Source organism: Adiantum capillus-veneris, chromosome 11, assembly GCF_014529385.1.
Source record: "Adiantum capillus-veneris isolate H3 chromosome 11, ASM1452938v2, whole genome shotgun sequence".
NCBI lineage: Eukaryota > Viridiplantae > Streptophyta > Polypodiopsida > Polypodiales > Pteridaceae > Adiantum > Adiantum capillus-veneris.
Genome location: NC_140941.1, coordinates 89,292,352 through 89,425,119, shown reverse-complemented (window position 1 = coordinate 89,425,119; position 132,768 = coordinate 89,292,352). Strand labels below are relative to the sequence as shown.

Genomic DNA, 132,768 nt, shown 5'->3' with positions numbered 1-132,768 from the left:
CTAATTGGTTCCCTGCCATATGCATGTGCATTGAACTCCGACCTACGGGTCCAAACACCAATAGCTTGAACTCCAACACAAGGTCCAAATGGATTATAGGTAGCATTGCTTGCCCCTCTCTGCCACTCACAAGCCTCTCTCTAGTTGAAGCTAGTGGTGACACTTTTCATTTGACTAGAAATCTGACGTCGAGGCCATTGTGGCCACCACCACGAGTGCCATGCCGATCTCCTCTGTCAAATATTTATTACCGTAATCTTTGTATGGCTTGCCTTTGTCCTTGTCTTCAAGTGAATTCTTGCTTTTGCCTTTGGCTTCTCTTCCCCACTAACTACCACTTTGAAACTTGCTAAATGTACCTTTGTGGTGGATAGTTAGCTTCCTTACCATACACAAATCAAAAGTATACCCTACACTTGTTAAAAGAGTAATCCCTAAACCCATAGTGTTGCAATTACATTATTGTCCCAATCTTTAGGTTTAGAACCCACCTATTTAGTAATGACCTTGTAGACAATATCACCATATCATTCATCTTCTCTACTAATTGATTGCAGTGTGTAATGGAGGGAGATATAGTCATATTTCACATCTAGTTTTCTCATTAGATCACCTATGAAAATAGACCCTCTATATGAAAAATATCTAACAAAACCCTAACCTTGTAAGAGATGTTCTCAAAAACAAACTTAGCTACCTCACTAGTAGTGATTCTACTAGAGGTTGTTGCTTCCAAATAGCTATCTAGCCATGCTGATGGAGAGAGGCAATTGCATCCATTTCCAATTCTAAAAATACCAAAATAGCATTATTGGCATATGAGGCTCATAAGTGAGCCTTTTATATCCTATATCTTAGAATATCTGGTAGATTTTTGCACCAATATTGGACATCCCAATGTAGACTCGGTGATATAAACCCTACTTGTAGAATCTTTCTTATTGTAATCTCATGTAGATTTTCCACCATACACAAAATCATGACAACTAGAAAGAATCCCTTTGATACCCTTTGATAGACACACTTTTCTCAAGATAATGTCTTTATCCTTTACCTTGTGGCCTATCAAACTATCCATTATCAATGATGCCTGCTCAATTCATCTAGAAAGTTCCATGTTTCAAAAAAGTAAATTATGTCATGCATATAGCCACTTCTTTGGAACGAGGGTTTCTAGAGCATAGTGACCCACCATGCTGATCTTTGTACTTGCTTGGTGGCTAGAGCATTAACCTCCTAGTTTTCCTTCCTTGGCACATAGAGAAGTTGAGTACTATCAAACTCTCTCAAAATATCTTTTACCCTTCTTAACTTACCAACTAAGCTCTCATTCTGGTATATCAAAGCCATGCACCTAATCAATTAATAGAAGAGAACTCCCATTTACGTTCAGCCTTCTAATTCCCAAATATATGTGCCATTGAAGACCTAGAAATAAGGAAGGATACTCTAATTCATTATAGGAGTGAGAATGTTTTCACATTAATGGTTTTCCAAATGTCTCATGCCACTGTTGTCCAAAATAAGGATGCATAACACACTTTTTGCTTATATGCACCATCAAAATAAGGAGGAGTGGACCTCACACAACCTCACCAGGTTAGACACTACCTTTGCTTTAGTTGATTTGACCTTCTTCTTCTACTCTAGTACATGTGAGTAAGAATCCTTGCCAAGATAATAAATGCACCAAGTACTTTGAGATAAGTGCAAAGACATCCATGTGCTTTAGAAAAAAGGTACACATTTCTTCCAATATTAAATTCACAAATTTTTGAGGAAGCAAATAGGACCTATAGTTTCCAATTGCAAACATCAAGGCCATAATCATTTGCTCTATAATAGTATAATCTTTCTAGCCACTATAATCAACATGATAGCATAGTAAATGGGTTGCATGAAAGAGGTATCAACATCCTTTGACATCAGTAAACCCCCAATAGTATTATTCCTTACATTTGGATTCACATTGAACATGTTATCCCATCATAGGCCTTGTCAAGGTCAAGTTGCAGCAGAATGCACTCTTGTTTGGTGAAGGTTGCATATTCGATGCCTACCATTGCAACCAAGTTGTTTTCATAAATGGATCTTCCTTTAATGAATCCATGATGATGGGAAGAAATGATTCTTTTTAGAATGGGGGAAATTCTGAGGGTGACTGCCATGGCAATAATGTTGTATGCTACTAATGCTTAAGTTGAGAATAAGAGACCTGTTTGAGGATGGGTTTAATAAGCCCTCTCTTTACACTTGCATCAACCGACCCTTTGATAATGGCTTTGTTAGCCAACCGCATGACTGGGACCTTGAGATTGTAACGCTAGTGAGCATCCCTCTTCGGAAAAAGCCACTTCTAGGTGGTTGGCTTTCGATTGGGGAATCTTCTTCTCGACACTCTCAAGTAAAGTCGCTCTGGCTAAGCTAGATTATTGGCTAGGAGTGGGGGTATTTTTAGTTTGTTCAATGAAAATTATGCATACATTTGATATCTATTTGAAGACAAAAAAATTATACAATAGCCATCAAAAGAAAGTCATAAGATGTACATATATGCTTAATCTCTAAAGTGTTGAACTCACGCAATATGGTATATTTTATAATAATGACTACCTTAGGAAAAATGATGGACCATAATTGGAGCCATTGGCAAGTGGCATCTACACCTCCTAAAGTACACCTCCCTGCCATTGTGCATGATGGGTTGGGTGGAAATCTCCTCTTACTTGAAACGGGGCACCACCAAATGAGACCGGGGCTAGGAGGTAATAGCATCAGGAGCTAGCATAGCATACATCGAGACTTGTAGCACAACCAAAAAACTTGGCATGGCTATTGTTGATACATTAAAAGGAGAGAGGAAGAAATAAAAGACCCAAACAAGCAAAATCCCCACTACGAGAGAGAATGCTGGGTTGAGGAAGGTTTCTTAGCGTAATGTAGTGCGTACCCAATCCATGTGCTCGTGTGCATCTTATGCCTAGGTTGCAGCTTATTCTGTAAGCATACAACAATCTATATGTATGACGCTCTCATCGAGAGAGGCAACAGAAAACACAAGTCAAATCTTGACCATCTACCGTGTATGGGGTCGTGATTGTATGAGGATGACTTGAATAGGGCACTTTGTCGGTGAATCAAGTCCAAGTTTTAGGTTCTTTTAGTGGTGTTGTGCGTTGACAAAAACCAAAAATCATGTCAAACAATCCATAACTTACCTTGTCCGTGACAAAGTGTCTGGTGTTATAGAGGAAGCATATTGCATAAGGCGGTAGAATTGAATCTACCTAGCTAGCATGCCGTGCATGCAGAAATTTAAGCCCTTGGCAAAAGTGATGGCCTCAAACGTGAGAGCCAAAACCATAAGTGCCTTGCACAGGTGTACTGGTAGGGAGTGATGTTCCCTATTTTTCCAGTTTCCCAAACTTGTGTGCCACTGCCCGTGATGCCAAGTCATTGGGCAGTACCTTGGCACAAGGGAGAAGCTTGCTTCATGTAAAATTGTCAAAGAATTGGTCATCCTGCTGTAGCCAGTTGTCTAGAGATGTCGAAGGAAAAGCTCGCTCCAGATACGCCCTGAAATATCCTACAGGCATATGAAGAAATTCCCCAAGGGCGTGTGCTCATAGCATACCCCGAACAAGAAAAAGGCTCCATGCAAGATCCCGGAATTGAAGCCTTGCTCACAGATGGCTCATAGCCATATTTGGCTCTGAGACAGATGGCTCATAGTCATATCTGATGTCTCATAGATGGCTCATAGACATATCTACTGTGCGAGGGGGAATGGTCGTATACACAACCCACCCTCTCACTCCATATGTGCCCGTCATTCACGTAAATAAAATAATTTGCAAGCCCATTGGCTAATCCCTCCCAAATCCGTATTCTCATAGCATATGCCAAACGGGAGAAGCCACAATTGGAGATCCCTAACTTGAAGCCTTGCTTCACCAAAATCTGTTAGTTCTAATAGCCAACTAATGCGACTATTGATATACAAAGAGCATGAGAAAAAGAATCGACCTTGTCGAGCAATTTCAACTAGAATGAACTAATACTTTGTGGCAAGCATCCTCTAGAAGCTTCTAGAAATAGTGACAAGGAGTCGGCCATGCCGAGCAACTTGCCCCTTGCATCAAGTCGAGCAACAAGATGTGCCAATCGCCTTGAGCGTCCAAAAACACTGCAAATTGGCTATGCATTTGCATCAAACTGAGTGTTGACGAGTTGTACTTCAAGTCAAGGCGGTATACCCATATAAAACCATGTGGTCATGCTCAAAGTCAAGACAAATTTTTAAGAAACTTGACCGCGTCGAACCACCACCTTGTGGATTAGGACGCCATATTGAAAACATATGATTTAGACAATTTATATCTAGTGCAAGCAGATAAACAAAGCATACCTGGATTGCAACCGTTCAAAGTGCCAATCTCGTATGGAGCAATTTGTTGTCGCATTGGCTTGGATCCTCCCTTGCACTTTGAGCCTCTGCCAAAGGAAAGAAGGAGTTGATCGACATCACGTGAGAAATTATGAACCCTTGTTTCATAAGCAATCGCTTTGAGTTACTTTGAAAAACAATCAAATTTTTTGTGTTGGTGGCATGCGTTACATGCCAGTATATGTAATCTTGTCGGAACTCATTTGCCACTCCAATTGCTTTGATGGAAATTTTGGCATCCCAATTTGCATAAGAAAATCCAAATTTATATCCAACTTTGCTGCAGGTTCCATCCACCATGAGAGTTGTACCGACAACTTTGAAGTTCAATGGTCCTGGTTAATAAGTCTTTGCCTCGTCTTTACCTTTACCGGCCTTGCTTCTCAACACATGCATGGCTTGGTTTTCTTTCTTCACTGCCTTGACGATGAAGGTTTCTTGTATGCGTCTTGCATGCCCTTCAATATTTGCATGCCCTTAAATATTTGAATTGTGAAATGGTGCATGCCGAAACTAGGAGTGCCAAAGCCATGAAATGTTGAGAAATTTGCCTTATGCCGAGTGCCTGCCCTTGCTGTGTATGATGCTTGATCGACTCTGGCTACGGTGTCAAAACATGCCTTGCATGCCCTTCTTGCCGATGCCTTGCATATTGTGCCCTCCTGTGGGTAAGGCCCCTAGGGTGGCCTTAGGAAACCCTTAGGGCACCCACCCACCCAAAAAAGAACGCCTGAGCAAGGTGATGGCGGTGGCTGCTGCACAAGAGAGAAACCGAGCGACCATGAGCTGCAGAACCCAAACCAGGGGCGGCCGTAGTGTCGAAAAAGGCTGAGCAGGGTAGGGCGAACCCGTAGAGCCAATCTACGAAATCTTTGGAGGTGGCCGACCTGCCTCGCTTCCCCCTCTTAGGGGTGCTTGCACACAGCTCCCCATCCTCGGCCTTCGACCTCTTCCTTAAACAAGGCATCGATCCCATGCCTCTGCCGGTCCCTTGAGCTCGCCATGAACCTCACCATATAAGGGATGACTCCTCTGGCTCTGCCCTTGGCTCGCCCTTCCATGCACGCCCTCATGAAAACGAGAGAGAGAGAGAGAGAGAGAGAGAGAGAGAGAGAGAGAGAGAGAGAGAGAGAGAGAGAGAGAGAGAGAGAGAGAGAGAGAGAGAGAGAGAGAGAGAGAAGAGACATGCAAAAAGCAAGCCCCTTCTCCTTCCCTCCTCCATGGCATTCCTCTCCCCTAGCTCTGATACCAGTGAAAGGCATACAGAACTAGAACATGCTCATCACGCCTGCTAAATATAGGGACCCCCTTGCCTGCATGTCCGTCCTGGCCCTTGGTCGTGCTTGTTCCTACCCTTGGCATGACAGAGGTAGAGTGGCAGTGCTCAAGTGAGATACAACATGTGTTGTTAGAGTCTGTGCATGCAGAGTTAGAGCGAGTCTATTCCCTAGAGACACAAGCAAAGATGATGGACATGGAGTTCTTTGATATGCTCATGCTAGATGCTAGAACACATGGCTTTGCCTATGGTGTAAGAGGGACGTAGCCATCCTAGTGTTGCCCATGACACATTCATACGCTATGAGTAGTCCTGATGATGCACTACATGCAGATAGCACAAGGGAGGCTAGTACAGTCAGGTTTGTGCAATTTTTGTCAGCATTAGGGCATCTCATGTACGACCTACTAGTGTGAAGGCCCAGCCTAGCAGCTGTAGTGGGATAATTTGCATTAGGGATTGTCAGTCGTACGATGACTAACAGTAGCATGATGCATTGTGGAGCTTTGCAGACTATACAGAGTTTGCGGGATTTACATGTAGACTGTAGCATCGATACACACGCTTGCCTATCACTAGAGCCGATACAACTGCATGTAGATCCCACTGAGCGAGCCAATGGGTGTAGGTTGAGAGAGTCTCTCACCTGCTTCTTGTACATACTAGTAGTTTAGCTAGTAGCACTCACTTATTGGCGTATCGCCTTTAAGTGGGAGTTTGTTGGGATAAAGGAGTTACACCTAGAGCTACCCAGGGCCGGGTGACCGGTCACCTGCACATTGTCCATACACTAACCTTATTCTTGGTATACCAAAGAATAAGGAGCTCCTTTCTCACTTCTTAGAGGTTGCTCTGCCCACACATCACTAGTCTCTTGCTTCTCCCCTTTCCTGCACTGCACCACACACACATGAATCCGCACTACATGCACTTTCAATAACACTCCAAGCAATGCAAATAAAGAAGAAGATTTGCAATAGCAACAAGGAGAGATAACAAGCATCCTATATATCTCTTAAATACGGGGAAAAGAAGACCGAGAAGCTAGCATCCCAATGCTTGAACAAGAATCTATGTGTGAAGATGTGTTATGGAAAAAAAAACACTTGAAAGGCCCAAAGAAAGCGTAGGACGGCTTGTGAAAACACGAAGCATCGATACGACAAAAACTTTAGGGCCTTCTAGAGGCAAGGGAACTTGTCTTTAGCTCATCACACGATAAGAGAGTGATGAATTGGAAAGAAAGTGTTTGAGAAGAAGGAGTTGAAGATGGTAAAGGATTTCAACCTCTAGGAAGAAATGGAGCAGCTTGAATGGCAGTTTCTCTACCATCGCAATGTAATCAACACTAGAGAAATGGAATTGACTACCATCAACAAGATAGCTGAGGAGTAGGCTCTAAATGTCCAATTTCAGATGCAAAGGGACAAGCGCTAAGAAGGGAAAAAGAAGCTTGCCAAGGAACTTCCAAAATCATATGCTGATATAGAGTCATTCAATGCCAGAGATAGTGAGAACGAGAACCAAGTGGAAATGCAGAGACTTGAAGAGCAAAGTGAGGAACAAAGAAAATCATATGAGAAGCTGGTAAAATCTTACAAATAAGTAAAATCAACCCTGACCACATTTCTCTAATGATTCTAATAAACCAGTCCACATTTTGCTAAAGAATCTAGTAGGGCAATCCTCTATGGCAATATATCCCATTTCATAGCACAACAAGAAGATAGCAAAGCTAAAGAAAGAGCTCGAGGAGGAAAATATAGAGGCAAATGCTTGTGAGAGGCATTATGGCCACCAACTCCCAAAATGATATGAAGATCAAATAAATAGAAGATCATATTGCCAATTTGAAAGAAAATATGGAACTCCAAACAGTGCAATACAAGAAAGATACATAGGAAAATGATGATCCTTATATGTCAAAGATATGCAATTAAAGGACTTGTAGAATTCCAAATAAAATCTACCAAGCGCATCTACTTTAGAGTTTGTACCTCTTGAACCATTGGATCCACTTGCTACACAGATAGAAGACGCCTAAAGGCCAAAATGTGTCAAGTACATTTGGAGCAGAGCCACCCTTAGAGTTTGAATTTGAAGGCACACTACTGAATTCCAACTAGAAATGGTGAAGTGGATAGAAGATATGCTAGAAGATTACACCAAGGAGTACATGAAATGGAAACTAAAGATACTATCATCTGCGGCGCTTCAATTCATCAAACTAGAGAATTAAATAAACAACATCATCCACGACATGCTACCCTTGCCTTTGATGAAGCATGAAGTGTACATGTGGCAAAAAAAAGATGCTTCCAAATCTTGAGCCAAACCCTCAAGGCAATTGAGCTATGAAGGAGTAACAATCACAGTTGAGGAAGCTCACATGACTTTAGACAATCAACCCTTGTGTGGTAGAGATGGTTAGAGAACAGACTAGGAGATGAAACTGGTTACAAGGCCGCATCACAACCCATCAAGATAGATCCCACCTACTTCCATGTACCTTGAAGAAGAGCATGGATAGATTTTGCACAATTGGCATTGAATTATCTAGTTCTAGCAAGCCTTGCTTTGCATGTATTACCCTAAGAGACTTACATGCTAGAAACATTGAGGTCTACACTCACCATGCTACAAGATGTTTGAGATTTGGCATGTTAGATGCTCTAAAAGATTGTCAAAATGCTAATCAATGCATAATGTTCAATGATATGGAAGGATCAAGTCATCCTTGGATTGCCTTCATAGAAGGCACCAAGGGGATTTGCTAGACATGAGGAATACCCCTTCAAGGAATATCTTCATGGGATTGGAAGCCAGTCTCGTGCTTTACCCTCACACTATTTACAAACTTTTTAGGAGAGCATTGTCACATGTTTCTTTGAGATTGAGTCCTCATTCTTCAACCCCCTGACAAAAGATCTTCAAGCCCGACATGTAGCATACCAAAATGTTGTTATGAAAAATCCATTGCAATACATAGCCCATAGAGCCAAAGGAGAAGCCAGAGCTATGAAATATGACCAAGCAATTCAAGCGCTCAATTAAACCAAATACTATGATTGATTGATATCGAGGAAGATAATCATCTAGACGCTGATGTGGAAACCCCTTCTAACCCCCAATCTCTTTTGTAAATCCAAATTATGTAAATATATTGAAGAAGGTTTTCACCTAAGTTGTCTCTCATTATTGTAATTGCATATTCTCATGGGATCTTGAGCTTGAGGGTATTTTTTAGAATTCCTAGTATAAAGGTCAAATTTTAGGGAGAGAAAGGAGACATTTTGGATAAGCATATACAAAAGAAGTTGTAGATTATACAGGAATCATCATATCTGGTAATCCAAATTGGGTCGATATAGCCTATGGTTTTAGTGTCTTGGAATATTATTTCGTTAATTGGGGGTTTAAACGTGCACTTTGTTTCTCTCCTCTTCCTCAAGTTCTATCGAGTAAATTTATAGGCGATAATTTAGAGTGAGTAACCACAAGAATGACAGGAATAATTAAAACAACAATCAAAGAATTATTAGGAGATGTCATACTAAGTACCAACCATCTCCCTAAGTCAATTTGATTGAGTATATGCCTTCCACCTCTTTATTCAGCTTTAATGATTTACGATAAGAGAGAGATTATGGTTGTGGTGTAAGTAAGTAAAAGTAAAGGAATAAAGATGCAACGATAGAGAGAAAAACAACAATAATAGAGAATAAAGCATAGAAGAGGCCTTCTTTTGTAGTGTTGCTCTAATGGAGATGTTGGTTGCTTTGTTGGCTTTGAAAGGGGGGCTAAAGCATCAGGTGACTAGGTGACCTACTTAGGATGCTTCTAGAGCGCTCCTCTTCCTTGCAAGGTGTCAAAACACAATTGATGCTAAAAAAGTGCCTACACCAAATGATGCAGTTTTTGGTACTCTTTACTGTGTTTGATGATAGTGCATTCAATGTTGTAATCAATTCTTACCTCCCATAATTAGAGGCTATTCTCTAGATTTGCCTCCAAATCTTGATTGAGAGGAACAAGGTTCCCATCAAGATGATGATATCTGGAATAGTGGGAGGTTGCAATGAAGTTTGGGAGCTACTAACTAGCTTGCAAATTATTGACTTCTTCCCCAGTACAAAAGCAATGCTAGCCTCTTTTTTTACTATTCATTTGTCTTAGCATTACTAGGTGATTTTGATTTCTTTGTCAAAGAAGGAATTTAACAGAACCTTCAAAAGGCATAGAAAGAGTAAGCCTAGCATGTTTATTGCAACAAACTCCTTTTGTACATTGTGATACAACCAAATCCTATGGCTTTCTCTAGTTTGTGCAGTTGGCAAAGCATAGTCTTTGCTTTAAAGGATAGAAGGCATAATGGAGCTAAGCAAAACCAATTAAATGAGGTGTTAGGTCGAAACTAATACTTGTCATAGTAAAAACACCATGATTTGCAAGATCTCTATGTGTTCTTCCTTTGGAAACTTCTTCTCCAACAAATGCATTTAAACTCTCACTTATTATTTCCATTGTTTGAAGTTCTATCCTAATCGATGAGCAATTATGTGTACAAAATTAACGGCATTGAGGTTTATACATTATTTGTAGATCGTTGCGACGAACGTTTATAGCATAGTTATCTGGCACTACATACACAACATGTCAATACTCAAGGAAGCGATTTGAATGGGGCATTGGGTTGTGAAGCACAATAGAGTTATTGTTTCGAGAAGATGCACTCACAAGTAATCATGAAACAAGACTAATGGTCTATGAGCTGGCATACGCTCAATCCTCGCTACTACTAACCACTTGAGAGAGAACGAGAGAGAGATAGATCTCCCTCGGTAGGGCTCATGAGGGCACGATGGGTGCGCTTCAATTCTCTCTCCTACTAACTACTAGAGAGAGAGAGAGAGAGCTCCCTTGGCTAGGGTTCATAAGGGCACTATGGCTGTGCTTCTTGTGCCCTCCCACAACCCTGGAGCCCTCTGCCTGCAGTACCACCTACCACACCCGTTCATCAACCTGAGGCTAGCTGTTCAGAGCCGCGCTCTCTTCGACTATCTCTATCTTCGGTGCCCTCACACTCTTCTCTATTAACTTGTTGTTGCCAAACAAAGCTGCTGTTGGTCTACAACTATAAAAGCCCCCCCCCCCCCAAATGTCACACCGTTGCCGTGCTTCACATCAATGCTTCCAATTGTTGGATGTGTGTGTGTGTGTGTGTGTGTGTGTGTGTGTGAGAGAGAGAGAGAGAGAGAGAGAGGAGCAGTGGGAGGAGCATAAATATTGCGTGCAAACAAACAGTCACCTTCAATTTTGAAGTGGAATCTAACTTGATTCCAAAAACTGTGACACCTATTTTGATTTGAATGATAAAGAAGGTTTAAAAAGCTGGCAACGACAACCTCGATTGCTCGATGTAAGGTACAGAAGACCGGGGCGAAGCCACGAAGGGTGAAAGAGAGAAGAAGAAGAATTTTAGCGTCGTAGGAAGAATATCTGACGAGGAGAGAGAGAGAGAGAGAGAGAGAGAGAGAGAGAGAGAGAGAGAGAGAGAGAGAGAGAGAGAGAGAAATGCATACAAATCGGCTTTTCCTACAAATTGTACTCTCAGTCCAGGTGGCAGCCACGTCCCAAACTACGTGGATCCAGGTTGGCTACCAGAAAAACAGTCGTGCGCTGACGAGGGCACTAGTCCCGCACGCTCCTGCCCCTGCCATTTATTCCTGCAAAAGGCATTCAAGCCCTTGTGGTCAAGGCCCCCCCTCTCTCTCTCTCGTTCAGCCAGAGAATGTCGTCCGCTTCAAGAATTCTCAGAGCCAGCCTTGTTGTTTCTTGTAGCCCATCGACTCTCTCTCTCTCTCTCTCTCTCTCTCTCTCTCTCTCTCTCTCTCTCTCTCTCAAAGCTCTCATTGACGGTGTCATGGCAGCCTATGTGAAGCCCGAGAACTCAAGCCGTGCAACACCGAGTTCCTCGAGCTTGCAATTGTGCGTGACTCCATCGACAATCTATGCACTCCGAACACCGGCTCCACGGGCGGTTGGGATGCCCGGCTTATGCAACATGAGGAGAGCGGCTATGTCGAAGATCGATGCAAGTGATGCTATTGCGAGAGCTCGTAGGCTGGGCATGTTCTACGTTCGAAGGGAGACCAATGAGGTAATATAACAGATTATGAGAGATGAAATGGTGTGGATTATTGTGGATGTGGGAATGTGTGTGTGTGTGTGTGTGTGTGTGTGTGAGAGAGAGAGAGAGAGAGAGAGAGAGAGAGAGAGAGGGATGAAATAAAATGTTAACAAATTGCTTTGGCTAATTGCTTTGTGATAAAGTTAAGTGGCAAATTGGGCGTGTACAATACATGTTGTGTGTGTGTGTGTGTGTGTGTGTGTGTGTGTGTGTGTGAGAGAGAGAGAGAGAGAGAGAGAGAGAGAGAGAGAGAGAGATGAAATGAAATGAAATGATATGTTAACGTCTTCAAAGGCCAAAGTGGCTTGAGATGAATTGTATTATTCTGTTTACATTTTCCAATGGTGGAATTGTCTTGTAATGTGGACTAACTAACTTCATCTCATAAAGTCTTCAAAATGCAATAGTGACAGCTTATGAGACCCAAAACGGTTAGAGGTTGTGCATGTGCAACAACACACACATGTACACGCGTACTCATGCTTAAACACATATATGCATAATCATACACACGCATAAACTTTGCACATACTGTGTGCATAAATATGCATCAACCTTGCACAAGCATGTAATAAGTGATGTGTTTACGCATGCTCATTGTGTATACATGCGTCTATGCACATGTATGTCTATGCACGTGTATGTTTACGCATTTTTAGGTCTAATATACACAAGCATAAACATACTTAAATATGCATGATCATCGTGCATGCATTATGCAAGAACATACATTTTAGGTTTGCTCAAATATGCATGCTCAATATAATGTGTGTCAGTGCCAATGCACGATGATGTTTGTGCACGTGTATGCATGTGTAGGTTTGCTCAAATATGCATGCTCATATGATTATGCATGTTCACATGAATATGCACGTCTATGTTTATGCATGTGTATGCTTAGACATGTTTATGCCTATCCACATGCATGTTCATACTGTACACATGTTTATGCATGTTCACATGATTATGCATGTCTGTTTCTGCATGTGTATGCTTACACATGTTTACACCTATGCACATGCATGTTCGTACTGTACACATGATTATGCATGTTTAAGTCTATGCCCGTGTAGGTTCAAGCATGTGTAGGCCTAGCTAGCCTTGTGTGTCTATTCATGAGCCAAGGTTTATGCATGTCCATGTTGTACACATGATTATGCACGTTTATGCACGTGTACGTCTATGCATGCTCACATGATTATGCATGTCCATGTCCATGTTGTACACATGATTATGCACGTGTACGTCTATGCATGCTCACATGATTATGCATGTCTGTTTTTGCATGTGTATGCCTACACATGTTTACGCCTATGCACAATGCTTGTTCGTACTATACACATGATTATGCACGTTCAAGTTTATGCATGTTCAAGTCTAAGCCCATGTAGGTTCAAGCATGTGTAGGCCTAGCTAGCCTTGTGTGTCTATTCATGAGGCAAGGTTTATGCATGTCCATATTGTACACATGATTATGCACGTTTATGCACGTGTACGTCTATGCATGCTCACATGATTATGCATGTCTGTTTCTGCATGTGTATGCCTACACATGTTTACACCTATGCACAATGCTTGTTCATACTGTACACATGATTATGCACGTTCAAGTTTATGCATGTTTAAGTCTATGCCCAAGTAGGTTCAAGCATGTGTAGGCCTAGCTAGCCTTATGTGTCTATTCATGAGCCAAGGTTTATGCATGTTCATACTATACACATGATTATGTACGTTTATGCACGTGTACTTTTATGCATGCTCACATGATTATGCATGTGTATGCTTACACATGTTTACGCCTATGCACATGCATGTTCATATTGTACACATGATTATACATGTTTACGTCTATGCCCATGTAGGTTCTAGCATGTGTAGGCCTAGGTAGCCTTGTGTGTCTATTCATGAGCCAAGGTTTATGCATGTGTAAGGTTTATTCATCGGATTTTAATTGGCGTAGTACAAGGAGCTTGTTTATTCCAGCTCGAATCGGAAGAATTCTATTGCAAACTCGCGGCATGTCAGGACCTACAATAAGGCATTGTAGGCATAGTGGGCAGGAAGCGTATGGTACGCCACCTCTCTAGAGAGCATGGTCTCGTTGTGGAAATACCCGACCAACGCCTTGCTAAGAAACATACTACAAGCGGGGATAGTATGGACATAGACTCAGCAAAGCGTGCATTACGTTCTTTCAACCCATCCATTCCACATAACTCCAAGCTAGCCCATGTCTTCATCGTCGGTTACATGGAGTGCAAGAAAGGGAAGAGAGAAGAACAACCCATCGATGAAGGTAACAATTGGAATCTTATTCAAGCTTCTTCTCGCATGTATGATGTGCATTACACATTTCTTTGACAATTATGTTCGGTGGTTTTAGTTAACTTGGTCATCCCTCCTCACACACAAAGACCTGAAGGTGGGCTACCTATTGCTGAAGATGTGCTTCACGAGGCTGCTGACACGAACCTACCTTTGGAAGAAAACAATCAGCTTGTAGCTCAAGGGGTGGACAACTCCATTGATGTCGAGGGCAGCAAGGATGTCATTCGCCACCATGTCGCAGCTGGACCTAGCAAGGGCAAGAGGCACCGTAGAAAAGTGCCAAAGAATGATGGTGGGGCTCCCCGACGATCTACAAGATTGAATGCATGTGCCATTTAATGTAACTTTGTATTAAATCTATGTGGGATTCCTTCCATTGCCATGGGCAAAAGACGATTGTTTCCTTTGTTAATTCATGGTGTTGTTTGGAGTATTGTTTGACTCTCTCTCTCTCTCTCTCTCTCTCTCTCTCTACATCACACATACATAGCTTTCATGAACAAAAGTCTCAACTTACGCATTACTCAAGTCTCTCTCTCTCTCTCTCTCTCTCTCTCTCTCTCTCTCTCTCTCTACATCACACATACATAGCTCTCGTGAACAAAAGTCTCAACTTACGCATTACTCAAGTCTCTCTCTCTCTCTCTCTACATCACACATACATAGCTTTCATGAACAAAAGTCTCAACTTACGCATTACTCAAGTCTCTCTCTCTCTCTCTCTCTCTCTCTCTCTCTCTCTCTCTCATCACACATACATAGATTGCATGAGCAAAAGTCACATATTAAGCATTACCACAAGAATGATACAATGGAATGTTACAACACATCTGGGGTTGCCGTTTTGGCTTTCTTATCCAATTTAGCTTGCATGGACACTCTGTGCTGTTTCTCTGGCCTGGTAAAGGGATGCACACCCCTTTCTTTCTTTCTTTTAGAAGATCTTTTCTCAATGAATGGCTTTGCCCTCTTTAGGGTATTGCCAAAGCCATCCTCCATAGTGGAAAAAGCTGCCATGTCATGCTGTGCCTTCATCAAGTTCACATGCGCCAATGTGCTTCTTAGTCCATCACATGCTTCCTTAATGAGTGCTTTGTCTCCTCCCACTGTCACTAACAATTCATCAAAGATTTGCCGAAGTGGTTGAATGCTCACCTTTGATGTCAAAGAATCAACGTGTTCATGCTCCACTTCCTCAATGGGTAAGCCCATGCTGGTAGCAGGAGACTCCCCACTAGAGAACGCTTTTGTGTGGACCTCCATTCTTCCTCTTGGTTGCCTGCCTAATTGCCATGATTCATACATGTCCATGCATTGCTTCACAAGTGAGGCTTGGGTATCGCCTCTCATTAGCATGACCTTCATTTGATGCTTGCATATATTCCCTTGCTCAGCCCACTTACAAGTGCAACATGCCCATTCACAATCGGCGTTGAATACCGTGTACCCTTGGCCAGGGGATGAAACACTTTCCACCAAAGCCACCCCCTTGGAGGAATCCACGAAGGTGACATGCCCATCAGGAATTTGAAGTGCCCGTTGGTAGGAGTTCTCAACAACCACCTCTATGGAATTTTTGTGCCTGAATCCATTATCCTTGCAACTAGTGGTGAGCTTGTGCAAGAGCCAATCTACACGTCGAGCCACGAGTTTGTGGCACCAAGGAACTTAGACTTTAATTGGCCATGATATGCCTCGATGGCACCATTCGTATCTTGTCCAGCATGAGGAAAATTGCATGTTGCCCGCACCCACATTTCTGTGCCATAAGGGAAAAAAAGGGTAAGAGAAATTGACATAAGGATAGGGATACATGAGATATTTGTGATGACATTGTCTCACCTATCTTGGGCTCCCAATAGATCTTTAGGTACATGATGAACTCAATTTCTTGGCTATATTTGTTGTAGAAGGACTCGAGCATCAACTTTGCCTCCTCCTTGTGACCTCCTCCCTTGTACGTGCACCCTGCATATTCATAATTGCCCCCAAAGCCCTAAACATCTCAGCTCTTTTTGGCCAATCCTTGACCTTTCTAATAAGATGTTTTAGCCAACATCGCTTGACATGCCACAAACAAAGAAGAATAGGTTGAAGGAAAACAGCTTTGCTTGACAAACCCCACTAACTTTTGTAAGTGCATGCCTCAACCTAGTTATTCAATGTAAGGTCTATACCTTAGAGAGGCAATCTCTTGCTCTGCATCATCAACCATAAATGCTCCAGGCTCCCAAGACTTGTGGTGGTCAAGCATGGAGTTCCTAAAGCAGCTCAACCAGGTTCGAGTGCTTTCAAAGGTGGCTGATGATGTTAGGACCTATGCAATGGGGACACCGTTACGATGGCTATCAAACACAAGGATAGTGTAAAGATTGAACTGCAATAAACATTTGGGCATGCTTTATAAATTGCCTTAATGAAAAAAACCACCCGATGCAAGAGAGGAAAACCACATGATGCAAGAGACAAGGAATGCTACCTTGTATTTATTGGTGCCGAAGGTTGCATCCATTGCAAGGAGATTTGCATTGCCGTGTTTGAAACACATCTCTCTTTGCCATGGAGTTTGTATTCCCAACACAAAGTCCAAGGAGTTCTTTTCATCCTGATGTTGGTATACAAAAATATTCTCCTTGTTCTCCATGCACCATCTCCTGACACTCTCAGCATCATTGTCGTGCCATTGATATTCATCAATGGAGAGCTTTTGGCCGATATTCAGGACATCTTTTATGGGTTGAATGAAGTTGGAGATACACTTACACTTTTCGCTCAATCCATGTGACGATAGTGATGCGTTTAAGTTGTTTTGATGTTCGCCTATGGTGCGTGCTAATCTTGAAAGACATAGGAAAATTCTCAGACTTTGCCTCGCCGACTACGAAGTCATTCACTCGAGACCACGGAATTCGAGCTTCGCGCATTATTCGATACTTGGATTTCTCGTTGTATATATGCAACCATTGTAGTGATGAAGAATTGAAGATACCGGGGTTAGGAATTTGTAGATTCATCTTGAATTGAGACGTTGCAAGGGAGGGAATTAACACTTGCAATTCACATGAACGAAGTCATAGTATGGATGCGGAGAGGGAGAGGGAGAGAGAGAGAGAGAGAGAGAGAGAGAGAGAGAGAGAGAGAGAGAGAGAGAGAGAGAGATTGTCTACTCCCTTGATCAACATTGTGAATTTTTTCTTGTGTGTGTGTGTGTGAGAGAGAGAGAGAGAGAGAGAGAGAGAGAGAGAGAGAGAGATCTCTTTGTGTGATGGTGATCCCATGAACCACCCAAAGTGAGAGAGGCTGAATGTGTATGTGTGTGAATGTGTTTCATGTGTGTCAATGTGTAACGTGTTCCATATATTTTGAGAGAGAGAGAGAGAGAGAGCCAAGTCGGAGACCTGGAGGACCCAATATTATATTAATATTAATAATGCAGCGCTGCGACTACGAGAAAATGCCAACGAAGGAGCCTGGCAGCGCTGCGACTACGAGAAAATGCCAACGAAGGAGGCGGCGCCGGCTCTGCAACTGAAAAGGTGCTCGAGGTGTTGAGCGATGCAGCCGTATGCCTGCAGATTTCGTTTGCCACGCTGGAGCCCAAGATGCGCGCTTTGACTGTGCTTGCGTGGATGCCAACTGGACTTCAGAGTCCGTTTTTTAGACTGAGCCGTACAAATCATGAGAAGTGAGAATGTGCCATTTTTGCCTGCACGTCCCATCAGGTTTGTCAGCCCAAATGTTCTGTTCTTGTCATGCCATTATGAAAATTTGGTTATCATCAGTGTCAACCAATTATTTGCAGGTGTCAGGAACATGCTTGCTCATTGACAGAACCTAGCTTTTCTTTCTTGAAGAAATCAGTAAAGTATCTTCTTTCATCCGGTACTGCTCTCTTCTGTTGTTGATTTTCAACCGGACTATTGGGTTTATTAAGCTTGCCAAAAAGGAATTTTCGTTAGCAAATTACATGAGCAAGCTCTCCTTTTTTAGTTTTTTCACTTGTTCTTGTCATTCATGCCTACTTCTACAGCAGCTACCTCCAACCAAGCTTCTAGAAATTGAGAGAGAGGCTATTCAAGCAATTGTGGTTGCGGTGCTGACCTTACAAGGCACTCACCAGATGCATGGTGCAGTTTATGAAAGCATGCACCGAGAGGTTATGAGTAGTCATCAGCAGGTTATGGACAGAGATGCATTGATTGCATCTAGAGTGAGAATTCTGAATAGACAAGTAAGGATCTTGAAAATGTAAAATATGCAGCTTAGAGAGGCCAACGAACTGTCTTTTGTCCAAGAGCAAACTCCTGTGGTTGCTAGTGTGTTCCCACATGCGCTCATACACATTTGGTTTCGGTTTTGCAATCCTCACTCTTACATTCCAATGCACAGCTTACTACTGTCGCTACTAGTGTTGTTGAAATGTCAGAATCCGCATAGAGGATAATGGATGCTACTATTATTTCTCATGATGCAAAGAGTCCTATGACAATAGCGTCTCCTCGTTCGGCTTCAACATCCTCTCAGTTCGTGGGGTCAACTTTCACCTCTTTCACGTAGCCACCACCCTCGTCAGTGTATGCTTCTCCTTTCAATGGTTTTCCAAGATATCAGCTACCTGTGCCCACTGTTTCAATTGCCTCCTCTCCACCTGCTCACGGGATAGGAGTGCCTTATCAAATATGCCCTCATCCATGCTTTGGTCCCTATCTTACTCCATAAGCGTGTCTTCCATCCCCATATCCACGTTTCTTATATATATCCCCCCCCCAAACCCATCTTCGCAGCATTAGTAGTTTCGACAGTTTCTTGTTGCTTCACAGTGTACATATCACCACCTTTACTTACAAAGCTGTAGTAGTTAGCTATACCGCCACTCTCTAGGACGATGAGTGGTCTTGTGACGGGCAACCTATAGAAGGCTACAGTGTCACAAGACAGGGCCAGTGTTCTGTGCAGTGGAAGTGATTTATGGTGATAACTAAGGATGAGTGCGCACTCTAGGTTTCTTTTATTTCATGAGAAAGATGTGCAATAGACTAGAGAGAGGAGAGAGAAATACTGTGCATGAAGGTTTTGTGAGCGATAGAGAGAGAATAAGACTAACATCGAATGGGGTCCTATATAAGAAGCACCCAGGCTCCATTGTATTAGAATCTTTAGTTGGTTTGTTCAACAGAATCTCTCTCTCTCTCTCTCTCTCTCTCTCTCTCTCTCTCTCTCTCTCTGTGCGTGAGGTGCTTCAGCCCCTTCATCGCGTGGAACTCCAGGTACTCTCTCTCTCTTGAGGCTCCATCACTGGCAATCACACGAACGGAGATTAATAAAATCATCCGCCAGGATCTTATACAGTTGGACACTAAGAGGACATGGGTAGACCCTACACAAGAATTGGGCACGAAGATGGCCGACTACAAAGAAAACTTCCTACAGATATCTGAAGATGGTTTTGTGATTCGCTCGAGCTACATGGATACCCACCTGTCTCATGGTTTGAGATGTGCTATTGGTCAGATTCGTACATCCTCACACCAGCTGGAAATTGAAATTGGCAGATTTAGGGGAATCCCACCTGAGAGCAGAATTTGCAAGTTATGCGGAATAGAGCCGGAGACAGAATTACACTACATATGTCATTGCACCGTATACTATGAGATACGCGGGCGTTTCCATTGCCTATTTAAATAAGGCTTTGGACCTCTAGATAGAGTCATGCAATACCAAGATCAAAGGTGCTTAGGCCTGTACCTACTGGAACTACATCGGCACAGGGATAATCTAATGAGAAGACAAAGAGCACTACAGCCTCAGAGGCAGATCACAGATTTCTTCGGATCGAGAGAAGCAGGAATGGAAGGAGAAGAAAGAGGCCAGCAGCGAGCACAAAGGAGTACCCACATTCATACCAAAGGCACCCTCATTGACAGGGCGATTGAGCTTAGGAAATCGAGACGACCACGACCGAGATGCAGAAGCACACTTCACCGGAGGAGACTACAACAAAGGATTAGAAGCATTCTAGCCAGACACCCAAAATGCTTCTAAGAAGTTTATCTAATACTTTGTATTTAGTTTTTCGCATTTATTTTCACACTTTCACACTTTTCAGACATTGTAACAGATTCACCACTTTTGTATCAGTTTGGTCTCATAGGTCACTCTAGCCTTTTGAAGACGTTAATATAACATTTCATTTCATTTCATTTCTCTGTGCGTGAGGTGCTTCAGCCCCTTCATTCCGTGGAACTCCAGGTGCTCTCGCTCACACTTTGCAGCAGCTCTGGCGTGGGCAGCAGTTCAGCCCCTTGCGCATCTAGCTCCACTAGACACAGCAGTGGCGCCCGCGTTGGGCATTGGCGCAGGGCCTCTTTGCGAGTACAGGTGAGGGCAGCAGGTCAGGTATACACAGTGAACCCGAGAGGGGCTGGCAAACAGGAAGCGATCGCCGTGAGCTGACCCAGTAGGGGGCTGCGTGGATGTGCAGGTCGCGCTCAGTAGGGGCCATGTGCTTTTTGATTCTAGTGACAGGTGCAGGTGACAACAACATATCACAAAGGGGCTGATCCTTTGGAACTTTGGCTGAACTGGTTGAGCGTCCGCAGTGGGCTGTGGATGTAAAGATACCCGCATCGGGCTGTGGGGTTTTGGTTTCTCCGCCTGGACTCAGCTGAGCCAGAGCGTCGAGTTGTTTTCGAGGTCGTGGCTGATCTCTCGAGTGGGTCTTTAGCCCATAGTTTGTATGCCAGTAGAAGGGTGAGCCCCTTGAGCTCCGAACCCTTGTTATCTTGTATTGTGAGCTGTGTTGGGCTCGTCGAGTTGAGGAGGACATACCCTCGCTCACATATCCTTGTTTTGGAGTGGTTTCTAGTGTGCCGGCCACTATAGACCCGAACATCATATGAGACATCATACGCGTAGGATTCAGTGGGAAATTCTGTGTGCGAAATGGTAAGTGAGCCCGATACATCTCTTGAACGACAAAACATGGAAGCAATCTCCCCTGCACAGGACCTTGCACAGGACACGGAAGCCGTCAATGTCTCACCTGTTTGCAAGTCGCGAGCAAAGGCAACCTTCATGCTCACGAACAAGCAGATGGCACAGATGGAGAGGGAAATGAAGGAGTGGAAAACAGAGATGGAAGGATGGTGGAAGGAGGAGGTCAACCTCCTTCAGATGGTCTTCAATGAAGGCGCACAATGGAAGAAGGAGAAAGAGAGCCTTAACGCAGAAATACAGACACTCAAAGAAGAAGTCTCAACCCTCAAACAGGAGAACCCAAACGTTGAGATACGGACACTCAAAAAAGAAGTCTCGGCCCTTGAACAGGAGCTTGCTGATAGAGTAAGCAGTGGACTAGAGGAAGGTGAATTTTAGCCCTCGGTAATAGATGAAATGAAGGAAATCAAGGAACAGGTAAGGATGATCATAGAGGAAGAGAAACTGAGTGTGGCAAAGACATCTTCATGGGCGGAGATGATAACAAGGACACAGAAAAAGGCGGATGAGGCCGAAAAATGGATTGAGGTCGCCAAGAAAGGGAAAGGTCAAGAAACTCCTTGTACACCGACGCTTATCAACACAACCCTCGAAGAGGAACAAAGGTGGATGTGAGCACTGCATGTGAGAGTGACCGGTCTCAAGGACATAAACAACCTGGAGAAAGAGGTCACAAGCCTTACATCCATGATGGGGATGGAGAAGCCTTTGCACACAAAGGCATGGAGGGTAGGTAAGAAAAGTGATGGCACGAGAGAGTCTTCAAAGGGGAGAGCTCTCATACTACGCTTCCCCTCGTTGGAAGAGAAGAAGGAATTCTTGAGGAAGAGGCCTACTCTCAAAAAGACAGGTATTTTCCTCGGTGATGACTTGACTCTCTCACAGCTCGCACATATGAGAGAGGTAATGCTAGAGATTACAGCAGCAAGGGAGAAGGGAAAGATAGCCTTCTACAGAGATAGACGGGGTGGTGATTTTAGAGCGGCGCACTGCATGACGGTGCGAGACCTATGGGACCACACTGAAGATGGCTACCTGGAATTGTAATGGGTCTATGAGGTTGGACGTGGGTGCATTTGAGGACAATTTCAAAGACAAGGATATTGTATTCTTCTCAGAGACTCATCAGGCTCCTAGAGTCTAGACAGGTGATGCCACATATGATGGGATACAGATGGGAGATATCTCACAGGACAAATGCGAGATCTTAGCATGGGAGTAGAGGTTCAGGAGCAGCAGCAGTGCTATTCAGAGAGGAACTACAACCATTACTGCATATTGTACGAAGAGATGATCATGCTAGATATATGTGGGTGAGACTGAGAGCTGACACAGGTCGATTCCTATATATTGCCATATGTTACTTTCCTCCCAGTACATCAATGTATGCTGCATCCAGAGGGCAGTCGCCTTTCTCTATACTACATGATGACATATGGGAGTTTTCTAGGGATGGTGACATCATTCTCCTAGGGGACGTCAATGCCCGAACGGGCAACTCGCAGACAATCTTCTACGACACTTCAGATGAAATGCTTAAAGAGCTGGATGTGGGTGAGTTGGGACTTGACAGATGCTCAGATGACAAAGAGCAGATGGAGTATGGAAGATACCTCATGGAAATGACGACTACACATGGTTTAGCCATACTTAATGGTTTACAACGATTTCCTGGAGCAGCTGGTTTCACATGCTTTCCACACAGACATGGGGCCAGTATAGTGGATTATGTTATGACACAACCGAGCTTTGTCCCTTGCATTCAGGATTTCACAGTGGGAGCCAGGCCAGTGGGCATAGCAGTAGATCATGCTCTCTTGACATTGTCCGTTAAATTTCAGTGTAGTACAACCCAAATATCAGGAGGTAGGTCACACACCCGCTATACATTTACACCAGAGACTGATTTCGTTTATACAGAGGAGATTTGGGACCGTCTATTGGAAGGTACAGCTGGCACAAATGGTACAGGCCTCTCAGTGGAGGAGTGCACCACTCTACTGACTGAGACACTGCATGGAGCTGCATCAGTGGCATACCCACACACTCAGCCGAGCAAGAGACGACATTCTGGGAGCATGCCCCAGAATAGTTGGTATGATGAGGAGTGCAGAGAGATGAGAGCCAGCTTCAGAGGGATCTTCTTTTAGGAGTCATCACTTACAAATAGTCTCGGATTGCTTTCCGACGCCTTGTGTGACGGAAGAAGCGAGCTTACCTAGCTCAAATGGAGCGAGACCTATATCAGATGTTCTTGTCACTTCTTGAGTAGGGACTCAGGAGAGGCATGGCGACTCTTTCATGAGCACTCCCCTCCCCCAATGATTACTTCACTTGATGTGTGGGGCCAATATGCGACATCATTATATACAGCTCCTGGACAGGAACCCCTTCCAGACCCTACCAAGCCTTGCCCAGCTACGAACACTTTCTTTACATCTGAGATGGTACAAAGGGCCATCGACAGGATGAGGACCGGGAAGGCATATGTTCATGACGGTCTAATAGCGGAGCACTTTATACATGCCATGGATATGCTGATGGAGGTTCTCGGAGTGTTGTTCAATCGTGCCATGTGTGAGGGGTTACTTGAGACTTGGAGGTTGTCTAATATTGTGCCCATCCTCAAGGCTGGTGACCCTACAGAGCCTGGGAACTACCGCACTATTATGGTTGGACACACATTGGCACGGTTGTATGCATCTATTCTGGAGCAACACTTGAGTAATTGGACAGAGGGCGAGGGTGTACGAGCAAAGGGTCAAGCCGGCTTCAGGAGGGGTTTCTCCACTCTTGATCATATTCTGACACTTAGGGCCATCATTGAGGAGGGCAGAGCACATGGGAGACGGATCTATTGTAGCTGTGGATTTTCGCAAAGCATTTGACATGGTACCAAGAGCTCGATTGATGCGCAGACTACAGGAGATGGGGGTGCTCATAGAGGTGATTTGGGGGATTATGGCTTTGTACAGATCAGTGATGGGACATGTACGCACTCTGGAAGGGGTATTTGATTTAGTCCACTCTACTATTGGAGTGAAACAGGGCTGCCCATTGTCTCCTACTCTATTTGGTATGCATGTTGATGAGGTGTCTGATTACATTGACAGAGAGGGTGACACGGGTGCCCAGCTGGCAGGGACGTGGATCCCATTGTTGCTATATGTTGATGATATTGTGCTGATATCTGACTCACCAAAAGGTATGCAACGACATTTGGATGCACCACGCAGTTTTGCAGAGGATAGTGGATTGTGTGTAAACTTAGGTAAAACCAAGGTTATGGTGTTTAACACCACACCGCAATGGTTCAGGAGATCAGTACCTACTTTCAAATATGGTCAGGAGATTGTGGAGTATACAGATGCATACACTTACCTGGGGGTAGTCTTTACTGGGTCGAGATTTTCTTTGAGAAGAGCAGCAGAGACTAGACTAACTAGAGCTAGTGCGGCTATGGGAGGAATGGAGAGGATGTGTTCGCAGGTTCAGTTCCAGGAACCTAGGACAAAGTTATGGCTCTTTGATACTTTGGTTGCCTCTACTATGTTATATGGGGTGCAGGTTTGGGGACCTTCTGTAGGCCAGGATGGTTGGAGGCGTATGGAGAAGCCCCTGGCATCTATGATCTCTTGGCTGATTAGAGCCAAGGCTTCCGTACCGCATGATATCATTCGAGCGGAATTAGCTGCCCCATCTATGGAGATTGAGGCGCTTACCAGATCAATCTCCTTTGTACACAATTTGTGGGATGCTACCAAAGACAGATATGCTAGGGTGGCTCTAGAGTCCTCCAAACAATTAGCTCTTAATGGGGGTACATCAGCTGGTATGCACAGATGGCATCATGGTTTCAGACACATGGTTTCACCATGGACAGATTGCCTTCTTTTCAATACTCTCTACAGCCACCCTTGAGGTCGCGGGTAGAGATTAATAGACTCATTCTTCAGGATCTGATCCAGCTGGACACGAGGAGGACATGGATAGAGCCGATACAAGAGTTGGGCACAAAGATGGCTTTCTATAGAGAGCATCTTCTCCACCTCACGGGGGGTGTGTTTGTGATTTGACCTAGCTATATGGACACGCATCTCTCTCATGGTTTGCGTTGTGCCATTGGCCAGATACGCACGTCCTCACATCAGCTCGAGATTGAGACTAGCAGATTTAGAGGGACACCAGCAGATAGCAGGATATGCCGCTTATGCCATCTAGAGCCAGAGACAGAGGTACATTACATATGTCATTGCACAGTGTACTATGAGATACAAGGCCGTTTTCATTGTCTATTCAGAGAAGGTTTTGGGCCTCTATCTAGGGTCATGAGTTATGAGGATCAAAGATGTCTTGGGCTATGTCTACTTGAGTTACACAGGCATAGAGAAACTTTATTGAGGAGAGCTGAAGAGAGACAACCCCAGAGACAGATCACAGATTTCTTTACACTAGATATTGTACACCTAGAAGAACAGACTGAGGAGCAGCCAACAGTGGAGAGGTCTTCCCGCACTACTGGCATTCTCATTGACCCAGCATTGGAGCTAGGGAGATCTAGATGACCCCGATGGAGAAGAGGAGCTACACAGTTTCGAAGGAGGCTACAACAAAGGATTCGAGCCATACTTTTTCGTCGTCAAGAGTGCAGATGAAGATGGATCTCTACTTCCCTCCCATATTGTCTACACATTGTACTGCTTAGTTCACACATTTCACGCCTTTCACCTTTCACACCTATCAGCTTAGTTTAGGATTCCGCAGTATTTATATTTTGTTATCCTAGTTTAATTTATTTTGTTAATCTGACTTTGTATCAGATCCAACGCATTGTAACTTTCTGGTCTCATAGGTCACTTTGGCCTTTTGAAGACGTTAATATAACATTTCATTTTCTCTCTCTCTCTCTCTCTCTCTCTCTCTCTCTCTCTCTCTCTCTCTCTCTCTCTCTCGCACTCTCTCTAGGCTCTACGCTTCTGCATGGTCAACTCACATGGTATGAGAGCACTCGCCCCATCCTATGTCTTTCTCTCTCTATCGCTCACAAAGCTTTCATTCACAATATCTCTCTTCTCTCTCTAGTCTATTGCACATCTCTCTCTCTCTCTCTCTCTCTCTCTCTCATGAAATAAAAGGAACCTTGAGTACGCATTGAGTGCTCATTTTGAGTTAACACCATGAATCACTTTCGTTGCACATGCCATTGACATCAGAGCTTGTTCACAGAACTACCAACCTGGACTAATTTATGGTATGCATCTAGTTTAGAGTTTCACGTCCTGTCAGGTGGTGACTCCGGTATCTTTCCGGAGCAGATTTGGGAGTGGGGGCTGTTTTGTGGTTATGCCCGTTTCGGCTGTAGGTGAGGTAGATGTACCTTTTCTAGCGGTACGAGCCATGTATGTGCCCACTCAGTAGGCTTGCATGAGGTGCGACCCTAGCAACAAAATGTTTCCGTATTGCGCACGATTGTCAGTATCTTAAAAATCAATGTCTTTACACTATGTACTATAGGAGGAGTTTGATGTAATGTATTGGCTCAAAACGTAGAATTTTTTGGCTTAGGATAGTAGAGAGTACCTTTCACACCAAGCGGATTACAAAGCAAGCTATCACTTGGCACTTAAGGAGACCAATAACTTCTTCGTTTGGAAGGGATTGGAGATAGCAGTCATCGCCAATCCCAAGAATGGTGCAGATTTCTTTTGAAAGTGTTTTTCATTTGTGGGTTGGAGAGAGAAAGATTGCAAAATGACCACCTTCAGAGTATCCGAGGTTGCACACACATGCATCGGTCCTATGGAGTAAGTATTCTTTGCTTTTGAATACATTGTTTTCTTTTTATGATTGTCTAAGATAGTATCCAATAAGACATTATAGAAAATATATTAAGAATAGCACTAGCTAGGCGATTTCTTTGTTGAGACCACGACCCCTGCAGAGGGATACGAATCTTCTAGCATGGTCGTCTGCATGCTTTGTGGAGAGTCCTTTGAAAGTCGGAAACTTTATGCTCACCTTAGCCAGAACGCTTGTCAGCTCCTCCATTGCTGTCTGCTCAAGAGCCTGCTGTAACACTGTCACAAGACGGGCACCACGTGCCAATAGAAAAGAACAGACTGAACAGACTTTTAGCACTTCATTAACAACTAAACTGAGAGAGAGAGACAACACGCGACCCGGAGTGGCGGAATTCCACCCCAGAGAGTATTGGCCCCAAACCTTGGCGCCCTTTTCGGTATTTCTTTATATTGCATCAACACAGTACAAGCCGGTACTCGAGACTGTGCACCTTCGTCAGGAAGCATGCCAGAGAATGAGCCCTAGCCTCATATTTAAAGGCCCTTTGCCTGAAAAGCAGTTATAGTGAAAAGCCTTCAAAACTCAAAAGCATCAGGTCTAAAAGCAATGCTCAAAAGTTGCCAGCGTAAAATCCGGAATTCCATACTGCTGCCACGTCAGCAGTCAACGCAAAACACGGAAATCCGTACAACATGCCACGTCATCAGCCAGCGTGATTTTCGGAAATTTGCCACATCATTAGCTAGCTTCGCAATTCTTTTGTGTGTGTGTGAGTCGTGCTTTATTTTAATTCTTTATGTCACTTGGGGCCCCATCGGATGGGGTCTCCATAAGTTGGTAGGACTTCTTCTTCCGTTACTTGTTCTTCTTAGGGTTTAGGCCCCTTGGCCTGCATCTATAGGTTGGCTCCATTCTTTAGGCTTTGACATATTAGCAGTTTGTTACATCTCCTCTTCTTGAAAGAGAGTAATTGTCCGCGATTACAGCATATCTGCAAAACAACACAAGTTAGTTAAATTGTTTATTCTAGGGTCATTCCGAGGGACATTCAGTTTGCTTTTTTTGTTAAGGAGTTAGCTTCTCCTTTCGGCTCTGTTTATCAAGGAGTTAGCTTCTCCTTTCGGCTCTTTTGATCAAGGAGTTAGCTTCTCCTTTCATCCAGATCGGAACTCTTGATATTCTGACGTAGTAAAATTAGCCATTACACCCAGACCGTACTGATTTTCCACGGGTGTCTTGATGCACTAAAAAATTATATACCCAGGCAATCTCATCCAATTAGGAATATCTAGTAGTTGGCACATCGGAATGCAACACAATTGCTTACATATGCATGTTACGAGACAACAAACAGCGCTAGTGAGCACTCCCTCGAGACAAACGGTCTGCGGTATGAAGCTACTCAACGACTACCTCGTCAATCCCCCCGCAAATAACCTAAAAAGGTCCGGGCCATGAGCTCAGAGGACTGTACAACCAAATGCTCCCCAGACAGCAGTGTGCGTCGCTCGGAGGTTCAAGGATACAACCAAACGCTCCCCAGGCATCGGCCTGCGTCGTTCGGAGGTTTTCACAACGAAACGCTTCCTAGGCATCGGCCTGCGTCGTTCCGAGGTTCAAACAATACCAAAACAGTATTTCTCACTTCTCCACCCGAGAGTAAAAATCACCAATCAATGAAACCAGTATTAAAACCAGAATCAAACATTTCAAATCGGCACCAAGACAAAGTTTAAAACAGATAGCATCCATTTCAAACAAAGTTCAAACAATACTTTCTCAAACAATGTTCAAAAGTATCTAACTAGAAAACTAGAAAACAACTAGAGAGGTCATTCAGAGTTTTGTTCGGACAAAACTTTGAGGACAACGGGCTTGCCCTTCTGCATCATGGTGATGGTTCGGTTCCGGACCTGGAGAGTTGCATCATTCTTGTCGTGCCAGGGCATGCCCAAGAGAACGTCGCAATTGTCCAACTTCATAATGTGGAAATCAGCTTTTCCACGATAATCTTGTATAGTCACTGGAAGTGCACCAATGAGCGGTACCACTTTCTGAGTTTGCCCCGTGGCTAGCTCAGCTTCAATTTCTCCACCTTCTACATCATAATCAAAGTGCATCTGCTTTAGGAATTCTGGATGGATGAAGTTCTCCATAGCTCCGGGGTCAAAGAAAATAAGGGCTTTCAAGCCGTTGACGTTTCCATAAGCTCTGCATAATTCATTAAAACTCTCGAGGTGTATACCATAAATATCGGGAACTAGTCCAATAGCAGGTCTAGCCTTCTTGGCCGGAGGTGGCCCCGAGTATTTGTCTGACGTGGTAGCAGAAGGTTGCATTGAGGGCGTCGAGGCTGGCTCAGGACATGTATTGAACGTATGCCCTGTTTGGAAACATTCGATGCATCGGACTTCTTGTAACAAGACGTGTCGTTGACGTTGTGTCAGACGAGGCCGTTGAGATTGGTTTTCACGGGATTCCCGAGAATTTGTTCGTTGTTGCCAGGAGTTGTGGTTAGTGGTCGGAGGTTCTTCTATGGTAAACTCCAACTTTCCTTTCATGAGCTTGTAGCCGACTGCGGCATGGTCCATAAGCTCTTGCATGGTAGAGACTTGCTTGGAGAGACAATATTCCTGCAATGGTGATGGTAGTCCAATGGTGTAGCGCTCGCACTGGTCCTCCAAGGGAATGAACTTAAAGGACACCAGAAGGTAGATGTCGAGAAACCTTTGGTTATAGTCGTCCATGGTTTTGGTGGCAAGCATTTTCAAGTTGCCCCACTCTACCAAAATCCGGACTTCAAACATCGAAGTCATGTAACTACGTGCAAAAAGTGTCTTGAAAGCTTGCCAGGTCCTTGGAGCATGCGGTTGTGTCGTGATTGAACTCCACCATTGCATAGCATTATCTTTAAGAAATCTTGCTGCACGAGAAATCTTGGATTCTTTTGTATAGTTCCCTAAAGCATAGATGTTGTCGAATTGCTGTAGGAACTGCAATGCTTTCTTGCACTGGATTAGGGTCAGATGGCTACACCATATTCTTGAAAACTCCCCCGATCGGAACAGGCGGCTGAGAAGGTTGCCGGTTGGAAGCTCTCGTACTTTCTGGTGCCGGAGGAGGAGGTACCACCTGGGGCATCAGAGGGGGTAACATGTAGCTAGTAAATTGCTGACAACTTTGCAGCATCGGAAGATTCTGCTGAGGATGCCGTGAAAGAATGTCGTGAAGCTCGTTGAGCAGAAACTGCAAATATTTTGCTGAATCCATGAATTCCAAATCTTGGGTTCTTTATGGCTTATGCCCTGTAAGACAGAGCGATGAAGACGGGAGCGCGCCCAATGCACGATGAAGTAAGGGTGGGAATGCCTAATAAGCCCCGGTTGGAGGGCGAAAATACCTCGAATAATATTCCAATAGCTCTGTCTAATAAGTCTGGGTTGGAGGGCGAAAATACCTCGAATAAAATTCCAATAGCTCTGTCTAATAAGTCCGGGTTGGAGGGCAAAAATACCTCGAATAAAATTCCAATAGCTATGCCTGCTCTTTTTTTGGAGCGGTATGCTTTCAGAAAAACACATGCCTGATGCTTTGATACCACTGTCACAAGACGGGCACCACGTGCCAATAGAAAAGAACAGACTGAACAGACTTTTAGCACTTCATTATCAACTGAACTGAGAGAGAGAGAGACAACACGCGACACGAAGTGGCGGAATTCCACCCTAGAGAGTATTGGCCCCAAACCTTGGTGCCCTTTTCGGTATTTCTTTATATTGCATCAACACAGTACAAGCCGGTACTCGAGACTCTGCACCTCCTCCAGGAAGCATGCCAGAGAATGAGCCCTAGCCTCATATTTAAAGGCCCTTGGCCTGAAGAGCAGTTACAGTGAAAAGCCTTCAAGACTCAAAAGCATCTGGTCCAAAAGCAATGCTCAAAAGCTGCTAGCGTAAAATCCGGAATTCCGTACAGTTGCCACGTCAGTAGTCATCGCAAAACCCGGAAATCCGTACAGCATGCCACGTCGTCAACCAACGTGATTTTCGGAAATTTGCCACGTCATTAGCCAGCTTCGCAATTCTTTTGTGTGTGTGAGTCCTTTATTTTAATTCTTTATGCCACTTGGGGCCCCATCGGACGGGGTCCTTATAAGTTGGTAGGACTTCTTCTACTGTTACTTGCTCTTCTTAGGGTTTAGGCCCTTCGGCCGGCATATATAGGTTGGCTCCATTCTTTAGGCTTTGACACGTTAGCAGTTTGTTACATCTCCCCTTCTTGAAAGAGAGTAATCGTCCGCGATTACAACATATCTGCAAAACAACACAAGTTAGCTCAAAAAACATTTCTAGGGTCATTCCGAGGGACATTCGGTTTGCTTTTTTTGTGAAGCTGTTGGCTTCTCCTTTCGGCTCTTTTTATCAAGGAGTTAGCTTCTCCTTTCATCCAGATCGGAACTCTTGAGATTCCCGCGTAGTAAAATTAGCCATCACACCGAGACCGTATTGATCTTCCATGGGTGTCTTGATGCACTAAAAAGTTACATACCCATGCAATCTCATCCAATTAGGAATATTCAGTAGTTGACTCATCACAATGCAACACAAATGCTTACATATGCATGTTACGAAACACAACAAACAGCGCCAGTGAGCACTCTCCCGAGACAAACGGTCTGCGGTATGAAGCTACTCAACGACTACCTCGTCACTCCCCCCGCAAATAACCTAAAAAGGTCCGGGCCATGAGCTCAGAGGACTGTACAACCAAATGCTCCCCAGACCGCAGTCTGCGTCGCTTGGAGGTTCAAGCATACAACCAAACGCTCCCCAGGCATCGGCCTGCGTCGTTCGGAAATTTTCCAGCATACAACGAAACGCTCCCCAAGCATTGGCTTGCGTCGTTCCGAGGTTCAAACAATACCAAAACATTATTTCCCACCCGGGAGTAAAAATCACCAATCAATGAAACCAGTATTAAAACAAGAGTCAAACATTTCAAATCGGCACCAAGACAGGTTTAAAACAGATAGCATCCATTTCAAACAAAGTTCAAACAATACTTTCTCAAACAATGTTCAAAAGTATCTAACTAGAAAACAACTAGAGAGGTCATTCAGGGTTTTGTTCGAACAACTGAACTTTGAGAACAACGGGCTTGCCCTTCTGCATCACGGTTATGGTTCGGTTCCGGACTTGGAGAGTTGCATCATTCTTGTCGTGCCAGGGCATGCCCAAGAGAACGACGCAATTGCCCAACTTCATAATGTGGAAATCGGCTTTTTCATGATAATCTTGTATAGTCACTGGAAGTGCACCAATGAGCAGTACCACTTTCTGAGTTTGCCTCGTGGCTAGCTCAGCTTCAATTTCTCCACCCTTTGCATCATAATCAAAGTGCATCTGCTTCAGGAATTCTGGATGGATGAAGTTCTCCATAGCTCCGGGGTCAAAGAAAATAAGGGCTTTCAAGCCGTTGACTTTTCCATAAGCTCTGCATAATTCATTAAAACTCTCGAGGTGTATACCATAAATATCGGGTACTAGTCCAATAGCATGTCTAGCCTTCTTGGCCGGAGGTGGCCCCGAGTATTTGTCTGACGTGGTAGCAGAAGGTTGCACTGAGGACGTCGAGGCTCGCTCAGGACATGTATTGAATGTATGCCCTGTTTGGAAACATACGAAGCATCGGCCTTCTTGTAACAAGGCGTGTTGTTGACGTTGTGTCAGACGAGGCCGTTGAGGTTGGTTTTCACGGGATTCCCGAGAATTTGTTCGTTGTTGCCAGGAGTTCTGGTTAGTGGTCGGAGGTTCTTCTGTGGTAAACTCCAACTTTCCTTTCATGAGCTTGTAGCCGACCGCAGCATGGTCCATAAGCTCTTGCATGGTAGAGACTTGCTTGGAGAGACAATATTCCTGCAATGGTGATGGTAGTCCAATGGTGTAGCGCTCGCATTGGTCCTCCAAGGGAATGAACTTAAAGAAGGACACCGGAAGGTAGACGTCGAGAAACCTTTGGTTAGAGTCGTCCATGGTTTCGGTGGCAAGCATTTTCAAGTTGCCCCACTCTGCCAAAATCCGGACTTCAAACATCGAAGTCATGTAACTACGTGCCAAAACTGTCTTGAAAGCTTGCCAGGTCCTTGGAGCATGCGGTTGTGTCGCGATTGAACTCCACCATTGCATAGCATTATCTTTAAGAAATCCTGCTGCTCGAGAAATCTTGGATTCTTCTGTATAGTTTCCTAAAGTATAGATGTTGTCGAATTGCTGTAGGAACTGCAATGCTTTCTTGCGATCTTTCACCCCAGAAAAAGTGAAAAATTTGACTGTTGTGCCGCCATCTTTAAAATCTTTGGGTTGGTTAGGCGCATATCCCGAGTATGGGTAATAAGGGTATCCAAGTGGGCTCCAACCATTGTAGCCTGGTGACGGTGATGGTGGTGGAGGTGGGGGCAATGGCGGTGGCATTGGATCAGGGTCAGATGGTTGCACCATATTCTTGAAAACTCCCCCGATCGGAACAGACGACTGAGAAGGTTGCCAGTTGGAAGCTCTCGTACTTTCTGGTGCCGGAGGAGGAGGTACCACCTGGGGCATCAGAGGGGTAACATGTAGCTAAAAAATTGTTGAAAACTTTGCAGCATCGGAAGATTCTACTGAGGATGCCGTGAAAGAATGTCGTGAAGCTCATTGAGCAGAAACTGCAAATATTATGCTGAATCCATGAATTCTAAATCTTGGGTTCTTTATGGCTTATGCCCTGTAAAACACAGCGATGAAGACGGGACTGCGCCTGATGCGCGTGGAAGTAAGGGTGGAAGTGCCTAATAAGTCTGGGCTGGAGGGCGAAAATATCTCGAATAAAATTCCAATAGCTCTGTCTAATAAGTCCGGGTTGGAGGGCTAAAATACCTCGAATAAAATTCCAATAGCTCTGTCTAATAAGTCCGGGTTGGAGGGCAAAAATACCTCGAATAAAATTCCAATAGCTCTGCCTACTCTTTTGTGGGACCGGTATGCTTTCAGAAAAGCACACGCCTGATGCTCTAATACCACTGTCACAAGACGGGCACCACGTGCCGATAGAAAAGAACAGACTGAACAGTCTTTAAGCACTTCATTAACAACTGAACTGAGAGAGAGAGAGAGAGACAACACGCGACACGGAGTGGCGGAATTCCACCCTAGAGAGTATTGGCCCCAAACCTTGGCGCCCCTTTCGATGTTTCTTTATATTGCATCAACACAGTAGAAGCTGGTACTCGAGACTGTGCACCTTCGCCAGGAAGCATGCTAGAGAATGAGCCCTAGTCTCATATTTAAAGGCCCTTGGCCTGAAAAGCAGTTACAGAGAAAAGCCTTCAAAACTTAAAAGCATATGGTTCAAAAGCAATGCTCAAAAGGTGCTAGCGTAAAATCCGGAATCCCTTACAGTTGCCACGTCAGCAATCAACACAAAACGCGGAAATCCGTACAGCATGCCACGTCATCTGTCAGCATGATTTTCGGAAATCTGCCATGTCATTAGCCAGCTTCGCAATTCTTTTGTGTGTGTGTGTGAGTCCTGCTTTATTTTAATTCTTTATGTCACTTGGGGCCCCATCGGACAGGGTCCCCATTAGTTGGTAGGACTTCTTCTTCTGTTACTTGTTCTTCTTAGGGTTTAGGGCCTAGGCCCCTCGGCCAACATCTATAGGTTGCGGCTCCATTCTTTAGGCTTTGACACGTTAGCAGTTTGTTACCAACAAAGTTGGTGGGAAGTGTACTAGAGAAGGTGATCGGGGTGGCGAGGAGCTAGTTTAGGGAGTCAAGGTAGAGGCTTGAGAGGGAAGAGGTAGCGGGGGTGGAGGACTTCTACTCGGAAGAAAGGCTAGCGCTTTTTGTGGTAGTACTTCAGAGGGCTCCACAATGAGCTTTGTTGATCTTTAGACTGCCTTGTATGTGTCATGCAATAGCAACAAATCTACCCAAGCTCTGGGCGCGAAGAGCCTTGAACTTGCTGGATGGTCTAGACCCACTAGATGAGACCCGACTAGACCAGGCTAGAGTCTGCTAGACCACTTAGAGCCTAGGCCCTAAATCTCACTCCAATAGAAAGAAAACACATTATCGCAATGGAACTAACAACTCAAAGGCACAACAACAAACTCAAAACCCAATTGAACTCGACAAACTCATGGAACTAGTACAAACTCTAGCTTGCAGCACACTCAGCTCCAAGCCCAGGACTCACAGGTACAATAGGGGTGTCGGGGCTAGAATGTGCAGGGAGAGTGCAAATGTGCAATGCTGGACACAAGACACGATTCACAAAGAATAGGGCCAACTTAGAAATAGCAATGCAATCATGGGATTGAAGGTGCAATGTGAATGCTTGAATGTCGGCTGAGCTCGAAGGCCTGGATAGACATTAACAAGTGGGTTGATGATAAGACTGTATTGCTAAGAGTGTTTGAAGCCAATAGCCTAGTTTCCTCTAGCATAGACAGGCGGGGGGGAGGTGTAGATTGTAGACCTGCTTCTACTTGAGGGGTGCCCACCTATAGTTGAACTCCAACGGCGCAATTTCCTTGAGACCGAAAGTCAACTGGAAGGGTGTGTGATGAGTCGTTGCTTTGAAAGAAGTGCGGTATGCCCAGAGGGTGCCGAGGATTTCCTGAGCCCACGAAGTTGGGTGCAGATGACCTTATACGTGCTTTCGGCTTGCCCATTCGCTCTTGGGTAGTACGAGCAAGACTTGCAATGAGAACCCTGTAGGTGAATGGCATTGTAGAGATCAACTCATTCACAAAGTGACTGCCTCGATCACTAGTGTTCTCAAGTGGGCAACCAAATCTGCAAAAAATATGCTCATACAGGAACTTTGCTACTCTTTGGCTGTGCAGTGTGTGGTGGCTAGTAATTCAGCCCACTTGGTGGCATAATCTATAGCCACGAGGAGATACTTTTTATTGCCAGGTTGTGCCGGTGGAGAGACTGGACCAACAAAGTCCAAATCCCATCTTTCAAATGGAAACCATGCTATTGATACCTGCAGAGGACGGTTGGCTTGCCTGCTGGGTTTAGGCACCCAACGCTGACAAACATCACATAACTTTACATGAGAAATTGCATCACAAGGCACATAAGACCACGACGGCCCACTCTGTAATACTTTCTGCGTTGTAATGTGACCGGGGTAATGGCCACCTCCGGGACCGTTGTGCTCATCTTCTAGAATATGCTTTACCTTATGAGGGGAGACATGTCGGTGCAACGCACCATCTGGTCTAGATGTGTAGAACTAGCCTCCAATCAAAGTAAATGGCTTGGACTTCTCTTCTCTTTTGCAGAGGTACCGGATGGTTTTTTCCGTTTTCTACGGCCTTGGTTGGAGGACCCAGCAAAACCAACTTGTGGCAAGGATTGGCCGACTTGAAGTCGGGGTTGCCGGCTTTTGGTGGGAGCTTACGGCTTTTCACCCAATCGGTGAGCATGAAAGTTAGCAATGGGGGGTGTTTTGAAGACCAATCGATCTCATGCTTCCATGTGGCATGAGGACTTATCCCATATGCACAGTCAAGAGGCAATAGTTCATGGTATATGGCCTACAGCAAGTGCATCAGGTTGATGCTAGGTCCACCATTAACTATTATACTAGATAATTGCCACCCTAGAATAGACACTGCAAGAGGGCTTCTGTAAACAGTGAGGGGGGCAGCAGGATAGGAGATCATATAAGACTCTGATGGCTGCATGGGGAGGTTCCTGCCACTAGGACCTGCACTTGGGTATAAAGGGTTGGATAAGTGCAAGGGTGTCGCTGCAAAAAGCTGCATCTAGTTGAAGCATGTCATAGAGCGGAACTCGCTGAAAGGTGTTCTTCATGATATCTTTTGCTGTAGTTTTCCTCTTGGTTTCAACGCCTTCTCGGGTGCCTTGATCAGCTGTAGGTTGGCCATTGCTTCCAAGAAAGCTCCTTCAATGGCAAAGACTAGAGAAGTTGGTTCGCTCTTGGCGCTAGTTGAGGGTTTGACAACTAGTGGAAGAGGTGTATTCACTGGCGAGGCAATTTATGGCAGAGGTGGATTCACTGGAAGACTGAGGTCAAGGTCTGCCCTTTGAGCCCAAGTGAGGACACCAACGGGCTCCTCTACTTGCTGCAACTTGTCTTGAGGGGCAACCACATGGGCAGAAGGTGACAACTTAGGTATTGTCTAACTGTTATTAGATTAATCTTTGGAAATGTGAATTCAGGTTGGCTTTGAGTTGGTCCCGAAGATGTGGAGGCGCATTGCTTTGAACAGTCTTTACTATAATGATCCTTGCCATCTGGGCAATGTCTTGACTCTTCGAGAAGAGGACAATTGCTTTGGTAGTGTCCATATTCCCCACATCCATAACATAAAATTGGTTGATTGGACGGATGAGACAGGGAGCGAGGTGATCGTGAGGTCTGCTCCGACATGGAGGTGGTAGCTGACGTGTAGAAGCTCTGGGGGCTAAAGGAGTGTTAGCATGATAAAAAATCTGAAATGGAAAAGTACCTTGCATCCCTTTCATAGGCGAGGAAGCCAGCAAAGGGGGACATGTGACTTGATTGGCCATAGGGAGAGACCATGTTGGAGGCAGGAGCCAACCCTTGTTGAAGAGTAGGGGCGAGGCTTTGTTGTAAATGACGCAATTCCTTTAGATAGTAATAGTCTTTGTCTTCATGTCTGTGTTTCTCACAAAAGTGGCAATAAGCCCTAAGCGGGCATTCTTGTGGAGGATGCCCTTGAGAGCGACACGAGCTACTCGAGACTATGGACTTAAGACTCCTACTGAGACCTAAGCTCTGCTAGCTCTCTTTTGATTCCTGACGTGGGACTTCTCCTGTTGAAACCTCTCCTCTTGAAGAGCTCGCTGTAATTTTAGTACTTCCAATTCCCCGCGTAAAGAAATCAAAGTGTTAGATGCACTTTCCAAGAGAATTGAAGCGGACTCTACTTGAGGAGGTCCTTGAATAGCCTCCTTGCCCCTTCTATCCAGGTAAACTGCACCACAAACTCAGCTAGAGTGGCTTTAGGGTCGGAGAGACACCCTTAGCTGTTGTTGAGAAGAGCCTTCTCCACCCACTTCTTACCATGAAATCTCCCGATTGCTGGGGGAAGCTTGGCAACCAAAGCTTTGGTTCTTGTCATGAGTTTTGCAAAAGTCTCATCAGGTTGGAGCACCAAGTTCCCCTACTCATCTTAAACCTTCTCTTGAAAGTCACCTTGTCTAAAAGCTTCACAGGACTGTTGCCTTAGTGTTGCCCAATCTGTAAAGTGGTTCTCAGCAAATTGATTGTACCATTTGTCTGCTAAGCTATCCAAGGTTGACGAAAAGAGCACTAGGAAGGCATCTTCTCTGTTCAAGCCACGACCTCTACAGGAAGTTACAAACCTCCTGACATGGTCGTTTGCATCCTCTATAGAGAATCCCTTGAAAGCCCAAAACTTTATATTGACCTTGGCCAGAATGCTTGTCAGCTCATCCATTGCAGCCTGCTCAGGAGCAGGTTGTAACATAGGTGGTGAAATTGTGCTTGAATGAGGTGATAAGGGTGGTAAAGATCTGGTTGAGACAGATGCCTGAGTAGGGAGCGGAAACGGGGATGGAGGACTTCTACTAGGTAAGAAGGGTTTACGCTTTCTATGGTAGTACTGTAGAGGACTCCTTAGGAGACTTGGTCGGTCTTTAGATTGCCTTATATGTGTCATGCAACAACAAACCCACCCAACCTACGGATAAGAAGATCCTTGAACTTGTTGGACAGACTAGACCTACTAGATCAGACCAGGCTGGAAGAGGGCAAGAGTGGACTAGACCGGACTAGACCAGCTGGAGAAGGGTGAGAGTGGACTAGACTAGACTCGAGGGTGAGAGTGGACTAGACTCGACCAGACGAAACTAGATCAACAAACTCGACCAAGGCGAGAGACGAGTCACGAGACCAGCTAGCTCCACAACCGTGTAACTGTCTCAAATGCGAGCGCATAACAATATCAAATTTACTCGGATAAATAGAATTTATCACTGAATGCTGAGGCCAATTGATATAGAGAGAAAGATTGAGAAGATCGACAGAGTACAAGGGACCAGAAGATAGACTCTGTGTATAAACTTGACTCAATGTGGCTCATGAGATAGACCGACAGGCTACTGGATGGTATGCTTCATAGACTATAGTATCTGGGGAAGCTGAGAACATATGCGGTGAGTCCTGTGCCATTGGTTGATTAATTGGGGGGGCACCCACTCGTCCCTTACTCCCAGCAGTGTTTGCTTGGACCTAAGGGTTGGAAACCTAGCCACGCCAAACAGCCTGTCAAAATGGGCTGCCGAGCCCATCAGACCGACTGAAGTTTCAAGTAGCTACTGCCTGAAATGCTGTAAGGATTGTAGCCAGCTACCTTACATCTGTATGATAAAATGTAAACAGTACTGATTATTCTTTAAGATATACTTGTAGCTTCTATTCAAGTGGTTCTTAAGATCTTCTCTATGTAAATGGAATATAGTAACTGCTCTGAAGAATAAATCAGATTGTGTGCTTATTCAGATGTTTCTTGTTTGATATAGTTTGTCTTTTGTACTAGATGTCGAAGGATTATTTCTTATTCATGCAGAAGAGGAAGATATTGTTGCTGCTGAAAATTGGCTGGCCTCTGATGACAATCAATGTATACTTCGTAGCTTCTTTTGAATCTACTCCCCCTTTTTTCTATAGACGTGTTTTGCGATAGACTTGTGGTACCCTGTACCTCGGGAGTACTGTACACTCGTGCTTTCTTTTCCAGTTCTTATAGTTTTGATTTATCTTTATTTTGTTGTATGGAATTTGTGTGAAAACTGGGCCTTATCTTCATATTGTGTGTTGAAATTGCACACTTACTGCCATCTTTGTTTTTATTTATGATTCTTGACTAAAAATTTTAATCTTGATGATCTGTTGCGTTTCATTTTTCTGTAGGTTGTTATAAGGCATCTTTGTGTCCATATGCCATAGCTGATGCTACCCTCATGCATTTGACACGATTAAAGGGGTCTCTATTAACAAATTCTCTATATCCTTATTTTATGATTGTCGCAGGTAATACTTTATCTCTGTGAGACTAAATAAGTTTGCAACATTGAGGCAAATAGAAAAGAGTTTTTTATATCCAAACGTCTTCCATTTACCATTGTTGCATTGTTCGTATTGGCGGTGTTCCAAAACATGTCAGGAAGAACTGTTATTACGATGTCCCATGTTTATGTGATGTGTCCGCACGACCTCTGTTATGCTTGATGTTTTACTTTTTACGTTAGTTGTGTCTTGCCTTCTGGTGCGTCCATGCGGCCAAGGTAGTAGTCTTATCAAATATCTCTATAGAGATTGTTATCATCATGAACACCTCAGCTAAAAGACAAGGGCTGAAAATAGTGGTCTAGAATGAATGATGCAAACCATAGAAAGCTAAAATAGAAGCAAGCTTCAGTGAAGCTCGGTAGAAAGATGAGCCATGTGCAAGAGCAAGCTTTCTGAATGTAACGTTACAGTTGATACTCTAAACAAGATGTGGAACGTGCTTCACCCAATGGAATCAGTCAAGGTTTGTAGCAGGAAAAAAATGGCGTGCTCTCTGCTGTGGGTGCTCCGTGGTGCAGTATGCAAGACGCCTCACTCTATGGCACAAACTCTGGTTGGCAGCGCACACAGCTCCAAACCAAGGGTACAATGGGGGTGTCGAGACTCAAACTGTATAGGGAGAGTTCTGTGTGCATAGACTAGACTCCAGACCAAAGACTCGTGCCAAACTCATACCAAACTGATCATACATACAATGGATCTACATCCTCGTAACTCTAGCAAATATCTCTGAAATGACAGCTGCAACTATCTGTGGACAATAGCGGTGGTAGGCTTGCCACGGTGTCCACTTGACTACCACTCCTCGGTATCCCGACAAGCACCTCTGATCAACTAGACCACTGACACGGTCCTGTCAATCAGTCGAGAGTCGAGAGTGCCCATGGAGTGTGAACCCAAGACCAAACTGCCTGTCCGGTGCAAGTGACACTGTAGCCTGCTACAAGGTCCATGTGTGATTACCATACTATATCCTTCTAAGGACTCCAAAGAAGGTGAAATGGTTGGAAATTTGCACCACTGCTGTAGAAGTAGCGAGAAAGAGAGGGGGATAGATGAGAGCAGCAATGGAGATACTTGGATCTCTTCTTTCCACTGCTTGGATCTCTTCTGTTCCCTCTTTGACCACTTGTCAATTTGTATATATGGCCTTGCTTACTTGATATGTCACAAAGCAATGTATGGGCATTACATGTGCTGCCTCCTCCTATTCTGCTGGCTACTTGAGTGGCATGCACGAGACCATCTTGTATGGTCTAGTCACATGGCATCTATCTGCATCCCATAACACATTGATTGTTGAGAATTTTCTTGCAAAGTAGGCTTAAAGCAGTTTAACAAGCGTCCTTTTTTCAAAAAATATTGATGAATAAAAAATGAGTGCCTGTTTCCTTGCAGAAAATTCAAATGTTGACATGCAGTTGTATTTAATACGGATCTTGCTGTATTGTCTCCCGGAAGCCTATTACTCCTGTCTGAAAGACATGTCTTCGTTATGGTTCAAGCATTCATCATTTGGAAACAATTGGGCGCATATTTTGAAGCTGGGGTCTCTATTTGGACCCTTTTTTGTGAAAGAAGATGAAAGTTTTTCTGCTGTTTGCAGGAAAGTTGGTCAAGACTATTAGCTCTGTTTTGTTTGCTGCGTTACTTTTAAGATGTTGACCAAGGCTTTTTTTCTACGACTAATAAATGGCTTTATATAGATTTCTTGAGCAAGTGATTGGTAGGTTAACCAAAAAGATCTGAGACTTTCAGCTCTTGAGCATGCTTTTTTGCAATGAGAGATCTCATGATTGCATTACTATCCATGTTCTGTCCCAGGGAAAATAAATCAAATCAAGCACAATAGAAACCTGTAGTATATGGAAAATAACGAAGTAATAGCAGACTGATCAGGCGTTCGATTGTCATGATGCTTCTAACACTCCTCCAATTTTTTTGACAGACACTTAACTATATTGGAAGCTGCAACAAGACTCGTTATTTTCTTGGTGAAAGATTGGAACTTTCTTTTCTATAGTGATTGGCCATTGTCAACAAAACTTGACCTTCAATATACCTTATCCAACTACCGAGTAATGAAATGCAAAGGTAACCTATTACCTATGGTGGGCTTTTATGTCAGATTACTTGCCAAACACAGCATGTCTTGAGAAGACCTTTTCTAATGCATATTTTTCCTCTTTCCTATGCGAGGAGTTTCTCAATAAATGTTTTTACTAAAATAGCTCGTGACTTCAATTTCATTGGAGTTGAGGACTCCTCATAAACATTAATATCAACAGACCAACAAGGATATACAAGCATGAATATGACTAGAAGCTCCAAACCGTCTATGGCTCATCTTACTCAAACAAGGCAACGCAAAAGGTTGAAAAGGAATTCGATAATAAGTATGAAGAACACCAAGAATCAACATTCATTCTGTGTGAAAAGTGGCTCAGGACCCAAAAGATCGCATGTAGGCTTTAAAGGGGAGCCTCCCTTGCCGAGTGCAGATTGTTCAAGCAGAAATTTTCTGGTCTTTCCAAGCTGTCTTCCAAAAGCCAAAACAAACAATAGTTGTTTGATGTCAATTGGAGAAGGAGATCATCAACCGCTTCAAGATGCTATGATGTCATGGGCTCAATTGAGGAGTTTGGTCTTAGATCGAAGAAAAGCTGAAAATTTTAATTTAAACAGAAAAAGTCGTGTTTTGACTAGGAAGAGAAAACAACAATCAGAAAGGAAGTACACAAAATTTTTACGAAGCACAAAGCCAGGATTTCATAGAAATACTTATCATTCAAGGACTCGTAACAAGCATGTGCAGAACAGAGGCCAAAGGTTTTTGGAGAGCGCAATCCCTGGGCTTCTTAAGAATCTGAGAAACACAAACTGTGGTGGTTTAGATGCATCCATGGACAGTTGTTCAAGGACATTAAATCGAATGCTTAGAAATGGACATAGTGCACCTATTGGGCCACAACCGCAGGCAAAAGGCAATTATAATGGAACCGTTCTATTGCAACTTGCTCTGTCAGCTGCTAATTCATCAGGCAAGGAAGGAGTCACCAAACCTTCCAAGTTTTCTTTACATTCACATCTGGAGACATCTGAAAAATCCCTCACCTCATTTCAATCTTCAGAATTTATGTTTTCGCCAAGTGAAGTAGATTGCACAATGCCCAATCCATGTGCAAAATCAGCTGTGAGATTGCCCCTACAACCACCCCCACCTCCACCGCCGCCTCCACCTCCATCTCCACCCCTGCCTCCACCACCTCCTCCACCACCACACCGACCATTGTCACCACTGGTACCGCCACCATCAACACCAAGACTATCCCAAGGGCAAAGTCTACCTTCAAAACCTCCACCCCCACCTCCTCTTCCCCACTCAGCTCCAAACAAGATTGACAATCATCTACAGCAATCAGAGATTGATTTGCAAAAACTGAAGGATAACCCCCCTGAAGTGCAAAAGCCAAAAATGAAGCAATTGATTTGGAATAAAATAACTGGAGCAATGATGGATAAAACTGTTTGGAAAAATACGACCTTGGAGCGCGATAATTCCTTGGATTTAAAACTACTGGAGCTTCTGTTTTCTGCAAGCCCTACACCATCCCATGGACACTTCCAGAGGGTATTCTTTCAGAGCATCTAAAATTTATGGATTCTATACTCTTTTGGTTCCCCTAAGTTTGATTGCTTGAAAGCATGTAAATGTAGGCTTCCGAGCTGCGACCTGACTTATTTCAGAGTTGATGCTTTTGATGCAAATAATAATTCAAATAGGATTGCATGCAAATGACACATGAAGTGAAACTTATATAGGAATTCTTTACCGAATAAATGGTAGATGTGCATTTTTTAGTAAGGCTTACTGGTCAATGCATTCATATGTGTGCACTCACAACAAGTAGTCTTCCCGTGAAACCCATGCCATCAATCCAAAGAAATACTTACAGAAACTCCCTAAAATAAGCTGATTGACTTGTTACCTTTTGGAAAACACAGAGTTTATCAATGAAAAAGAAGCCTTCAGGCATCCATGTGATTGATATGAAAAGGGCCCATAATATAAGCATTCAATTATCAAGCCTGCGCAAGCCATTTCTAGAGCTCTGCAAAGCTTTACAAGAGATGGATGAGGGAATCTTGACAAATGAGGCTCTCAATGTGCTGTACCGCACCCTTCCAACCAAAGAGGATATTTCTAGCTTGAAAGACTACAAGGGAGATCCATTGCAGTTGGCAGATGTGGAAAGGTGAGGTTTTACTTTCTGTTTGCTTGCATTAGCAAATTGCATCGTACACAGTCATTCTTTCGAAGTGACATTCTGTAACTTATATGTGTGTATAACAGTCAATTGCTCACGATTTGCTTGTGTGCACTAGTGTGTAGGTTAACCACTTTTCAATTTTAGCAGGTTGCATGCATCTTATTGGTGTGACTATAGTTGAGCAGCAAGAAAGCAGCAACTTGAGCTGTTATTGATTTCTTTTTAAAGAAACATCAGTGACCATATTCAGAAAAAGCTCAAAAGAGCAATGAAGTACAAGCATCATTGGAACTTGATAGGAATTGTAAGTACGGGCCACTGTGAAGGTGCATATGGTTCATCATGTAGGCTCACTCTTTCTCATCTCCTTGAAGATGGGGCTTGCAATTGTGGAATGCTCTAAGAGAAAATATTCCATTGAAACTATCATTTCAAGGGCACAACCTGAAGATAAATGCACAAAGCCGATCATTACAGAGGTGTGATCTCAAAAATGTTCATAAAAGCTACAATGAATGACGAAGACTATTTCTTGGTTTCAAAAATATTCTCTCATATCTTCTAACATGTACATTCTTTTGTGATCCAAGAGGGGGAAAATTCTCCTCATTCTATGCCATATGCGCAACAGGAGGAGCAAAGGTAGAACCCCCCAAGAACCCTAATGGGTTGAGGAGAAGTAGGAAGTATCTCGGCCAAAGAAGAGCAAGACTGTAGAGGTGGATCCTGGGTCCGTATACCTATCTGAGGTAACTCTGTCTGCCTTTGGCCCCTTCTTCTACTCTTCTTTGATTCTCTCCTCCTAGTTCTCTTAGCCTCATTCTTCCTAGATACTAATGAGACCTCCCGTCTCTCGAGGCACTGTCTATTGTCTCTCTCGCGCATCCAACTGCCATATGACATATAACCTGCTTTGCTACATACAAAACAATGCCATTGTAAACCAATGGAAAATACTCTCTGCTGTATATCATCTCCATGTATATAGGGACAGGATTCTTCACGGGAGAGGGATGAAGAATCAATATGAGAGTAGGGGTGTATACACTATCAGATGGCGCCACCCTCTCCCAACACAACACCTAGGCCACTGCCAATCTTTGTCAAATGCGGATGAAACTCTAGCAATAGACCTGGAAATTTCACTGTAACTGCAAGAGCCTTGTTGATGTTAGCTACATCCATCCCCTGCCTCCTCCTGTACAAATAACATTAAGTTCTATTCAAACTAAGGGGACTTTGTGCCAATGCTAGGCCAGGCTCATCCGATGTCGCAAACTGAACCCTGTAGTATCCTCTCCCCAATGGAGAGCCCATCACCCAACCATCACAATCCTGGGATTAGGTGGCATGAGTAAGCAATCTCCGAGAAATTCTATAATCTGGTTTGCTGACAGCCTCTCTCCAACCACTTTGCATACCAAACAGCATGCCTCTAGTGTGGCCACTAAACTATGAATGGAACTGATTGTATCAGATGAAAGTTTGAGCCCAATGGATAATCCATCAGAATCCACAGTGAACAACTGACTCGCCTCCTATGAACAAGACCAAAAGCAACCCAAGGATTGGATCTAGTGATCCAATGGAATGCACCGCCACTTTGTCATCTTAACAGAGTCTGAAACCTAAAGGCTGATCCCCAGCAGCGACTGCCTCTGATGGAGAACACCTAAAACAGCTCTCTATAATCAACAACAGATACCAGATACCTGTCTAAAGGTGAATAACTCTAGTGGGGAGACGGATGATGGTAGGTCACGTCCGTGCTGGTAATCTACTGCAACATGCAGCAATCATCAATGCCTCAATCCTCGCTACTGAACGGTGAATACAGCCAGGATTTGTTGACATGTCCTATCAAAAGTCTTCAAAAGCTGAGACTATTTGTATTTATGTGATCTAGAATGAAGTGGGAGGTAGCCTTCAAGGACGGCCAAACGACTATCTTCAGAGTCACATCCCCAAACCTCCAAGGGTTTTGGAAGAGCGATGGATAAAGAGCAATGGTTGGCTGAGGAAAGGGGAAGGAGAAGGGGGTGGGGGTCGAAGGGAGCGGCTGGCAACAAGTTGACGCAGGCTCAAGCATGGTACAACCAACAATGCAGGACGGGGTACGACATGTGGCTACTGCTGAACAGCATTGAAGAATGCACAGCTAAGGGTCGGGGTGGTGGTGGTTGGACGGATGGGAGGCTGGGGCAGCGGTTGCAGCAGCGTTGTCGAAGAGGGGGGACAGATGACTGTGGAAGCGGGGGCAATGTCGGCGGGCTTCAGAAGCACGGTAGCGGTAGCGGCAAGAAAAGGAATAGTGTGGCGAGGTTAAATGCCTCCATGCAAGCCGGGTTGATGGGCCTTGGGTTGGCATGCTGAATGAGGCCAAGCGCATGCAGGCAGGGTATGGCGAGGGGCTGGAGAGAGGGGGCAACATGCGCAGGGTTGCAAGGGGAGAGGGCGATTGTGGGGAGCAAGGGCACATTCTTGCAAAGTGCCCTAACAAAGCACCAAAGGAGCAGCAAATCAGAGAATTCTAAAGCGGCAGCTGAGAGTGCAAAGAAAGAAAAGATAAAGGAAGAATTGTCCCAAATTTGTGTGGGCGAGCCCAAAGCAGATTGATGAGAGTACGGAGCTCTGGAGAGCGTGGGGCAAAGTACGTGAACAAGAAGTCCTTATCTTCTTCATCTCACTTGAATTGGTGGCTGACTTGGAATAACGCCTGAAGAAATGGGGCCACCGGTTATTGCGGCACCAGGGAGAGATGTCGCCATTACACCTGTCATAGGCAAACTTCAGTTGTATTGTCAGGTGTATCCAGGGCATGAGGACTTCTTCTTCATCATGCCTCTGGAGGGGTGTGACGTCCTTTTGGGGATCCCTTGGTACCAGAAGAACCACGTTGTGGTCAACTACTGGGCAAAAGAGGCCACATTGAAAGAATGAAAAAGGCAAAGAAATTACTATTGATGTAAAATTAAAGGTCAAGTCTGTCCAACTTGTATTGGTTTCGGCTGTTTCCAAATCAATGCAATCAAATCTCTTTGTTTACTCGATCTACTTGACTGAAATTGATGAAAATGAGAGATGCTTAGTAAGTGTGACGAGATGTACACATCATTGAAGGCCGAAATGCAGACAATTGTGAGGGCAGAAGTGAATGCAATGGAATGTATGATGCAAAAAAGATTAGAGGATGCAAAAATGGAAGAACGCAAGAATGAAAAGGATGCATTGATCGAAGCACTTAAGGGAGACCTCGCAACTTGCAAAAATACCTCCGCAAAGGAGGGAGAAAACCAACCCTTAGTGATAAAGAAGCTCGAAAGCATTAAGGAACAGGTGAAAACTTTACGGGAAGAGGAAGAGCAAAAGACACAAACAACCTCTTCATGGGAGGAGCACCTCTGCAAAACACAAGAGAAGGTTGATAAAGCGGAAAAGTGGATCGAGGACGCAAAGAAAGGAAAGGATAAGATGCTTGAAGCCACACCAACATCCACTATCATCAATATAATGATTGAGGAGGAGCAAAAGAGAGAGACTAGAGCCCTTCATGTGCATGTTACAGACACTGGAAAATTAGAAGAAGAGGTGCAAGAGCTCTTGAAGCGCATGGGTATTTCAGAACCTACACACACAAGGGCTTGGAGAGTTGGCAAGACGAAGACCAAAGGAAAGCATTCATTATACGTTTCCCTACACTGGAAGCTAGGAAGGAATTCCTAAAGAAGAGACCAACACTCAAGCAAATTGGGATATTTTTGGGTGATGACCTCACTGAGTGGGTTTACTTGTTTTCCTCAGAGACATGGGACTAGCACAATGGATTATTTTTTGGCTCGGCCCAGTTTCATACCCTCTATTTAGGACTTTACAGTCGGCGGGCCCAGGCCTATTGGGGTAGCAATAGGTCATGCCCTCCTCATGTTTACTGTCTCATTCCGGTTCAGCACAACTCGACTGGCACAGACATCTACACATACCCGATACACTTTTACTTTGGAGACTGATTCTGTCTACATAGATGGTATCTATAGACGATTATGTACAGAGGATCCGGGGAGACCTCTAAGGGAGCAGACACTACATGATGCAGCAGTAGAGGCATACCCACACACTGAGCTTGGGCAGCGACGACGTTCTGGGAGCATACCCCATAATAGCTGGTATGACGAGGAGTGCAGAGACTAGAGCCCGACTTCAGAGGGAGGTACTTCTAGGAGTCGGTACTCACAGGCAGTCACCGATTGCTTTTCGGCGTTTGGTACGACAGAAGAAGAGGACATTTCTAGCTCGACTACAGCGGGATCTATATTAGTTGTTTTTGAGCCACGATTCAGGCGAGGCATGGCGACTCTTCCATGAGCACTCTCCCCCCACCAATCATCACTTCTATGGAGGTATGGGGTCAGTATGCATCATCTCTCTACATAGTCTCGGGGCAATCACTTCTTCCAAATCCGTCGAAGCCATGCCCACACACATGTGCTTTCTTTACCGCCGAGATGGTAAAGAAAGACATTGATAGGATGAAGACTAGGAGAGCATATGATCACGATGGACTAGGAGATGGTAAAGAAAGCCATTGACAGGATGAAGACTAGGATCACGATGGCCTGGTAGTAGAGCATTTTATACATGCCAAAGATCTGCTTGCAGAGCTTCTAGCAGCGATGTTTTGTCCACTATCATACCTATCTTCAAGTCAGGTGACCCTATGGAGCCTGAGAATTACCGCACTATCATGATTGGACACACATTGGCACAGTTGTACGCATACATCCTTGAGTAGCAGTTGAGTAGATGGGCAGAGAGAGGGTGTACGAGCAGCAGGACAGGCGGGTTTCAAGAGAGGTTTCTCTACTCTTGATTATATTCTGACACTTAGAGCCATCACGTGGGAGATGGCTCTATTGTTGCTTTGTGGATTTCCGCAAAGCCCTCGATATAGTGCCCAAAGCTATATTGATGCGCAGATTGCAGGAGATGGGGGTACCCAAAGAGTTGATTTGGGGGATCATGACTCTATACAAGTCAATAGTGGGGCATGTATGCACTCTAGAGGGAACATGTGATTTGGTTCACTCCACTATTTGGATGAAACAAGGTTGCCCACTATCTCCTACACTATTTGGCATGTATGTGGATGAGGTAGCTGACTACATTGAGAGGGATGGTGATAGAGAAGCACAGTTAGCACGGACATGGATCCCACTACTGTTATATGTTGATGATATTGTGCTGATTTCCGACTCCCCGGAGGGTATGCAACGTCATTTAGATGCCTTGTACACATTTACTCACGATAGTGGACTGTCTGTTAACCTGGGGAAAACCAAGGTTATGGTGTTTAACACCACACCACAGTGAGGTGTGGTCAGGAAGTCAGCACCCACTTTTACATATGGCCAGGAGACGGTGGAGTATATAGATGCATACAGTTATCTTGGGGTAGTCTTCAGTGAACCAGTGTTTTCATTGAGGAGAGCAGCAAAGACTAGATACAGGAGAGCTTGTCATAAAATCTAATATCTAACCCAAATGATTTTCTCATATTAAACTGATCATTTAATGTGGGAGAATAAATGCGAACAAGGGTTAGAATATAGACATGTGCTTATGGATCTGTCTCAACACGGGACCAAGGTTAAAAGAGGTCCAAATGAGAGATGGTATGTTAAAGAGCAATGCTACCTAATGGAGCTTAAAGACCGTAGGGTCAGCTTCGTTAAAGGCCTCCAAAAGTTAGTGTTCAAAAGTCCTTTGACCTTAGGCAAGCTAGGGCTGACTTTGAGGTGTGTATCATACCCAAGCATGAGGTGCTTGTTGGCTTGCTAAGTGTTAGTGGGAACCTTACCCAAAAGCTTGAGGTGCTTTTCACATGCTTAAATGACTAAAGTTCTTGAAGTATTTAATTCAAAGATAACTTTCAAGAGGCATCAATGTTTCCATGCTTGATTGACTAAGTCCTTGAAGTATTCAATTCAACCAAATGACTTAATAAGCATAAAAGACACATGTTCAAATGATCCTTCACATGTGCCCCTCATGATGTGCTTGAATGCTATTGGATAGGTTTTAAAGGGGTCCAATGAGAATTAGATACATAAAAATAAATAATTAAGTTCTTTCTCTCAAAGAGGAAAAAGAGGACACATGTCCAAATGAAATAATAAAATAATAAGAGAGAGAGAGAGAGAGGTGGACCAAGCATGAGAGAGAGTATACTCTTCCACACACACACACATATTCTCTCATTGTGTGGAGTGCAAAATGCAAGAGCTCCATCTCCTTCTCCAAGCTTGTTGAGAAGTGGAGAGCCTACACCAACGCTCTTGGCTATGGAATGCAAATCCAACCAAGAGCCATGTTTCAATGCTTAAGTTGGCCATCTTCTTCATCTTCATTACTATGCTATTATGCTATGCTAAGCAAGAAGAGTGATGATAAGTGAGGAACTATTTCTTTCTCCTATGGATGATTCTTCTTCCTCGTCCCTACCCTCATTCCCCGTTAGCTCTCTCCACCTTCGAAGGTGTTTGAGGCATTGGGATTGAGGCTTGGGATAGTTAATGCTTTTTGCAAAGTTTATGTTAAGCTCGTGAAGCATGAAGCTTTCCATCTTCATAGCATCACCAAGGTCACAAGGAACACAAAGATTATATTGTAACAAGTCTCTCTTGATGGGAGAATCTATAATACAAACGTCTTTTGGAGGGGGGATGGGCTCCAAGTAAATCCGATCCTCAACTATTGTCATATTCTCTAATACTCTCTCTCTTGCAAAAATATTGTTCATGCCAAGTTAATTAAGTACTATGTTCATGTTGCTACCATCAATTAAATTCACCCTCCTAGTTCTCAAAGTAATCTCACAAAAATGCTCACTCTAATTCTCTTAATTTCGCTATTCTCAAAGTTCATAGGCCATTTCCATTACAGAGCTTATACAACCTTGGGAGGATTGGAGAAGGTGTGTTAGTAGGTTCAGTTTGAAGAACCTCGAACAAAGCCGTGGCTTTTTGACACTCTAGTGGCTTCAACTATGCTTTATGGGGGCTCAAATTTGGGGATCCTCAGTGGACCACCATGGAAGATCTGGTAAAACTGATGGATGGAGATGTATGGAGAGGCCTCTGGGGCACCACATAGTGACATCATAGAGAGAGGCTGATCTTGCTGCATTAGATCATTGGTAGGAGGAGGGTCTCATGATCGAGTCCTTGGCGGATTTTTGGGGGTGCTCATGCAGCCAAGGAAAGTCACGATGTTCCAGTGGTTAGTTGCCCACCGAGCTATAGCAATTGGGACATTAGGAAAATATGAACCCCAAAAGGGCCCTTTTTTTGGCCCTTTAGGTCAAAGATGCTTTTGGAATATACTCTCTACACCAATGAGAATGGTCGTGTGGCCACAGTCCCACCAGTTTTAGCATTTTTTCGAATGGCCATAACTTGAGTATTTTAACTTCAAATTTGTCAGACAATAGTGCATTTGGATTGCATTGCCGAGCTCTTTCCATAGATAAGTTACATGATATAGTTTTGAGGTACATTGATATGGGCTATCCATGCCCCCCCTTTTATGTCCTATTGTTGACTAAAATCTGATTGGTTGCTCTTACAAGGCCCCCTTGAGGTTCATATTTTCCCTAATGAATTGGTTGGTGCACAATGACTAGTCTGCGGTATGCGCCACCTGTGACCATCCACTTGAGACCCAGTGCCACTGTCTGTGGGACTGCCCCATGGCACAACAGGTTTGGATTCAGATTCTTTGGCTGATGCCTACACTTTCCACAGCCAGGGGTGTTGCAGCTTGGTCCAGTCACAAGCCCAGCACTTCGTTCTGAGATGGCTTCAGTCAGCAGGATGATTGTGATTCAATAGGGCTGGCCTACACTCCAGCCCGTCACAGAGCGTGTACCTCAAGAGTGAGTAGAGATAGAGAGTGTTGTTGGGAGCTCATCTGCAGCCTGACATTGTGGTTCATCTGATGCTTCCGCATCTTTGAGGCTTGACCCGTCTTGCCTGCAGAGACTGTACATGACATCTGGCTGGAGCTGATCCATACACTGAGGGGACAGCTTGAGAGATTTCAAGACAGCTCCAACCACATGCAAGAGCACTGTGAGGCCTTCTTACGACTTTTGCGACTAGGGCCTTTGGTTCATGGAGCGTCTAGATGGCAGTACCGCCCACCAATGTGTTGTTTCCTCCTCCCATATCCTGATTTAGCCAATTTTGTACATATCTTACCTTTTCATTGGGAGAGTCTCCCCACCTTTTGATGTAGCCCTCTCTAGCAGGGGCAGGTTGTAGCCCATTGGGCAGTGTCCTTAACTAATGGAAGGATCTTTTTCTTGGAAAAAGAAATAAAAACACTGCCCAGTGGAATCGTAGCAGTCTCTTGGTTGATGAGTCTAAGCTCTTGAGCTGTCGGGTGCCAGAGGAGGTAACATCTTGAAATCAAATTCTGCAACTTGTTGAAGAGAAAACGTAAATATTCTTCTCAATCCATAGCCATAAGGAAAACAAACTCAATACTTTCAACACTTGGACTGAAGGAAGAGTTCATACTTGAGGGAGTGCTGGAGCTCCACTCCCAGATGCACTAGCCCCTCAACTAGGCGTCCCTTGCGGTATGTCTTTATATTGATTTTCTCAGATATACACTTGTTGGGAGGAGCCACCCTCAAATCTTTGCATGAAAATATATTGCCCCTAGGCACTAATTTGTAGGCTCTTGGTCTGTTGCTTTTACATGAACTAAAAGGTCTAGAAGTCAACTGCATTTGAAAACTGGCATCCCCAAAAGTTTAGAAATCAACTTCTTTTAATACCGATGCCCAAAAGCAACTCAGTGTCTCAAGCAGCGACACCTGCATTGTTTGTAGAGATGCCAAATTCAGGCACACTGAGACTCAGATTGATTCTTTCGGTTGTGCTCAGGCTTGGCTCATCCTTCTTTCTTTCAGTCCAGTGCCGGCATACCACGTCATCTAGTTGTGACACTAGACCTAAGAAAATTTCAAATAAGCCTTTGAACCTTGCCTTTACAGGAACTCAAATAGATTCAGTGACGTACCACATCATCGCCAAAAGATTAAACTACCTTCACACAGCTATTTTTGGGGCACAAATTTCAGCAACCCCTCATTTTGTGAAGCAGGGAGTATCCTAGAGTGCAAGGTGGTTCATCATGTGAAGCAATGCAACCTTTAGTTCTTCCCAGAATGCACGAAAAAATCTCAGCTAAAGGCTATCATAATCTAGAGATTTTCATGCTATAATCACTAAGTGCCTCCATTCAGAACGCTTATTATTTAGTTTCCGAAGATGGGACACTTGTCACATAGCTTCCAAAGGAGAAACAAGTGTAGGTCACTTGTCACACATGCTCCACCTTTTTGACATGTGGTTGGTGGACACTTGTCTCAATGCTATCTCACTTGACCCTTCTAATTCATGAGGCAACTTTATCTATAAACACAACCATTTTTTCCCCTTGGTTAATCATCACCCCTTTGCTGAAAGATTCCCCCTTAACATCAGTCAAGAAAGCCGTCTATGCTGCCGCTACCATCTTCCTCTACATCTTTGAGGATCGTCCTCTCTCTATCTCTGACTTGCTTCTTTTAGGGCAGCAACCTAAACGGTTGAAATTTCATCCTTTGTTTTAAGTTCAAGCTATCTCTACCATGCAAGGAGCTAAGAGGGTGGAGTAACCTCATGGATGGGCTGAGTTTCTCACTTGTACAGAGGTCAAGCAAAGACTACTTTTGTTGTTTGTTGTCATCTCGAGTGTGTACTTTAGATCACTCTCTGGGTTGATTGTGACTGAGCTCAATCCTGAGGTTCTGCGGTTGAGCAGAATTAATTTCCTTTGGGGGGTTGCCCATCCTCAACCCTAAGTGTGTCTCTTTGGTCGTTCGTGTGAACAATGTGATTAAGTTGACTTTGAGTGGTGAACATGAAATAAGCACTCTAGATTGTTCCAGGCACTTCCAATGTGCCATAAGGCATTTTTACATGTGCAATGCCTTGCATTTGCTAGGAAGCATGGAGGCCCTTAAGCGGGTATAGAGCAGCAGGCCTCATCTGTTAGAGGCTTATGAAGGGTTGGATTAGCCATTTTTAATGGTTGCGTAAATCATGCATTTTACCGCTTGATTTATCATTATCAAGAGAGCTTGATGTTTCTCATAAATCAATTACCTTATGGGCCTGATTTCAGTGTATCACTGCACCATGTCTTTGTTTGTTGCCAGTGTCCTTTGGAGATGCCTCATATGCCATCTTTTATAATCATGTGTGATCATCTGCATACAGGTAAGTGGTAACAAAGCTTTTCCTAGCAGTGTTAATATACTCATACATTTGTAAAGCAACAGTCTTGCAGCCAAACAAACCAAGGCAACAAAAGAATGATTATCAAGATGGCTGTTGTTTATGGGTAGCAAGTTGCAACCAATTGTGAGGTAGTGGCAGTTCACGATTTTGCATGCCAAAATGCAAGGAGAGTCATAGCGGCACAAACGTCGTGGATGGCCAATCCACACCTGACAAGTGAAGACGTCATAAGGAGCTGAATGATAGTAACAGGAGCATTTAAAACAGGAGACAAGTGTAGACGTCATAAGGAGCTGAATAATAGTAACAGGAGGCGTTTAAAACTGACTGATTTTTTCCCTGCTTCTATATGTTAATGCTGTGACAGCTCCTATTCTCTCATCAATGGCACACTCTGTGTTTAATTGAAAATACCTGAGAAGAATAAGCACGCGTCTTTGGCAATGCCTCTTTGAGGTACTTGCCTAGTTGTGAATGGGTAAACCTTTGCTTTAAATACTCACATGCTCTTGTCAGCAGGTACTACTTGGAGATTATGCTCATTCCTCGCGTGGATAAGAAAATCAAGGTTCTCAACTTCAAGTCTCAAAGCAGCCTCCTTATTCAGCAAGTACGTCATTGTGTACACAAGCCGTACGACTTTGTGCAACTTGATGAAGTTGTCCTGCCCTCATCGAGAAATTTTTGCATCTGTTTACTTGGCCTTGCATATTGAGGTTTTACTCCAGATAAACAGCCAGGCTAACCAATATTTTGCTTTACAGTGCTCAATGTAGTGGTTGAGACTTTCAGAACACGTAAGAAAAATTATTTTCCATAATCGTATTGAGAAGACTAGGCTATCCCCCCACTGTTTGGCTTGAGATCTGAGCATTAATAACAGGCTTCAAATTACTCATTGTCATGAGACTCCATTGGGGCACAAACAGAGTCTCTTGCCTTGTCTAATTCAAAATGCAGCCTTGCATGTTCAGAGTCATGCAAAGTAATCCCTTGTGAAACTCTACCCACCCTTATCCACAGGGAAAACCACAAAAGACAATTTTGTATTTATAGGGTTAGTCAACAATTATCCTTGCATACGTTGGAGGAGACTAACATACAGGGCTGCCTCCCTGAATGCTGTCTACTTTGTCTAATATTGATGCCAACAGAGTTGATAGAAAATTAAAGCAAGAAACAGAAGAAGTGAGGACTCACAAGGGATCTTTGCATATTTTTCCAGATTAAGCAAGACCTCCTCCTGCTACAAGATGCATGTGCAGAGCTGAAAGGAAGTGAAAAGTTTGTTAGGCTTTTGGAGGCAGTTCTGGTTGTTGGAAATTATCTTAATGGTGATAGTAGCAGAGGACATGCGAAAGGGTTTAAGTTAGATGCACTCCTAAAGCTAATGGATGTCAAGGGTTCAAATTGTCAAACAACTCTTCTGCACTTCGTTGCAGCAGAGCTTGTCAAGGTGGATGAGCAGGTAGGTTACGAGTCCTTTCTTTTGTCATGGGTAATGTGTGAATCACACAAAAGATGTATAAAGGTCATTTTGAGCACAAAGCTACATGTCTAAGGTATTGCAGAAACCGAGCAACTGCCTAGCTGAACTAGAAATTCATCATCAGAAAGACTTGATGCAATAAAATCCAGGAATCTCTGTGCCACTTGAAGAGTATCTTGTTGAAAAAAGAAAGGTGAGACATAGCAACGAAGCAGACGATGCAGGCACCAATTATATTCCTATTAGTCAATTGTGCTACTGGAATACCTCCCAAAGCAAAAACAAAATGAGAGGAACTGTTTGGGTTGGGTGTTTACTATTTTGAAACAGTCAAGGTCGTGGTTACCATTCTAAGGCTAAACAGTCAAGGTCGCGGTTGCATCATGCATGCGGTCTCACACAGTTTTTCCCATACGTGTATGGAAAGAATACCATACTTTGGCAAGCGTATGGAAAACAGGCGTATGATATCACATTCCATACTCCACCTACAAGTTCTTTGAAAAACACTTTTGAGGCCCAACTTGGGATGCTTTTGGCCTTTGGGAAGATGGTATGGGCTTATTATAGCTTCTAGCCTAGAGTAATCTTCTCTTGGCTTGGATAGTAGAGGACTTGATACTAGAAAGGGCAAGCTTTGTGTGCAATTATTACAATCTATTGTTTGTTTATTAAATTATGTCAATTTGGAACGGTTAAAGTAGGACATTACTTTATGTTTTTGTCTTGAGTAGGCTAGGGTCACATATGGTTCAGCCGAGGCCAGAAAATCATACTTTTTCCATACTTTCATACCCGTATGGGTATGGCAAACGTGTGGTAGAGGACTCCGTAGTGGGCTTTGTCGATCTTTAGGCTGCCTTGTGTGTGTCATGTAGTAGGAACAAACCCACCCAAGCTCTGGGCACGAAGACTCTTGAACTCGCTGGACAGTCTAGACCCACTGGACCAGACTCGACTAGACCACTCCAGCTAAACCAGGGCGAGAGACTAGACTAGCTAGTCCAAGTTGGACGAGGGCGAAGACCAGTAGACCAAGCTGGAGGAAGGCGAAGGTCGTTTAGACCAGGCTAGACCTGATGAGTCTAGACCAGCAGACTAGGCCAAGCAAGAGACTAAACCAGCTAGTTTCTCGACCATGTACGCTTAGTATAGTGAGGCTTCAGTTGAGGTCCCACAGGGCATACCAAAAATGAGAGTATTTGTAGCAGGAAAAGTGTGCCGTGCTCTCTACTGCGGGTGCTCCTCAGTGCAGTGTGCAAGAAACCTCACTCCAACAGAACGAAAACACTATAGAGCAATGGAACAAAGCAAACACAAAAGACATGACGGTAGACTCCAAACTCAATGGAACTAGACTAACTCATGGAACCCATATAGACTTTGACTGGCAGCACACTCAGCTCCATGCCAAGGACTCACTTGTACTATGGGGGTGTGTAGCGCGGATAGTGTGTCGTGCTCTCTACAGTGGGTGGTCCTCAGTGCAATGTGCGTGATAATCTCACTTAAACAGACTGAAAAGAAAGGAAACAATAGACATCAACAGAGCTCACAAAGACACAACAACAGACCAGAACATATGACTCGACTATCTCAAAGAACTGATACAGACTCTGGCGTGGCAGCACACTCAGCTCCAGCCCAGGACTCACAGGTACAACGGGGGTGTCGAGGCTCAGATGTGCCGGGAAGGTGAAGACGTGCTCTGTGTATAGACTCACTCTAGACGACTACGTCCAGATCAGATGTGAAGAAGATGATACCGATGACCCAACATCTGCTACCCATATGTATAATCATAAAGAGCCTCCAATGGCTCATAAATGTCAGCCATCTAAATCTATCTCCAACTGATAACTGAGTGGTGGTGACCTGGCCACGATGTCCACTAGACCACCGTCCATATCCCCTGCCACGTGTCACTGCCCAGCCAAGAGAGTCCGTCCAGTCCGGTGTGAACCAGCCTCAGCTAACTGTAACTTGTGTCTTGTGAAAGTAACACTGTAGCCTGCTACAGGTTGCCCGCCACAAGACCGCTCACCGTCTCGGTGAGAGGAAATACTGAAAAACTTTGAAAGAAAACCACTAGGTACCGCATCTGTACATCTTGCTTGAAGCAGGTTCTAGGCCCCACCATGATCTTACATGCCTCAAAAGTGGAGTTAAAAAACACTTTATGCTTGCCAACATTTTAAACCTTTGAATAGGAAGGAACAAGTATGATTGCATAGTCCAAGAATCCCAATTGGCAAAACCGAATGAGCTCGGTTTGGATCCTTTGCATCTTTCCTCCATAACCATAGTGAAATTTAAGGACAAGGAGTTGCACATGCTTGTTGATGCAACTAGCTCCATCAAATTGAAAAGAGGATCACAGCATTAGAGGATGAGAAAAGGTCCTGATTGCCAAATCAAGTGAGGATGAAGTGAAGATTACCTCTGAGGTATTTGACTTGCTTGTGAAGGCAAAAGCTTTGGAATTGAAACAGGCATTAGCGGCTAAAAACTTGAAGGTAAATCATGCTTTGATTACTTGCAAGGAAGAGAAAACCAACTCGTTGAAGCTCGATACAACGGATTCCAAGAATTGATTGCAGCTGGGGAGGAGGTTTCTCTGCACAACACAGCTGAGCTGCTTGCCAAATGCAGTCAACACAAAAAATTTACTTGAATGCTTTATTAGACAGTACTGAGAGGGTGAAGAGCTTGCGCAGAGAAGCTCGACGTTGGCCTGCAGCAGGCGCTGAAGGTCAGAGGTTCAGGCATCCAATCAATCCTCAGCAGCATCAGCCCGTGGCAGCGAGGGCGAGGGAGAGAGAGGGGGACGAGGGCTGGATAGGGGGGCGAGGGGGTGTGAATGGGTGGGTAGGGGCGAGGGAGAGAGAGGGGGACGAGGGCTGGATAGGGAGGGCGAGTGGGTGTGAATGGGTGGGTAGGGGCGAGGGTTGGTGAGGGGGTGAGTAGGAGCCAGGGGGTGTGGTGAGGGGGTGGGTAGGGGCCAGGGGGTGTGGTGAGGGGTGGGTAGGAACGAGGGCTAGTGAGGGGGGCGAGAGCTGGTGAGGGGGTGGGTAGGGACGAGGGGAGGGAAAATTTGGGTAGGGGCGAGGGAGGGAGGGCGAGGGCGAGGGCAAGTGAGGGGGAGAGGGTAGGGGCGAGGGGGTGTGGTGAGGGGTGGGTAGGGGCAAGGGAGAGAGAGGGGATGAGGGCTGGTGAGGGGGTGGGTAGGGGCGAGGGGAGGGAAAATTTGGGTAGGGGCGAGGGAGGGAGGGCAAGGGCGAGGGCAAGTGAGGGGGAGGGACTAAGGGCGAGGGGTGGTGAGGGGGACTAGGGACGAGGGCTGGTGAGGGGAAGGGACTAGGGCGAGATGGGGGTAGGGGGCGAGGGGGTGTGAGGGGGAGGGTAGGGTCGAGGGCAAGGGAGGGGGTGGGTAGGGGCGAGGGGGAGGGGGAAATTGGGTAGGGGCGAGGGGTGAGTAGGTAGGGGCTAGGGGGGGAGAGTGGCGAGAGCTTTGCAGGGGGGCGAGGGTGAGTAGGCAGGGGCAAGGGGGAGAGAGGGGCAAGAGCTGGGCAGGGGAACGAGGGGGAGAGAGGGCGAGGGTGAGTAGGGGGACGAGGAGTGGCGGGGGATGATGGAGCTCACCTGCAGCTGCTCTCGCCCAGCTCCACCTCCACCAGCCTGCAGTTGACCGCTTAATCTTCTTGCTACAGTCGCACAGGCGATCATCATGCTATGGATCATGTGCCTACGGAAAGCAACAATTGTAGCTGCTGAACAACTGAATGCAGGAGCCAGCACCAATGGAGGAGGGCCTACCACCAGGAGCCTACAGCAGCAGTGGACACCATTAGTGCCTGCTCTCTTTTGTTTTGGTGAGATTCTTGTAGATGATGGGAACAACAATGTTCGGCGCTCTTGATGATCTCTTTGCCACAACTGTGAACCTTAAGGATGTGGGCATTCTGATTGTGTGTAGGGTCGAGGGGATAGGGGCAAGTAAGGAGCACACAGCTATCATGAGCAAGACAGCTATCATGATCTTGGAATTCATCTTGTAGGACGGGCTCTGTGAAGGGAGTTTGCTAGACACAGAGGAGAGCTTTGTTATGGTCGGAGAAGCAGACACCAAAGGGGTTGATGTTTGAGGGGGGGTGAACTCCTGTAGAGGAGATTTCATACTGCTTCTATGCTTCTTCATAGGCTCAGGTGGCTCATTAGGTTTAGTTACTGTGGAAACATTTGAAGAGGGTGTACCTTCAGGCAAAGAGTGAATAGAGACTCCATAACAAGGCATAGATTTGGTAGCCTCCAACCACTCCATCAGATCTTCGTCTGACCCTTCAGGTGTAGTAAGTTGGTCTTGTTCAGGGTTGGTGTCCATTGACAAAGAAACTTGCTACACCACTGGATCCATACCTCCTTCTAAGAGAATGGGTTGCATCGGGGAGCCAGAAGTATGTATCCACATTGTGTTGTTTCCCCAATCATGAAGTGCTTTAGTGTGTCGCAGCCATTGTCTTCCAATGAGCAAAGGAAATCCACCCTCAACCTGGGGAAGACGAACCACAACAAAATCCAAGTTAAATGTAAAGTCTTGTACTTGTAGAGGCACATTGTCCACGATGCCCACTGGGTATACTGTCTGTTGGTCGGCCAATGTAACTGTGAAGGGAGCAGGGCGAGTAGCTGTAGACCTAGAGCTAACATAGTGAACTCGGGCATCAGGTTGATGCCAGATCCACAATCCACTATCACTCCCGAGAATTGTCGACCCAAAACGGACACTGTCAGGCGAGGGCTTCTATAATCAGTGAGTGGAGCAGCGGGATTGGATATCATATAGGACTCTGACGGTCGCACTGGGAGGTGCCCGCCACTAGGACCTGCTCCAGGGTAAAGTGACTGAATAACTGCAAGGGTGTCACTTTGAAACTCGCATCTAGCCGCAACATGTCATAGAGGGACACTTGTTGAAAAGTGTTCTTCAAGACTGACTCTGCTGTAAGCTTTTTCTTGTTCTACCAGTGGTTTCTCTGGTACCTGGATCTTTTGTAGATCTGAAACTGCTTCCAAAAAAGCCTCATCAATATCGGAGAGCAAAGATTTGGATTCCTTCATGGCGCTGGGGGATGGCTTGTTAACAGCTGTAGGCAGGGTATCCACTGGTGACGCGTGGGGGAGTTGAACTTGCTGGAATGCTAAGACCGAAAGCGGCTCTCTGGGCCCGGGTGAGAACGCCCGTTGGCTCCTCTGCCAACTGTAGCTGCTTATTTTGAGGGGTAACCACGTGGGTAGAAGGGGGCGGCTGAGAAACGGTGCTAACTGCTATTAGATTGAGCTTGAAAAAGGCAGACTCATTCTGGCTTTAACTCGGGTTCGAAGCCGTGGATCCACGAACTTTAGGGCAATCCTTACTGTAGTGATCCTTCGTTTCAGGGCAATGACGGCACGGAGGGGACCCTTCTGGCAGGAGGCATTTGCTTTGGTAATGCCCATATTCCCCGCATCTGTAGCACAAAATGGGCCGATTCAATGGGCGAGTCGAAGGGCGAGGTGGTCCTTGCTCCTGGTGCATATAGTTGGAGATGGAAGCATAGAAGCTTTGAGGTGATGAGGGAGCATGGGTATACCGTATGGTAAAATCTCTGAGAGGGAAAAGTGCTCTGCATACCTTGCATAGGAGGGGCTGCCAATAAAGGTGGCATGTGGTGTGGATGGCCACAGGGAGAAACCATATTGGATGCCGGAGCTGCCCCTTGTTGAAGAGTATAACCAAGGCTTTGCTGTATTTGTCGCAATCCCTTGAGGTAGTAGCAATTCTTGTCCTCATGACTAGACTTTTCACAAAAGTGGCTATAAAACCGAAGGGGACAGTCCTGTGGAGGGTGTCCTGGAGAGCGGCATGAGCTGCACCATACCATAGCCTTAGTCTCCTGCTGAGACCTAAGCTCTTCTAGCTCTCTCTTTATTTGATCCAAAGCGTCGTGATGTGGGGGCTTCTCCTGTCTAAGAGAGATTGCTTTCTCTTCTTGGAGAGCGCGTTGTAGTTTTAGGGCTTCAAGTTCTCTGCGCAAAGAAGTCAATGGATCAGCAGGACTACTTTCCGGAAACATAGAGGGAGTCTCTATGTGAGGGGAGTTGTTGAATAGCTTCCTAGCCCTCTCTATCCTAGTAGCAGCTGCGATGAACTCCTCCAGAGTGGCATCGGGTCGGAGACTTTCTCGGAGTTTTTGCTGAGAAGTTTTGGGGAGCGCCTTCTCCATCCACTTCTTAACCATGAATTCATTGGGTTGCTGAGGAAGCTTGGCAACCAGAGACTTGGTTTTAGTCATAAGCTCTGCAAAAGTCTCCTCTGGCTGGAGCACCGTGTTGGCCAACTCATCCAACACCTTCTCCTTTTAGTCACCTGGCCTGAAAGCTGCACAGAATTGTTGTCTTAAGGCTGCCCAAGTTGCAAAATGGTTCTCTGCAAACTGGCTGTACCATTTGTCTGCTAAGCCATCCAAGGTGGATGGAAAGAGTACCAAATAAGCATCTTCTCTGTTAAGACCCCGACCCCTATAGAGAGATACAAACCTCCTTGCATGGTCATCAGCATCTTCTGAAGAGAGTCCTTTGAAGGTAGGGAACTTGATGTTTACCTTGGCCAAAACACTAGCCAACGCCTCCATGGCCCCTTGCTGAGCCTGTTGCTCAATAGCCTGCTGTAGCAGAATAGGAGAGATCTTTACTGGAGAAGGTGATCTGGAAGATGTGGAACTGGATGAAGGAATGGGTGATGTCGTATGTGGAGGTATGGGTGATGAGGTTGATGGACTTCTACTAGGTACCAAAGGTCGTCTTTTGTTATAGTACTTCAGAGGGCTCAGTAGTGTGCTTTGACGCTCGATTGACCGCCTTGTATGTGTCATGCAGTGACCACCAATCCAACCAAGCTTAGGGCAAGAAAACATTGAACTGGCTGAAGACTAGTCTAGACTCTACTAGACGAGGCAAGTGACTAGACCAGGCAAACGAGGGATGAGGAGGACTAGACCAGGGACGAGGACTAGACCAGGGTCGAGGAGGTCTAGACCAGAGACAAGACCAGGGCGAGAGATGACTAGGGCGAGAGGACTAGACCAGTTGGACCAGGCAAGAGGAGAACAGTGCAAGGCAAGGTAGGTGAAGCTAGATAGACCCAACTACCTTCAAGGTTTGCACCTCACAGAGTGAGATTTCAGTTGAGGTCCCACCGTGATCGCCAAAATGAGAGCACCTATAGCGTGGATAATGTGTCGTGCTCTCTACAATGGGCGGTCCTCAGTGCAATGTGCGTGACAATCTCACTCAAACAGACTGAAAAGAAAGGAAACAATAGACATCAACAGAGCTCACAAAGACACAACAGCAGATAGAACATATGACTCGACTATCTCAAAGAACTGATACAGACTCTGGCATGGCAGCACACTCAGCTCCAGCCTAGGACTCACAGGTACAACGGGGGTGTCGAGGCTCAGATGTGCCGGGAAGGTGAAGACATGCTTTGTGTATAGACTCACTCTAGACGACTACGTCCAGATCAGATGTGAAGAAGATGATACCGATGACCCAACAGCTGCTACCCATATGTATAATCATAAAGAGCCACCAACGGCTCATAAATGTCACCCATCTAAATCTATCCCCAACTGATAACTGAGTGGTGGTGACCTGGCCACGATGTCCACTAGACCACCGTCCATATCCCCGGCCACGTGTCACTGCCCAGCCAAGAGAGTCCATCCAGTCCGGTGTGAACCAGTCTCGGCTAACTGTAACTTGTGTCCTGTGAAAGTGACACTGTAGCGTGCTACAGGGTGTCGAGGCTCCAACTGTGTAGGGAGAGTGCAGATGTGGAGTGCTAGACTCAACACAAGACTCTAGACTCATAGAACATCTATATCACATACGACAACTAAGACCATTGAGCATTTATACAACCATAAAGAACAACCAACGGCTAACAAAATTTCCTTGAGAACCAGCTACATCTATCCCCGAATTGTGGTGGTGGTGAACTGGCCTCGGTGTCTCACTAGACCACCACTCCCTGTCTGCCACGTGTCAGTACCTAGACAAGAGTTGTGAACCTAGGACCAACTTTAACTACCTGCCTAGTGCAAGTGACAGTGTAGCCCATTGAGGAGGGCAGGTCACATGGGAGACGGATTTATTGTAGCTTTGTGGATTTCCGCAAAGCATTTGACATGGTATCGAGATCTCGATTGATGCGCAGACCGCAGGAGATGGGGGTGCCCATATGTTGATTTGGGGGATTATGGCTCTATACAGATCAGTGATGGGATATCTGATTTAGTTCACTCCATCATGGGGTAAAACAGGGTTCTCCCACTCAATTTGGTATGTATGTTGATGGATAGAGGTGCCCAGATGGCAGGGACATGGATCCCATTGTTGTTATATGCTGATGATATTGTGTTGATCTCTGACTCACTAGAGGGTATGCAACGACAATTGAATGCATTACATAGTTTTGCAGAGGATAGTGGATTGTCTGTAAACCTTGGTGAAACCAAGGTTATGGTGTTTAACACCATACCACAGTGGCTTAGGAGATCAACACCGACTTTCACATATGGTCAGGAGATCGTAGAGTATACAGATTCATACACTTACCTTGGGGTTGTCTTCACTGGGCAGAGGTTTTCTTTGGGGAGAGCAGCAAAGACTAGATTGACTAGAGCTTATGCGACCTTGGGAGGCTTGGAGAGGATGTGTTCGCAGGTTCACTTCCAGGAACCTCGGACAAAGTTATGGCTCTTTGATACTTTGGTAGCCTCAGCTATGTTGTATGTGATGCAGATATGGGGACCTTCTGTAGGCCAAGATGGTTGGAGTCGTATGGAGAGGCCCTTGGTATCTATGATCTCTCGACTGATCAGAGCCAAGGCCTCCATACTCCACGCTATCATTCGAGCAGAGCTAGCTGCCCTCCTATGGAGATTGAGGTGCTTACCAGATCAGTCTCTTTTGTGCACAACTTGTGGGATACTACTAGAGACAGATATGCTAGACTGGCCCTTGAGTCTTCCATACAGTTAGCTCTTCAGGGAGACACTTCATGCTGGTATGCACAGATGACATTATGGTTTTAGATGCATGGCTTCACCATGGATAGGCTGCCCCCTTTTCAGTACTCTCTTTAGACACCCTCGATGTCTCTTACACGGGTGGAGATTACTAGACTCATTTGTCAGGACCTGATCCAGCTGGATACTAGGAGGACATGGATAGAGCCGCCAGAGGAGTTGGGCACGAAGATGGCTTTCTAAAGAGAGCATCTTCTCCACCTCACAGGAGATGGGTTTGTGATTCGACCCAGCTACATGGATACACATATGTCTCATGGTTTTCAGTGTGCCATTGGTCAGATACGCACATCCTCACATCAGCTGGAGATTGAGACTGGTAGATTCGGAGGGATACCAGCAAACAACAGGATATGCTGCTTATGCCAGCTAGAGCCAGAGACAGAGCTACATTACATATGTCATTGCACAATGTACTATGAGATTCAGGGCCGTTTCCACTGCTTATTCAGAGAGGGTTTCGGTCCTTTCTCTAGGGTAATGAGTTATGAGGATCAAAGATGTCTTGGGCTATATCTACTTGAGTTACACAGATATAGAGACACTTTACTGGGGAGAGCTAGAGAGCGATAGTCCCAGAGACGGATTACAAATTTCTTTTCACTAGATATGGAGAGGAGCAGCCATCACTGCAAAGCTCGGCCCACACTCATTCGATCACTACCGACACTCTCATCGACCGAGCATGGAGCTACGGAGATCCAGACGGCCACGATTGAGGAGAAGGGCTACACAGCATCGACGGAGACTACAACAGAGGATTTGAGCCATACTCTCTCGACATCCAGGGTGCAGATGAGGATGGATTCTAGTAGTAGTAGTAATTTTGTTCTAGTCTTTTTGTACCTAGTCATGGTATGAGATTCACAATTTTGTAACAGTTTGGTCTCATAGGTCATTTTGGCCTTTCGAAGACGTTAATATAACATTTCATTCCATTTCATCTCTCTCTCTCTCTCTCTCTCTCTCTCTCTCTCTCTCTCTCTCTCTCTCTCTCTCTCTCTCTCTCTCTCTCTTTGTACTATCAACATACTCGACGCGCGTGTGGCAGCACAAGAAAGCACGATACATACACTCAAGGATCGCGTGAAGGCTCAAGATGAGGAAATCGCACTACTCAAGAAAGAGCTTGCAGAGGTGCGATCACAGAATGTCCTCGAAGAGGGAGAGCTTCAACCCTCTGCAATTGAAGAGCTTAACACGATTAAGGAACATGGGTAGATGTCATCACAAAGACCCAACAAAATGCAGAAAAGGCCGAAAAATGGATCGAGATTGTCAAGAAAGGGAAAGGCAAGGAAATAATCCCCACCCCCACACCAACCATCATCAACTTGACACTAGAAGAGGAGCAAATGAAACGTGTGCGGGCCTTACACGTAAGGATATGTGGCCTCAAAGACCAAGATAATGTGGAGGAAGAGGTGAAAGAACTCATGACTCTGGTGGGGGTCAACGAGCAGACGCATATGAGGGCCTGGAGAGTGGGCACAAAGAAAAGCGGGAGCAACGGAGAAACCTCGAAGGAAAGGGCACACAGATGGGCCATCTTGCGAAGGCCTGTCCACGGAGGAGGCCTCGACCTACTCCACAGACTCAGCCCCAGCCTGCAAGGGCTGGCCAGCAGCCACAGGCCGAGACACAACGCACACATGCAGAGCCTCCCTCCGAGCCTCAGGCTCCAGCGGAGGAGGGATGGCAGCAAGTCTATGGTCGACGATGGCAGGGGCCACAGAGACAGCCTGGCACTCATAGTGGTCCTCAGGCGCCTGCCCAGCAGCAGTGGGTTCCCACGGGGAACCGTTTCGATCCTCTTAAGCAGGATGACGTCCCTGCTCCAGCCCCCACCTCAGCTTCACCCTCGAAAGCCCCCCCCCCCCCCCCCCCCAAGAGTTCCCCCCCTCCTCATCATCCTCCCCCCCCGCCTCCTGCTCCCGCTGCCTCCTCCCCCCCCGCCCCTCTTCCTCTGCCGCTCCCCCCCGCCCCTCCTCTCCGCCTCTTACCCCTGCTCCTACCTCCCCCCCTCCCGCTCCAGTTCCACAGCCGACCCAGGGGGTAGGGCCATCTCCGACTGCTAGGAGATCTCTTGGCAGCGCCTTTGCCACGAGTCGCTTGGCGAGAGAGGGACAGCCTTTCTTGCGACCCCCTCTACAGGTACAGACGTCTCCTTTTGCAGCTATCCCTCGTGCTCTGACGAGCATCGACTTGCGGCGCCGATGGGACTTCTTCGACTCATAGTTACCCGGTAAGGATTGAATTACCTCCATTCAGCTTAGTCTCAAAGAAACTCCTAAACAACCCCAAACTGCCCCCAAATTTGCTCCCTAACCTGCCGTCAAACTGCACCAAATATGTTCCCCGAACAGCCCTAAATCTACCCCCAAAAGCCCACTTTTTTCCCCCCAAATGCCTACTTTTGCCCGTTCCGCCCCCCGTTTCGCCGTTCCGCCTCGTGTTCCGCCCATTCCGGAACACTGTTCCGGTTACACCCCGTTCTAGAACGGCGTTCCGTTTCCATCTCCGTTTCGGAAATGAGACTCGTCCGGAATGTCATTTCGGAACGTTTGGGCTATGTTCCCCCTGTTCCCTGTTACAGTGCTTCGACTACGACTTCACTCGTTTTCTCAGCGACCCATCAGGAAACCATGAGGCAGCCTGCTTCAGGGTCCATGTTCTGTTCCTTGTAGCTAGGGGGATAGAGGCCTTGGACTCAGCAGTTGGCTTCTCGTTTCCCCTTTGCGGCAAGGACCAGACTGAGTGGACTCTCGACTTAGTGTTGGGGTGGTTACACACACAGGTCCTAGAGTTCTCTCACCCCATGGGAGAACTAGGAGTTACAGACATGCTTCAGACTTTGTGGCCACTGGCCGAGTTTGTGGTGACCCCTCCAAATACAGCAGGATGTAGACACATTGTGGTCTACTTCTTTGCCGATACGCAGTGCTTGCCATGCTATGTACACATTCATGAAGACTCTTGGATAGAGGAGGTTGCTTTACGGAAGGCTCGATCTACTTGGGCTTGGGCCAGGCACTCGTTGTAGTCACGCCTATCTAGAGGACGCTCAGATGCGGATTACTCCCCATCCAAGCCAGCCTCGAAGATAGCACATTTAGCTGCTGCGGCAGCATCTGGTCTCTCTCGCTTTCCATGAGGATCGTCTCATGGAATCTGCAGGGACTAGGGGGGCCCCAGTTTTAGCGTCAACGGGGCCGACTGCGTTAGGAGCTTCAGCGCTGCTTTGTGGGAGGAGAGATTGATCTCCTTATGCTTCAGGAGCACCATCTGTGTGAGAGCCGCATTAGACGTTGTGGTCAGCTCTTGCGTGGACAATATGATACTATTTGGTCAGCTGCTTTTGGACCTAGAGGCATCCAAGGTGGGGTATGTATGACTATTGCGGATTCTTTGCAGCAGGCCATTGTGGGCAAAGGGATTATTGTGCCAGGCAGGGGTTTATCAAGTATCGGCCATACTCAGTGTGCTCCTCATCTTGTGATAGTCTCGATAGGCCCATCTCTTTAACATCTAGCTCCCTAAGCATCTCCTCTGAAGTATCATAAAATACTGTCTGGTGATGGGTAGTCCTAGCATTGAAGTCCCCTAGGATGATAATGTCACCACCCTTGCAAAACCCCTATATGTCATCATCGAGAATAGCGAAGGGAGATTGTCCTCTAGGTGATGCATACATTGACGTACTAGGAGGGAAATAACATATAGCAATGTAGAGGTAGCTGCCTGTCTCTGCCCTCAATCTCACCCACATGTACCTAGCATGCTCATCCCTACGGGCTATTTGTATCAATGGCTGCAGCTCCTCCCTAAATAAAACTGCCACTCCTCCTCCGATCGAGTCTCCTGCCTGCAAGTAGTCTCCCATTTGTATCCGCTCACATCTGGCATGGATTGCCCAGGGGCTTGATGTGTCTTAGAGTAGAAGATGGTGTCCCTCCCAGTGAAACTATCCTCAAAGGTACCTACATCAAAGGCGTACAGATCCATCACAATTCCAGTGGCAACTTTAAGTGTGGTCCCATAGGTCTCGTGCCGTCATGCGGAGCGCCTCTCCATAATAACCACTCGTCCATCCCTGTAGAAAGCCATTTTCCCTTTCTCTCGAGCTGTCCTTATTTCAGGCATAACGTCTTTCATATGGGCAAGCTGTGAGAGTGTGAGGTCATCCCCAAGAAATATCCTCGTTTTCTTTCGGGTGGGACGCACCTTCAAGAAATCCTTCTTCGCTTCTATGGAGGGGAAACGCATGATTAATGCTCTTTCCTTTGAAGTATCCCCCCTTCCTTCTCTCTTCTTCCCCACTCTCCATGCCTTTGTGTGAGTAGCCTCACCACCCATCATGAAGAGAAGTTCCTTGACTTCCTCTTCCACATCATCCCGGTCTTCTAGATCGGTTACTCGTACCTGCAAAGCTCTACTCTTCCTCCTCTGCTCTTCTTCTAATGTCATATTGATGATTGTAGGAGTGGGGATAGATGTTGTTTCTTTCTCTTTCCCTTTCTTGGCAACTTCTATCCATTTCTCGGCTTCATCCACCTTCTTCTGTGTCTTCTTGATCACATCTACCCACGAGGATGTCTTGGCCACATTTTGCTTCTCTTCCTGCTTGATCATCCGTATCTGCTCCTTGATAACTTTGAGTTCCTCTATCATCGAGAGATGGATTTTTCCTTCTTCAAGTGTGCGGCTTGCTCTATCGGCAAGCTCTTGCTTGAGGGGTGAAACCTCCTCTTTAAGTGCTTGAGAGTCCGCCTTGAGTGCTTGGATTTTTGCGTGTAAGTTCCCTTTTTCCATTGCTTGCCAGAAATGAAATGAAATGAAATGTTATATTAAATGTCTTCAAAAGGCCAAAATGACCTATGAGACCAAACAGATATAATCCTTGTGGATCTAATCCAATGTCTGGGTACAAAAATAAAATGAAGTAAAGTGAAAGACAAAACTAAAAGACTCAAATCGTCAGCCTGAAAATCATCATCATCATCATCCATGTCCGAGGATGCCCGGGCCCATTTCCGGAGACTCAGCAGCCATCTGTTTCGTGTGTTTGTAAGAGCTGATGATGGGCATGACAGAGTCCGTCATACACTGGAGGAAAGCTTTCCCTGCGTTTATAGACTTCCCACAATTCTGTACAAAATTCCACACTAGGTATTCAAGCAAACCAAGCGTTGTACACCAGTCCACAGTTCTGTACAAGTACAGAGACGCTTCACACACGCGCGCGTGCACACACACACACACACACACACACACACACACAGAGAACTGCCAGTGACTGCTGAATGCCTCTGCTATAGCTTGCCCGCTGCAGTAGCTCCCGTCAATCCTGTTGGGCAGCATGCAAGGCGCAGACAACCCACAATCACGAGCGTGCAGGGCAGGTCTAGCGTGACAGAGGAACGGTAGTAGGCCAGACGACGTACCTCCTACCACACACACCACGAAGAGCACACACCCACACACACGCATGTAGTTTCCCATGTCGAGTTGCTTCTTTTTGGCTTTCTAAAAAAAGCCGTAGAGAAAAAGAGAGTTAGGGCTATACCTTGCACTTCCCTTCAAGGGTGAATCTGGGCTTATCCTGGATTCATCTAGGTATATACATTTGATGTCTTATTATTTTCTATATTGATTGGACCTACCTTTTCATGTGAAGTATTGAAATCTTCTTTAAAAGGTCCCTTCATCTCATAGCCTTACATTACTTGACTTCCTTTTCATTTATTGTTTTAATATGCAAATGTGAATGTTCACCTTGTTTTGTAATCTAAAACCACACAATTCTGGAACATGCAGATACTTTGTCTTCCAGATGAGCTAAAGAGTGTAAAAGCAGCCTCTTTTGTAAAGCTTGAAAGCATTCTGACAACCATCAATGACCTTGAACGTGGATTGGAAATCACAAAGGAAGAGATAGGGATTGCAAGGACAGACCTTAGTAATGTCTCTGCTTTGCGCTCAAAATTTATGGACGCCATGCTCCCTTTTTTTGAGGACTGCTCTGTCCATGTAGCTGAGCTGAAAGGACTTTTGAATGCAACTCTTGAAAAGCTTAAAAATGTTTCTGAGTATTTTGGGGAGAACTGCAAGGAGGAGCCACCGAAGCAGATGGACCTGTTTCGAACAATGCATCAGTTCTTGAACATGTTTCACCAAGTGAGCAGGGAAATTCAGGAGGGCAAATTGAGGCTCAAAGTAGAGCAAAGGAATGGCACAGCAACGAAGGGCAAGGGTTGTGATGACAGCAAAGCTACATCATTGGGTCCAAAGGGAGGCTTTGAAACCGGCGGAAAAGCCCATGTTATGAAAAATCTTTCACAGTTGAGCAAAAGTTTGGATTCCGCATCATTCAGTCCAAAGGGAAGCGATGACAGAGGCAGAAAAGCTCATGTTATGGAAAATCATACACAGTTGAGCAAGAGCTCAGATTCTCCGTGCTTACTCATGTCCGGAAACGATGAAGCTCAAGCTGAAACCAACCCTACAAGGGAGGGAGAGGACTGCATTCCTGATGGCTGCATAGACTCCAGAAGCAGGAAGAAAATTCAGCAGTCGACGACGTCGTCTTCTATCGAGGAAACAATAGCAGTGAAGGAAATCTCCACAGCTGAGCTTCCATCAAGGTCCATTGCTGCACCCCTCCTTGGATATGACTCTGATTGGTCAACAGGTTGACTCGCAGATTGGTCAGATGGTGTAGTCATTTATGACAAACTTGGCAAAGCTATCTATGGGCCTCCTTGAATGAGGTTGTCATGCAGCAGGTAAACATTCTCGACATCAGCTCAAACGCTGGTAAAGGGGCTTACCCACCCCCCAACCTGATGATCCATTAAAGAGGTGGCTTACTTCCTATTAAACATTAGAGGTCCAATCAACAGATGACGCTCTATTTTTTTAGTAGCCTATGTCACTATCAAATAGGTCCTCTACTCATAATCAACTTGGTGAGAACAAAGGAGCACATGTAAGGCAAGCCACCACAGAGGTTGAGAGTAAAGCTTCTGAAGATAAAGAGTTGCCATAGACCCATAGACCTTGATCACCCTCTCAAAATTTGGCAAGTAGCTCCATTGAAGAAAATATCCAATGTTCAACCTTGCTGTAGTCCTCAGATAATGAGTTAGGACATTAGTGTTTGACTCTATATCGCAAGATCAATGATTTCTTAAAAACTAATTCAAAAAGGGATCTTGCACAAGCATTCAGTAATTACAAAATCCCATTCTTGCATGGTAACCCAATCATGTTCCTTATCAAATTCAAAAGAAGGATAACGAGAGCCAACCTTGACTCTTTCAATCACTAATTTGCCTTTTATAACGTGAATTGTCTAGTTCAACATGAAGGACAGAGATTAAATTGCAAACATGCGGTTTTTCTTAAAGGAAGGTCGCATGAACTCTCTTGGTATGAGAGAAATCAGCCCAAAGCACATATTATCATGCATGAGTTGTATCCATAATATGTCCAAGTCACACAACAAATGACCATGAAAAGTATCCCATACTTTCATAGAAATTTGACGAGTGAGTTTGTGCGAAATGAAAGTCAATGACCACAACAAGCATCTCTCTCTCTAATTGGAGCCATCATCAAAGGGCATGTATGTAGGGGCGATGATAGATCTTGAGTGCTATTGCCTATGTGGCATTAGCAACCACCCTTCAAAGTTTTTTTATCAGAGGGATCAAAGGGTATTCAGTTGTGCCACGTTGCACTTAGCACTTGAAATTTATCCGGATGGTGTATGGCACGAGAATATAGTAGGTGAATGGTGAAACCTTCTTTGAGGTCTAGATATCATCAAATGAGGATACGGTCTACTTACTTGGGACTAATGAGTTGCACACTTCTTTTGTGCTCCCACGCGGAATCGGTGAGGTAGAAGATTGGAGCTTTCTTATGCTTCAACCACAACTTGGGGTTGTAGATGTTTTCTCGGTAGCATTGATAACCATGGCAAATGCAAGTCCCTCCTCACAAAAAGAAATGAAGGAGCTCTCCTAGCGGCAATGGCGTTGAGGTTGATGGAAATTGAGGCCATTGAATGATAATGATCACTAGATATAGCATATATATCATTGCAACTCTAGGCGCTATGCCAAACAGAATTGCACGACTCCTTCACATCGCAAGAACACCAATGTTTTTTCTCACCCACTCTACTAACACGGACAACACATCCTTCACCCCCATCTGAATAAATTTCAAGCGCTTAGTGCGACGTGGCACAACCGATTCCATGTGGGAGTAGACAAGAAGTGTGTGGTTAGTCCCAAGTAAGCATACCATATCCTCATTTGGTGACATCTAGACCTCAAAGGAGGTTTCATCATTCACCTACTATATTCTCATGTCCTACACCATCCGGATAAATTTCTTGCGCTTAATGCAATGTGGCACAACCGAATACCCTATGATCTCTCTGATCAAAAACTTTGACAGGTGGTTTCTAGTGCCACGTAGGCACTAGCGCTCGAAATCTATCATTGGTCATATCAACTAGCACACTCGACACCAAATTTCTTATGGGTTTTATGATAGTCCAAGTGTTGATCATCTAAGCATTCAAAAGAGACCTATGTTCTCATTTGACAATAGTTATACTAACGACAATTACATCGCTAGTTCAAGACTATGTTTTGCATTGTCAAAAATGCCAAGGTATCAAAATGGAGGTCCCTTGCATCCAAATCAAAGTTGGAAAATATCTCCTTGAATTTTGTTGTTGTTCTCCCTTGTACTATACAAGAAAATGACTCTATATGGGTGATTGTGGACGCGGGCTGATGACTAAGATGTGTAAGTTTATATCCACAAAGTTAAAACTCCTACCTTAGCACACTCTTTGTATATGGTCTGCTCACTAGCATAGTACGCAATTGTAATCCCAAGTTATGTAACCCAATCTAAGTACATATGATTATTTAGAGATAGATGGCTAGACCGAATGAGTCAATCCAATGCTTGAGGATATGTTAAGATCATATCTGAGCCAAAAGCAAGTGAATAAGGAAGACTATCTATCGATTTTGAATTTTTCTTATAACAATGTGAAGCATGTGACTACAAGGTTCAATCCCTTTATACTAATGTTCAATTTTTAGCTTAGATCACCAATTACGATCTGATTGGCAACCATAAAAGTTAAACAAGTCAAGGAATTTATCCAAGACCATGTGAATATTTGAAAATTAGTTCACGAAAATCTTTGTATAAGACAAATTTACTAATGAGAAGTACATCAAGTCACTTTCAACAAAATCTCTACAACAAAATGTGTGTGTGTGTGTGTGTGTGTGTGTGTGTGAGAGAGAGAGAGAGAGAGAGAGAGAGAGAGAGAGGGAGGGAGGGAGGGAGATAGCACTCAAACATGGTGTGTCAAAAAGGATTATAAATGATGAGTCCACTATGTGATCTTAGAATACATTAATGGTGAGACTAATTAAGAAGTGATTAGTGCAACACTAGTAAGAACAATTTAAGTTAAGCCTAGTGGAAATATAATAATTTGCTAGCAAGAACAAATGGGGAGAAAATTAAACTGTATATCAAACAAGTGGGTGAAAGAAGTGAAAATTGTGTTTGGTAAGTTTTGGCAAAAAGGTCCTTCAAGGGCTCTTAACATCCAAGACAAGGCGACCCATGAGAATGTGTGGCCCCCTTCATTGTAAGGATTCATTTTACAAGGCTATCTATGCACCAAAAGTAAAATATTAAGAACATTTTGTAACTAATTTTTAAAAATGTTCATACTACCAAGAATTTGAATTATAAATATAAAAATCACAGTGTGTGGTGCACACACACACACACAATATTTGGGGTAAAATTCATTGACATATTACATCAATGTAGAGGATACATGAAATGGATGGGCTTCACAATGAGCCATCCATGCCACAAAAACATCTCAAGTCATTGGGTATCAATCCTAAAAATCAAGAATATTCTCATAAACAAGCCCAAAAGTACTCAAATGAATTTAAATTCAAACTGGGAAATAATTAGTGGTCCATGGTTAGAGTATGAGAATATCAATATCAATTGAGCCAACAACTTTGGCACAATTTCCAAAACTTCAAAGGGCCTTCCACTTATGATAGATGGAAAGCAAGAAAAGTCTTTACTTTCTAGAAAAGCAATAATAGTTATCCTAAAGAATCAAAGATTTAGTATGTAGGTGTGACTAAAGATTTGAAGGTATGGTTTGCTACCATTGTTTGACATGAAGAGGGAAAATTTGTTGAGAGGTCATCCATCCCAATATTATTCTTGAGCAGGGAAAAGCTTTGTAGGAGGTCATTGTGCACTTAACTAGAAGAATTTCCAAGCCGTTTCCTCTAGAAACAATGGGTTCTTCACAAGTTCCAAAGTACTCTTGACTGGTAGTGAGACAGTGGTGGAAAAGTGCGATCTATCACCAAAATCATTCATAAAGCATTTGAACCAAACACACTCAATCATAGCTATGAAAGTTATCATATGCATCGCTCTTTTTTTGGCATCATAACATTTTGGTACAAATATAGCCATATAACGACCACGCTACCATGCAGCCTATTCTTAAGGTTGTAAGCCCACCTAGTACCATTGGCATTTTTTATCACATGAAAAAATTAGCATCATATTTAATTTTCACAATTGCCAGCTAGCTTTTGAATTTTGTGCCTCATTAGATCAGACTGACTCCTCCTTATCCAATTGTTACCATATATGAGGTAGTGGTGTGTGTGAATACACTTAGGACCGTCAAAAGAATTTTTTCGCTCACTGGAGATTTTTTCCCATGTGCATTGTATATGTACCCATCATTCTAGGGCCAACTTACCTTTCCATTTTGCACTAAGCAATATACTCTCTGTTGTGTGCCTTGAGCTTCTTCATCTTCTCCAAGCTCTGTGTGTTTCCCTACAACCCTAATTCCAACAATTGGTATCATAACACGTTTCATCATCTCGAGCATAGTCGCCAACACTCGTCTGCTCACTTTCTCCAATTTGGGTGAGCTTTGTTAAGTATGGAGCCCGATTCACCCCTTGTAATTTTTAGTCTTAAAGATGCACATTTGTAAGGCCCCCATTATGAGGAGAATCCATCGTGTTTTTATATTAAAAATCGCTCACCAAAAAGCACAAAAATCATGCACCATTCATCGGAACAACGGCCGAAAAGTGGTCAGAAAATGGCCAGTTGGTTGGCCAATCGGTTGGCCGGTGGGTGGTCAATAGTCAATGGCCGATGGTCAGTGGATGGAAGTCTTTGGCCGGTGGCTGATGGTGGTTGCTTTCCCATGGACGTAGCCCACATTGGATGAACCACGTATATCATGCTCTCTCTCTCTCTCTCTCTCTCTCTCTCTATCTCTCTCTCTCTAGTCTCTTGTGTGTGAAAATTATCTCTTTCCATTAAGTAAACTACTATAATATCTACTTAGCTACGCCCTATTTCCTAACAAGCTTTGGGGTGCGTAAACAAGTTGACAAATACTTTCGGACTGCTCAAAGAGCTTGGTTTGCTCAGAATTTTCACTCGGGCTCATTTTGGCCTCCATTTCCACTACAAGCAGTACTATGCATGCAAATTTGTCCTTTTGTGCAAAATTTTTGTCAATGCAATTTTCCACGGAGCAGGTCCCTTACAGTCTTCTTTGGGTTGTGCTACATACCACATGCTAGTCCTACTTTGTTTTTCTTGTATCCAAGTAGTTTTCACATTAGGTGCAGTCAATCGCCACGGCTGACAACAATACAAATGTTTTCAAGATGTTTTTTGTTGAGGATAAACTGGATGGGGATAATTATCCAATGTGGGCTTACATGATGCAACATGTTCTTGTGTCAATGAGAATTTGGAAAGTTGTGCAGGGCATTGATGTACGTCTAGACACCTTCTGCGGATACAGGCTTTGTTGAGGAAGGTGCAAGTTTTGGTGGCAGGTCTGTTGCTACTAGAGTTGTTTTGCCTATAGTTGAGCAATCTTGTTGGGATGTTAGAGATGCGCAAAATCATGCATTGATTGCATTATCTGTGAAGCGCACTATTACTCCTCACATTCACTTAGCAAAATTAGCAAAACAAACTTGGGATATTTTGGTCGGTCTTTATGCAAGTCACAATGAGGCTAAAATTGCATTGATGTGTAAAGAGATGGAGTCGAAGATTATGCAAGAGGAAGATGGCATGAAGACTTTCCTTGCTAGTATCAGTGATATTAATGAGCAACTCATTTTTGCAAGTGAAGTTCTTTTCACCATTTCACTTTGTGCAGACTGTTCTTGATGCATTGCCAGATTCTTACTAGACTTTTGCTAGTACTTGGAGAGTTATGACCCAAGGAAACCGTCAAGATGTCAAATTTGATGCATTATGCCCATTGTCATTGCAAGAGTCACTTTCAAGAAAGAACGAGGATAAACAGCGTGCAGTTGAACGGGCTTTTGTTGCTGCCAAAGGAAAGGTGGTAACAACAATGTAGCCACTTCTCATGGTTCTTTGGTGAGTAGAAAATCACATGTTTCCAATGCTTCTACTAGCAGCGCCTCGTCTGAAATTCTGGTGAAAAGGAAAAAAAGAAGATGCATTGCCATTTTTGCAAGGCTAATGATCACTTGATAAAGCAATGTACTAAATTGAAGGAAAAAGAGCCCAAGAAGAAAGAGGTTGGTTTCATTACAAGCACAGTTATTGTAGAATCTTTTGGGAAAGGAGATTGTGATATTGATGTAGATGCAGAGTGGAAATTTAGTGCAAAGTGCACTTATGATCCTTATGTCCATGATGCATGTATGTCAATTACTGGAGACTCACATGATTGGTACTTTGATAGTGGTGCTACAAAGCACATTACCTCACATCATGACTTGTTTACCTCTCTCGAGTCTGTCCCTCATGGGAATTCATTCACTGGTGCCAACAATGCCTCTCATCCGATCAAGGGAGTTGGAAAGATTGTGCTAAATGTTGCAAATAGAAAATCTTTCACACTTGTTGATTCACTTTATGTACTAGGGATAAAAAGGACCCTTTGTTTGTATCTACACTTCCTAGACTTGGTCTTGCTGTCAAATTTGTGGATGACAGATGTACAGTTCACGATCTCGATTTTGGTGATGAAATGTTGCATCTGGAATTTTGTGTTGTGGGTTGTATAAGCTCACTTTTTATGACAAGTGTGGGCAGAAGTTTGTAAATGTAGTTGCGGATTCAAAGGCTTTTTCAGATGCAAAACTTTGGCATGCACATTTTGGGCATCTGAATTTTGCTAGTATGTTGTGTTTGTAGAAATCTGATATGATTGCTTCTTTGCTGCCTCTTGAAGCACCTTCCAAGCATGTTTGTGAAGGCTATATTTTGAAAAAAATGCAACATTCAAAGTTTCCAAAGGATGATCCAGTAAGGGCTACATGCAGGTTGCAACTTGTGCATAGTGACGTTTGTGGGCCTAGGCAAACTCCATCCTTAGGCAATTACCTATACTTTGTGACTTTCATTGATGATTACTCCATGCATGCATGGGTGTATCTGCTTAAAGCTAAGTCCGAAGTGTTCATGTGCTTCAAGTAATTTTTGGTTATGGTTGAAAATGTCTCTAAATGTACTATGGGTACCCTCCATTCAGATTGAATATATGTCTCATGATTTTAATGCATTAATGGGATAAAAAACCAATGTACACTAACGTATACACCTCAACAAAATGGTGTTGCTGAAAGGAAAAACAGGTTACTTACGGAGATGGCATGATATATGGTCAAGAGTCAAGCTTTGCCACATTCATTTTGTCTTGAGGCTATCATGTGTGCTACTTATGTACTTAACAGGTGTCCCACTAAAGCCTTGCAGTCTATGACTCCTTATGAAGCATGGCATGATAAAAAGCCATCCAGTGATCACATGCGCTTTTTGGACGTTTAGCTTATGCTTTGGTGCCACAAACGCAGCCGAAAAAAATTGGATGATAAGGTTGTTAAGTACATTTTTGTTGGGTACAATATTGAAAGCAAAGATTACAGGTTATACCATCCACAAACAAAACATATCTTGGTTTCACGAGATGTTGTGTTTGTGGAAAATTCAGTTCAACCTTTGTTATCATGCACCACAAATAGTAATGTAAGCTCACAAGATATTTATAACACTTTGTTGCCTCTTTTTAATGGTGAAAACTTGAATGTAAATTCCAATGAGGCAAATGTACAACTTATGGGGGTTTTTGAAAATGTTACAAAGCGGTCTATTACTAATGCAGATGTACATGATGTACTTGATATGGAAAGGGTTTGAGAATGATGAGGCTAGAGATATGCCAAAATGGCTGGTGCATACTTTGCATGACAGTAAATTGGATACACCTACGTCTAGTCGTACTCATTCATGTTCTGGCCATGCATCAGATTTTTATGCTTTGGTGCAAAAAGGCATAAATTTGAAGAGATTTTTCTCCCACTTTTCGTATGACTATTGTTTGTTTTCTATGAACATTGGCAGCTCACTTTGGATGGGATGTACATCAATCAAACATTGTTACTACTTTCTTGAATGGTGATATATTTGAGGAAGTTTATGTAACATAGCCTCGTGGTTTGTCAAGAAAGGACAAGAAGATAAAGTGTGCAAATGTAAGAAAGATTTGTATGGGTTGAAGCAGTCTCCTTGTGCTTGGTATGAGAAATCTGACACTCATTTGGTTAAACGAGGCTTTTGTAAAAGTCCAATTGAGAGCACTTTGTATGTCAAGCATGAGGGTGATGTATTTCTCATTGTCATTCTATATGTAGATGATTTGTTGATTACTAGTTCAAATGAGACACACTTTGTTGAATTCAAGTCTGATTTGAATGCTACTTTCAAGATGAAAGACTTGGGACATTTGCATCATTATTTGGGCTTGTGTCAAACAAGCTACTTAGAGACATTACTATGTAAGTTTGGACTTGAGGATTGCAAACCTATTGCTACTCCCATGATAACAAGCTTGAAATTGAGTCTTAGAAATGCTAGTGATTTTTTTGATGTCACTCTTTATCAAATTGTTGGTGGATGCCTTATTTATGTATGCAATACAAGGCCATATATGCAGTTTGCAGTCTCACATGCTAGCAAATTTATGCATAGCCCACGATCTAAGCAAGATCTAAGCATTGGTAGGTTGTCAAGATGATATTTTTCTACTTGAGTGGCACTTTACATCTTGGATTGTTTAATCCCAAGGGGGCATCATTGCCGCCACATTTTACATGCTTTTTTGAACTCATATTGGGCTGGTTGTTATGGCATGCGAGTGTCCACAAGTGGTTTTTGTTTCATGCGCGACAGTTCATGCATATCATGATTGAGCAAGAAGGTAATGTGGCCTCTTTCTATTGTGAAGCTGAGTACAAGGCAATCTTCATAGATATGATTGAGTGTGTATGGTTGAGATGCCTTATGGCTAATTTTGGTGTTGGACAAGACACTGCCAACATCATCTACATTGATAGTGAGAGCGTATTTGCAGTTACGAGCAACCCGATTTTTCATGCTTGCACAAAGAACATTGAGGTGCATTATCAATATGCCAGAGATAGACTCTCATTAGGATAGCTCAAATTGGCTTCTATGCTGACATGGAACAACCTTGAAAATATGTTCACAACGACGTTGCCTCGTGAGAAGCTCCAAGCTTTCCGCAAAGCTTTGGGTTTACTCCCCTTTGTGGATTGATCATGTCCTCAGGGCATGGCACTTATCTATACACTATGTGCCAACTCTCATTCATCGCATCACTCCCACGATATTTGTTACCATATATGTGGTAATGATGTGTGTAAACACACTTAGGACCAGCATGGTATTTTGTCCCTCACTAGGAGGTTTTTCCCCCGTGCATTGTATATACACCCATCATTCTAGGGCTAACTTATCTTTCCATTGTGCACTAAGCAATATACTCTCTATTGTGTGCCTTGAGCTTTTTCATCTTCTCCAAGTTGTATGTGTTTCCTTGCAACCCTAATTCCAACACACACATACTTGCAATAGGCAAAGCAAAGCAATCCAATGCATAAAAGGCATCATGAGAACCCAACTAGAAAGGAATGGAAATAGAGGAATCGAATTTATTATGACATAAAGTCTGCACTTGCCATTTTCGCATATTTCTAGTGAGTCATTGTCAACCCTTTCCTCATCACGTACATGATGTACATTTTCTTCAGTCTTAAGCTAATTCAAAACATCACCAGAAACCCACATAGCTTCATTTCCTACCTCCTAACGCTCAAAGTGGTTGGTCAACACATGTACAAAGATGAAACAATGTACCATACATTTCTTGAGAGTGAGCGTGTGTCTCTTTGGTACATGGCAACAATGGCTGCATAACATTATCCACAAAAATTGCACCTCAAGTAACTAAGATATGCTTAGATCATGGTAGGTACATCTTGTAGACCTTGCTTTCCAAAATCTTGCTAGCAAAATACATTTTACAATGTTGTCATCCAACTTTAAGCATTGTTGCTCAAGTACTAAAGCATAGGCCAAACAACCAAGGAAAATAAGTAAGCAATATAAGGCCTCTTAAAGGCCAAGATTCATATCAAAGCAACCATCTTAGATTTTTTGAAAACGTAGCAAATTGGAAACATTTAAATGAACAAAACATATATGTCAAAATTTTGCATCTGCATTAGCTTTTGAATCTAGTAATATGCATGCTAAATGGCACATACATTTGTCTCATGCATTGAACTTATACAAGCACAAACTAAAGTACCATATGTCACAATTATTCTAGATGAACAGTGTTTTTTTTTTGGGGGGGGGGGGGGGGGGGGGGGGGGGGGGCATTTCACGGCAAGGTTTTTTTGGAATCTAATGAGCAAATTCCCAAAGATTTCTAAAGGGAGGTTCCGATCCCAAACCTATTGAAATTGACTCTCTCTCTCTCTCTCTCTCTCTCTCTCTCTCTCTCTCTCTCTCTCTCTCTCTCTCTCTCTCTGTGACAAGGCTTGACAAGTGCTCAAAAAACCTTGACATCTATTTCAATCCTAACGCCATGTCTCTATAGAGGTAAATATTGCAATACATGCCACCACAACCAGCAAGATAATCTAGCATTGCATCACTAGCTTGGGCGAATGTCCCTAAAAGCCACATGCAACAAGATATTGTGCACGTTATATTTAAAATTTTATTTATTTTTACATGAGAGTGCTAGCTAACTCACTGAGCAAGGAAACCGCTCTTCTCTACTCCAAAACAAAATGTTACTCCAATGCCATCAAGATTCCATGGAGAATGTTAAAATGTCTCATGAATTTTAGTCATCATCGACATCAAAGCCCTCTCCATGTACGACAATCTCTTCTACTCTACAATCATAGAAGGGAACAATTTGAAGACTTTGAATCATGCACAAACATGACGAGTACTAGTTTCAACACTTGTGAAGGAAAAAGCAACACATCTTTGATACATAATCATATTTACAGGATCAGTAAAACCATCAACAATTGTGTACGTACAGATTGGCATGCACAAGAAAATCGTGCGGGGATGCCTAAGGCCACATGCATGAGCTTCTTGTGTCATTGTGGAAAAATGGTCAACACAGCACGTTGTTGTGTCGACTACAATTATGCCATGAGAGAGGAGAAACTTTGTTACTAGTGTGAACATACTCTCCATGAGTTCTCTATAGAATGTGCTCCATGATGGTATAATGCCTATGCGAGAGGTTATTTTTCAATGAGTCGATAAGTCTGTCCAAACTAGTTGCACATCATCAAGCCTACAATTTTCATCCATGAGCCCTGTATAAGATATAAACCCCAAAAAATGACGGATTTCTTGTCCTACGATCACACAACTATACAATCAAAACCACAAATTACTATTGTCTAAAGCCTTTAAACATTGAATACTTAGGCAAGTGTGCTCAGCTGATCATAGAGCATATAACGTAAATGGTTGATGTCAGCTTGTATAGTAAGGTGCCATGGTACTACTCTACAAACGGTGCAAGGGAGCATGTCCACATCAGAGTGCATGGAAGCTCCACTTGAAAATAAAGTGCCCTTGAGCCTTAGAAAATAGTTTTATTAATTAAGCCAAGACTAACACGAATTGAAATAGCTTACTAGATGGTGCATCAACCATTGTGCCATCAGATGCAATCGCACGATGCTCAAACTATTGTTGGCTAGACTCACTCTACCTAGAGGTCCTAGGTGGACTATCCTTGCAGCCCCTAGAGTTAAAATCCTTGGAATGACTTGTCCCTTTGGAGATTATGTGCCTGTGAGAGCCACCCTCTCGAAAAATGACCCCCCATCATGATGCTCCTCTCTCTCTAATATTCCTCCTTCGATGAATCCTTAGATTTAGAAATGGCCATCCATCCTCTCTTCTTCCCGCTCTTTGGTTGCTCCTTTTCCTTTGCAGTTGCCCTTCCTTTCTTGCTGCTTAGAGAAAGGGAATCCTCAGGTTGGTTGGATGTTGCATTGGAATTGTTTCCGTTCCATTTACCCTTTTTGTGAAGTGTTATCACAAATCAATACTTTCTAAAACACAATGGCAAAAGCATAAAATCATTTCATGGCAGAGCTATAAGAGAAATTACCTTAGTATGCCTCTATCTTGGCCTATGGAAACTCACCATCTAAATAGTCCAAGAACCATGGGCAATCTCTCCACATGTTGTGATCATTTAATTGATTGATCCAATCATCTAGATAGATCCTTGTCTCCTCTCTCTAACTCTACGTAAGCATTGGATGGATGTTGAAGAGTAGGGAATTGTTTCCATACTCACCAGATGCCACCACCTGCGAGGATGAAATATTGAATTTACAACCATGAATTTCTAATGAATATTAAACTATTCAACCACAGTACTTTCGGGTACGGTACCTAGAGAACAACCATTAAACGGTGCATGCAAAGTGTGGCTAATGTATCCTATTTCTTTAGTAGCCTTGATTTTTCCTTTTCATTGCATCAACACTTTTGAAAAATCCTTATCATAATATGCTTATCAACACAAAGTAAGATTGCAATCACGTGCAACTCTTTCATGGACCTTTCATATTGCATGATTCTCAGTCCCTAGTTTCTCGGCCAAAATTAGAAAGATAGTGAGAGTGGATGAGTGAGTGTCAGTGACAAAATGATAGGAAATAGAGGGGAAAATGAGCACTTCAAAGTGAGAGGAAGTAGGATGTGTGTGTGCGCGCACACGTGGTGCGTGTAAGGGGTGTGTCTGTACACTTTGGACTAAAATATGGCTAGGGATGCATGTTCTTCCTCATTGATTGGGAGCAAGAGGGAAAAGAAAAAGGAGAGAAAAGGTAATGACTAGAGAACCATAGAATGGCATGGAGGAGAAGGTAGACCTAGACTCAAAGTCGGTTTTCATCATCTCAACTTACACGTGTGTGTAGCTATTTTAACTTCAATAATAAGACATAATTGAACTTTAACATTCAAAAGATAGTTGGCTTTAGAGAAAAGGCAATGATAAGTACAAAAACAACTCAGTTTTAGAATTATCTTTGTACATAGCTTATGAGAATGAAGCCTCATTCCACTATAAATTGATAGAATTATCTTTGTACATAGCTTATATTGGAATGAAGCCTCATTCCAGTATAAATTGATAGTAGAAGTACTTCCCAAGCAGTAGGAGCAAGTTTAATCATGGATAGACATTTGCTTTAAGCCAAACAAATTCCAAGAAAGGATAAAGTCCTCACCTGCATCCATCCAAACAAAACAACACATACATTAGCCTTGGATGTGTTTTATAGTGACAATGGACTATATCAGTTGTTATCCATGTTCAACTTACAACTTTTTTAACTTAAAACCAATGTCTAGAGTTTTTCAAGGTATTCCATATTAGTTTGTAAAAAAGTTTTATTTAATCTTAAAAAACCATATTATAAGTTTGGTTCCTATCTTTTAGTTGTACCTTAAACCAAACAAATTACCAGAAGGTCACCAACTTTTCCAATCCAAGTGTCATATTTTCTATAGCAATTCACTATTCAATATCAGATTTTGCCAGATTTGTCAGGCACTAATTCCTTTAGTTTTTATAGTATTATGAAGCCATAAAGTAACCCAAAAAGATGTTTTAAATGCCTTTTATCAACCCAAACTTCTAATCCACAAAAAAGGTAACCAACTCGGCCATGTTTATCTAACTCAAAAAATATATAAGGTCCACTTGGGCTAACTAAATCATTCTTCTGAAGTTTGTATGTCCCAAGTTATATTGTATACTTATACCAATCTTTCCATCAAGTATATTGTATCAACCTATTGAACGAGGTGTCAATCCTTCCAAAAAATCAGCACAATACCCCATCCTTCTATGTCAGAAATGAGCCAGAGCTAAGATGTTAGAGCGTCAGAGAAACATTTTTACAGCTTGTTTATAGAAAAGAAAAACACAAATACCCATATTTGTTTATAGTTTTGTCAGTGAACATTCTAGATGTCATGCTATATAAGACAGTAAGCAAGATTTTCAGCATGTACAACAATCCCAAAAGGGCACAAGGGAAAAAACACCATTATACCACGCAACAGTATGCAGAGTTTTACACGTATCAGATACAAAGTTTGGAAAACAGACAGGAAGTAAATCATTAGTGTTTTTTAGTATCAAAAGGTAGGAGGTCCTACTAAATACCCGGTATCAAAGCTGTGTACAATATTGTCAGAGTTCAAGCAATATGAAGAGTTCCCATCTATAGTACAGGCAGAACATATCAGTCGTGAGTAATGAAACACTCCCCCACCATGTGTGGTTCCTTCATTAGGGTAAGAAGGGCACCTAATCAAACTAAGAATATGCATTATGTTTCTTCTACGCAGGGCTACGTAACAAGTTATGGTGAGTTTTAATTATGCATGGCTCATACCAAAGTGCATAGCAATGTCAAAAAGCGGGTTAGGAACAGAACAACCCTACATAGTTTTTCCTTCAACTCAGCGCCTCTTAAGGCAAGGAATCATCCCAAGCATTGCTAAATCAGCCTATTTATCTTAATAATCAACCATTCCAACTGTTTATTACATATATACAAAGCTAAAGATAGCCATTTGTGCCATTCACCTAACGGTAAGAAATTTCTGCTAGCCAATACTATGTGGGCCTTACCAAGCCATGCAATTATCACAGATGTTCCGTAAATGTATACGAGCAGATGTGCTTACATCACCTTAGAACCACCATTTCAAAGAGAGATTACCATACTATAATACAAGAGTGATTTTGAGTCAGCCACCGACCTGCGTGGGCTGCACTGTGAGCTCCATACCACCATAGCAAATAGTAATGCACACAGTCCTCTCTTTCAAATTCTTACACAAACCAACACACACAAGGCTAAGTGAGAGTCAAAATGCACCCTCACCTATTTAAATAGAAGCAGGTTGATCATGAATAACCATGGCGTGTAGCAAGCAATATACTCCATCATTCCAAGCTTGAGTTGGCAGGGTTCCACTTTTATTAAGGAACTAAATGTAGCCGCCTTCTATGGGGCTCGGTTATGGTGTACAGAGTTGCCTACGCGATATTAACATGGTAGGGAGGAGAGAGTGAGTGAGGCAAAGAGGCAGAGTGTGAGGTTGGCCTTGTTAAACGAGACCTTTTAATGCCCACTTTTTAGGCTTATTAGACTTCCTCCTTAGGGGTACCATCCCACAGTGGGTTTATCCAAGGGTATCCAAGAGAAAAATTGGCACCATAACTAATCCTATTTAGCTATTTGTCCGGATGTTACCAACCCCAGTTATAGCATGGGTGGGTACCCATAGAAAAATTGGGAACAATATGGGGGTGTTTTTATAATGCCAAGTAATATGTAAGTAAACATAGGGTTTACTTACATAACTAATCCTATTTAGCTATTTGTCCGGATGTTACCAACCCCAGTTATAGCATGGGTGGGTACCCATAGAAAAATTGGGAACAATATGGGGGTGTTTTTATAATGCCAAGTAATATGTAAGTAAACATAGGGTTTTATTTAAAAGACTGTTAGGTGATAGAAAAATGTTAGCTAAATAAGTATCCGTGTGTGTGTGTGTGTGTGTGTGTGTGTGTGTGTGTGTGTGTGTGTGTGTGTGTGTGTGTGTGTGTGTGTGTGTGTGTACCCACCCTATCTCGGGCACCATACACAATGGGTCAATAGTAGGCCCTTTGTAAATGGGCCTACTACCTTATTAAAGAAATGAGGTTATTGTGGTTAAAGTGTAAGCCATGCCAGTCAGTTTGAGAAAGAGACTGCGTGATTTTATTAATTATGTCACATCTTTTGAATCTGTTAAGGCAAAATTTGTGTATAAGTATCTTGATATCTTCCCATGCTAAGAGGTAGTTAGAAGAGGAGTATACTATCAGGTAAAGAAGACTGATGCAAGTGCTAAGAGCAGCTTTGTGGGGTCTATTACTATTCTTTTTTATGAATTCAATAGGTGAGAAATTCAAAAGGTCTCTCTTCCAAGAAAACCTTTGGTCATAGTCTCCTACACATGGTATATGAAGAGAAATTGAAAAGTTAAGGAATTGTACCGAAGTGAAAAAGAATCCCTTTGATGTAGTAAACCCTTGTCCATAGGTTGGTTCGATTTTTAAGCAGTGAGGATAGATATGATTGATCTCCTCTGAGAAAGATCTATTATTGAGGCTTAGTATGTCATCCATCTATCTATACGTATGCTTGAATAGTGAAAGTTTATGATTTTTACTTTTTTCACCCATGGTTTTGAGAGACCATTTGTATTCAAAGAAGGCTACGTATATATTACACATAAGTTTATGAATTTTACTTTTGTCATTTATGGTTTTGAGAGACCATTTGTATTCAAAGAAGGCTACGTATATATTACACATAAGATGAGAGCAGGAAAAGCCCATGGGAATGCCCAGGCTTTGATTAAAGCACCGTCCTTCTAAGAGAATAGTGCAGCTATCAAGTACCCATGATATATTTAAACATAGTTTCTCCTCATCGAAGTGCAAGGGATGAGATGAGTGTTTTTTTTTTAATCCATGTACGTTTTCCAGAGAGAGAAATGTAGAAGAAACCCTTCTTCCTGGCATTATTAAAGGCCAGTTTCATTACCTGAGATAGAACATCTTTCAGTCCTAAATCACCTTCTAGGGGAATATTCTCATAGCATTGAGTAATATCTGCTGTGAAAGACAAAAAATCTGTTTAGGGAGGTTAAGAGTAACCTCTGTGGAGTTTTTTACTAACCAAAAATGGTTATAGAGTATTTGAAGAAAGTTATAGGAGATTTTTTGCTTGGAAGCACAAACAACTTCAAATTTTGCAATTACAAGGTCAAGGCAAAGGGCGATATCTTTGGTAACATTAGTAAAAATGCTATTCGAGGCATCAGATATCCATCTGAATTTATGCTTATGAATTTTATAGGTGGGAAAAAGTACCAAAAGTTTGGTATCTTGAAGAAAATATCCCATATTCCTTAAGTGTCCTGCAATATTATTAGTGACCTCACATAAAGATGTGTTAAGTGATGTGAATTTCTTCCGATAAGCACGAGAGTGAGCTGCTTTCCAAGCTAGGTTTTTACGTATAAGAGTGGGACAATTGGATCTTTTATCTAGCCCTACTATGAACCAATTCTTTGAAAGCTTTTGAAATTTAAGAGCCAATTGTGGTGTAATCGCTATCCATAGACAACCATTTACACGGTATGAGTGAGATTTTTTGGAAAAAGCATTTCTCCATCAATTTTTCTAAGTCCAATAGGACTGTCTTTTCCAGTCCGAGAGTACTAACAAGGCCAGTTAAACAGCTACGTAAAGCTGATAAAGCAAGATATGGGTTTTTGGGAAAGTTAGGTATGTGATTAAACCCTTTAGCCATGACTTTTCGAATTGTGGTATCTTCAATAATACTAAGGTCACAAGTGCAGACATGCATGCCATAGGTATCAAAATCTTTAGAAAACGTGATAAATTTGTCACAATCACATTCAAGAATGGAGTTGTGTCGTAAAAAAATCATTATTGTAAACCAAATTCTTAATAGGTTGCTGATATTTCCAACCAATAAGTACATTATCAAGTAATTCATGGTTTCCAAATAGTGAGTCAAAACACTCACAAAAAAGTGTCTTAGGGTGTATCCAATCCAGAAGCTCATTCTGAAAAAGACAATGTTCGTATGATATTTGCAAGAAGTTTTTTGTTGAGATGCCTCCTTCCACATGGGCCCACAGCAACCTGCATATTCATAAGTGATTATAAGTCAAGAAGGTGTCGGGTAGGGGTGTTTCTACCTCTTCCTCTAGTAGCTATACAAGATTTTCCTCTATTAAAATTAGAGAAAGAGCTAGGTGCCACAAATGAAGTAAATGAATTGGGGGTGGCAAGAGAATTAGGTCTTTTTAGTGAGGAGGAGTCATCATCCTCAATAGAAGGCTTGAGTAGACCAGTGATAATCTTAACACCTTTGCAGTTAGCATAAGTAGTCAGATATATCCCAGGTTCATCAGATTTAAATTCCATTAGGATATCCAACATTAGCCCATGAAAGATGTTGAAAGAAATTTGAGCAATCACTATTTGTTTAGCTTGGCCACCTAACCAAGAACAAATAAGGGAAAGATGGAAGTCCACCGGTTTTTCGGGGAAGAGTAGGTCCAAATGGTTGAGGATAAAGCAGATAGCATGGTGAAACCACATAATGTTGGATTCACAAGATGCTTTAGGGTCAAGAAATTTGCAAGCACATTTAACATATGGTCGAAAAACATTCCAAATGGATTCTATATAGAAATCCGGATTACTTTTGGCAAACTCCATGTTCCCTCTTGTTTGAATGTAAAGACCTGTATTGGAAGAGCATTTCAAGTGGTCAATAAGGTTGAGGTTGAAGGGGGCTTGAATAAGTTCCCCTTTGTTCAAGGACCGTCCTCATTTCATAATTTTGAGTCTACAATCCTCAACAGGGGAGACATGAAGATTAGCCAGATACACCCAGGTTTCACTAAGAATTGGTGCCAGAATAGCTTTGTTAAGTAGGACCCAAAGCTGATGGTCCACACCAAAGGATTCAATTTCAATTTGTCTAACTAGCAAAAAAGGGAAAACCTTGGATATTTTTGGTACCATTTCTAAAAGGTTAGAGTCACTAAGGGAGCAAAGATTACTATGAAATTGACAGCTTCGAGAGCCGCACTATCTCTACAAAAGATACCACTGGTTTGAGGGATAGTTAGAGCAGCAGGGATACTGATGAAAGAAGGATTGAGGCCACATAATTTTTTCAAAAAGTTAGATAATTCAGCCCCAGAAGAAGAGAATGGGCAAGCTCTTACTGATATTGTATAGAGAGTATAGGTAATTGTGCTATGTACCGGGAAATCACATTAATTCCATCTTTGGAGTCCTTGTCCACCAAGATAGCTAGAGTCTTGACCCAATCATAAAAAGACAACATGAACAAGATAGATAGCTTCTTATCTGTGGTGAGAGCCGAATCATATATTAATTGAGAAGCATCCAAACTACCAATACATCTGAGGACAAGAGAGGTTTCCACAGAGAGGGGTTCAAAAGATAGTTCCAGGCCTTGCGAGAGAGTAAGGGTCTGCAATATACAAAATTGTTAGTAAGGCACTCATTACTTATGGTAGTATGTAACACAACATTTGGCCCTTCTAGCCAAAAAAAGGTCGAGTTCTAACTGCTAAGGCTTTTTTTGGAGTATGGTCTTTTAGGTAAAACCTAATCTGCTCTAAAATCCTTGTATGCTTCTCTAGGTCGTAGTTTACTCTCATGCGAGTTGTCATTTTAAAATGTTTGTGATCCTGGATATATATATATATATATATATATATATATATATATATATATATATATATATATATATATTATATATATATATATATATATATATATATATATATATATTATATATATATATATACACACACAATTAGTCTTGTGGATTGGGCTTGCAATCCTTAAACCGGCAAAGTCAGAGACTATAACAACCGTGAGCAACTAACCAGAAAATTAGTCTATGAAGGACCACCTAACACCAACCAACCAATCAAGGAATTATAGACTGTGGATCCAACTTAGAACTAAGATTCAAACTAGTTTCTAAAGCCAATGTCCTGGTTTATCCAAAAGGTATGGAAAAAACCTTATGTATAGGACGTATGTATAGTTGTTTTTACTGAAATAATAAGACATAATTGGACTTTAACATTCAAAAGATAGCCAGCATTAGAGAAAAGGCAATGATAAGTACAAAAACAACTCAGTCTTAGAATTATCTTAGTACATAGCTTATGAGAATGAAGCCTCATTCCAGTATAAACTGATAGTAGAAGTACTTCCCAAGCAGTAGGAGCAAGTGTAATCATGGACAGACAATTGCTTTAAGACAAAAAAATTCCAAGAAAGGATAGAGTCCTCACCTACATCCATCCAAACAAAACAACACATGAGTTAGCCTTGGATGTGTTTTACAAGTGTCAATGGACTATATCAGTTGTTATCCATGTCCAACTTACAACTTTTTTAACTTAAAACCAATGTCCAGAGTTTTTCAAGGTATTTTAGATTAGTTTGTAAAAAAGTTTTATTTAACCTTAAAAAACCATATTATAAGTTTGGTTCCTATCTTTTAATTGTACCTTAAACCAAACATATTACCAGAAGGTCACCAACCTTTCCAATCCAAGTGTCATATTTTCTATAGCAACTCACTATTCAATATCAGATTTTGCCAGACTTGTCACGCACTAATTCCTTTAGTTTTTTGAGTATTATGAAGCTATAAAGTAACCAAAAAATATCTTTTAAATGCCTCTTATCAACCCAAACTTCTAATCGACAGAAAAAGGTAACCGACTCGGCCATGTTTATCTAACTCAAAAAATATATAAGTCCACTTGGGCTAACTAAATCATTCTTCTGAAGTTTGTATGTCCCAAGTTATTTTGTATACTTATACCAATCTTTCCATCAAGTATATTGTATCAACCTATTGAACGAGGTGTCAATCCTTCCAAAAAACCAGCATAGTACCCCATCCTTCTATGTCAGAAACGAGCCAAACACTACAAGAGGTTATTCATATTAGCGACGCTCAAAAAAAAAAATCCCGGCGTCGTTGTGAGCGTCGCTATGAGCGTCGCTATAAGCATTGCAAATTTACAAGTAAATTTGCGACGCTCATAGCGACGCCGACTGGGCTAAAAAAATACCAGAGAGCGCCCAAAAACTCAGACCTCAGATCTGAGTTTTTCGGCGCCCTCAAGCAAGGAGCAGGTAGCTCTCTCTCTCTCTCTCTCTCTCTCTCTCTCTCTCTCTCTCTCTCTCTCTCTCTCTTCTCCACACACACACACACACACACACACACGAGGAGAGGAAGGAGAGCCAGGTATGCTTCTTCCCTCTCCTCACTCTCATGTTCCCTTCCCCTCTTTCTCTGTCCCTCTCTCTCTCACACACACACACACACATACACACACACACACATAGTGTTTTTGAGAGAGAGAGAGAGAGAGAGAGAGAGAGTACAAACATAAACAAAAACGCACACACACATACATAAACAAAGAATGCACACACACATTGAGAGAGGAAAAGAGAGAGAGAGCATGCATAAACAAAAAACGCACACATTGAGAGAGGAAAAGAGAGAGAGAACATGCATAAACAAAAAACGCACACATTGAGAAAGGAAAAGAGAGAGAAAACATGCATAAACAAAAAAACGCACACACATTGAGAGAGAAAGAGAGAGAAACTAATTTAACGTCGTAGGAAACTAATTAAAATTAAAAGACCTAAAGATCTAGCCGACGAGGAGTTGAACTCAAGACCTATTATTCAAGAGGGAAATGGCATAACCAATCTATCATACTTGGCATGGGTGATAGAAAGGTTATACCATTTATCTCTTTTTATTGGCACACACATCCACACACGCGCACACACACAAGAAGAAGAGAGTTATAACGTCGTAGGAAACTATCCTAAAAGACGTTAAAGATTAGGTTAGATGTAGACTTACTTTAAATTAGATTTAGGTTTATTTAAGTTAAATTAGATTAGATTTAGGTTTATTTTTAAATAGATTTACGTTTATTTACGCTAGATTTAGATTTACGTTATATTAGATTAGATTTAGGTCTCCATAGACTGCGATGCCTGCATGAAGCGGGTGAAGAAAGCCCTCAATGGAATATAGGGTATTGCTGCCTTCACTCATGGTGGGCTCCGTCGATCCAAAAGTACTGGTGAAATGTCTTCAGAAGATAGGGAAGAAGGTGGATCTTCAGGGCGGCAAGAGTCACTACATCCCCGACACAATGACCATCTAGACAATCTCTAGTCATTCAGCAGCAACTTCAAAGTTAGTAACAAGAGCAAGAACGGTCTAAAGGGCCAATTGCTGTCGTCAGATGTGGATGGAGATGAGGCAGCGTCACCGCGGAAGTTAACTCTCACATCTTTAGTGATGAGAATGCCAACTCTTGCCGAGTTATGTGAAAAATTATGTGTTAAATCAGTTTTAAGGTTCTTATAATCCCTGTTAGTTTAGTTCTTTGTTTTTAATATAACATAATTTACGTTAGATTTAGATTTATGTTATATTAGATTAGACTTAGGTTTATTTAGGTTTACACACACACACACACACACACAAGAAGAAGAGAGTTTTAACGTCGTAGGAAACTATCCCAAAAGACGTTAAAGATTAGGTTAGATGTAGACTTACGTTAAATTAGATTTAGGTTTATTTTTAGTTAGATTTACGTTTATTTAGATTTACGCTTATTTACATTAGATCGAGTCCACGCAAGAATTACTTACGGTTTAGGGTTTAGAGTTAGACGAACAGTGAAAAGATCTACTGTGAAAAGATGTTAAGATGCTGTGAAGTGCTACAGCTAGAGAAGAGGCAAAGGGGTTTTGTCCACTACATGCAGTATCATGTAGACGTGGGTCTGTAGATTTCTTGTACCCACAAATATAGGTATTGACCAATAAAGACGAGATTATAACCCGGTGGTTCTGATCTCCGTGCACCTCTAGACCGAGGTGTGCGGGGATTGGACATGACTAGAGAATGTGAGGTAAAGAGAGAGAGAGAGAGAGAGAGAGAGAGAGAGAGAGAGATAAGACGAAGAATGCCAATAGAATATTAAATTTGTTGTACAGGCTATAAGATTTTTATCCTCATTATGAGTAGTGACGAGGATGTCGGACCGTCCAACCGAAACACCTATCTCTCAACGAGGGTCTTATGTCCTTGTAATCAATGCAAGCATGCTGTGCGACGGACAAGACGTGTTTCTTTGCAGCACGTTCACGAATTTGGAGAGTTCGATCCATCTATTATAGATCGAGTTGTTGCCAATTATAACTCGTCGGACTCTGACGCTGGCCAACAAGCAGCAATCTTGCAACCCAATAGACGTGTTCGCAGGCGCTTTGGTCAAGCAGCATATGTGAGGCCACAAGATGTAGCCTCTGACAGCTCGAGGGATGATCATGCAGAGCACATTCCCAACGAGGCAATGTTTGAGCCCGAGATTGATGAAATGATCGAGACGATCATGGATTCAGAAAGGCTTATCTATGATGATATGAAAAGTGAAGCCGATACGCCATTGTATAATGGAGCACGTATGTCTAGATTGAAAGCACTCCTGGTTCTTCTCAACATGCAGGCAAAGTTTGGATGGAGTGACACTAGCGTCACAGCGCTTTTCAGGTGATCTATTACAATTAGTTTACTTTAATAAAACTCTAAATGTATAATGATCTGATAGATTTTTACACGACTGTATCGTATTTTTATGTTGTGTAGATTGCTTAAAGAGCACATACTACCAGCTGACAATGTGATGCCAGATTCCCGAGATGAAGCAAGAAAGATTTTGCGAAACTTGGGGATGGATTACAATTCTATCCACGCTTGTCCTAATGACTGCATTCTTTTCAGAGGGGAATACATAGACATGGAGAAGTGTCCGAAATGTGATTCCGAAAGATATCGAGTAGATCTCCACGGGACAAAAATTCCACAAAAGGTTTTGCGACATTTTTCTCTGCTTCCTCGCATCAAGCATTTCTTCGAATGTAAGTCCATGGCCGCCCTAGCATCATGGCATGAGGAGAATAAATCTTCGGATGGTGTGCTACGAATTCCTGCAGATTGCGCAGCCTGGAAACATATAGATGGAACATGGTCGGATTTTGCCAGGGAAGCTCGAAATTTGCGCTTAGGCCTGGCTATGGATGGCGTAAATCCATTTGGTCAAAGATCAACATCTTACAGTGTATGGCCCATTGTCATCGTCAACTACAACATTCCCCCGTGGTTGACTACGAAGAAGGGGCACCTATGGCTAAGCTTGATTGTGCCATGGCGATATAAAGTGGGGAATATGGATGTGTATCTTCGTCCACTATTGGAAGAGCTACAACAATTGTGGATTGGCATAGAGGTGGTGGATATGAGCCAACACACAGAACGACGGAATGCTTTGATCAGAGGCATTCTAATGTGGACCATGCATGACTATCCCGGGCTAACAGAATGCTCAGGTGATCTATTGACACTCCTCACTCAGACACTGTAAATCTTGTTTTTTTCCATAGTTGATCTATTATCATGTGTATACATGCAGGGCTTCAAACAAGCGGATACAGAGCAAAAAAGCAATCAAGCATGGGTGGAACAGGCCAAATTGGCTGGCCAAAGAATATTGAAAGAATGCGAAGAAAGCAACGCGCGAGAATCCCGACAAGTGGAAGCAACAAAAGGATGCAGCCAGAGCGCGAGTAGAGGCAGGGAGCTCGCACCACTTGGGGAGCGGTGGATGGGCATCATTTGAGGCCGATTTTGTAAGTGTTTTCGCATTGCTCTTTATGTTCGATAGTTTAGGGTTTATGAGTTTTTTAATTCTAACATAATGAAATCTTTGTATGTTTTGACAGTGGTCGATGACAGGACGTGATCCCACACCGTATGAGCGCGAGTACGCAGGCAGGAAGGGCTTAAACGCCCTGATGGACATTCTCAATTCTCGCGGCGGCATGGTTAGTATTAGGGTTTACTCTTTTCTATTTTTTGTATTGTTTTATAAATGTCGTTATATGTTTATACTTATTGAAAGCTGTCTTATTGTCTTTTTTTGCAGAATCCGACAGATACGCCGCTTGGACGCGATGAGACGTCTGACTAGACGACGTCAGTTTAGCCGTAGCTAGATAGCATTAGTTTAGGGTTTCTCATAGCTTATGTATCATGAGACGGATTTTATACGTCTTTTCTGAACCATGTATATTATTACATTTGTCACCGCAGTTCATTTTGCCAATCAATTCTTTATGCCTATGATGTTGTACAATTGTCATTATTACATTTGCCAATCAATTCATTTTGCCTATGATGTGTACAATTGTCAATTTTACGCTTGTCAATTTTGCAAACAATGCGTCTTGTGGGTGACTATTTTGGGTCTATTATCTACCCTTGCACTTTTTTAAAAAAGTGAATCAAGTACAATATGGTTGATGGGTGGTAGGGCATTCAATGCCCTGTCACCAAAAAAAAATTCTCTCGGGCGTCGCTATAACCGTCGCTATTTATGGCTCGTAGCGTCGCTATGAGCGTCGCTATAGACTTCTGTTTAAACGTCGCTATATGCGTCGCTATAAGCGTCGCTATATAGCGACGCGTATAGCGACGCATATAGCGACGCTCTCGTAGCGACGCTATTAGCGACGGTTTTAGCGACGTCGGGGGTTATAAAAACCCAGTGTATTTCCGTCGCTAACAGCGTCACAAGAGCACACAACCTCTTGTAGTGAAAGCTAAGATGTTAGTGCATCAAAAAAACCTTTTTACAGCTGAGGGAAAAAAAAACAAATACCCATATTTGTTTATAGTTTTGTCAGCGTACATTCCAGATGTCATGTAATGGAAATGGCCCATGAACTTCGATAATAGTGGATTAAGAGAATTACAGTGAGCATTTTTATGAGACTACTTTGAAAACATAGAGGGTGAACTTAATTAGCGGTAGCAACATAACCATTATACTTAATTAACTTGGCATGAACAATACTTTTGCAAGAGAGAGAATTTAGAGAACTTGACAACATTTGAGGATCGTATTTATGTGGAGACGGTCCCCCCTCCAATAGGCTGTTGTGTTATAGATTCTCCCATCAAGAGAGACTTGGTATAATACAATCTTTGTGTTCCTTGTGACCTTGGTGATGCTATGAAGATGGAAAGCTTCATGCATCACGAGCATAACATACACTTTGTAAAAAGCATTAACCATCCCCGGCCTCAGTCCCAAGGCCTCAAATACCTTCAAAGGTGGAGAGAGCTAGCGGGGAATGAGGGTAGGGAAGAGGAAGAAGAATCATTCATAGGAGAAAGAAATAGTTCCTCACTTATCATCGCTCTTCTTTTGATAGCATACATAATAGCATAGTAATAAAGATGGAGAAGATGGCAAGCTTAAGAATTGAAGCATGGCTCTTGGTTGGATTTGCATTACATAGCCAAGCATTTTGGTGTAGGCTCTCAACTTCTCAACAAGCTTGGAGAAGGAGATGGAGTTCTTGCACTTTCACCAAGTGAGAATGTGTGAAAAATGAGTGTGTGAGAGAGTGTATACCCCAAGCACACCCCTTGATTTCTTTGGTCGACCCCTCCTTGTAGCTCAAGCTTGAAGCTCATTGGACCCCTCTGAGCCTAGCCTATCACATGTATAATGCATTTCAAGAAACATGGGTAGCATTAGGACAAGTGTCCTCCTTATCTCGTTGAGAGAGACAACTTGAAAATATCTAGATATTTGTTGAATTGAACTAGAAGCTCATTGAACCCCTCTTTAGCCAAGCCAATAGGATTCAAGCACACCATGTGACTAAGCATAGGGAGAGCTTGACATGTCATGTGTCCATGTGCCCCTTGAGAAAGGGGGTGCCCTTTGGGTGAGTGGAAGGTTAAGTGAAAGATTCCCCTAACTTTGGGGCTTTCCCCCTCCTTTGTAGGGTCTCTTTTTTACTCAAGCACCTTACTCCCCATGCATGGGAAGCTTCTCAAGCATGACAAGCACCTTAGTCAACAAGCACCTCGAGCACCTTAGTCAGCAAGCACGACAAGCACCTCAAGCACCTTACTCATCAAGCATAACAAGCACCTCAAGAACCTTATCACCAAGCATGACAAGCACCTCAAGCTTGGGCCAAGTTCTCACCTCAAGCACTGCACTAGCTTGCCTAAGGTCTAAGGACTTTTAACACTAACCTTTGGAGGCCTTCAATGAAGCTAACCCTAAGGTCTTTTAAGCTCCATTAGATGCATGTAGTTTTTTAATAGACTACCTCCTTTTGGACCCATATTGAGATGTAACCATCTCTCCTCTTGGTCCCCTACTGAGATAAGTTTAGAAGCACTTATTGCACATTGCTCTTTGGTAGACCGTCTCCATTTGGACCCCTATTGAGATGCAACCATTTCTCCTTTTGGTCCCCTGTTGAGGTAGGTCTAGAAGCACATATCTATATCCTAATTCTTGTTCCCCCTTTATCTTCCCATATTAAATGATCAATTTAATATGAGAAAATCATATTAAACTCTTGATCCCCTTTTATCTTCCCATATTAAATGATCAGTTTAATATGAGAAAATCATATTTAACTCTTGTTTTAAACTCTTGTTCCCCTTTTATCTTCCCATATTAAATGATCAGTTTAATATGAGAAAATCATTTGGTAAAGTTAGATATTATATTTTATAACATGTCATGCTATATAAGACAGTGACCAAGATTTTTAGCATGTACAACAATTCCAAAATGGCACAAGGGAAAAAAACCCCATTATACCACGCAGTAGTACGCAGAGTTTTACACGTGTCAGATACAAAGTTTGGAAAACAGACAGAAAGTACACCATTGGTGTTTTTTAGTATCAAAAGGTAGGAGGTCCTACTCAATACCCAATATCAAAGCTGTGTACAATATTGTTAGAGGTCAAGAAATATGAAGAGTTCCCATCTATAGTGCAGGCATAACATATCAGTCATGAGTGATGAAACAGTCCCCCACCATGTGTGGTTCCTTCATTAGGGTAAGAAGGGTACCTAATCAAACTAAGAATATGCAGTATGTTTCTTTTATGCAGGGCAACGTAACAAGCTATAGTGAGTTTCAATTATGCATCGCTCATGTAACATTTAATGGCCTAAAAACTTGTGTGTAGCGGAAATTAGCATGAACATAGTGGGCATTTCATTAGAATAGATTCCTAATGAGAATTACAAGAGTGCTTGGGTGGAGAGAGCAACTAAAAGCATAACACCTAGTTAGATAGCATAAACAATACTTTCAAAAGAGAGAGAAATTAAGCTATTGACAACAATTGAGGACCGGATTTGCATGGAGCCTGTCCCCCCTCCAAAAGGCTTTGTATTATGGTTTCTCCCATCAAGAGAGACATTGTACAATACAATTCTTTGTGTTCCTTCAAGACTAGCTAGTGCAATGAAGATGAAAGCTTGATGCACTAAGCAAAACACTTAGCAAACACAACATTAATTATCCCCAGTCTCAGACCCAAGACCTCACACACCTTCGAAGATGGTGAGAGCTAGCAGGGTATGAGAGTAGATTGAGAGGAAGAAGAAGTATCTTACGAGAAAGATGTACACCTCCTCACATAATCACTCATATTAGCATAGCTTAGCTTAATAATTAGCTTGGGTATGAGAGTAGATTGAGAGGAAGAAGAAGTATCTTACGAGAAAGATGTACATCTCCTCACATAATCACTCATATTAGCATAGCTTAGCTTAATAATTAGCTTGGTAGAGGAGATGAGCATGCATGAAAGCTTGGCTCTTGGTTGGATTTGCATCCACATGCCAAGAGTGTGTCGATGTAGGCTTCTATCTCACAAGCTTGGAGTAGGTGATGAGCTCTCCATTAAAGCTTGGGAAAAGATAGTCTTCTCTTTCTTCACACATGAGATTGTGTGAGTGTGTGTGTGATAATGCCTTGCAAAATTCAGCCCCCTCTCTCTCTTGGGCGAGCCCTCTTGCTATTTGCTCTTGCTATCTCCCCATTGGACCTCCCCAGGGCTAGCCAATGACTATTAAGCAACATAAGTGATAGCCTTCTGACATGTGTCCCCCTTTCCCCTTTTGTGAGAGCTTTAGGTAATTTAATAATTCAACTAAACTCTCATTGGACCCCTTTGCCTCCTAGCCAATAGGAATCAGGCAAGCCATTGGGCTCCTGAATGCTCATTGGACCCCTTGGGAGACTGTTCAATAGTCTTCTAGAGGACTTAATTCTCATTGGTTCTTTTATTAAGTGTTTTTAAATTAATTAAACTAGATTTACTCTAGCCTAATTCTCATTGGTCCACCTCCAAGGCCATCCAATAGGAATTGGGTACACCTTGTGGGCATCTGGGCTAGGAAGCTGACATGTGTCCCTCATTCCCTTTGTGTAAAGGGAGCTTGTGTGTGTGTGTGTGTGTGTGTGTGTGTGTGTGTGTGTGTGTGTGTGTGGATTTCCCTCTCATCCCCTACAAGAAAGGCTCGCCCCCTCCTATGTAGGGATGTGCAAAGACTTTTTTGGACACACACAAAGCAGCCAATTCCCCTATGGTTGACCTTTGGACACAACCTTTGAATTTTGGAACCTTAGCATGTTGGAAGTCTTAATGGGTTGAACCTTAGGGTCTTTTTAGCCCATTGTTGCACATAGCTCTTTTGCAGATGGCCCCCCCTTTGGATCCCTATTTTCCCTCCTTTGGATCCCTATTGTGGCCTGCTAGCTTAACCAATATTCTAGCTTTTTCTCCCCTGGCACTTCCCCATATTAAATGATCAGTTTAACATGAGACATTTAGGAGAATTAGATATTGATTATCATGACATTACCTCTCTCTTGAAATCATAGTCGTCCTCGACTATGGTGTAGAGAAGATAAAACATATTCATGAGTCCTTTTCTTAGCGGGTAGAGGATCCCTATGTTACCCTACGACATCATTCCACAATGGATGACTAGTCCATTTGGTGCTTGAGAGCCTGAGGCTGCCGCAAGCATGTTTGCACATTAGTCCTATCAGCCTTCCATTGTAGAGTGATAAGCTCTAATTGGTGTTTGGGAGACGTCGTCTCCGCAAACTTGATCTAAGCATGCATACTACTTCATTTTTGTGCACAATAAAGAAAAAGAGAGTCTTATAAGACAAAAAAATACTTTGTTCATTTTTAACATTTTGTACATTTGCTTACTCTTGGGAAGCATTGTAAGCATTGACAAGGTTTAGGTTATCCTTTAATTGTAAGGTTTAGCATTGTAAGCATTGACAAGGTTTAGCATTGTAAGCACCTCCTCTTGGTCCTCGATCTCCGGTGGGTCTTCAATAGTTGGTTCTTGAGGTGGCTCTCCTTTGTAAGGCTTTAATAGGCTCACATGGAAAGCATTGTGTATGAGCCAATGATTGGGCAACTTGAGTTGATAGGCCATCTCATTGATTGGCCTAAGAATCTGGAAGGGACCATAGTACCTTTTTGCTAGTTTAGCATAGTACTTTTGGTGTCCCGTAGGATTCTTGCCCATCATGTGCCTTAATCGAGCCTTGGGAAACTTAAATAAGACCCAATTATTTTCTTTAAAGTTTTGGGCTCTTCTGTGCTTGTCAACAGCAGCCTTTTTCCTTTGCTGTGAGATAGAGATAGCATCCTTAATCTTTTGAAAAGATTCTTGTAGGTCTCGGCTATACTCATCTGCAGTGAAGATCTTCCCATGTACCTTAAGTAGCAAGGGACTTTTTGATCTTCCCTCAATTACCTCGAAAGGTGCTTTTCCCATGGAAGTATGTACAGTTTTATTGTAAGCATACTCCACTAAGGGTAAGTACTTCTCCCATTGGGATCTTTGATCAACTTCCGTTACATAGGCTTTTAGTAGATAGAGAATTGTTAGGTTAGCTATTTCACGTTGGCCATCCGTTTGTGGATGATAGGCCGAAGAGAAGTTTAGCCTTGTCCCTAAATTCTCAAAGAGACCCTTCCAAAAATTACTGGTCATTCTAGGATCTCTATCCGACACTATGGACATTGGCAAACCATGGTACTTGAAAATTTGTGAAATGAAGAGGGTTGCCATTTGATGGGCTTTGATAGTCTTTTTGACAGGTATAAAATGAGCTTGTTTACTGAACCTTTCTACTATCGTCCATATTCTCGTATTCCCATGGATAGACTTAGGCAATCCAAAGATAAAATCCATGGATATGCTCTCCCATGGTGAATTAGGGATTGGTAAAGGTTGAAGCAATCCAAGTTGCTTCCCTTTATTAAATTTTGTCTTTTGGCATACCACAAATTTAGAAACATACTCTTGTATGTTCACTTTCATGGTAGGCCAATAGAAATATGTTTCAATTCCCTTTAAGGTAGACTTAATCCCTCTATGCCCCGCATAAGGTGGAGCATGAGATTCATACATTACTTTCTCACGTAGTGAGTTAGTAACGCATAGTCTATTGCCATAGAGAAGATAACCATCTTGTAAAATAAATGGTTCTTCTTTCTTCCCTAATGCAAGGGCTGAAATCACATCTCTAAAATCGGGATCAATAGCATACTCATCTATCATTGAAGATAGATCATTGTGAGTTGCTATGGAAACCGCATTCACTCTCGGCCGTCTTGAGAGTGCATCAGCTACTTGATTATGCTTGTCAGCAATGTGAGCAATATGAAAATGAAATTGCGAAAGAAAATTTGCCCACCTCATTTGTTTGTCGGAGAGCTTGGTTTGCATCATGAAGTACTTAAGACTTTGGTGATCCGTTCGCAGAATGAAAGGAGTCCCTAATAAATAGTGCTTCCATGAGTCTAAGGCATGTAGAACTGCAAGGAGTTCCTTTTCATATATGCCTAAAGCTTGCTCAACAGGGTCGAGCCTTCGACTCTCATAGCCTATGGTGTGCCCTTCTTGGAGCAAAACAGCTCCAAGGCAATCACCATAAGCATCACATTCGACCTCAAATGGTTTGAGAGATCCGGTAGTGTAAGCACAGGTTGAGAGATAAGCTTTTCGAAAGCATTGTTCTCCTTAGCAGACCATGTATACCTAACGCCTTTCTTTGTTAGGTCATGTAATGGTCCCGCAATTTGTGAGAACTTTTCTATGAAGCGTCTATAGTATGCACACATACCTATAAAGCTTCTTAGTTCATGAAGATTCCTTGGTTTAGGCCATCCTTTTATTACCTCTAACTTGGATGGATCCATTTGGATGCCATCTTGAGAGATAATGTGACCTAAATACTGAATCTCTTGCAAGAGAAATTCACTTTTCTTTCGATTAACATAAAGTTTATTCTCTCTTAAAACTTGAAATATTACCTTGAGGTGTTGCTTGTGTTCTTTTAATGAATTAGAGTAGATGATAATATCATCAAAGAACACTCCAGTGAAGGTTCGATGAGGCCTGAACAGCTTCTCCATCAAGCATTTGAATGTGGCTGGTGCATTGGTCAAGCCAAAAGGCATGACAATGTATTCGTAAAGACCAAATGTGGTGCGAAATGCGGTCTTTACAATGTCTTGATCAACTATCCTTATTTGATGATAGCCACTTTTTAGGTCAATCCTACTGAAGTAGGTCGATCCTTGTAGCTTATCAAATAGGTCTTCTACCCGTGGAACGGGAAACCTATTCTTGATAGTGATCCTATTTAGTGCTCTATAGTCGACACACATACGATATGTGCCGTCTTTCTTTTGCACTAATAGCACAGGTAAGCAAAATGGAGATGAGCTAGGCCTAACCATGCCCTTCTCAACTAACTCATGCACTTGCCGCATAATCTCCTCTTGTTGAGCTTGAGAAACTCTATAAGGAGGATTGTTAGGCGGTGAACTTCCTGGAAGAAGTTCAATTGCATGGTCATCATTACCTCGTTTAGGAGGTAGCTCACAAGGGATGTCGTCAATAAAAACATCTTGAAATCCCTTGAGAAAATTGGATAACTCTAATTACTTTTGGTTGCTTTTATTTTCTTTTGCTAAAGCATTAGGTTCATTTTGAGAATCTTTAACAAAAATCATGTACACGGAAATAGAGCTCTTTATTGACTTGTTGAAAGCTGGTGTATGTACAATGGGGATAGTGTTACCCATTTCCTTAGCATCTATATACATGTCTTTTTCCCTAAACTTAAAGGAGATTCTCCTTTCAGGGAATTTAACATTGGCAGCCAGGCGTTCAAACCATGGTGCCCCTAGGATTACATCCTCATGCTTGAGAGGAGAGATAAAGAAGTCCTCTTTGTCCACATAGTTTTGAACATGAAGCCTCAATTTCCCGATTAAGGGAGTGACTGAAGCTTCTTGCTCCTTGAAAGCACTGTCTGCGGGTAGGACATCTCCCATCTCGTAAGCTTCTATGCCTAGCTTGGTGGCCAACTCTATAGATATAAAATTGTGAGTAGAACCAGGGTCAAAGAGAATAAAAGCATCATGTTCTCTTACCTTTCCCCAAGCATGGCATAGAGGAGATCCTTTGTGGTGAGTTTGGTGAGTATCCTCCTCTTGGATTTCAACCAAGGAAGCTCTAGGAGGATCTTGGCGGTTGTTCTTTTGGGGACAAGTGCGGTACGCATGCCGTTGTTCGCTGCACTTGAAACACCGGTTATCCTTGCGATAACGCTCAAGCTCTTCAGGAGAGAGTTTGTTCTTACCTTTGTAAACTCCCTTCTCTTTAGCTTTGTTGGAGTTGCCCTTAGGAGACTTTTGGACATTGTCCTTCCCCTTAAGCTCGTTGGAACCCTTGTTTTCTGTGGGCCCCCGTTTGGAAATTGATTCGAGAGGCCACCATAGTATGGTGTATTACCGTCGATATGGTACGTGGCCTTTGGGAGTTGACATACTCCGCCATTTCTTCGGTTAAGCCCGCACAAAATTGTTGCTTTTGCTCTCCAAAATCCAACTTTTTGAAGACAGTGGCTTTGATTTGTAGGTCCCAAAACTTGTCTACATATTTGTGGATGGATTCATAGGGAGAGAGCTTTAAGCTTTGCCATTCGGTGAGTACTTTGTCTTTGGCATCGGTGGCCAAAAACTGCTTCATAATGGAAGCTCTTAAAGCTTTCCATGTTCGTGGAGCTTCACCGTTGGCCCGTAGGCTAGACCACCATTGCCTGGTGGACTTTTGAAAGTGCATGGCTACATGGCGTAGCTTAGAGGACTCCATGAAGCCCTCATCTCCAAACGCCGCATCAAACTGTTGGATAAAGGCCAAGACTTTGTCCGTAGCACCAAAGGTACCATCATAGGTAAGGAAAGAGATGCTCTTCCCTCCCTCTTTGAATTTCTTCAGCTTGGACAACCTCTTTCATGCGGCATAGGATTTCCTATGGCCTCTTCTTTTTGATGGTTCAAAGGTTGCACCATCACTTTCTTCAGAAGGTGAAGAATTTGAAGAAGGTGGAGAAGAGGGTGACCTCTTTCTCGCCTTTTTCTTATCTTGATCTTCGTCATCTTCACCATCACTTTCATAAGAGGAAGAGGATGAAGAAGATGGAGAAGAGGGTGTCCTCTTTCTCGCCTTTTTCTTCTCTTGCTTTTTATCATCCCTCTTTGAATTATGGTGTGGAGAAGAGTGTGATGGTCTTCTCCGCTTTGGTGGTGATGGAGAGCGTTTAGCCCGCCGTCTTTGTGGAGCCATCTCCGCCGAGGTGGCGGGAGACTCACTTCTTTCTCGTTCCTTCGGTGGAGGCTCTTGAGTTCTCCTTTGGGAAGGAGATGCATCATCAAGAAGTAAATTCTTGAGCCCTTCGTATGGATTCTCTTCTTCTTCCCGAATTGGAGAGAGACCTCCTTTGGGAGTCTCACAAGGGGGCTTCCTAGTTGTTCTCTCGTCATGGTGATGATCTTGGAGAATCCCGTGAGCACGGAGCTGCCGTTGCACTTCACTTTGGAGAGATGGATTGCCCATGGCTTGTTGAAGCCTAGAAACAAGATAGTTAACAAGCATCGAAGCATCATTAGTAGCTTGCTCGCTCATTAGCAAAATCAAAGTTATCAACATTAATTTCACTCTCTTTACTATTATCAGCCATTCTAACAACTTTTAGGTGTAAACTTTTTAGGTGTACTTTGGCACTTCAAGCCCTAGTTGCTACTCCTCTTTACCCCTTTAGAAAAATCACTCAAGCTACTGTACCCGTGGCTCAAATAACATTAATTGCAAGGAATAGAAGAGAGGGTCTTTCAACACCAAAACAGCACCGGCTCCTGTCAAGCTTAAGCCGTAGGCAGGCCCCGTAGGACTCCACTATTAAGACCATAGCTCTCAACGGTGATGCCCTGTTAATTGCACGAAGGCAGGCGCACTGCAAGGCTGAAAAATCCCTATTCTACTTACTCACAGGGAATTAATAATACCAACCATTTATAGCTAGCTTGAGGACCTCCCTTCTTGAGCAAGAAAAGAGAAACCTTGTGCTCTGATACCAATGTAACATTTAATGGCCTAAAAACTTGTGTGTAGCGGAAATTAGCATGAACATAGTGGGCATTTCATTAGAATAGATTCCTAATGAGAATTACAAGAGTGCTTGGGTGGAGAGAGCAACTAAAAGCATAACACCTAGTTAGATAGCATAAACAATACTTTCAAAAGAGAGAGAAATTAAGCTATTGACAACAATTGAGGACAGGATTTGCATGGAGCCGGTCCCCCCTCCAAAAGGCTTTGTATTATGGTTTCTCCCATCAAGAGAGACATTGTACAATACAATTCTTTTTATTCCTTCAAGACTAGCTAGTGCAATGAAGATGAAAGCTTCATGCACTAAGCAAAACACTTAGCAAACACAACATTAATTATCCTCGGTCTCAGACCCAAGACCTCACACACCTTCGAAGATGGTGAGAGCTAGCAGGGTATGAGAGTAGATTGAGAGGAAGAAGGAGTATCTTACAAGAAAGATGTACATCTCCTCACATAATCACTCATATTAGCATAGCTTAGCTTAGTAATTAGCTTGGTAGAGGAGATGAGCATGCATCGAAGCTTGGCTCTTGGTTGGATTTGCATCCACATGCCAAGAGTGTGTCGATGTAGGCTTCTATCTCACAAGCTTGGAGTAGGTGATGAGCTCTCCATTAAAGCTTGGGAAAAGATAGTCTTCTCTTTCTTCACACATGAGATTGTGTGAGTGTGTGTGTGATAATGCCTTGCAAAATTCAGCCCCCTCTCTCTCTTGGGCGAGCCCTCTTGCTATTTGCTCTTGCTATCTCCCCATTGGACCTCCCCAGGGCTAGCCAATGACTATTAAGCAACATAAGTGATAGCCTTCTGACATGTGTCCCCCTTTCCCCTTTTGTGAGAGCTTTAGGTAATTTAATAATTCAACTAAACTCTCATTGGACCCCTTTGCCTCCTAGCCAATAGGAATCAGGCAAGCCATTGGGCTCCTGAATGCTCATTGGACCCCTTGGGAGACTGTTCAATAGTCTTCTAGAGGACTTAATTCTCATTGGTTCTTTTATTAAGTGTTTTTAAATTAATTAAACTAGATTTACTCTAGCCTAATTCTCATTGGTCCACCTCCAAGGCCATCCAATAGGAATTGGGTACACCTTGTGGGCATCTGGGCTAGGAAGCTGACATGTGTCCCTCATTCCCTTTGTGTAAAGGGAGCTTGTGTGTGTGTGTGTGTGTGTGTGTGTGTGTGGATTTCCCTCTCATCCCCTACAGGGTCTTTTTAGCCCATTGTTGCACATGGCTCTTTTGCAGATGGCCCCACCTTTGGATCGCTATTTTCCCTCCTTTGGATCCCTATTGTGGCCTGCTAGCTTAACCAATATTCTAGCTTTTTCTCCCCTGGCACTTCCCCATATTAAATGATCAGTTTAACATGAGAAAATCATTTAGGAGAATTAGATATTGATTATTATGATAGCTCATACCAAAGTGCATAGCAATGTCAAAAAGCAGATTAGAAGCAGAACAACCCTACATAGATTTTCCTTCAACTCAATGCCTTTTAAGGAAAGGAATCATCCCAAGTGCTGGTAAATCAGCCTATTTATCTTAATAATCAACCATTCCAAGTGTTTATTAAGGTAAAGATAGCCATTTGTCCATTCACCTTACTGTCAAAAATTTCTGTCAGTCAATACTAGGTGGGCCTTACCAAGCCATGCAATTATCACAGATGTTCCATAAATGTATACGAGCAAAGGTGCTTACATCACCTTAGAACCACCATTTCAAAGAGATATAACCATACTATAATACAAGAGTGATTTTGAGTTAGTTACCGACCTGCGTGGGCTGGACAGTGAGCTCCATACCACCACAGCAAATAGTAATACACACAGTCCTCTCTTTCCAATTCTTACACAAATCAACACACACAAGGCTAAGTGAGAGTCAAAATGCACCCTCACATGTTTAAATAGAAGCAGGTTGATCATGAATAACCATGCCATGTAGAGAGCAGTATACTCCATCATTCCAAGCTTGAGTTGGCAGGGTACCACTTTTATTAAGGAACCAAATGTAGCCGTCGGTTATGGTGTACAGAGTTGCCTACACACCTTAACACGGTAGGGAGGAGAGAGTGAGTGATGCAAAGAGGCAGAGTGTGAGGTTGGCATCGTTAAACAGGACCTTTTAATGCCCACGCTTTAGGCTTATTAGACTTCTTCCTTACGGGTACCATCCCATAGTGGGTTTATCCAAGGGTAGCCAAGAGAAAAATAGGCACCATAACTAATCCTATTTAGCTAGTTGTCCGGATGTTACCAACCCCAATTATAGCTTGGGTGGGTACCCATAGAAGAAATGGGAACAATATGGGGGTGTTTTTATAATGTCAAGTAATATGTAAGTAAACCTAGGGTTTGATTTTAAAAGACAAAACATAGTTGCTAGATAATAGAAAGAAATGTTAGCTAAATAATACCCATGTGTGTGTGTGTGTGTGCACGCGTGTGTGTGTGTGTGTGTGTGTGTGTGTGTGTGTGTGTGTGTGTGTGTGTGTGTGTGTGTGTGTGTGTGTGTGTGTGTGTGTGAGAGAGAGAGAGAGAGAGAGAGAGAGAGAGAGAGAGTGAGTGAGTGAGTGTGTGCCCCAACTTGAGGAAAGGTCCACTTGGTGGGGGATAGGCCACCAAGTGGTCCTATCTCTCTTCCATGCGTCTTAAAGCATAAGAATGTTATATTTAAGCCAAGGAAAAATTTCGTGATGTAAAAATTCAAGATGAATTTTAAAAGTGTCATTCTGTAAAACCCATTCTTCTCAAAGAAGGCTACAGGTTTATGTATATTTATCATTGCATCAAAAGCACAAGAAGAGTTGTACGAGATTGATAAATATTACGATATACAAACTTTAGTAGCCATTTTTAGGGGTCTACTTCTATGTGCGTGGATAAAAGCCACGTTATCACATGGAAGCTAAAGGGTCTCTCAAGCTGCATGTGCATGCTCAAAAATATGGTAGAATGTGGTTGGGAGGTTGTGCACTGGATATATGGAAAAGGGGTCCTCTAGGGACAATGGGTTGCTATGTAGCAAACACTTATCATCAAATTTGTTATTACGAAAAGTAATTTATATCCCTATATGAATGCAAAAATACTTTCACCATGTTAGTTCTTGTGAATGAGATAATTTACGTACGTATTCAAACTTAAACCATTCTAAATAAAGGTTTCCCTAAAGGGGTGTGTCAGGCCAAGGGCCAGGACGGACAAGCGGTCAAGGGGTGCTATATTTAGAGACTAGGAGTCTATATATGGCACGGTTGGGTGGAGAGTTGCATGGTCCAGTCCCCCGCGGTCTCACATTGGTATCAAAGCTCAGGGGGGAAGGAGAGGCATGGAGGAGCAAGCAAGGCTCGGCATGGTTTCTCTCCGATCTCTTTCTCTCATGCGTAATATTTTTTTTTTCTTTCGCCATGGAGACAGCATAGCATTGGAGATGGAGGGGCTGCATGCTGCTTGTGGAAGCTTGGCATGCTGCTCCGGTTTTGCATGGCACTGGGACACCACAAGGCGGGCAACGCCCCTTGGAAAGCTCGGTAGGCAGGGCCATGGGAGCGGTTGCCTGCAAACAAGGAGGCCCAGTGGTTGACCTGCACAGAATCATCTTTGCTCGGTGTCATTGGGCTCGCACGAGGGAGAGGAACAAGGTTCATCTCTGTGTCATCTTCCCTCGCTCGATGCCCGAATCTTCCCCCCCCCCCCCCCCCCCCCCCCCCCCCCCCCCCCCCCCCCCCCCCCTCCCCCCCCCTTTTTTCGACATGACGCAACAGGCCGCCATCGCTGCTCAGTTGAGTTTTAGGTATTTTTTGTTTTTTTGTTTTTTTTCATGTGGCCGCCCCTACGGACACCCTAAGCGGGCCCTCCCACGGTACGAAGCGGGACTACTTGCTCGTCCTTGTCGCTGTTGTGTTTTGGTTGAGCACACGATGCAGAAATTCACAGTCGGCAGCGGATATGGAGCCGACGTTGCAAACAATCAGCGTCAGCAGTGGCCATGGAGCCGATTAACAAAAGCCACCAACCACACATGTGCTTACTCAATCACTCAATACGTGTTGATGGTCATTTTTTGGACACCTTCACACTTTGTTTTTCAAGAAAACTATCTGCCAAGGGGTAGTCAAACAGTTCTTTCCAAACTTTCACCAAGGGGGTTGGTTTGGCAAGATATACCCAGGGGTTTGGATTTCCAAGGCAACATCCAGGGTTATAAGTTCAATTTATTTATCTTCACTAGTCTCTACTTTAAGTGATTAGCAGGTCAAAGAAAGTTTGATATGGTATGCTTACAGGTTGAGGGATGTACTTGACTTCCCGGTAAGTATCAAGTAATTTCCACCTCATGGTAAGTACATCTTTTTTGGATTTATTTTCCTTTCCAATTAAGGTTACTTAAGTTCTGTAAACGGGATGTTTGAGCTAGAAGGCTTTCATCCAGCTTGCTCTTTAGCCAAGTGACAAGGTCATAGAAGAGCATAGCATTTTGAGAAAATAGTGTTATTTTCTCTCTTCCATGCTCATCAAGATATTATGATGGGTTTGACTCTTGTTGAAACAATTACAGACCTACATGGTATGGTTTTGTTTGGCACATGTTGTCACGTGGGACACGACATGGTCTAAGAACTCACACAGCTCGGTTTAGCCATGTGGAGCAATGATAATGAGGGTCCCTCTCACTCACGTCGCCGAGTGTTTGCAGTTACCTCCACACACAGGTACATCTCATACTTGATGGATGTCACTTTTCTTGACATCCTTATTTAAGACATATTCCACATGTGGAGAATATGAGTCTCTGGGACAAACACTAGCACCTAATTCCTAATGATGTGTCGCGACAAAGTCCCTACGTGCTGCTCGCATCCATTCATTAGACCATTTGGAGCACACAGTATCAAGAACAATTTCACTGGGTAGAAATTTTTGGGTACTAAGTACAAACTTGTTTCGACTACAAGTGCTGTGAAACCACCTTAACGGAGGGTTGTTTCTACATATAGCCAAGTATGCTAAGTTAATGAGAATGTCTCATGGTTGGTACCTAAGTGTGACTGAGTTTTCACATTCTGTTAGGTCCAACTTTTGTTGCAAGGCTTTCACGTTCGTATCGTGGAAAGTCCCGTCATGAATTTGCGGTTCGGATATGTTTGTGTTAAATGCATGCACACTAGGTGTTATGGGACCTAGAGTTTAACATAAATTTATTTGAAGCGGCATGCAAATTCATGGCCTTTGTTCTCTCTGCAACCTTTTGCCTTTCAAGTGCAATTTCTCTTGCAAATTTATTATGACTTTACACCCTGCCATTTGAGATCATGGTACAATATGGGTGTTGGTGATTGGATGTCTAAACTCTATGGGTTTATTTCACTCCAATTCACTTTTAACCTAGTTGGTTGTCTCCAAACCATATCAAGTATATGCTTAGAATCTCACTTGGTGAGTCATAGTTTATCGTCAGTCCTGGAAGACTGCCTGTAAGTGGTTGGGGAAAAGCACCTCACTCTTACTGCTGCTATTCATCCCATGTTGGATGGGTAGCTTACAAGTATTTGCACCTCACTCTTACTGTTGCTATTCATCCCGCGTTGGATGGGCAGCTTACAAGTATTCTTTCTAGTGCTAAAGGATCTGCTAAGCGCATATGTTAGCACAAAGCATTCTGAATGGGAGATTCTCACCCTATTCTATAATTTGCTTAGGTTAGGTTTTCAACTTTGAACGCCTGTTGTGGTGGGGTTGGATACCAATTCAATAGTTTCATAAGTCAAGGACTTAGTAGATGTGCTGACAAAGTATGTTGGCATGTAAACTTCATTAGGGGTGAGCATGTAGTTTTGTGTGTTCCAAAATGTTCAAAAGTCTGACATGAGGACACTCCCTATTCTATCCCTCAGTAGCTATGAGCTTTTCAAGATACTCACGCAAGTTAGAAATCTGGCTCACAACTTCATGGAATGGTGTGCCAAGGTTTTCTTGCATTATTCCAATACCTTCAGAAAGTCTGAAACTTGTTATGCCTTTAAATACCTCTTAGTTGTGGTTACTCCTTTAAAAGTACTCAAGTGAGTTATAAATTGAGTTACTGTTTAGATACAAGTGGTTGCAAAAGGACAACAATGTTGAAAATCAAGATGTTGCTCTTGGTTTCCTTGAACCTCCTCACCGCACCAAGTATCAGTCATATGGACAATTGACCCGCGTATGGGATGCCAATAAGGAAAACATCACTGTTCTTACGAAGATACTACCACTTGTGTTTTTGAGGATGAAAATGCTTCTCCAAGGGGGGAGTAATGTCAGGCCAAGGGCTAGGACGAACATGCCGTCAAGGGGCACTATATTTAGAGACTAGGAGTCTATATATGGCACGGTTGGGTGGAGAGTTGCATGGTCCATTCCCCTGTGGTCTCATAGCGTGAACATGCATACCCTAGAGGTATGCTATTTATTTGCTAGAAAGCCTTTTCTCTTAGCTTCAATAAGCAATTGTTAAGGATGGAAGTGTTCAAAGTAAGAAAATATTCCAAGGACATTGTAACCTCTTTTTGCTTTTTGGATGGTTTGAAGCCTATAGACAATATAATGTTTTCTATGTAGCTCATTAGAGTATTTGAACCATTGTGTGGAATGCATTGCTTTGTAATAAGCCTAGATATCAAAAGTGTAAATTTCATAGAGGGATTCTAGGAGATTTACTTGAAAGTCATACCATACTAGTTCTCAACCATCCAATATTCATTGGGTTTTATCCTAGCAAACTTAGTATGGAATACTTCAACAATTGCATGAAATTCATTGTCAATTGCCTTGAGCATTTTCATCATTTTAGAGGTATCAAACAAAAAAAGGCAATTGTGTGCACTTGTTATCCATCAAAATTTGGTTTTGTGAAGTTTGTAATTTTCCATAAGATAAGGTAATATATTTAATTTATAAGATTCCATTCCAATGATGTGCATAAACTCCGATGTTGATTTGATAATATGTTCCTCAAAGTAGAGGCAATGTTAAATTCCAGTGAGAGTTCTCTCAAGAGCTGCTATTCTAGAGAATTTTTTTGAGATAAATATGGGGATTTGAGCAAACTGATCAAAGCTATAGATAAATAAGTGTTCAATTAGGTCTCCCCAATCTTGAAAAAATGAAAAACCTTTCAAAACATCTTAAGTGCATAAGTGAAGGGTGAGATTAGGAAATAAAAAGACCTATGAAAGTGGAAAATCAAAAGACTTTTTGTGTCCATATAAAAGAGATGGTCTAGTGCACAATGATACATTTGTGTTTTTCTTTTGCTAATTTTTCCCTTTAGCGTTTTCTTAGTGTCCTTGTTGGCTTTCTAAAAGAAGCCTTAGTGTTGTGTTGGGTTAGGTAGACTTTCATTGTTTTCAATGCCATGATGGAGACTTACCTTAAATGTTATTTCCATTTTAAAATATTAAATGAATCTTTCTTTTTCAGATTTTATTTCACATCCTTACACGGCTTGACTTCACTTGCATTCTATTCTTTTAGAATGCTAAAGTGAAGCTTCACCTTGCATAATTCTAGTAAATTCTATACATATACATACATACACACATACATATATTTATTTATTTTACACACACACACACATATATATATACCACTTCTCATGGTTCTTTTGCGAGTGTTAAATCACCTGCTCCCAATGCTTCTACTGGCAGTACTTTGTCTAGAAATTTTGGTGAAAAGGGAAAAAAGAAGATGCATTGCCATTATTGTAAAGTTGATGATCATTTGATCAAGCAGTGTCCAAAATTGAAGGCAAAAGAGGCTAAGAAGAAAGAGGCTCGTTCCACTACATATGCAGTTATTGTAGAGTCTTTTGTGAAAGGAGATTGTAGATGCAGAGTGGGCATTTAGTGTAGAGTGCACTTATGATCCTTCTGTCCATGATGCATGTTTGTCATTTGTTACAAATGCTCATGTGTGGTACTTTGGCATTGGTGCTACAAATTACATTACCTCTCATCGTGACTTGTTTACCTCTCTTGAGGATGTCCCTCACGAGAATACAATCACTTGTGCTAACAATGCCTCTTATACAATTAAGGGAGTTGAAAAGATTGTGCTAACTGTTGCGAATGGTAGTTCTTTCACACTGTTCTTTCACACTTGTTGATGCATTGTATGTACCTAGGATAAAAAAGAACCTTTTGTCTATATCTGGCACTTGCTAGACTTGGTCTTGTTGTGAAATTTATGGATGACAGATAGACAATTCATGATCTCAATTTTGGAGATGAAATTGTTGCATCTAGCATTTTATGTCGTGGGCTGTATAAGCTCACTTTGTATGAGAAGTGTGGGAAGAATTTTGCAAATGGAGTTGTGGATTCTAAGGCTGTTTTAGGTGAAAAACTTGGGCATGCACGTTTTGTTGTCAAGCATGTTTGTGAACGCTTTATTTTGGGTAAGATACAACGTTCAAAGTTTCCAAAGGATGGTTCAGTTAGGGCTACATGCAGGTTGCAGCTTGTGCATGGAAATGTTTGTGGTCCCATGCAAACTCCTTCCTTGGGCAATTACCTTTACTTCGTGACTTTCATTGATGATTACTCCAAGCATGCATGGGTGTATCCACTTAAAGTGACGTTCAAAGTGTTTATGTGCTTCAAGCAATTTCTAGCTATGGCTGAAAACGTCTCGAAATATACTATGGACACCTTCTGTTCCGATCGAGGGGGGGAATATATGTCTCATGAATTTAATGCATTTATAGCTAGTTGCGAGGTAAAACACCAGTGTACAATGCCATATACACCTTAGCAAGTGTTGCTGAGAGGAAAAACAGGTCGCTTATGGAAATGGCATGATGTATGGTCAAAAGTCAAGCTTTACCACATTCATTTTGGCTTGAGGCTATCATGTGTGCCACTTATGTACTTAACAAGTGTCCTACAAAATCTTTGCAGTCTATGAATCCATATGAAGCATGGCATGATAGAAAGCCTTCTATTGATCATATGTGCATTTTTGCTTGTTTGGCTTATGCTTTGGTGGCACAAACGTAGTGCAAAAAATTGGATGATAAGGTTGTCAAATGCAGTTTTGTTGGTTATAGTGTTGAAATCAAAGGTTACAGGTTGTACCATCCGCAAACAAAGCGTGTCTTGGTTTCACGAGATGTTGTGTTTGTGGATGATTCTGTTCAGCCCCTGTTGTCATGTACTAGAGACGGTAATGTAAGCTCATAGGACATTTATGGCAGTTTGTTGCCTCTTTTCAGTGGTACAAATTTGAATGTAAATTCAAATGAGGCAAGTGTACAACCTATGGGGGGTTTTCAAAAATGTTACAGATCATCCTATTACTGATGCAGATGTACATGATGTACTTGATGAGGAAAGGGTTGAGAATGAGAAGGTTAGAGGTATGCCAAAATGGATGGTGCATACTTTGCGTGACAGCAAAGTGGATGCACCTTTGTCTAGTCATACTCGTTCAGGTTCTTGCCATGCATCTTATGTATCAGATTATTATGCTTTGGCTGTTTCTAGCTTATGTGATGTTGAGGAACCTTTGTCTTTTGATGAAGCAAAAAATCCAAAAAAATTGGATGGCTACCATGTAATCAAAATATGATGCACTTATAGAAAATGACACATGTACTTTATGTAATTCTCCTATTGGCAAAAAGGCCATTGGTACAAAGTGGGTTTACAAGTTGAAATGCAAACCGGATGGTGAAATTGATCGTTCTAAGGCTCGACATGTTGCAAAAGGTTATGCATAGCAAAAAGGCATAGATTATAAAGACACTCTTTCTCCCACTTGCCATACTCTTTCTCCCACTTGTCAAGACGATAAAGTGTACAAGTGTAAGAAAGCTATGTATGGGTTGAAGCAATCTCCTCATGCTTGGTATGAGAAAGGTCACTCATTTGGTCAAGCGAGGTTTTTGTAACAGTCCAACAGAAAGCACATTGTATGTAAAGCATGAGGGCAATGTACTTCACTTTGTTGTTCTACATGAGGATGATTTGCTAATCACTGGTCCGAATGAAGCACATATTGTTGAATTTAATGCTGATTTGAATGCTACTTTCAAATGATAGCTTTGGGGATGTTGCATCATTACTTGGGCATATAGTTTAAGCAATGTGATGGTGGTTTTGTCATGTGTCAAATAAGTTATATAGATACATTGCTATGTAAGTTTGGACTTGAGGATTGTAAACCTATTGCCACTCCCATGGAAATAGGTTTGAAATTGATTCTTCATGATGTTGGTGATCCTGTCGATGTCACTCTTTACCAAACTGTTGTTGGATGCCTTATTTATGCATGCAACAAGAGGCCAAATATTCAATTTGCAGTCTCACGGGTTGGCAGATTTATGCATAGCCCAGGGTCTAATAATTGGCAGGCTATCAAGCAGATCTTTCGCTACTTGAGTGGCACTTTACATCTTGGGTTGTTTTATCCCAAGGGGGGATCATTGCCATTAGATTTACATGCTTTTTCGGACTTAGATTGGGCTGGTTGTTATTATGACATGCGAGTGTCCATGAGTGGTATTTGTTTCATGCTTGGTAGTTCATGCATATCATGGTTGAGAAAAAAGCAACCTACTATGGCCACTTCCAGTCGTGAGGCTCAGTACAAGGCAGTCTTCATAGCTACGATTGAGTGTGTATGGCACAGACGCCTTATGGCTGATTTGGGTGTTCGACAAGACACTGCCAACACCATCTACACTGACAATTAGAGCGCATTGGTAGTTGCGAGAAACCTAATTTTTCATGCTTGCAAAAATCACATTGAGGTGCATTACCACTATGTTAGGGAGAGGCTCTCATCAGGAGAGATCAACTTGGCTTATGTGTCAACACGGGACAACCTTGTAGATCTTTTCACAAAGGCATTGTCTTGTGAGAAGATCAAAGCTTTTCACAAAGCTTTGGGCTTACTCCCCTTTGTGGATTGATCATGTCCTTAGGGCATGGCACTTCCCTATACTCTATGTGCCAGCTCTCGTTCACCGCATCACTCCCAGGGGGGACTTGCTACCATATACATGTGGTAGTGATGTGTGTGAACACACTTAGGAACGTCGGGGCATTTTTTTTCCTCACTAGGAGGTTTTTTTCCCGTGCATTGTATATATGCCAATCGATTAGGGATAAATTATCTTTCCATTGCACACTAAGTAATACTTTCTATGTTGTGTGCCTTGAGCTTCCTACATCTTCTCCAAGTTGTGCGTGTTTCCTTGCAACCCCATCTCTAGTAGGGAGGGGGAGGGGAGAGAGGGTAGGAAGAGGTGGGTGTGTGCATGTGCGGGTGTATAGTGTGGGAGTGTATATGTGTGTCATTGTTGTTTACATAAATATTCACAAAAGAACATATACTTGTTCAAAGGCCAAGGTTACTAGACAAAATACATAGGTATGTACAAAATTAACTTGGAAAATTTTGTGCAAATACAGTGTCAAGTTGGTACATGTCACCATCCTTGCAAAGTACAAATATGTTAAAAAATATAGGGTAACTGATTGGTTCCCTTTCTTCAAGTGTTGATAGCAAAACCAAAAAGTTGAACCAAAGAGAGTAGCCCTCACATGCACCCCTAGAAACAACGCAATAATCAAATAGCATTAATTCTATATGTAGGTGATGTTGTGTCATATGCATGGGCATCCTAGTTGTAATCCAAGGCACTGAGGCCCAACTTAAAAGTATATGCTCTCTAAAAATAGTAGAGATAGCTTTTTTCTTGATTGACCAAAGTAAACCAAAACATCCCTTTATTCCAAATGCCACCTATAAGTTCCACAACAAAAGAGAGGAGACTATCTAGAGACTAAAACACAAGCAAAACTTCATGTGTCCTAGTCTTGAGATTGTTTTGAGTGTTGTTTGAAGTGCAGTTTACCAAAATTGCTCTAACTTTTAATACACAACTCCAAATTGAGTTGGGTAAAGCTAGAATAAAAGTTTGTGAGCAGTAGGACATTTAGGGTATCCAAAACCAGTTTCCATAGACCAAGAGTCACAAAGACCTAACTTTTGAGAGACCTGACCAGAGGAAAAAGAGATAAGTTGCACTAAGCCAAGGTGGGCTTGTTCAAAACTATTTTGAGAGTTTTGAGTGAGCCTTGACCATGACAAATCATCCACCACCCGGGTTTTCTATTCAACTCAAAGACATGCAAACCGCAAGAAATGTTGCAACACCTTCGAGAGTGAGAATTGACAAAGACTTAGAGGAGAAGCATCCACTCATCAACAAACACATTGTGAGATTCATCAAAACCAAAAAATCCATGAGAGTTCTACCGGTTACACTCATGAAAGCTTGTATAGGTTCACAAGCCGGGGGATCAACATACCTTCTACAAGCATGTAGAATCCAATGCTGGGGAGTTGACCAACCATTAGAATCTCTATGCATTCACGTATACAAATGCCAAAGGCGTGCAAGTTTTGATGGTAGGTAAGTATGGAAGAGAGTATAAACTTCTTAGTCCAATTGACTTGGAAAGGTATACATACAAGGGTTCTCCAATCTCTACTTACTTTCAACAGAGTGTGAGCGCACCAAGACATAGATTTCCAAAAAGGATGCCAGAGCATAGGATTCCACCAAGATTTTCTCTGAGACGAGAAGAGAGAGAGAGAGGCATCTTTCTAAGAGACCCCAAATTGGTTATATTGGTGACTAAAACATGACAAATGGGACCATCTCAAGTGGTCAAATGTGTCAAGACAAAGTACAATGGGTCAGGGGATCCATATGATCATGTATCACTCTTCAAACAAGTTTTGAGAGCTGGACAGATTACGGATTTCCACACCCAATACGAAGGATTTAGGTTAACATTGGAAGGAACGGTCTTGACGTGGTTCCAACCACTGAACAGAGATGATTTTTGAAACGTAGAACAACTCTTACAAGAATTTGAAGAGGAATTCTCTAAGAGGGGAATCAAGCACAACACTGTGTCACAAATTTATGCTTTCAAATTGAAAGAGAACGAGAAAGTGAAGAAATATTTGCTTTGATTCAAGCAATACCTTGAGAGATGTCCCACACGAGAGTTACCACACGATGAAAGATTGTTGTTCTTTTTATAGAGGGCTTGAGGAACGAGACTCTCAAGAAAGATCTACACTTAAAAGGATGCACGATGTTTCAGCAAGTCACTAGAGAAGATCTATGTCTAGTTGACAATTGTAAAGCCTATGGAGAGGTGACAAAAAATATAGAAAACGTGACTAGTAGTGCCTCTTCTACGACCACAACAAAGCAGGGTGTTCAAACTCCTACCATGCCAACCATTATTCAATTGGTCCGATGAGGTGATTAAGGGAATGAACCAAGGCTTACAACACCAACAAATGAGGAGATGTGACAGGTGTGGAGTGGATCATCCCACCCTATGGTGTAACACTCAACTGAGACCTCAATGTATGCTAGGGTGACAACCACCTCTTCTGAATGGTAGTAGAGTGGTAGTCAACTATACTCAACCAGCTAATTAGGTCTCCCCAATCTCGGAAAAATAAAATCCTTTCAAACCATATTAAGTGCATAAGTATATGCCACAACCCATGAAAAACCATTATTTCATGGATGAGAACACCTTAATGATGTTCGCAGCTAATCAGGAGTATGGATCAAAGACCATGCTTACCAGGCAAGAACAACCATTGGTTTCACCACCTGGTACTCAACAAGTAGGACCATGCTACGAGTGTGGAGGCGATCATTGGGCAAGACATTATCCGAGCAAAGAATGTAGTATTTGGATATTTTATAGAATGTGGTGATACACACCTCATTCCTAATTATTCAAAAAACCCAAACAACAAGGGAAAAGCAATAATGCATGCGGCATAGAGTACAAGCATACCTTTGTAGTAGTGGATTTTGGAAAGAGCAACAACTTTGATGTCATTTTGGGGTGACCATTTATGCATCTACTTAAGATGGTGCAAGATTGGGGCTATGACCACCTCTACTTGCGGCACACGGATGTTACGACGAGGATCAACATCAAAGACCACAGCTACAAAGAGTTTAGTCAAACTCTTGTGAAGGAATTTGACTCAACAACGGTCCATGAAAATCAAATACCTACTTGGTCGCACAATAAAGCACATATTTGGATTGTTGGCCCTTGCCCGCTGCACCTCAACGATGTACATGCATTCCAAAACTCTCCTTCACGTTACACTTCTTGCTCTCCTTCCTTCTTAGTCATGCTCAGGATAGTGCAGGAAATAGTCCTGCATTGGCGTGGGATTGTTTTGTGCATTGTCCCGAACATGAATGAGAAGGAGAGCTGACTAGCATAATTAGGTCTTCAAGACAAGAACGCATGTTGGCTGGCACAACTAGGTCTTCAAGGCATGGTCCACAATGAATTTTCCCACTCAATAAAGGAAATTTTACTGGCACAACTTGATGAAGGCAAATTTTTCTCACTCTTCTCTTGGTCATGCTCGGGATAGTGCACAAAATAGTCCCATGCCGGCATAGGACTGTTTCGTGCACTGCCCAGAGCATGATTGAGAAGAAAGGCCTTAAGAAAAATTTGCCTTTGTTGTTGTTGTTAAGTGGGAAATTTTTTTGTGGATGTTTCCTTGAAGGCCTAATTGTGCCAGTCAATAAGCCTTTATGTCGGTCATTGCTGCGTATCCGAAAGCATGCCACGCCGGTGCGGAAAAGTTTCGAGCACGAAATGATGGGAGTTCAAAATTCTACTCCTCCTATCCATGACTAATAGGACTATGTCTGAAAGTATGCCGTGTCAGTGTAATAACATTTAGAGCACACAAACAAGTGAAGGGGATCGGGGAGCACCACAGACGGAGAGTGAGAGAGAGAGAGAAGGAGACACACACGATGTGGGTGGGGAGACTCAAAGAGTGAGCAGCCCCCTATACACTTATGCTATGTATAAGGTATACAAGTCAGTGGGCGCTCAGACTCTGGGCGGCCGAGCAAGGCACAGACGCCTATACCCCAACAACCTCCCACTTAAAGGCGACTGTGCCTTTAAGCAAGAGAACCTAGTCTAAAGACTACAAAAGGTGAGAGAAAACCGCTCTCAACGGATGCCCACTGGCTCGCTGTGATCGTGTGCATCCGACTGTCCTGCTCTCGTGTAAGTCCATACACCACCAGACGTACCGCACACGTACTGCAAGTATGTACGCAATACCTGCATATCTCCCTCGTGCACTATGCCATCATCAGTCAATAAACGACTGACAACCCCAACTGCAAATGCTCCCACTGCAGCTGCGATATCTGGTCTCAAGATTAGCATCTCATACATGAGACCACCGAATGCCGATGCAATGCTAGCGGGCCCTGCTAGCTCTACGGAGCATGCATCAACATATATATCCTTGGCAATAGGCATCTCTGACTGACAAGGCGTGTCAGCCACATGCATCTCCTGACTGTCCGCAAAAGACGCATCAACCTGTCGTGCAACCTCAGAGCAAACCAGCTGCTCTAGGTGTCTGCTGGAAGACATATCCTGCACAACTATATCCCCATGCTCACTCTCGAGCATAGAAAGGAATGACTGCATAATCGCTGACATCTCAGCGTCCTCTGCAATCACCCACTGCAAACATGACCACTCAATCTGTTGTGACTCACTAGAGCTCTCATGCTCTAACTCCATATGCATAGACTCTTGCACAACGTCCTCCTGTCGTGACTCACTAGAGCAAGAACGCTCTACCTGTCTATCCTGCATAGAAGTATCTCGCACAACTGACTCTCTGCTTTGCTCAGTCACTAGCAAAGCATGCATGTCTGACTCTGTCACCTCTCTGTGTGAATGCTCAAGTCGTGCCCCAACTGTGTGCACAACGAGCTCACTACTCTGCACTCCATGCAAAGCATCCTACAACCCACAAGCAAAAGAGACTCGCCTGCTCTCTCGCTGTCTACCTGGCTGCATGATCACAGAGACAACACCGTCTCTCGCGTGATCCACATGCAATGGGTAACCTGTACCACTCCTGGCACCTCTCGCAATCACTAGCGAACCCAAATGCATCACAAAATCTCGCTCTCGTAGGGAAATCTGACATCCAAAATCTCTAAGCTGACCAATCAAGATCAAACTCACTGTCAAATCTGGTACATAGCGCACATGTCGTAACAAGTAAGATGCACCACTCAGTAATGACAGTCTCACATCTCCTGCACCTGCTATCACATGCACCGATCCATCGGTCAAACATACACTGCCAAGCATCCCGCTAGAATAGCTACAAAACCATTCACGATGCGGTGTGACATGAAACATAGCATCTGCGTCTAGCAACCACTGCGAAGACAATGTGCAATCCGATATGCAATCCGTAGACATAAGATCGTCTGAAGACAAGCTAGATGTAAATGTGACATCACCGTCACAAGCATACTCAGTAACCACCGTACTGATCTCACTAGCATCTGTCATGCCCAAATCTGCATCACGCATCTGTAGCCTCCGTTTTCTCGAACGCCTGAAACATCGACGCCTAATGTGCCCTCTATGTCCACAATGCCAACATGTCAAGTCTCTATGCCGTCGAGACTTGTGTGTGGGATCAATCTCTCCCATGGATATAGAAGTGGGACTAGACTCCCCTGTAGACATGGATGTCGCGTACATAGCATGTAAACTCTACCATAAAGCATGAGTTGTAGTCTCTCTCGAGACCTGCCAGTCAACAGACTCAACCAGATGCAAACGAATCGTAGACATTGCCAACTCATCAAGATCCTACCAATCATCATCACGCATAGACTTGGGCTTCGCCGATAAACCACACAAGGGTTTATCCTGCCCCAAATCCACCAATGCAACAAGCATATGTTCCTTCCAAGCAACAAAATCTACACCATCAAACTGTGTCAGACCATAACGCTGGAAGTCAAATGAAAAATCAGCCATAATGCTTGCAAAAGAGCAACCAACAATGAGTAGCAAATGTCAACCAAATTATCCCTAAACTGGCTCGAATCGCATCAACAAAAGTCTGCAAATATGGCTGCAAATCAGCCCCAAAACAGCCCCAAAATTCAGCTCTTAAACAGCTGCATAAACAAGTCACAAACGTCTCCCAGATCAGCCTACAACTGAGCCATACATGGACACCTGCAAAGAGGAAACAATGGCTGAAAATTCAGCGCCCAAATAAGCCCTCAAACCTGCCTATAAACTTGTAAACCTATAGCTGAAACCTGCTGAAAAACCTCAAGCCATTAGTGCTCGAATCCGGCTACCTAGCTCGTAGCCACACAAGCATACATCACAATACTCACTCCTGTGAGTGTGCCAAGATAAGTGTACGCCTGTCAAACCCGTGAGCTAATCACCAAGTCCACAATGTGCGGTATCGATGCATACACACGCACAAATCTCCCACCTGCAGAGAACACCGCACGTAAATGCTGAGTGCAACCCGCAATCTCTACCTAGATCGCATAAATGATACGCATAAAACTCTTGGGAAAATTTCGCCAGAGTTTTGTCAGTAAAATGGCCACAAAACCAGTAACCAAACTGACTGCACGCTCAAAACCATGAGCAACCAAAGCGCATCAAACCGCACTCCAAATGCATGCACCAATCTCCACACTTTGCATACATCATTGCAAACACCTGCAAATCTAGTACACAAATATCTGCTCTACCTGTGATTGCCAAAAAACATGCTCGAGGCATACATTGCCGAGCTCAAAATGCAATCACATTAGTCTCCCTGAGCATCAAACCACATAAGGCATACGTCGTATCCTCCCACCTGTGAGGAAACTTGCAGCAAATATCACTCTCACATCTGAGAGCAAACCATGTGTGGAATCCTCGACACACAATAAACAACTATTGCTGCAAAAAATTCAGCGTTCAAAATTTTAAAATTCTGATATGACGAGCACGTCCGGAGCGTGCCAAAACCCCAAGGTAGACTCCTGGATCACATGTATCCAAGTCTGGGTGTGAAAGCTATGCCAAAAACCTCCGTTTCGACCCAAAAACGCAGCATAAACTGCCAAAAGAGGGCTGAAAAATTCAGCTGCTCAACCGTAGCTCGAATGAGGTTTCTGATGGCTCGAATGGCTTCGAAAGGGGGGTAAAACGCTAGGACGCCTAGTGGAAACGCTCTCAAAAAGCTGAATTTGCCAATGCCGAAGTCGAAACCCTGTTTGCACTCTTGAAAGTGCGCGCGCGCGGACGAGATTTCGGGAATGAAACTGGCTCTCCGCTGTCGGCGTGACTGTGCACACATGCGCTCCCTCCGCACCTACGCTCTGATACCAATTGAAGGGGGTCGGGGAGCACCACAGACGGAGCGTGAGAGAGAGAGAGAGAAGGAGACACACACGATGTGGGTGGGGAGACTCAAAGAGTGAGCAGCCCCCTATACACTTATGCTATGTATAAGGTATACAAGTCAGTGGCCGCCCAGACTCTGGGCGGCCGGGCAAGGCACAGACGCCTATACCGCAACAACAAGGGGGGCTCATTCCGCTTCTCCTCTCATTGTTCTCAACATCACTCCTTTCTATAGTATGCCCGTACTCTATCCGAATGTATGCCATGTCGGTGCGGTGATGTTTCGAGCACAAAATGAGATATCATGTTTATGTGTCTTCTCTACAATCACTTCATTTGAAGCACTTGATTAATAGCATCTTCATTTCAAGCACTTGATTATTTATTACATTTTATGTACGCAATCCATCTTCATCTAGAGGTGGTTCTAGAAGACGTGGTCCAAGTGCATCAACTACTTTGTCTATGTGTAGTTACCAGTTTAGTTTGGTCACAAAGCAAAAGCTTCATGATGATTGTGATAGTCAAGATATAGATTTAGGGTCTCCACATGAGTTTGACCAAGAGGAAGTAGCACTTGAAGCCACATTGTAGATAATGCCCTTTGAAACGAGACCAAAACTCCGACCAGCTGTTGTTGATGAGGATGATAGCACATTACACATGGAGAGAGGGGAGGATATCTTGTCCACAACTAGAGTTTTCAATGTCCACTATGCAGGCTCATTCCAGATACTGCAAGAGTTCGCAACTAGAGATCTTATTTCAGTGGTCTAAAGTCTACATTTTCTAGAGAAGGATATATCAAATAGAATGGAGCATTCATTGTTTCCTTGGCCATAAGCAATGTAGCCATCCCTTTCTCACAAGATGTTCTTTGTATGGGGGGAATCATAGAATTGTGGCTTTTTGGCAAGTGGCCATCAAAGAAATGTAAACCGCTAACAAAATTAAGCATTGCTGAGTTTTGTGTACAATGAATGATGTTACAAAGGTGTCAAAGATTACTTTGTTGACAAGTCTGCAAAAAAAAAAAAGAGCTTGTGAGTGCAAGGCTAATCAAAGTAAATCTTTCTCTCATGCTATATTTCTTTTTAGCACAAATTCAAAATAAATCTTTCTCTTATGCTATATTTCATTTTAGCACAATGAGCTTGTAAGTGCAAAGGTAATCAAAGTACCCCCCCCCCCCCCACCCCCCCCCAAAAAAAAAAAAAAAAAGTTTCCTCTGGAGTATTCGTTTTCGAGTTTAGGACTTGTTGGATAGATCTATCAAGGTTGGTGTGGTCAGGGGGCAGTGGATCTGGGCCGTACATCCACTTTCCATTATGAGCGCAATTTCAGTATCCCTTTTAGATTTACGACACATCAATAACCAAAATTAGTGGCAGTGCTCTATCCACTCAGACACAATGATTTTGTGTGTCAAGTAAGCAGACATAAAAATCTACGCATGTTTTGCACCTGCAACAATGGAACGGTGCCACCTCAGCACACGAAATCGGAACCAGGTTCTTTGCTGCAAGCTCCCTGCCAGTGCCTCCTCCTCTGTCAACAAATAGTTGTTGGTTCGGTTGGCCATTGCTATGTTGCTAGCCTTTGGTGCACCTCCACAAATAGTGTTGGCTCTGTTGGGCCCCCTGCCTCGGACCCTTGACGGTCGGGAACAAAAACTTAGTGTGCATTCCCCCATAATACCTGCTTCCCAATGGCTCTCGGCCTCCGCCAATCGCCAAGGGGTCGCAGGTATTATGGGGAATGGACACTTATTGTCCATTTTTTATACCTCTTGAGGTCTCTTAGGCTGGGTTCATAGTAGGTGGCAGCAGCACGCAGGTGAACCCATCAGCCTGTCAAATGTGCCCACGTGGACATGCACGTTCATAGTAGGCGGCGGAACTGCGTGTTGTTTGCTGCCAGTGCATGGAAGGGTTGCCCCCTTTTGCTTCCGACCCCCCAACACCCCCCCCTTTCACCCAAAGGGCTTCCACCCTCCACGTCGGACGTCGGACCCGCCATGCTCAGCTTAACTTTTCCTAGCCTATAACCATCCCACTTTATTAATAAACAAAAATGTCTCAACGTTCCTTTCCATTTGAGGAGAATACCTTCCCCACCTCCAAAAAAAAACAAAAAAAAAACGGCTCTCACTCCAACATTCACAAAAGAACACCCCCCCCCCCCCCCCCATTTCCTTATAAAATGGAGCAAAATCTTCTATTGTGAGCCTGTCACATCAACACAGAGATCAAGGCTATGACTATGCTCTTTTGCATTTGAGGGATTCTACAGGCACATGAAACCTTCCCCTCCTCCCCCCCTTATTCTTTATAAAATGTATCATTATCTTCTATTGTGAGTCTGTCACATCAACACAGAGAACAAGGCCATGCTCTTTTGGACTCTACAAGCACAGTGGATAATATCAAATTTTAAGCTTATTTGACATGCTCTATTTTAACATTAAGCTTGTTTGATATGCTCTATGGTGTACCAACATTTATATGATGGCGTTCTTGTAGGATTGAAGCGTCAAGCGGCCAACGGCGGTTCAAATCGGCTCATTAAGGTCGCATTGATTTTTGCGATTCACACTTTTGTGCATCGATCTCAACTTTGTGTGCACATCTTTAACACTATTATTTTTTTGCGGTATAGGTACGATGGACTCCAAACCAAATCAATTTTTCGATTCCCAACAGGAAGATGACAACCCTATTCTCTCCCAACCTCCGTTTTCTCAATCCACTTACTATCCATATCCCCACCCTTCATTCCACATGCCACCTCATGGCTACCAAGCCATGATGAACTCTCCCTCCATCTCTCCTAATTCGCCCTTTTTGAAGGAGTCTGGGGGGGGGGGGTGACAACTAGTTTTTTCACAGCTTCTATGTTTTTTCAAAGTTTTGTTGTAATTTGTCAAAGCTATCAAAGCTTGCAGATTTTATTGTTGTGCTTGCAAAGTGTATGAAAATGTCTCAAGGTTTCAAAGTATGATAAAAATGCAGTAAATTAAAGTGGACCATGTACTAAATATCTTGCATCATTTCAACGATTGCAGGATTTAATGGCCATATCCAAGGAAATGGCTCTCTATTGTGCATGGTTGTGTTCTTTAGCCATTTATGAATTGCTAAAGGAGCCCAGCTTTCGCAATGATGAGTCCATAGTGCAAACTTGGTTGCATGTTTACGAGTGCATGGCACGGTCTGTAAGCCTTAAGAAGATCGCCAACCGAAGGAGTGGTCATGAACGATGGCGTGCGTGGGCATACCCACGTCCACAAGGATTTGTTCGATGCTATCTTCTAAGTGCTTACAATGCTAGCATGTTCAAGCGGCGTCTAAGGGTCAGCAAGGAAACCTTCGATTACCTTTGTGGGAAGCTTGCACCCTTCATGCAGAAGAAATCCACAAACTTTCGCAAGGCTGTGCCAATAGAAGATAGAGTAGCAATCGCTCTTACCAGACTTGCTACTAGAGATGGACTCTTGGGCCTTGGTGACACTTATGGATGTGCCAAGAGTACATCTTGTGGAATTGTACTTGATTTTTGCAAGGCAATTGTGAAATCTGGCCTTAGGGATATGTACATCAGATGGCTCACATGCTCTCGACTTGCGACATTGGTGCGCGAGTTTGAAGCTGCAAGAGGAATCCCCTTTGTTGTTGGTGCGATAGATGGTTCCCACATTCCCATCATTGCACCAAGGGACAACCATGTCAACTACTTCAATCGAAAAGGTTTCCACTCTATTTTGTTGCAACTAATCATATCTGCTAATTGTTCAATATGGAATTATGATGTTGGATGGGCCGGATCAGCACATGACTCCTTGAATTTCACTAGAAGTGAGCTAGGACAAAGATGTGCAACAGGGGAGCTAGGCAACTATTGTCTGGTTGGTGATTACGCTTATCCGGCACAGTCATATATGCTAGTGCCTTTCAAAGGGTGCAAAGAAGGGCTGTCACGCCTCAAGTACTACTGGAATTTCATTCAATCCAGTACAAGGATGCCAGTTGAGAGAGCGTTTGGAATGTTGAAGGCAAGGTTTAGAATTTTGTTGAAAAGATGTGACATGAATCTACGCTATGTGCCAGATCTTGTAGCAGCTTGTCTTGTGCTTCACAACCTTTGTATTTTTCATGGAGAATCTTTTGATATGGAGTGGGTGCGGGAGGCAGAAGCAGAACTGGTGGGTCACGTTGGGCGTGCGACAAAGGATCGAAGAGCAGGTGCTACATCCATGATGGAGCTTATGGCAACACGAGAAGTCAGAGTAGAGGAGGCTATGGAGCGTGCTCAAGGCAGCGATGAAGGAGGTTCCATTGACCTTGGAGTAGGCTCCGAGAGGCGAGACAATATTGCAAAGGCAATGTACAAAGAGCAGGCACGGATGAATGTCCAAGAAATTTTTGGAAATGAGGCTTTAGAGGAAGTAGATTCATCATCATCTTCAAGTTAGAGCTTTTGTAACAAATGCATTCAATTTAATAAATTTTATGCTATGGTTTGTACTATGCTTTATTGATGCAAATGCTAAATGCTTCTTCCTTTCAAATGGGTGGCGAAAGTGTGCATTATGTAACTCTACCACCCGAAAAAGCAACTTTTGGAGCCTCTGTTCCGCCTCTTCAATGTGAACCCAGCCTTAGGAGTATTCCTACTACGTAAAATCTCTCTCTCTCTCTCTGTCTCTCTGCGATCAGGTTTGTGATTTCGCAATAATAATAAGTTATTGTTAAGATGCTAAGTATTTATAAGGTTGTCACGTAACAACAGAAGCAAAACAGGCCGACTGCGCAGGAGGAAAGGGGGAGGATCTCTTTGGCGCTCGGTTCGTGCTTTTCTCAGGGATTCTTTGTTTCTGTGGAGCTAGCAATGCCATAAAATAGTAGATTCCGCAGCCAAATATGGAGGATGAGGATGACTATGTTGCGTTTGGAACTCCATTGGAACGAGAAGAAGACATAACATCCAACAAACGCAAGAGACAAGCTTTAGATCAAGGCAGGTTGCGAGCTGGGTCCTCCTCCCAAGAGGTATTTACTTCACCACCCCCGTGTCCCATTATGGCAGTGCAATATATGGGTGCTTAAATGTGCTTTTGGCATGTTTGAGATGTTGCAAACTAAGTCCAGAGCTACTCTAATCTCATTGAAATAACAATAACCCTCTTTGGCTTTCATTAGCATGGTTTTTTCACAGGAAAGAGGTCACACTCATTTTGTCTGTTCTCCATTGCCATGTGCAATTGCAATGAGTTGAGGTAGTTGGTGCCATTTTGGCATCACATAGTCTCACTCAAAATCAATCTCGAGGGGACAACGGTTTTCTTTGTCATCAAAGCTTTTCGATGCTGATAAGTTGTCATGGCTTAACTCCACACTGAAGGGCCACTTACATCTTTAAAAATATTGCAAAATTGTTTGGTGGTTGTGGATAGAGCCTCAATCAAAAGTTGCAACCCTAGTTGGAACCGTATTCGTATGGTGAACCATATTTGTATAAAAAATGATGTCATACATGACCAAAATCGGCGAGGAAAATTAAAGCTAATGAGATTGATGCAAGCATTAATGATGATTGAAATGCACAATAGTTTCAAGATGTTTCAAGTTCAAGGGTGGAAACATACTCAAATTATCCACCTTTCTTGGTGCTTCATAGGGGTTTTAGACTTCTTAGAGATAGCAACAGATCTATGCTTAGGAGAATGTCTAGGGGTTTTAGAAGTATTAGTAGCAGCATAATTCATTTCTATTGAAGAATTTTCCAATAGATTATCTTGGAAGATGGAAGATGCAAGAGAGAAAGAATTGGAAGGGCACTTCCACTCTATATAACTCATTTGAGCGGCTCATTTCTGTTATTTCCTTCCTTTAGACTTTCCTCTAGTTCTCCTTTAGACTTTAGTCAAATAAATGAATTTTTAAAGAGTAGAGCCAGTAGTAGATAAAGTGATGGAATAGGTGCTTCATGGTGATGATGAAGGAGTGCAAGAGAGTATGTAGGTGATGGAGTAGGTGCCCCCAATTCATTTTTATTGGAAAGTATGTCACAAATGTGATGATGTGGCATTTCAAATGAAGAGGACCTCATTTAAATGCTCAAAAGTGGCCAGATCGAGCTGGACAAGTACATAACCCCAAAATATGATGATGTGGCACCTGTATGGACATCATGGAATTTGTGGAGGATGCTTAGGAAAAAGCCCTAGGGGTGCAAGCTTTCATATTTGATGCTTTTTGACCTCGGGCCTTTAAATATTAGCCTTGGGGGCCCTCTCTAGCTCTCTACAATGTGCAGACTGCAGAGGAGGTGCTCCTACCTACTGTACTTTGTGAATCATCAATAAAGAATGAACTATCGGAAGGGGCACCGGTCTTTGGAGCCAATGCATCTGGAAGCGGAACTACGCTGCTTCGTGTTGATTCCTCTCTCTCTCTCTCTCTCTCTCTCTCTCTCTTCAAGTTCAGTTGTTGCTGTTTTTGTTTGTGTTTTGCTATTGATTTCTTGCTCGCGTATCCAAGCCTAGTATAGTGGTATCAGAGCTCAGACGATTCTTCCCCTACGAAGGATCCGATTTGTTTTCTACAGCGCACATGGGTTCTAGCACTGAATTCGGTAGACAGAATATCCCACCAACTACAGGTTTGCAGGAGGATGAAGAGTACTCCACCGCAAGTGGGGAAACGAAGAGAACCAACAAAAATTCCAATGAAAGCAAGCCTTTTTCCGAGGAATTGAGAGAAGACCATGGCAAATTTTTGGCAGGGGATCTTGACGGACGGAGTACAAGTGCGAGCTTTAGGTCGACACTTGTGGATAGGGCATGATGAAGTACTCTTAAGGACTTGAACTATGTGAAATATCTAGAGAACCATCTGCTTGATGAGGTCCACTATAGATGGCAGTAGACCATCCACACTCCAATCAAGTTAGCCATGAAGACCAAAGCAAAGCTAGGTGTAGAAAAGCAGAGATTGTACTCACAAGAAGAGTTTGATGAAGCTCTTGAACATAAAGACAATCGATTGATGAAAGCCAAAAAGCACTCTCGAAAGGGCAGCAACTCCAAGGATTTTACCGGCTATTTAGGTCGGAAATCGACTTTTGAGACTACGAGTGGATCAAAGAAGCGTGTTCATTTCAAGGACTATCCGAGTTGTTCTTTGTCTTTTAATAGTTTCGACGGTTGTTCTTCTTCCAGATCCAGCGAGGATGAGAAGAAGTGAATAAAGAACAAGAAAAGCAAGTCGAAGAAAGCAAATTAAAGAAAAAGTTGATGATTAGAAGAATCACCTATTACGACCCACTTAGTACTACCTGAAAGAGTAGAAGAAGAAGACTAAGGAGTTAAAGAATGGGGGCCA

At 43.1% G+C, this 132,768-nt stretch overlaps 3 protein-coding genes and 2 pseudogenes across 6 annotated transcripts in view; 4 read left to right on the top strand and 1 right to left on the bottom strand.

The window, feature by feature from the left end:
* Positions 1 to 11,649: 11,649 nt before the first annotated feature.
* Positions 11,650 to 14,566, top strand: LOC147447621 (uncharacterized; annotated as a pseudogene).
* Positions 14,567 to 15,063: 497 nt separating this feature from the next.
* LOC147447620 (uncharacterized) lies at positions 15,064 to 17,168 on the bottom strand (annotated as a pseudogene).
* Positions 17,169 to 17,657: 489 nt separating this feature from the next.
* LOC147447619 (uncharacterized) lies at positions 17,658 to 72,590 on the top strand. Of its 4 annotated transcripts, none has more exons than XM_086523342.1 (11): positions 17,661 to 17,966; positions 18,047 to 18,126; positions 39,677 to 39,730; positions 40,021 to 40,140; positions 41,578 to 41,728; positions 42,128 to 42,273; positions 42,468 to 43,810; positions 44,185 to 44,435; positions 55,319 to 55,409; positions 56,025 to 56,267; positions 71,240 to 72,590. In XM_086523342.1, the coding sequence occupies exons 1-11, from the start codon at positions 17,923 to 17,925 to the stop codon at positions 72,116 to 72,118; spliced, it is 3,402 nt and encodes a 1,133-aa protein (XP_086379468.1). In that variant the 5' UTR covers positions 17,661 to 17,922; the 3' UTR covers positions 72,119 to 72,590. The 4 variants fall into 4 exon arrangements, with proteins under 4 accessions (XP_086379469.1, XP_086379470.1, XP_086379468.1 ...); XM_086523341.1 differs by having other exon boundaries at positions 39,647 to 39,730; XM_086523343.1 differs by lacking the exon at positions 39,677 to 39,730 and having other exon boundaries at positions 17,658 to 17,966.
* Positions 72,591 to 129,428: 56,838 nt separating this feature from the next.
* Positions 129,429 to 129,857, top strand: LOC147447618 (uncharacterized). Its single transcript, XM_086524373.1, has one exon. It carries the CDS (start codon positions 129,429 to 129,431, stop codon positions 129,855 to 129,857), a length of 429 nt encoding a protein of 142 aa, XP_086380499.1.
* Positions 129,858 to 130,120: 263 nt separating this feature from the next.
* The window catches only part of TGH (SWAP (Suppressor-of-White-APricot)/surp domain-containing protein), a 51,056-nt gene continuing 48,408 nt past the window's right edge, over positions 130,121 to 132,768 (top strand). The window contains exon 1 of the mRNA XM_086523339.1: positions 130,121 to 130,434. Within this exon, the coding sequence (XP_086379465.1) occupies positions 130,306 to 130,434 (129 nt within the window). The 5' untranslated portion in view covers positions 130,121 to 130,305. The remainder of the gene's footprint in view (positions 130,435 to 132,768) is intronic.

Excerpts from the sequence above, each read along its gene's own strand:
- LOC147447619 (XM_086523341.1), top strand. The coding sequence starts at position 17,923 with ATGAGAAGTGAGAATGTGCCATTTTTGCCTGCACGTCCCATCAG. Across the intron at positions 18,127-39,646 it reads AAAGTATCTTCTTTCATCCG|ATGTCGAAGGATTATTTCTT; the intron begins GTACTGCTCTCT and ends CTTTTGTACTAG. Across the intron at positions 39,731-40,020 it reads GGCCTCTGATGACAATCAAT|GTTGTTATAAGGCATCTTTG; the intron begins GTATACTTCGTA and ends ATTTTTCTGTAG.
- LOC147447618 (XM_086524373.1), top strand. The coding sequence starts at position 129,429 with ATGTTGAAGGCAAGGTTTAGAATTTTGTTGAAAAGATGTGACATGAAT.